The 144,179-nt window shown below is 39.7% G+C and overlaps 9 protein-coding genes across 12 annotated transcripts in view; 5 read left to right on the top strand and 4 right to left on the bottom strand.

The window, feature by feature from the left end:
* Nucleotides 1–1,315, bottom strand: part of LOC146609232 (N-formyl peptide receptor 1-like) — a 2,997-nt gene extending 1,682 nt beyond the window's left edge. The window contains exon 1 of the mRNA XM_085346592.1: nt 1,142–1,315. Coding sequence (XP_085202718.1) covers nt 1,142–1,315 — 174 coding nt within the window. The remainder of the gene's footprint in view (nt 1–1,141) is intronic.
* Nucleotides 1,316–47,322: 46,007 nt separating this feature from the next.
* il11b (interleukin 11b) lies at nt 47,323–56,445 on the top strand. Its single transcript, XM_085346730.1, has 5 exons — nt 47,323–47,329; nt 54,701–54,861; nt 55,344–55,439; nt 55,549–55,716; nt 56,275–56,445. The coding sequence occupies exons 1-5, from the start codon at nt 47,323–47,325 to the stop codon at nt 56,443–56,445; spliced, it is 603 nt and encodes a 200-aa protein (XP_085202856.1).
* A 3,660-nt stretch (nt 56,446–60,105) lies between these two features.
* On the top strand, nt 60,106–66,500 carry LOC146609230 (serine/threonine-protein kinase SBK2). Its single transcript, XM_085345985.1, has 5 exons — nt 60,106–60,351; nt 63,697–63,841; nt 63,925–64,127; nt 64,271–64,432; nt 64,652–66,500. The coding sequence occupies exons 1-5, from the start codon at nt 60,346–60,348 to the stop codon at nt 65,273–65,275; spliced, it is 1,140 nt and encodes a 379-aa protein (XP_085202111.1). The 5' UTR covers nt 60,106–60,345; the 3' UTR covers nt 65,276–66,500.
* An 8,068-nt stretch (nt 66,501–74,568) lies between these two features.
* On the bottom strand, nt 74,569–82,314 carry necap1 (NECAP endocytosis associated 1). The gene is made up of 8 exons (XM_085346107.1): nt 82,175–82,314; nt 79,275–79,375; nt 78,977–79,081; nt 78,787–78,868; nt 77,710–77,818; nt 77,119–77,266; nt 76,777–76,873; nt 74,569–75,486 (listed from the first exon to the last, which is right to left on the bottom strand). The coding sequence occupies exons 1-8, from the start codon at nt 82,312–82,314 to the stop codon at nt 75,432–75,434; spliced, it is 837 nt and encodes a 278-aa protein (XP_085202233.1). The 3' UTR covers nt 74,569–75,431.
* A 1,035-nt stretch (nt 82,315–83,349) lies between these two features.
* On the top strand, nt 83,350–94,045 carry LOC146609228 (uncharacterized). Its single transcript, XM_085346634.1, has 10 exons — nt 83,350–83,379; nt 85,832–85,939; nt 86,540–86,695; nt 88,032–88,160; nt 88,591–88,711; nt 88,804–88,979; nt 89,486–90,791; nt 92,344–92,490; nt 92,867–93,019; nt 93,552–94,045. Exons 2-10 carry the CDS (start codon nt 85,871–85,873, stop codon nt 94,043–94,045), a joined length of 2,751 nt encoding a protein of 916 aa, XP_085202760.1. The 5' UTR covers nt 83,350–83,379; nt 85,832–85,870.
* A 7,878-nt stretch (nt 94,046–101,923) lies between these two features.
* Nucleotides 101,924–109,333, top strand: LOC146609227 (germ cell-specific gene 1-like protein). Of its 2 annotated transcripts, XM_085346185.1 has the most exons (7): nt 101,924–102,119; nt 104,277–104,471; nt 106,443–106,502; nt 106,595–106,753; nt 107,134–107,245; nt 108,745–109,073; nt 109,152–109,333. In XM_085346185.1, the coding sequence occupies exons 1-7, from the start codon at nt 101,924–101,926 to the stop codon at nt 109,331–109,333; spliced, it is 1,233 nt and encodes a 410-aa protein (XP_085202311.1). The 2 variants fall into 2 exon arrangements, with proteins under 2 accessions (XP_085202311.1, XP_085202310.1); XM_085346184.1 differs by having other exon boundaries at nt 108,745–109,333.
* A 4,376-nt stretch (nt 109,334–113,709) lies between these two features.
* LOC146609226 (recoverin-like) lies at nt 113,710–117,552 on the bottom strand. Its single transcript, XM_085345784.1, has 3 exons — nt 117,172–117,552; nt 114,108–114,219; nt 113,710–113,795 (listed from the first exon to the last, which is right to left on the bottom strand). Exons 1-3 carry the CDS (start codon nt 117,550–117,552, stop codon nt 113,710–113,712), a joined length of 579 nt encoding a protein of 192 aa, XP_085201910.1.
* Nucleotides 117,553–135,676: 18,124 nt separating this feature from the next.
* LOC146609225 (transmembrane protein 238-like) lies at nt 135,677–139,121 on the bottom strand. 2 transcript variants are annotated; one of them, XM_085346785.1, is made up of 3 exons: nt 139,102–139,121; nt 137,144–137,301; nt 135,677–135,846 (listed from the first exon to the last, which is right to left on the bottom strand). In XM_085346785.1, the coding sequence occupies exons 1-3, from the start codon at nt 139,116–139,118 to the stop codon at nt 135,677–135,679; spliced, it is 345 nt and encodes a 114-aa protein (XP_085202911.1). In that variant the 5' UTR covers nt 139,119–139,121. The 2 variants fall into 2 exon arrangements, with proteins under 2 accessions (XP_085202911.1, XP_085202909.1); XM_085346783.1 differs by lacking the exon at nt 139,102–139,121 and having other exon boundaries at nt 137,144–137,294.
* Nucleotides 139,122–139,348: 227 nt separating this feature from the next.
* LOC146609224 (coiled-coil domain-containing protein 106-like) lies at nt 139,349–142,714 on the top strand. 2 transcript variants are annotated; one of them, XM_085346726.1, is made up of 7 exons: nt 139,349–139,388; nt 140,498–140,677; nt 140,968–141,159; nt 141,239–141,376; nt 141,484–141,699; nt 142,040–142,200; nt 142,559–142,714. In XM_085346726.1, the coding sequence occupies exons 1-7, from the start codon at nt 139,349–139,351 to the stop codon at nt 142,712–142,714; spliced, it is 1,083 nt and encodes a 360-aa protein (XP_085202852.1). The 2 variants fall into 2 exon arrangements, with proteins under 2 accessions (XP_085202852.1, XP_085202851.1); XM_085346725.1 differs by having other exon boundaries at nt 141,239–141,397.
* Nucleotides 142,715–144,179: the final 1,465 nt, after the last annotated feature.

Raw genomic sequence — 144,179 nt, 5'->3', positions numbered from 1 at the left:
CAGTTTCACACACATGTATTTGGTCTTGATTTTACTGACTTTCATTCCACATCTGTCCAGAGCATACCTCCACCTCTCCAGGCTCACTTGCTCTCACTATGATCACAATGTTATTTGCAAACATCACAGTCCACAGAGACTCTTGCCTGGTTTCATCTTTCAGCCTGTCCAGCACTACTTCAAACAAAAAGGGCCCAGATTCCTGATGCCTTCAACCCATCTGTAACTCTTATCACACATCCTACCACCATCTCACTGTCCTCATGTCGTCATGTCCTGCACCACCCTCACATACTTCTCTACCATTCCTGACTTCCTCATACAGTATCACAGTTCCTCTCATGGAACCTATCATATGCTTTGTCTAAATCCACAAAGACACAGAACAACTACTTCTGACTGTCTCTGTACTTCTCCATCGACACTCTCAAGACAAGACAAGACGTGACATTATTATTCCTCTTTCTCTTCACAGAGCCAAGTTTCTGCTCACTGATCATTACTTCTCTTGTTAACCCTTTGCCAAACTCTTATTTCTTTAGCTATGACACACTTGGACATAAGCTTTTTAGGACTTAAGTTGATTTCCTTATACGCGAGTTTTGCCTATTTTGAAGGTTAAATTAAAAAAGGATTGCGTGAGATAAAATGTTGACTAGAATTGCATTTTTAATTTGTATCACTTTTCATGAATAATCCCACATTTTAAATCATCTTACAAAGTTTTAGCATTAGCAAAAACAGCTAGTGTTTATATGAGTGTGAATCTTATGTTATGTAACAAAGAAAAGAGCCCCTATACTCAAGTGAATTATCCCGGTTACAGCTCCCTGCAAAAGTTACAAGCAGGGGACAAATTGTTGTTGTTGTTTTCTTTTATTTTAAGTTGCTTTGGGTTTCCTGTGTTGGTGCTGTGACACTGACAAAGTCACATATCTGTGCTGTCTTCTATCCCAATATGTTATTACCCAAATGTTACTGACGCTTATCAATCAATCAATAAATCCCGCCTTTATTTGTCACATGCAATGTTACACATACATGTTACCTGCAGTGAAAACCTGCAGTCTTATAGGGAGTTGTAAAATATTAAACTGTAAATATTAAGTTATTTCAAATATATGACACACTCCATATCTACCTTAAGTTTGAATCCAGCCACCCAGATCACCACAGAGTTCCCTGTGATGCCGAGTACGACAGTCAGTGTGTACAGGATGATGCTGACATTGTCCATGATGGCATTAATGTCCACCGCCTGGTCATCCTTAGAAGACTTAAGTGTGTGGGTGGGCAGAGAAGTATTTGGAAACATTGTGTGGCTGGAAAAGAGAAAACAGAAAAGGGCCAAAATGTCAGGCATGTTACTTATTGTGTAATTCAACCGAGAGACGGGAAGAAAACACAAGAGTCTATATTAAAAAACAAATATAGATTCACAGGCTCCATCAATCAGAAAAAAGTTGGCTTATAGGTGGAGTCTATCTGTATACAGTTAGGCATGAGATCAGCATATGACCTCGCTGACATCCTAAAGACTAAAGAGCAGGAAACATGTTTAGAGCAGGTCCATGGTTTCACATGGCTCTGCAGATCCCCGAGTTTTAGTTTGTTTTTTAGTTTTGGAGCCCTGTTTTATACATCATATTCATACCTATAGGAAATATAGAATAACCAATTAACCTAACCCCAAGCTGGAGTACCTGTGAGTACCCACACAGACACAAAGAGAACATGCAATGATGCAGATGGTGGATTTAAACCCAGGACATTTTTGCTGTGAGGCAACAGTGCTAATCATGAGCTCACCGTGCTGCTTATGTGTGTATATGTATATCTATATATATTTTTTCCTTCCACTCTTTTTCAGCTCTGTCTTTATACGTTATAATCCTGTTCTCCTATAGATGGTTTTAAATGTTTAATATTCCTTTTTCTGTTTTACTGTCTTCTTTTTTTTAGTATTGCCTGTTTGCTTGTCTGTTCACTTCCTGTTTTACTTTGGTTGTTGGTTTTGTTTTTTCTCTTGTTTTCAGTTTATTTCTGTGACTGTCTGTCTCGTTTTCACTCCTGTCTTTTTTAGTCCGTATTCCAGGAAGCAGACTGAACAATCTGAGTTTAATCAGCAACTCTGAGTTTTCAGTTCCACTGCAAGGAAACTGTCCGATAGTCTGAAGATTTAACTCTGAGCTGAGAATAAATCTGTGATGTAATCATTGTTCCCACACTTACTATTTTTATTAACCATGAAGTTGTCAGTGGAACAAACCCACATTTTACTGGGATATCAGGATCAATTTCTGCAGAATAATTCACCTCGCTCTGAACTTTGACAGCGGCAGGAGCAGCAGGAAGGAAGGAATCAGAGATAAACTCAAAGAGAAACTATCCAGTTAAGTTCACAGAGTCTGTAACGCCGTAACTGACTCAGCGTTGAAGTAAACTCTCTTTCTGGAACACACTAAGGCTCTGCTCTGGTTGGCTCCTGAGTTTTTCCAAAGTATTAGTTTAGCTCCTGTGTGTTTTATGGATGCCTGTGTTTCCCTTTAACTAAATAAAGGTTTTTGGCTTTTTGGCTGTGTGCTTGTCTCGCTTTACAGTCCTCTCAACACTGCTTATCGAGACACAGGTTACTTGTGTATATACAGAGACAACTGTATTTGAAGTCATATTAAAGTTGAGCTTGCATGATTATAACGGTATAAGACAGAAAATAATGAAAAGCAGAATAAGAACCACTTTAAGTAGATAAATATATACATTCATTAGTCCCAGGTCACAGGTGTGGGTATTTTAAACACTGGAAAACAGCCAGTCAGTTTCTTTCGTCCCATAACATACGGGCGGATTATCTGCACAGTCGTGTTTACACTTCTCCATTATTCACATGTAGGTGAACTGTTTCAGAAGCATGTCTTATTTCCTTCCTGAAGGTTCTAGGTCAACTAATATTTTAGAGACTTCTCTATATGTGCACTAATGCAGTGCAGTGTTGCTAGCTATGTTGCTTACATGCTAAAAATATTTCAGGCACTTCAAACACTTTCCACAGACCTCCCGTGCAAGTGGAAAAAAATCCCCTGACCTGCTCAGAAAACTGCCGAAATGGTACCAAGTGGCTTTTGGGGTGTGTGAAGAGTCTTTATATACAGTGGGGCATAAAAGTATTTAGTCAGCCACCGATTGTGCAAGTTCCCCCACTTAAAATGATGACAGAGGTCAGTAATTTGCACCAGAGGTACACTTCAACTGTGAGAGACAGAATGTGAAAAAAAAATCCATGAATTCACATGGTAGGATTTGTAAAGAATTTATTCATAAATTAGGGTGGAAAATAAGTATTTGGTCACCTCAAACAAGGAAAATCTCTGGCTCTCACAGACCTGTAACGTCTTCTGTAAGAAGCTTTTCTGTCCCCCACTCGTTACCTGTATGAATGGCACCTGTTTAAACTCATCATCTGTATAAAAGACACCTGTCCACAGCCTCAAACAGTCAGACTCCAAACTCCGCCATGGCCAAGACCAAAGAGCTTTCGAAGGACACCAGGAAAAGTATTGTAGACCTGCACCAGACTGGGAAGAGTGAATCTACAATAGGCAAGCAGCTTGGTGTGAAAAGATCAACTGTGGGAGCAATCATCAGAAAATGGAAGACATACAAGACCACTGATAATCTCCCTCGATCTGGGGCTCCACGCAAGATCTCATCCCGTGGGGTCAAAATGATCATGAGAACGGTGAGCAAAGATCCCAGAACCACACGGGGGGACCTGGTGAATGACCTGCAGAGAGCTGGGACCAAAGTAACAAAGGTCACCATCAGTAACACACTACAACGGCAGGGAATCAAATCCCGCAGTGCCAGACGTGTTCCGCTGCTGAAACCAGTGCATGTCCAGGCCCGTCTGAAGTTTGCCAGAGAGCACATGGATGATACAGCAGAGGACTGGGAGAATGTCATGTGGTCAGATGAAACCAAAGTAGAACTTTTTGGTATAAACTCAACTCGTCGTGTTTGGAGGAAGAAGAATACTGAGTTGCATCCCAAGAACACCATACCTACTGTGAAGCATGGGGGTGGAAACATCATGCTATGGGGCTGTTTTTCTGCCAAGGGGACAGGACGACTGATCCGTGTTAAGGACAGAATGAATGGGGCCATGTATCGTGAGATTTTGAGCCAAAACCTCCTTCCATCAGTGAGAACTTTGAAGATGAAACGAGGCTGGGTCTTCCAACATGACAATGATCCAAAACACACCGCCCGGGCAACAAAGGAGTGGCTCCGTAAGAAGCATTTGAAAGTCCTGGAGTGGCCTAGCCAGTCTCCAGACCTCAACCCCATAGAAAATCTGTGGCGGGAGTTGAAAGTCCGTGTTGCTCTGCGACAGCCCCAAAACATCACTGCTCTCGAGAAGATCTGCATGGAGGAATGGGCCAAAATACCAGCTACTGTGTGTGCAAACCTGGTAAAGACCTATAGTAAACGTTTGACCTCTGTTATTGCCAACAAAGGTTATGTTACAAAGTATTGAGTTGTATTTTTGTTATTGACCAAATACTTATTTTCCACCCTGATTTACGAATAAATTCTTTACAAATCCTACCATGTGGATTCATGGATTTTTTTTTCACATTCTGTCTCTCACAGTTGAAGTGTACCTCTGGTGCAAATTACTGACCTCTGTCATCATTTTAGGTGGGGGAACTTGCACAATCGGTGGCTGACTAAATACTTTTTTGCCCCACTGTACTTTGAGATCTCCAGACACCTTACTGCATACAGTTTTGTCATTTAAATGTTAGAAATGTGTCATTAATAATATTATCTTTAACAGTGGTTATAGGATGTTGCTTCTGGCACACTTTTCAGAAGAGTTGCAGATTTACATTTTTAAATACACTTAATGCACATGTTTAACTGTCACTCTAGGACAAAGGTCTGATCATGAGAGTTTAAAGGGTGAAGTCTAAAATCAAAATTATTATGATTCTAATGAGGAGACCGAGTTTCTTTCAGAATAAATGCATGGAACCCTCAAAGACCTGAGTCAGTTTAGATAAATTTGATTTAGCTCAGCTATAGTGAAAGTGCCGACAAACAATCAACAACTGTGGTGGCCTCAGCACAAAGCTATGAAGTGCAGCACAAGATTAACAAAACCTTACTTGATAAAATGTGTTTCCAGAGGTCATAAATGAAAAAGTGATCTTACCACTGCAAGCAAATACTGTTGAGCTTTAAAGAAAAAGAGCCCAGCTGTCGAGCACAAACATGGTTTCTGCTGTTTAGAGAAGCAAAGCTGCTGCAAGGGGAAATGAACATGGCACTGCAGTGAGTGCACAGCCTACTTCAACCACAGATAAAAAAACAAAACCGTAAAAACCCTGCATTGTGTTTGAATGTCTCTGTAAACCAGATAAACGGCATTTTGCATCCATGCCTAGACTTATTTATCATTCAGCCGGTAATGAAATCTTCGTAGGAAGAAGTTAAGGTTTCAAAAAATAATTACACTAATTCAGTTTCTGACAAAGTGTGAAAAAAAGCTCAGATTTGCTCCTTCTGTTTTTAAGTTGCAGGACTAAATGATAACCAGAAGTGTTCTTCCATAACCATTGTCTTTGTCTACAAATCACTTCAACATTTTATCCTTTTGGACATTTTCATGAAAAATTTAAAGTAATTAAATGGCTCTAGTTTCAGAATCTTGTTTTGTGGGCTCAGAGTGGCTCTGAGGCTGTTTACCCTGAAATTCAACTGTACATTTGTGGTAGATTTGAAGAAATTCCCCTAATGCAGCAATATCAAAAGTGTGGGCTGTGGCCTGACAGGGCCATGATGATAAGAGTGAGTGGACTGCAAGTGATGAAGTCCTCTCAGTGAACCCGTCTCACTGACGACGCTACGTCCAGATGAACAAAATCAACTTTCTGAGACTAAACTAAAAAACTTAAAAAAGAAAAAAAGAATTAATGAAGCTAAATTATTAGATTAAAATGTGACAGGACTGTGTAAGACTTGTTTTTGAATTGGCTGGGCTGTCTGAAATATGGGTTACTGTGGGTTAAAAAAAAGTTGGTCTGCAGGACAAACCAAAAAGTGCAATGGCTCAGTTGTTCACATAGCAGCCAAGATGGCCGAGATCAGAGGAGGCGTCATCTGACCTTTTTAAACCCAAGAGACAATGTGACTGAGGAAGTGTGTCATCAGTCTGTGAAGGACAGCAGATACAAATGCTTAACAAACCACAGATTTCTACCAGTGCTTTAAAGAATTCACACTCATATTTAATATATAGTGTAACCGTGTGCCAGCAAGTACGGTCAGAAAGAAAATAGCCTAAAAACAGTCAATAGCTTATAGCTGCGTTTTCCAAAAACTGCTGTGAGATTATGTTGCTACATGAGATACTGTTATAGTCATTAGTGTTTAGATTTTTTGTGTTTGTCAAACTTGTTGATTTCTTGGTTATTTTAACAGTGAGTTATATTTCTTTTCATGTCAGTGATTCCAGTTTTAACTTTGTGGTTTTCTTGGGAATGACTGTGATTCTCTGGTTTGGTTCCCGTTTAACACGATCTGTTTATACAGGGACTTTAACTTCTGCATGTTTTTGTTTTCTGTCTTTACTCTGTCACTGGGCTTATCTGTTGTCCTGTTATGCCTCCCCCCGTGTTAGTTCATTCTTGTTTACTATTTCAGTTTCATATTTTATATCTTCTTCCCTTTGCCCTTTGTCAAGACATTTGTGAATTACTATGTGTGTGTTTGGATTCATTTTTTGGTTTGTGGCCTTTTTCCTTTATGTTTTTTCTCATTCCTAGAAACAGCTTAAAACTGCCTGTTTCTCACATTAGGTCCTCTCTTCTCCATACCCTGACAGATAGACAGCTTATCTTAGTTTAAATAATGAGCAAAATCAAGTCAAGCAAAACATAGTTTTAGAATTCATCTGAGAATCTGAAAACAATCTGAGAAGTGTTTTTGTTACCATCCATCCAAAACATCTCCTGCACAGATGTTTTCTTTCAATTTACCTGTTTTACTGGTATTTTTCAGAGAATTGCCTTTTTGATCAGAAAACCATTTTGTTTATACATTTTCATTAGTAAAAGTGTTAAATTGAAAGTTGGCTACTAATCTGATAACATACTTGCAGCTGTTCAGCAGAAAAGTGCACGTGATCTTAATACAACACGATTGGTTACTTTTATGGCTGTAGAGCATGTAAACAGGCTTCTTATATTTCTTTTAAAATTAACATTCTTGCTAAAACCTTTTAAAGTTGAATGGCTGCAATGACCAGATTATAAAGAAAATTAAAAAAAAAACGTCGGACTTTTTTTTTACGCACATAGGTGACACACAGTTGATGTGGTTTGCCAGCAGGAAAGTCAGCAGCCAACCACAGACTTCACAAAACACGAAAGAGATGAAAAGAAGCTCTGAATGTCATTTCCTTTACGTGTGAGGTGTTTTGCATCTGAGGCACGCAGACAAAGAGGCAGGCTGTAGAGTAAATAAACTGTAGAAAACATTTAAATAGAATTTAAATCATCAAATCTTTGTGTTTCTACAACTGCAAAAAGTAAGATCAAACACTGACAGGAAGTGTGAAAATCCTGTTTTGCCTTGTAGATTCGCTTTGCTGTAACAAAGTGTTTCCTTACGTTTGCTTTGCGTGACCATCCGACTGAGAGCTTGAGTTGGGGGGGTGTGGGGGGTGGTGAAGCATGGACACTGCTGCTTTTATGTAAAGTGAGGTGATAAAATGACATATTTAGAGTAAATCCTGCCTGTATGTACCAACACGTTTTTTATTGATTTATAGCAGTTAAACTGATTTTATTTTCATTGTGCCAAAGATTAGAACATTAAATCCATTTTACCTGTTTCTCTCACCCAACGTGTTGTGGATGTGATTATGTTCAGTTTAGTTGAATTCAGATTTTATTTATGAAGCACTAAAATCACAATAACAGTCCCAAATCCAAACTGGGAGTTGGATCCACTGAAGAAGAACCTGAAACCTGAAGGACCGACTTCCGATTCTAATGTTAAATATCCTCAGAACGATAAATAAACCAGCAGTCTTAAAGCAGCGTGCTCTGTCAGATGAACTGAAGGTTTTATGGAGTTTTTTAGGATATCCCGATAATAATAAATTATTGCATTCTAGAAATAATAGATGCATGAACTAGTCTATTAGCATCACTCTGAGACAGGATGTTTCTGATATGGGAGATGATAAGATAATGTGCAAATGCAGCAAAGAAGATACAAGACTTATCAGGACATCTCTGAAAGTGGTTAAAAACGTAGATAATGCTGCACATTCGGTTTACAGATGGTTATAAAATGATTGATGGGAGTTTTCAATTTCAGGCCTCTGATACTGTTCGTCTTCACTCAGAGAGTCACAGCTCATGTTAATGCTGATGTTTGTTTTTAAACTAATTTACACAAAAATCTCCCCGAGTTTGCAAATTTAACATATGAAAAACGTAATCACTTTTCTAACATTTAATGGATACAGACTGTTTGTGTGTAATGTCATGCTCATTGTTCTTGTTTTGATTCACTGTACATGGCACAATGTCTTTTGAACTAGAAGCTGATCTCCAGCTTGCATGTGAGTGCATGTGTAATACATTTAGGCTTTTAGGAGCTAATGAGCCTTCTATTTGCCTTTAGAGATGGCGAAGCCCTCATTTTGTTAGCACAGTCCCACAGCTGTGTGACAAAGTACCTATTAAAGCTTTTAACTTTGATCTACGGACAGAAACATTACTCTTTGTTTGGTCAGTTAGTCCACTCCTGCTGTACAGCATGGATTGCAGTGAAACTAAACACAGTCAGACTTTGTCCTCATGACAAAACTACAGAATTTGGTACCTTTTCTCTACTGCCAACAGCTTTAAATACAATAAGAAGAAGGAACGGGGAGCTTTAATGCAAATGCATCACTACCAAAAAGTAAAAATATAATTTTTTCTGTAATACTGAAAATCACACAAGTATCACAATAATGTAGTAAAAATAATTACAGTAATCACATTACAGCCACAAGTCAAACTTTTTTTTTTTTTGCCTGCAATGAGTTCTTTAATTATCCTCAAGACAGAATCGCTGTTACAATCAGCTGCTTTCCATTTGCATGCAGTGAGGCAGAAAATGAGAGAGCAGCCTTCAGTTTATGAGGAGTGGAAATGTGAACATTACTTTTATTTTATTTTATTTAAAACTGCTGCTTTGAACAAGACAGTAGCTGTTGGCAATCCCCTGCAAAGAAAGCAGAAGGCTAACAGGTAAGAACCAGAGTTATGCTAAAGGTGAGTATGCTGACCACATGCATTCATCGGGTAACTAAAGCAGCGATTAACTGTCAGGCTTTGAGCTTGTGCTCATACTTATTTCAGCAGAGGACTCACTGAATGAAGCTCCCCTAGTGCTGGCTTTCAGCTTCGCTGTTGGCTTTGTGTTCTTTTGTGGTCATACTTACACACACACACACACACACACACACACACACACACACACACACACACACAGGGATGACAGGGATTTGTTCCAGTTTGTGGGACTGTAGCCTTGAGGTATCTTGTTACCTGATAATTATTCACTTTCACGGGTGCTACAGAAGTAACTGATAGATCAAATGTGTAGAATCAATTTATTTCAAATATATGTTAATTACAAGGAAGTGAAATTGTATGCCATCTTTTATTTGATGATCACACAACAATGTGATCATCAATGTGATGATCATGTATGTAAATGCATACAATAATGCATTTACAGTACTGAATTATTTTGACATTATCACAGAAACAGACAACAGATTTTTTTGAGCAGCTTATATCTTTAACAAAAAGAGGGGAACTTTCTGCCCTGTGTCTCTGTGTTTAAATTTAACATATAGGGAACCTGAATGTGTGGTTTGTAGAGGTCACAATTACACATATGTAATATGTGGACATAATCTTAGATGTCTTTTGTGGTAGCCTTTTCTAATAGTATCCTGTATGTAAAAAAACAGTCATGGTGAAATTTCATAAAAGGTACTGTCCATGCACAAAAACATTGTGTAATAACTAGAAATCAAGCTGCTGTTTCTGCATGTTATGTTTGAAACACCAGTATTTACCATAATTCTTGCACGGCTTATAAAATTGGCATATTATCTAAAGCAAGCCTCCACAACAGCCCCAATTTGTCATTTGACCTCTTGGGGAAACTAATTGCTCACACCTGATTTACAGCCTCCTCTAATCTGGGTCACTAACTGTGTTTGTGGTGTTGGTAGTTCTGAAGTATTTGTAATGCGTGTTCTGTTTTTCCAGGTGCTCTATCACCCTCCCACAGTCTAAAGACATATACATTAGATCAACTGATAATTAGAAATTGATTGTCAGTGTGAATGTTTATGTATTTGTGTTGTCCCTGTGATAGACTGCTGAGTACCCAACCTTTCCCTCATTGTCAGCTGAGGTAGGTTACCTCCCCAACCCTGCACTGAATTAGTGGTTAATAAAATGAATGGATGTGTTGATAAATGTTCAAAAGTGTTCTGCCTACTGAACCTGTAGCATCTAATGCATCAAATCTTTAATCATTTTCTTTATGAGTGTAGTCTTTAGATTATCATAACATATTTCCCCTTTTTAGTCTAGTATCAATCACAACCACCACCCGATTGTAAGTTCAATCAAATATATACAGCTCAAACTCTTAAGGAATTATATAAGGAAACCCTACCTGTTTTTTCTTTTTAAAAATTTGGATGATGTAAGAAAACAAAGTGTGTAAAAACTCCACAATACATGTAAAACTTTTGGTCATAAGTGGGAAATATCAAGTAACAATGTCATCTGACAAGTCCAGACAAAGTTCAGAGTCCTTACCTGCAGTTACTGGACTGATCTCTCAGAGCTGAGGTGAGCTTCAGTCGTTGTGGTCAGAGGCAGAAGTGAAGATGTGTGCTCTGTTATCTGTGTCGCAGTTACTTCAAGTGGTTCTCTTTGTATCATGTCTATCACACGCAGACTTCCTCTCTGTGTTACTGTCATGTGTCTAGCTTTGTCTTCCTTTCCTCATATAGCTGCTTCTCTTTTTCCACACAAACCCACCCTCACATCGCCTCTCTGTTTGTCAAACACACACACAGATCCAAAAGCACAGACACTGAATGACCAACAAATTAATCAGACTTTAGAGCGATTGCTTTCTTCTTCAGCATCGCATTTATTCAAATGGAGTCGCTGACTGCGTAGTTACAGCAGAGGGATTCTCGCATTGTCATGCATGTTGGAGCCGTCTCACCTTTTTTAATTTTTTATTTTTTTTGCTGATTTCCATTAAACGTATGCCCAGATTTTAGAGTAGCAATTTATTAAACTGAACCGCAGCCTCCATGTCGTCATGAGGTTACAGCTGTTTCCAGGAAACAGGGGGCTATTTGGCCTTGAATAGTCATCCCGTAATAGAACGTCACGACAGAAACTGAGGAGACCACAGATGTGGCTGATGCAACTCACTCCTTTGAAGAAATAATAAAAACACACACAAAAAAAGAAAGTAAAAGAATTTGTATCAAAATGAAAATGTAACCAAGCTTAAGTAACATGACTGATATACATAAAAAGCTGTGGAACACTGAGTATGGGGAAAGTGCCACATATTACAATAGACAGTGAACTTAAACCTCAACCTTTATTGACAAGAAGTATAAAGAGAAAAATGCATGATCCTGCAGTTGTCCAGCAGACAGAGAATGCCAGAATGGATCCTCTGATTGTGTGCAAACAATGTTGATTTAGCACAGGCGAAATTAATGAAACAGGTCAGCAGTAAAACAAAGAACTTCAGTGACTTACAGGTTATTAAAAGATAGTGGACAATGAGGCAAGTAAACATTAAAACCCGAAAGCCACACGAGGGACTACGCTTTGAAAAAAAGGAAGGAGAAAACAGAAAACACTCAGCAGAGTGTATATAGTCTATATAGTCTCTGAAACACAATAACATTTAGGAGAATGATTTCATTCATATGCCTGATCACAATAACAGTTTAAGTACACATTTAAGGTTTATATTGTATTTCACTACATCTTACAGGACTGTATTCATCTCAGAGCTGTGTCTATTTTTTTATGCCAATTTTGGACAATTTCACATATAAAAAAAAACAACAACAACAACAAAAGAAGAATGATCCATTAATTTAGACTATTATTTAGATTACTATTAATAATACGCTCACCGGCCACTTCATTAGGTACACCTGTTCGACCGTTTGTTGACCAATAAGTGCATTTAGGTGCGTGTACATGATAAAGCCATCCTGGAGAAAAAAGGTGATTTAAGTGATTTTGATTGTTTCATGGCTGATTTTCCCACACATCCATCTCTACAGTTTCCAAAGGATGTTCTGAAGAAAATCACTCAAATAACAGTTTGGAGGTAACATGTCAAACCTAGTGTACAGCTGGATTAGAGCAGAAGACATCATGTGCCGCTGCAGTCAGCTAACAGTAGGAAACTGATGCATTTTACACAGACTCACATAACTGGATGTCGGAACAGTGAAAAAACAACACCTGCTCTCAATTTCTGCTGTGACGTTTGAATGGTAAGGCCACAATGTGGCATAAAAACATGATAGCATGGCTCCATTGTTGCCTCCATGGTGATGGTAGTGGTGACGTTAGAAATATTGTCTTGGCACACTTGGGCCCCTTAGTCCTAACTGAGAATTATTTAAATTGCACAGCCTACCTGAGTGCTGTCAGTCCCTTTATGACAACAGTGTAACCATCTTCTGACTGCTTCCAGCAGGATAATGTGCCACAGCGCTCAGATCATCTCAGACCAGTTTCGTGAACATGACACTAGATCTCAATCCAACAGAGTACCTTTGGGATGAGATTTCCATCATGGAAACATCCACCAGCTCAACTATAATAAAATGCCCCATGTATTGCACAACATTCATTTTTTTCAGGGCAGAGAGTGGTACTCATTTATCCACATTTTTTTAAACTATTCATCTTTTTTGATCAGTTAAATTTGTTAAATTTGCTAAATTTGTCAAATTTACATTTGTTTTGGTGGTTACATATTTTTGTGTGTGAACTCTTTCTTGCCGCTTCACACAAACTTTAAAAAAAAGATAAAAAACAAAATTTTTGCAACTTCTTTTGAACTTTCTTTAAAAGCCCATAAAAGGAAACAGTCAAAGGACAGGTGTTGAGTAAAAACTTCTGGCTTGAAGGTTCCTAAAATACCAGTGAAGCAGTGCATTAAGAGAGCAAGTGTGACTTTCTGTGTGAATAAAACATAAGTACAAGTTTTCACAAAGTTGAGGCAGGGATAGTGCTCAGCCTTGTGTGCACAGCGAGAGCAAAGTTGGTGAAGACCTAAAGAGATGCTAAAGAAACAAAGCTAAATATACTTTTGTTGTAAGAAACAAGGAGAAATGTTGTGTCAATAGTCCACAAGCAGTAAAGCTTAAGGTATACAAAACACTCGTAATCTCTAAAATAAGAAGGAAATGTAAGTCATTTCTCTGAAAAATCCACTTTTTAATTAGAGACAGTAAACACTGCACTGTGATATTTTCAGTGTGACTTATTAATTTAATTTTTGTTTGGATTTAGAATTAAGCTTTTTGAAACAGCAAACTGTAACATTTATTCAGGTTTGGGTATTTCTCCTTCCCCCCATTCCACTGCTTTTGAGAAATATCTGTATATGCAATCACTTCCTGTTTTTTCCCCCTTGTCCTATGAGCCAATCAGGTCACGCTAGAGTTCATGACACCATCAAGTTGCAAAATGTCAGACAGGAATATGATCTTGTGAACAGAGGTTTTGAAGTAACATTTCGGATTTCCTTTAATTTCACAGTCAATTAGAAACCACTGTAGACTTTATGATTCAGCAGTTTGTGGAACTCGCTTTATAAGTAAAAACTATTATTAGTTTCTCAAACCACTGTGGACTTATTTAGGCGCAGGTTTGTGAGTATTTTTTACAGCTGTGTTTTCTCTGAGCACTGAAGGATCTGTCCTCAGGATTAATCTTCAGAGAAGTGAAGATGTGCAAACACACACCTGAATGCTCCACACCAGCAAACTGAAAAAAGCCTCATGCATTTATGGGGGTGCTCATACTTGCTGATGTTTAGGGACTCAAACGCCTTTGATTAGCAGCTCCTGACCTACCTAACTCCAATGAAAACAGTAAGGCTGTGTTCGGTTTTTACCCTGACTGTCCTGTAATCACATCACTGCATTTGTATGACCTATGAATTATACAGACATTAGAAATAGTAAAGTATATTTTAACTAAAACTGACCTGAAAAACATTAAATGACAGGGTATAAAAGTTATTTCTGAAAAACTTGAAATGCTCTGGAAAAACTTTTAAAAAGCAGAATATAATAACAAAATATTTAAAAACACAACTAAAATATGATTTTGGAAGAGAGTTGTACAAATGATTTATATCACATGCTAAACATTTATGAATTTATTTCTTTTTGAGCAACATACCAAAAACATTCAGAGCAGGGTTAAGTATTAAGAGTGAAGCTACTGTTGCAATTCTGATATGACAGCTCAGAGTGTCATATGCTGCTGCTAAGGGCTAAAGCCTTTTTAGAATTTGCTGGAGTGTTTGAGTTAGTGTGAATGATAAAATATGCATCTATTAAATTGCCTGGCAGCTTACATTAAAACAACACTTTGAACTATTTTCCCACCTGGTCACCTTTGTGTCTGTGAACACCTGTGTGGATCAACACTTGTATTCAAAAGGTTTCTCCATGTAATGGTCTGCTAGAGGGTGTGGGGAGCCATAGCCCCGTCCCCCAGGGCATGAAGCAGGCATAGAGGAGATCCAGCCCTCAGACATCCAGAGGCCCCAGAGTGCGAGAGCCCAAGGAGGACCATCGGAGGGGCATCCGTGCCGCCCTCCTGGGAAGAGCTGAGGAGAGCCCCAAACGAGCGGTCACCTAGCAGCCACGGAGCAGAAGCCAGAGGGGCTGCAGTGACGTGCCCGCGGGCTCTGCTAGCAGCCAGCCACGCCAGAGTGGACCAAGCCGCAGAGGCCTGACGCCCCACCTTCCGGAAAGGGCCCAACCGAGCCACAGGTGCCAGGCCCCGCCAAGTAGCCACCGGGAGTGAGCCGGTACATGCCTGAGCGCCCAGCCCCGGACACCAAGAACCACCAACGTCTGAGGGCATCAGCCACCGGCAGGGAGTGTGGGGAGATAGGCCTCCATACCCTGAGATGTTCCCTGAAGGGTAGAGTCTAAGACCTGACCTGACATATAGACAGAGACGAACAGGTACACACAGACACAAATGTGCATTCTGACCCCATATACACATATACAAATATTCGGTGAAAAAAAAAAAAGGAAGCTCTTTTTACAACATGTCTTTATTTTTGCTTGTTTTTTGGTTTTCAGCCTTACACAACTTCTCTGTCTCAAGTTTTTGAAATATTTTGATGATTTTTGTGACATCCAATTCAAAATGAGGTGACATTAAAAAATAATAAATGGAATTTTTCAGTCCATACACATATAATATCTGTATATACTTAGCTTATAACTGTAGAACACTCAGAACACACTAGGATTAGGTTTAATAATCAATTTGTGTTGTGTGTAAAGGTTTCCGTTTGTGTGTGTGTTTCTGAATTGTTGTTGTGCATGTGTCTGCCAGTGTGGTGTGGAAGTATTCTTCATGCAGCTTATCCTTGCATTCAGGCATGACTCCACGGTTTGTGCTGCCCTCTAGTGGTACATAGTGTTGTAGTTTTTGTGGGTCGTCATTTTTCACACGGCAGTTATTCAAACGCAGTTACTCACACGGATCTGATCAAAACGACCTGCTGAAGTTCAAACTGAGCATCAGAATGAGGAGTAAATGTGATTTGAGTGGCTTTGAATGTGACATAGTTGGTTGAAACTGCTGATCTACTGTGATTTTTCCACATCCATCTCTACAATTTACACAGGACGGTCTGAGAAAAACAAAAGTGAGCCTTCAGTGAGCAGCGTTCTCTTAGTGAAAATGCCTTACTGATGTCAGAGGTCAGAGGAGAAAGTCTGGGTCACCAAACTGACTCTAAGTGACAGGATGGCAACATCAAAGTCATTCAAATAACCACTCATTACAGCCAAGGTATGTAGAAGAGCATCTCTGAACACCCAACATGTCAAACTTAGTGTACAGATGGACTACAGCAGAAGATTACACCACATGCCAGCTAAGTGTAGGAAACTCAGGCTGAATGACAGATGTTTGGAAAAACAACACCTCCTTTCGATTTCTGCAGTGACATTTAGAAGGTAAAGTCACAATGTGGTGACTTAGTCCCAATTGAGAATTTCACAGCCTACCCCTAGGGTGCGATTCCTGTAATGGATGTTCAACTAAACTGCAGCAACTGTGTGATGTTGTCATGTCAATATATACCAGAATCTCTGAATAATGTTTCTAGCAGTTTTAGGATACCCATCCTACAACTAGTGTTGGGAATAAATATTTTTTCAGTGCCTCAATAATGCTATGCTTTTTTATTAATAAGTGTTATAACGTTATATAGCGTAGTATTAAGCTGACTCAGCCCTGAAAAATAAAGGCATGAGACCATGTGTCCTTGGGGAGTGGAAAGCTACAGACTCTCACACTCACTTGCCTGGGAAAAGTGTAGATAAGAGGGGACTATCTCAAGTGGAAAGTTCCTGAGACACTGTTGTTTAGACTAGAATGAGACAGCTTCTGTAATAAAAATGTCAGGGACACATCACCATTTTGAGATTCGCGGCAGTGTGTCATGCAGGACGCATCTCCCTTCTAGAAGTAATGTGAAAGAGAAATAGTTAAATGGTCTACTGAGCAGTGTTTTGTCTTCCATCGGATGCCTCTGAGGAATCAAAAGAACTCGGTGAAGTGTTGATATTAACACTAGCAAGGTGCAACTAATGAAGTGGCCAGTGAGTCTGATTGGTCATTTATTTGCTATGTAATTCCAAATCTTAACAATCAAAAGAATTATGGCATTACAAACTATAAACTCCATATTTTATTTCTGTAGCAAACTCGAAATCCTTTCAATAATTTAGGAGCTATATGGATGTTCTCCTCCCTGCTGACACAAGGGGGCAGCATCGAGCCATCTGCAGCATCCCAGAGACCGACTGTCCTGTATGAGACTGTTTTCAGCTTTAACGTGAACCATGCGCAGGTAAGAGGAGTTTACCTGTCCCGAAGAAAGAAAGGTGCTGACATCAGCATTTAAATAACTAATGATAATAAACAGCACATTTAAAAATACACTGTTCAAAGAAAAAATTAACTAAAGGGAACACAAAAATAAGACATTCCAGATCTGAATGAATTAAATATTCTTATTCTTTACAAAGTTGAATGTGCTGTCAACAAAAAAAATACAAAAATTATCAATAAAAATAAAATTTAGCAACCTGGGGAGGTCTGGATTTGGAGTCACACTCAAAATGAAAGTGAAAAAAAAACCCACTCCAGCTTTGATGTAATGTCCTTACTGTAAAACAAGTCAAAATGAGGCACAGTTGTGGGTGTGGCCTCCACGTGCCTCTATGACCTCCCTACACCACCTCGGCATGCTTCTGATGAGGTGGCGGATGATCTCCTGAGGGATCTCCCCCCAGACCTGGACTAAAGCATCCGCCAATTCCTGGACATTCTGTGGTGCAACATGTTGGATGGAGTGAGACATGATGTCCCAGATGTGCTCAGGATTCAGGTCTGGGGAACACTGAGCCAGTCCACAGCATCAGTGCCTTTGTCTTGCAGGAACTGCTGACTCACTCCAGCCACATGAGGTCTTGCATAAGGGCCAACCGCACCAGCATATGGTCTCACAAGGGGTCTGAGGATCTCATCTCGGTACCTAATAGCAGTTAGGCTACCTCTGGCGAGCACATGGAGGGCTGTGCGCCCCCCCCCCCCGAAAGAAACCCACCCCACACCACTGACCCACCACCAAACTGGTTATGCTAGAGGGTGTTGCAGGCAGCAGAGCGTTCTCCACGGCGTCTCCAGACTCTGTTACGTCTGTCACATGTGCTCAGTGTGAACCTGTTTTCATCTGTGAAGAGCACAGGGCACCAGTGGAAAAGTTGCCAATCTTGGTGTTCTCTGGCAAATGCCAAACTTCCTGCACGATGTTGGGCTGTAAGCACAAACCCCACCTGTGGACGTCAGGCCCTCATGGTACCTACATGGAGTCTGTTTCTGACTGTTTAAGCAGACACATGCACATTTGTGGCCTGCTGGAGGTCATTTTGCAGGGCTCTGACAGTGCTCCTCCTGTTCCTCCTTGCACAAAGGCAGAGGTAGTGGTCCTGCGGCTGGTTTGTTGCCCTCCTACGGCCTCCTCCACGTCTCCTGATGCACTGGCCTGTCTCCTGATAGCGCCTCCATGCTCTGGACACTACACTGACAGACACAGCAAACCTTGCCACGGCTCGCATTGATGTGACACCCTGGATGAACTGCACTACCTCAGCCACTTGTGTGGGTTATAGACTGCGTCTCGTGCTACCACTAAAGTGAAATCACCGCCAGCACTCAAAAGTGACCAAAACATTAGCTAGAAATCATAGGTACTGAGAAGTGGTCCGTGGTCAGCACCTGCAGAATCACTCCTTTATTGGGGATGTCTTGCTAATTCCCTATAATTTCCACCTGTTGTCTATTCCATTTGCACAATAGCATGTGAAATTGATTGTACAACAGTGTTGCTTCCTAAGTGGGCAGTCTGATTTCACAGAAGTGTGACTGACTTGGAGCTACATTGTGTTGTTTAAGCGTTCCCTTTATTGTTTTGAGCAGTGTGGATTAAAATAACCTGTCTTCTGCTGACAAATCTGTTTATGCTGCACCTACCCAGATGATGCTTATTAGGAATTAACAGTGTAAACAAAAACATTATATACAATACATTGCTTTGTATGTAAGAACCCAAAAGAGTCATATAAATCTGTGGTACAGTGGCTAAGAATCTATCCAAGCCTGTAATGCTACTTTTAAGTTTTTCCTGTATTTATTCACCTTCTACATTTGTTTATTTGGCAGCGAGCTATGACTAACTTTTAAGATTTAAGTACTACTGCCATGAACTATATATGACAGATCTCTATATCTACAAGATCTGTCAACAAAAACAGTCTTCATAACCTTTACTCCGTAACTGGGAATTCATCACTGTCGACGATTTAGCCATTAAAGTAACCCTTTTGTTCATTCATAAATGTGCTGACATAGTTTCTTCCTTTTCATCTTTTTCTTCCTTTTTCTTACCACTTGAATGTAATAATGAGCACATACACAGATTTATTGTCCATAACACTGGGGAACGTGTTAGACACAATAAAATACAGTTTGGGAAAACAAGCGACTTGTTTCAACACGGGACTTTTTGGCCGCGTCGGAAGCATTTCTTTAATTAGTCAGCATCTCAGTGCTGTGATGAAACCACAGTGGGCATGGCTGCGGGCAAGCACAGGGTGCCATTGTTATTGTGGTGCAAGCAGGTGTGTGTGTGTGATTTCCAGCATCAGCAGTTACAGACATGAAGGAAAACTTCTCATTACGTTTTGATCTGCAACTTTACAATAAAATGGTAAATGGCCTGTATTTGTATAGCACTTTACTTAGTCCCTAAGGACCACAAAGTGCTTTACGCTACATTCAGATTTTACTGCACTGCTACACTTATGCAATTATGTCCATCCATCCTCTTCCCCTTATCTTTTTCAGGGTTGCAATGGGGGAGCTGGAGCCTAGCCCAGCTACAGTGAGGCAAAAAAGTATTTAGTCAGCCACCGATTGTGCAAGTTCCCCCACTGAAAATGATGACAGAGGTCAGTAATTTGCACCAGAGGTACACTTCAACTGTGAGAGGCAGAATGTGAAAAAAAAATCCATGAATCCACATGGTAGGATTTGTAAAGAATTTATTCGTAAATCAGGGTGGAAAATAAGTATTTGGTCAATAACAAAAATACAACTCAATACTTTGTAACATAACCTTTGTTGGCAATAACAGAGGTCAAACGTTTACTATAGGTCTTTACCAGGTTTGCACACACAGTAGCTGGTATTTTGGCCCATTCCTCCATGCAGATCTTCTCGAGAGCAGTGATGTTTTGGGGCTGTCGCAGAGCAACACGGACTTTCAACTCCCGCCACAGATTTTCTATGGGGTTGAGGTCTGGAGACTGGCTAGGCCACTCCAGGACTTTCAAATGCTTCTTACGGAGCCACTCCTTTGTTGCCCGGGCGGTGTGTTTTGGATCATTGTCATGTTGGAAGACCCAGCCTCGTTTCATCTTCAAAGTTCTCACTGATGGAAGGAGGTTTTGGCTCAAAATCTCATGATACATGGCCCCATTCATTCTGTCCTTAACACGGATCAGTCGTCCTGTCCCCTTGGCAGAAAAACAGCCCCATAGCATGATGTTTCCACCCCCATGCTTCACAGTAGGTATGGTGTTCTTGGGATGCAACTCAGTATTCTTCTTCCTCCAAACACGACGAGTTGAGTTTATACCAAAAAGTTCTACTTTGGTTTCATCTGACCACATGACATTCTCCCAATCCTCTGCTGTATCATCCATGTGCTCTCTGGCAAACTTCAGACGGGCCTGGACATGCACTGGCTTCAGCAGCGGAACACGTCTGGCACTGCGGGATTTGATTCCCTGCCGTTGTAGTGTGTTACTGATGGTGACCTTTGTTACTTTGGTCCCAGCTCTCTGCAGGTCATTCACCAGGTCCCCCCGTGTGGTTCTGGGATCTTTGCTCACCGTTCTCATGATCATTTTGACCCCACGGGATGAGATCTTGCGTGGAGCCCCAGATCGAGGGAGATTATCAGTGGTCTTGTATGTCTTCCATTTTCTGATGATTGCTCCCACAGTTGATTTTTTCACACAAAGCTGCTTGCCTACTGTAGATTCACTCTTCCCAGTCTGGTGCAGGTCTACAATACTTTTCCTGGTGTCCTTCGAAAGCTCTTTGGTCTTGGCCATGGCGGAGTTTGGAGTCTGACTGTTTGAGGCTGTGGACAGGTGTCTTTTATACAGATGATGGGTTCAAACAGGTGCCATTCATACAGGTAACGAGTGGGGGACAGAAAAGCTTCTTACAGAAGACGTTACAGGTCTGTGAGAGCCAGAGATTTTCCTAGTTTGAGGTGACCAAATACTTATTTTCCACCCTAATTTACGAATAAATTCTTTACAAATCCTACCATGTGGATTCATGGATTTTTTTTTCACATTCTGTCTCTCACAGTTGAAGTGTACCTCTGGTGCAAATTACTGACCTCTGTCATCATTTTAAGTGGGGGAACTTGCACAATCGGTGGCTGACTAAATACTTTTTTGCCCCACTGTACCACTGGGCGAGAGGCAGGATAAACCCTGGACAGATCATTAGTCTGTCACAGGGCTAACACATGGAGACAAACATTTTGCAGTGATAGAGTGATTTCTGCTTTAGTTACATCTGAAAGTAACTCAAATCTGTCTCCCAGAAGACAAAGTTTGGGAGATTTTGGAAAGTATTTTAAAGACTTTAACCCAAGCATGTCTCTGGACTGTGGGAAGAAACCGTCCAAACTTCCAGCAGCCACTTTCCAAAAAGGAAAAAATATAGAACATTCCCACAGAGTATTTTTTTTGTGTAAATGTTTTTAAAGACTCTGGCGGTACAACTTGTTTTACAATTATGAAGCCCTCCAGTGATTTTTTTTTTTTACACTTTTATCTTTTTTACAAGTTTTGGGAAATTCAGAGGAAATTGTTTAAAGCCAGAGAGAGCTGTGTGAAAGAATGTCACCCAGATTCAAGACGACACATTTGAAAAAACAACATCTGGGGTTATAGAGCTGAGGATAGAGACCTCATAGTGCATGCACTGCTATACATATGTGAAGAGGACAGTGCTTAAAAAGTGCTTAAACTGCTTCATTTCTCTACAGCATGGAGATACTGGCATTTTATTGCTGTTCTCCTCCAGATGTTCTAGTTCTAGTTCTCTTTCTGCAGGCCTCAATCTGAAATGCTGCTTTTATGATAATAACCCCTTAAGACCTGCACCTGGTACAGAGACAACAGAGAAAGATGTGTTTCACATCCATCCATCTTCTGCTTTATCCATCTCAGCGGGTGCTGAAGCCTCCCCCAGCTGCTATGGACCGAGACAGGTCACCAGTCTCTCTCAGGGTAACACAACCATCCCTGCTCACTTTTACAACGACAGCCAAGAATCACTAATTAACTTGTCATTTTTTCTGCCCACCTGTGATTCTCTCTGTTCTCTACATTCTTCTTACGTGTCAGCTCGAAACAAGCCTGTATCACCTTTGGGAAAACATATCCGGAAACCTACCTGCCATCAGCTTTGTCTTCCCCAGCCAGAGACCACCTCACATTGAACCCTAAAGAAAAGAAAATCCCTGAACTTGGTCTTTCTTAAAGCATCAATTCTAGTTCAGATCATACAATTAATAATTTCTCATATTTCTTAACCAAAACCCTAAAGAGTGAAGGAAAAAAAAATGCTGCCGACCAACTGTGCTTCCCCTCAGCCTGTACCTATACCTGCTGTATAAATTTCAAAATCTTACGTCGCCGTGTTCTGAAAGTTATGGCATGCACAAGATTTTCAGAAAACTTAACCTCTTCATGTAAAGGTCACTGAAATTCGACATTTCTGGTAGAAGCACCAGCTGTATCAATTTAAAGCTCCGGTGTTGCCTCACTCTCAAGGGACCCAGCAGGGTGAAGACATTACCCCGTCAGCCTTTTATGACTGAGGGGTTAAAAAAATTGGTATACAATTCAAGAAGAATGTTGGCTTATATCTGTGTGAAGCTCAAAGCCTGAGAGGATTAATGAAGTTCACCGTGTGTCTCTAGGTTTGCACTTTTGTGAGCTCCATCATGGTAGTGCTCGGGCTACAGTCATCTCTGCTTTGAAATTGCACAATTGGATTTCGTGGCTGATGAGTCACAGACAGTCACTGAATCAGTGAACTTCATGAACACTAATAATTGACAAAAACATGACTGATGATTCACCAGTTAGTGATGTCGGGAGTCTCCTGTATCTGAGACAGACAGACAAAAAACCTACAGTAAATTACACAAACCAGCAGTAAGACCTGTGTTTTAAGACTCTTTGATTTTTGACAATGAAACGAGTTGATGAGTTGAGGTGAAATACACCCCAATATCACCTCACTGCACCCAAATATAATTTCAGGGTTCAGTTGTAACAAGTCCCTGCATCTGTGTAATTTAGACTGATAGCGGCAGGAAAAGTAGGCACATGTGTGATGGACACGTTCAAAGCAGCACAGTTTGACCCAAAATCAAAGCTGAGATTTGCATTTTGCAGTGCGTGTCAGTACCTGCAGAGCGTCTCTGCATAGCAGCGATTGCGTGCCGTTGCTACATGTCTATATCGAGCAGGATACGAGTCTGTGGATTTTTGAAACAAGAAGCTAGATTCATGTATGATAACGTGACCAGACTGTTGGTGGAGTCAACATCTTGCCAAAAAGAAATGTAGATGCTACAGTTTCAGGAAAACTCATTCATGTGCTACATACTGAGCTTAGTAATATTAGACAAGAATACAAAATTAGAAAAAGCAAAAGATTTTTTTACAGTCCATCTGAGTTTTAATTTATTCTTGTTTTACTGCCCTACTGTTGGTGGGGTGGACATATTGGACAAAGGATGTAGACTATGGAGCTGCCAGGTAGGTGGAGGTTCATGGACGTAGTGAAGGAGGACATGCAGAGGGTTGATGTTACAGAAGAGATTCTTGGGAGAGGATGAGATGGAGGACGATGATGTGGCCTAATGGGAGCAGCTGAAAGAAAACGTTGGTCAAGGTTTTGAGTTCCTGCTTTAGGTTTATGGTTGTTCTAGTGATATGTTTCAGTTTATTACTAATCTCCACAGTTTGAGTTCCCTCTGTCTTATCTAAGTGTCAGTGACTTCCATCACTTCTGTGATGCTGCTTAGTGTTACCCTTCGAGTCATGAGTTCTGCTGTCTTGTCTTTAGGTTATTTCCTGTCTTACTTTGAAGGTTATCTGTCTTTCATTTCTCATTTTACTTTCTGTTTTTCGCTTCTTTATGATTCTCACTGTTACAGCCCCATCGTCTTCATGTTCCTGGTTTTCTGTATATTGCATCGTGTTGTTTAAAGTGTCTCTTTAATGTCTCATAATTATCCCATGTAAAATATCTCGGACTACACTCTAGTATTTAACTTATTTATGTGATATGAGTATGTTTTATTGTAAAATATTAAGAACTTCTCTGCAGGTTTCACACTTTTCAAAACCACCCACTGAGCCATCTGGTGGAAAGGTTGAAAGTAACATCATTTAAGTAGTTCTGGTTGTAGAAGCTCATCCGGTTCCCAATCCATCACAGTTCACTGGTCGCTCTGATCTGTGAAAGACAGAAAGAAAGTGATATGTTCTTGTCTTTGGATGGCTTTATTTCACAAACTAATCAAGTCACAGAAGCTCGTAAACAGTCATAACCAGAATGATTGAATCTCGTTCACCATCAAATGAAAGTTTGGTTTAGTTTTACTAGGAACTACGACCATTGGAGTTGAATAAACTTGGCTGTCTGCTCCTTGCTATCTAAAATATAACAGGACACTGGAGTAAATTTTTTAACCACCTCACACTTCTGTTTAATCAGTTTTCTGTTCAACGTTTATTCAGCTGTGTGAAAATCCCGGAGGAACCCTGTAACATGGTAGACTAATGTGCCTGTATTAATTCAACTCCATATTATTGTGTGAAGTTGCACTGAGTTGTGAGTGGTTGTGTGTGCCACATTTTTGGTGAGCTAATGGCTGTAATGGGGTTGGACTAATTAGAGGCAGGTGTAACTGATTGCACTGATACACTGGTCTACTTATAGCCCACACAACAAACACTGCTGTGTGATTTTGTCTCTCTGTGCAGGTTTGTAATGTGATGAAGCCTGATATGTTTGGGATGGATGGGTTGTGCGCTGTGAATTATATAGTGAAGGTGTAATTTTGTCTCTCTGTGCAGGCCAGGGCCTATTATATGCCACAGCCTAAAGGCAGCGGAGTTGCAGAGGCTGGAGTGACCACTGGCTATCTATTTTAAGGGTGGTTAGTCTCAAAGGACAACTGCTAACCCTGTTGAAGTCGATGTGTGGAGTGCAACTGGCGTTGTGGCATAGCTGGTTCTGGCCTTGGGACTGTGTGCTTTTACTTGATCTGCAAATGGGACACTGGACTGTTTTATCTTTTGAGTACTGTATCAATAAATTATCTTTTAGAATTTTTATGACTGTCATTTTTTTGCCCACAGCTGAGACGGTTGGTCAGACCTAGAATCTTTTTGGGTGTGTTACAACCCAGGAATTAATAAAGTTTTATTTAATCTAATCTCAAAACTTTGATCTCAGCCAAACCAATTTACTCAGGAACAAATAAAACACTGAAAAAAGCCAAACAATAACATTTTTAAGTTATCCGAGCGACTTATATATCATGTTTAACCTGAGTAGTGAAAGACCGCGGGGGCCTGAAAACAATGAAGCCGGGAGTCTGCTGTTCTCGCAGACTCAAATGACCATTGGACCCCCCGGCTTGCTATCGAGCAGGTGGGTAACAGACATCTCCGACAACGTCGGAGCACTTTTGCAAATATGTGATGTCTTGATAAACCAAGCAGATATTTGAAGTTCACACAGCTACATTCTTGCCTGAAAATATCTTAAAAGTTTATTTTGTGACCCAGAAAGTGTAATAAGAGTAATTTTAAAACTTAGTAGCGGCCGCCATTGTTGGAAACTGGAATTGGCTGGGCCACGCTATGAATTCTGGGATTTGGTGGGCCACGAAGGATACACCTGACCCCTGCTTCAAATCTGAGGAAAAGGAGGACGCATTTGTCGGCCGGATTTGGGGGAGTCTACGAATTGGGACAGCCTTCAGCGCATCGCTGTGACGTAATCTGTCTACAAGTGTGGCCTCAGGAGGAGGTAGCCTATGTTTTGGGACACAGCTTCTATAGATTTGACTGCATGCTGAGGCAGCAATTCAGCCATTTGATTCATGTTACAGCAGCTCATGAGTGAATGAACATGGTGCAATAGAAGTACATTTTTCCAAGCACTTAGATTTACTTAAACCTACTTGTCTTTCTAATGACCTACAAATGGTATTTAGGTGTGCTGAAGCAGGGACACATGGAAAAGTCCTTGAGGACTGGAGTTTGGTAATCACTAATGTCTAACCAATCCTCTAGGTGGAGCAGTGAGTGTGTCTTGCTAATTGGTTCTTCAACCAGATGAGATAAAATGTGATGATGTAAATAAAACTGAATTTATGTCAAAGTGAGCAGTTAAGAAAATTGAAGTCTAGTAAGTTAAGATAAGGAAAAGTACAAAAGAAATTGAAGGACAGCTACCTGTGGTGTCGTGGTCCTGGGTCATTTGACCCAGTTTTCTGTGTTCTTGCATTTTCATGTCATATAGTTTATTGTTAAATTCCTTTAGTTAGTCTTGAGTTTATTCCTATAATGCCTAGGCTGTTCTGTTTTTATGCCTTTCCTCCACTTCTGTGTCATGTACCTCGTTTCCTGTTTTATTGTGAAGGTCTCGTGTTTCCACGTTCAGGATGTCTAGTTGTGCTTCACCTGTGGTGTCATGTTAATTCATGTCAGCTGTGTTCCCCATGTGTTCTCACTTTCCTCGTTATCCTTCTGTGTAATTATGTCAGCGTCTCCCTCGGTCCTGTGTTGTGATCTCCCTCCTGGCTGTGTAATTCTCCCTGTGTTTCCCTACATGTTCAGATTCATAGATTTCCTTATATAGTTTTGCATCGCTTTTTTGTTCAGCAAATGAAGCTGTGTTCTTGGAGTTTAAGTCATGCCTGTGACAATACATTTGGGTCCTATCCTGCCAGCGCTACACAGCCGTTTATGACATATGGTTGTAAATTAAAATTAAGTAAAGCCACAAAGTGAGGTGAGCTGAAGTAAAAGGAGGTGAGATTAGATGTGGTAATGCTACAAAGTAAAAAACAGAACAATATTTTGACTGAAATACATTAGACGGAATGAAAACTATAATTTTAATTATCAGTATTCAGAAAAAGAAATGAAACTTCTTAAACTGGTGAAGGTTTTAAAAAGTGGCTGAAGAGCAGAAGAAATTTACTCTCTTGCTTAAATTGATAAAATTTCATGTGAAAAATTAATGAGTAAATGAAATAAAGGAAATTGTTGACTTAAGTAAGAATTGATAGGAAAGTGGATACACAAAAAGTACTTGATTGCAAAAGAAGTTTGGCAGATGCTTCAGACAAAAAAAACGTTAACGTCACAAATTGGAGAAAAATAACAAACTGTGATGTTTATCTCTTTTATTTACCGACTTATAAAACCCCTGACGTCTGTTCTTCTGTCATGCTTTAATTCTCTCATCCAGCCAGGAGCCACTTCTTATTGTGGTTCTTGATTAAAAATCATACCGTACTTTATGAAGATTAACTTTAATTGCTGTACATGCTGACTTTTTGAAAACCTGCCTGCTGCTTTTTTCCAAACAACTCATCTGCCCTGCTTTGCTGACTAATCCTTCCTCATATTTTTTCGATAACATTCTTTCACTGTTTGTTTTACTCCTTCCAAATCTTTCCATGAGGTTTAAGGATTTTTTTTTAAATGTTCCCCTTGGCATGCAACTAAAGAAAAGACAGTCTGAAAAATACCCCTCTGTGTAATCTGAAGAGAAGTTTTGACATCTTTGACACGTCAAAGTCTGGTTTTGCTGTGGTTCTTTACGTCTCTGAGTGAAGCAGGAAGTCGGGATGAGTAATGTGTAAATGGATGAGACGTAAATGAAATTATTAAGAACTCACTATCTTGTGTGCATAATGTTTGGAAAGGCAAATACACTCAGAATGTGTTCGGTGCAAGATAAATTATATATTTCCTAAGAAAGAAGGCTTTTTTGGTAAATATTGCATGCAGGAAACATGATAAGAAAAAATGGCATGGAAAGAGATAAAGTTGGAGGTGGTGAGTGGTTGAATGTGAAAGAACTTAAGTGTTGCTCACTAAAGAATCATAGAATATTAGAAGGTAACAGAATGATCTGCCACATTCATTGCTGTAAGAACTGTCATCACTGCAGTAGTACATCCTCCACATATTTCAACACAGCGAGCATTTACTTTCCATTTACTTCCTTATTTTGAGCTACCACAAGGTAGTGAAATTAAGTTGTCATATCTAATACTAGTCTCACATCCTGAAATATTTCAACTCTACTAAAGCAGCCGTAATATCTAAACCTCGTGTTTTAGAGTTCACCTAAGGACCTTTTTGTCGGGAAAATGAATTTGATGCATGTCAGCAGCCACTTATGTTTTAAATGCATGAAACGAGGAAGGATGTCAGTGACATTTTGTGGCCAGTCAGTCTTGAATTTATAGGCCTTGTTTACTATGCAGACTGAGCTGGGGTGGGGAGGCGGGGGCTTCTAGCCTAATCTGGGGACCTGCAGTGTGGCCTCTAACTGTGACCAGCTCCAGGTGTGGTGTTCCTGTTCAGACATGCTGGAACATGTTCAAACATATCTGAGCAGTTTGGACATCTGAGGCGGGAGTTGTTTGTTCTTCATTTCTGAACTTCTGGCATCTGACAGGAAATAAATACTCTGACCGGCCAGCAGCGGTTGGAATCTGTCAAAAAGTAGTAGAAGTAAGCAAAGTTATAAAATCCAGAAAGAGATGTGAGAACTATACTTAATCACTCTGGTGTCATAGTAGCTACTGTTGAAATTCTTAAACTTGTTTATTTTTATTCACTTTTCTTACAAAAGTATTTACTGCCAAAGGTAGTAAATAATAAAGTAAAAATACTTTGTAGCAGTTCTTAGTAGTACCATTAACACTTTAAAACCTGAACCATGAAATAACTACCAGAAATCTTTCATTTTTCGATAATGGAGTGTTTTAATCTGCATGTATGAGTTTTCATTTGTATCACGTTTGCTGAATAAGCCATATATTTGCAATTTAGTCACTAAAAATTTGTCATGCAATTTATATCATTTTTGAGTTTTAAAAAAGAAAGTCACGCTCATAATGTAAAGTCTCAAACTCACAAAAATACATGTATCAAATACGATACACTTGGCTTTAAAGGCTTAAATGAATTATGAAGAATGGAATATGGAAACTTAATTGGTTTGTCTGTTAGCATACCTTCATGTTGAGTCCGTGCAAGCGAGTAAAAGTGACGTAAGGAGCAAACACACATGCACTGCAACCTTGAAATTGTCTAGACATCACCCCACAAAGGTGCACATTAGAACATAAATCAGTGATGGAGACAGCTCAGACATTAAGTGGTCATTAGCCTGCCAGCTCCTTAACACAGGGGCCTCCAGTAATCCTCCAAAAAGGATTAACTATATGCGCTATATACACTAAAGTCCAAGCGAGGCCTGAAAAATAAAATAAATGAATAAATAAATAAAGTCCAAATAGCTATAACTGCACTGCCATCATCACACCATATCTTTGAAAGCAGTGCAGTCATTTCACACTACTAAGTATAACCATACTTTACCCGCAGCACCCTTTGAAAGGGAAATGCTGCAAACAAAAAACAATTAGAAAAATACAAGAAGTTATCCTGCACACACACACACAGACACACACACACAGACACGTTTTCATCTTATAGCCGTACAGGGTTGAGTGGACGAATTAAAACAAAGGACAGCAGGATTCAATCAGATCCTTGCAAAACACAAACACAACTCTCAAATTAGAAACTAAACATTTACAACAGGAACTCACAAAAAGGATCAGATGCAGTAAACATAACTGAAAACAGTTGTTAATCTAAAACTGCAGCACTGATAAGTTTCCCACACATAGTAGATCTTGGTCTCAGCAACTCCCACCCTCATAAAACAAGTGTTCACACTGAAATGTTCAGAGACAATTATTAAAATAAAATAAAAACAGTTTACTTCTGAAACAGAAGACAGTTCAAGGGGACTTTAAAGCACTCAACAGTGATTCTACTTAAGGGCAGCAGCCTGGCTGCTTACATGTTAACATTCGGGGTCTGGCTGCTGGGCTGGGGTCAGCATTCACTCGGCTTTAAAATCACTCTGGTTCTTGGGTAGCCTTGTGTCAACATGTCTGTGCAGATGTTTTACAAAGATCCAAACTTGTGTTAGCAGCATAACGTAGGTGTGTCTGTGACCTCGATGCAGTTCGTGCTTTACGGTTGCACTCGTGTCTTTTCATGCAATAACAATGTAATGTAATCCCCATATGTCCACTCCTCAAAATCTGTCAATAGCTCCATCATTTTGCTCTTCTTTATCTTTAATTCTATATTCTATTCTTGTTTAGTTCAGTAATATATTGTATTAATGCATTACTGACAAATACTTGACTCAATGTGTGGATATAGCATAAATTGTATATAAAGATGGATAGAGCCACTATGACATCACCTCTTGTTTTCTGGAGTTATTACCTCTTGTATGGTGTTCAGGTTTGATTTATCATTAAGTAACTTTACCCCCCAACACACACATTTACATTACACATGTAGTGTTCAAGTCCAAGGGGAATAGAAGAAGAGAGAAGATTTCAAGGATTGTTACGAAACTGAGGCTTTTTGGACACTGGATATACAGTGGGGCAAAAAAGTATTTAGTCAGCCACCGATTGTGCAAGTTCCCCCACTTAAAATGATGACACAGGTCAGTAATTTGCACCAGAGGTACACTTCAACTGTGAGAGACAGAATGTGAAAAAAAAAATCCATGAATCCACATGGTAGGATTTGTAAAGAATTTATTCGTAAATTAGGGTGGAAAATAAGTATTTGGTCACCTCAAACAAGGAAAATCTCTGGCTCTCACAGACCTGTAACGTCTTCTGTAAGAAGCTTTTCTGTCCCCCACTCGTTACCTGTATGAATGGCACCTGTTTGAACCCATCATCTGTATAAAAGACACCTGTCCACAGCCTCAAACAGTCAGACTCCAAACTCCGCCATGGCCAAGACCAAAGAGCTTTCGAAGGACACCAGGAAAAGTATTGTAGACCTGCACCAGACTGGGAAGAGTGAATCTACAATAGGCAAGCAGCTTGGTGTGAAAAAATCAACTGTGGGAGCAATCATCAGAAAATGGAAGACATACAAGACCACTGATAATCTCCCTCGATCTGGGGCTCCACGCAAGATCTCATCCCGTGGGGTCAAAATGATCATGAGAACGGTGAGCAAAGATCCCAGAACCACACGGGGGGACCTGGTGAATGACCTGCAGAGAGCTGGGACCAAAGTAACAAAGGTCACCATCAGTAACACACTACAACGGCAGGGAATCAAATCCCGCAGTGCCAGACGTGTTCCGCTGCTGAAGCCAGTGCATGTCCAAGCCCGTCTGAAGTTTGCCAGAGAGCACATGGATGATACAGCAGAGGACTGGGAGAATGTCATGTGGTCAGATGAAACCAAAGTAGAACTTTTTGGTATAAACTCAACTCGTCGTGTTTGGAGGAAGAAGAATACTGAGTTGCATCCCAAGAACACCATACCTACTGTGAAGCATGGGGGTGGAAACATCATGCTATGGGGCTGTTTTTCTGCCAAGGGGACAGGACGACTGATCCGTGTTAAGGACAGAATGAATGGGGCCATGTATCGTGAGATTTTGAGCCAAAACCTCCTTCCATCAGTGAGAACTTTGAAGATGAAACGAGGCTGGGTCTTCCAACATGACAATGATCCAAAACACACCGCCCGGGCAACAAAGGAGTGGCTCCGTAAGAAGCATTTGAAAGTCCTGGAGTGGCCTAGCCAGTCTCCAGACCTCAACCCCATAGAAAATCTGTGGCGGGAGTTGAAAGTCCGTGTTGCTCGGCGACAGCCCCAAAACATCACTGCTCTCGAGAAGATCTGCATGGAGGAATGGGCCAAAATACCAGCTACTGTGTGTGCAAACCTGGTAAAGACCTATAGTAAACGTTTGACCTCTGTTATTGCCAACAAAGGTTATGTTACAAAGTATTGAGTTGTATTTTTGTTATTGACCAAATACTTATTTTCCACCCTGATTTACGAATAAATTCTTTACAAATCCTACCATGTGGATTCATGGATTTTTTTTTTCACATTCTGTCTCTCACAGTTGAAGTGTACCTCTGGTGCAAATTACTGACCTGTGTCATCATTTTAGGTGGGGGAACTTGCACAATCGGTGGCTGACTAAATACTTTTTTTGGCCCACTGTAGCTGGGCTAGGCTCCAGCTCCCCCATTGCAACCCTGAAAAAGATAAGGGGAAGAGGATGGATGGACATAATTGCATAAGTGTAGCAGTGCAGTAAAATCTGAATGTAGCGTAAAGCACTTTGTGGTCCTTAGGGACTAAGTAAAGTGCTATACAAATACTTTTTTTCCCCACTGTAGTAACGGGAAGGCAAGGAGACAGTGAGGGAGAATGACACACAGGCAAGGGTCTGCAAAACCAGACCCTGTGGGGAGGTCTCTAACCTGCAGTTTATGGGCCACCCGCTCAGCCAGGTGAGCTATTGCATCACCCTTAATGTAGAGTCTGTCAGTGAGGCAAAGGTGAGTCAGCTCCTAAACAAGCACATCAGCGCTCAGAAGAAGACATGGATGTGAAGATATGATGTTCCACACAAGAATATCCACCCATTGTGCTGGGCCTGGCTTCACCATGTTGAATGCCATGCAGGTGCCTCATTCCTTACAATAACACAATGTCAGGGCGTTTTGTTTAATAACAATTAGACAGGCTAGAGGTTGAATTACGAGATATTAAATAAGAAGCGTAAGTTTATAGTTTTGATTGCTTTTCTATTATGGGACTGTCGTAGAGTTTTAAAATATAGTCTGGTTTCATTTTATATCTGTTTTTTTTTCTTGTTTTTTCAAGATTGACCACAGCACCTAAAGAAGCTGTTACATCTAAAACATTACAGAGAGCTACGCTAAGTGTAGTGTTCGAACAAGGTCAGTTGACTGAAATGTAACAGAGGCACCATTCAAGCACTTTAACAGATTCATTGTAATATTAGAAAAATGTAGGATAACGAAAAATTCAAGACAAGAAAATAAAAGTACATAAACAATAAAAACAAAGTGAATTGAAAATAGTTGTTACATGCTTATTTAAACATGTTAGTGTGTTTTACACATTTCTTCCTTTTTTTGAGATGTAGCCACCACTCATTTTTGTTTTGTCCACAGCAACATCTGTAAATACACAAGTCAAACACCACCAAATAAAAAAATAAAGGAAAACAAATACTGAAACATTAATGTGAATTTTAGAAATATCTAAAGAGTCACTCTTGAGTTTTCTAGTTCTAGCAAGACTGATCTGCAGGCAGGAAAAGGACCTAAAGGCGTGGAGACCAAAACGTGTACTCAGAATACACTGCTTTATTGCAGGCGTGGAGGTGGTACAAATAGAAATAAACTAAACTGGGATAACATAAGAATCTAAACTCACAGGGAAACACAGGGAGAGTCACACAGCTATGAGGGAGGATGCGACAAAGGACAGAGGGAGACGCTGACCTAAATACACAGAAGATAACAAGGAAGTGAGAACACAAAGAACACAGCTGACATGAATAACCACAACGGGACACGGGAAACAAGGGAGAGGGAGCAAGGGAACACGAGGGAGGGAGAGGAGACATGCTGGGCTGGGCCCATCCGTTATGTTTCATAATGGAATAAAACACAAGGAGGGGAAATGAGGCACAAGAACTCACACAACTGTACAAACACAGACACACAAAGGGAGAAGACACTGGGAAATCTAAATAGTTAGAGAATCTCAATAAGGTAACTAAAGACTATTAATAAACCAGGACATAACCCATTATACAAAAATACCACAAAAATACAAGAAAACATAAAATGCTGGGCGAAAAGGGTCCAAAACCATGACAAGGGGTCTTTAAACCTTAAACCTTTTCTGATGTTCTGCTAAAAAAAAAAAAAGTAATATTAAAATTCTTCTCTCATATCCTGAAGATGTCTATTCCCATTATTATTATTCCTATCATTATTACAATGAAAAGCTTCAGATGTATCATCTGAGTCCAAGCCTCTTCTTCTCATCATGCTCAGTGAATATAATAACTGTATCTTTGAGCACAAACTTATTCAGTGACATGGCCCACTGATAAATGCACCCAGGTCTTTCTTCAAATGACTGACTTGACATTAGCAACTGTTAGCTCAACGGGGACATGTCAGTCACATTCTGTACTGACAGAAGATGGAGCTAAACATGTTTTAAAACTTCAGCACTTATTTCTTTAATCCAGCCTCACAGACACTGCTACATCTTGGGCTGTGCGATATAACCAAAATCTCATATCCTGATTTAAGACATTTCTCATCCTGATAACCATAAATATCCCAAAATAGTGCTTTTTCTGTAAATTCTGTGAATCTCTGGCATTATCTTATTTTTCACTTTTAATCCTAGGTGCCATCAAAGACTGGCAACTCAGGATAAGGACCCAAAAGCACAAGTTGAGTCGTGTTTTTGGCTAAGTTTATAGTCGTTACTGAGGTAGGAAGTTTGGTACACAGGAAATAAGGCAGGAAGTCCAAAAGCAATCAGATCAGACGGAGTAGGCTGAGGCAAACTAGGAAACTGTATGAGTTTTAGACTCAGCACCATATATATATATATATATATATATATATATATAAAATCTGTATGGCTTAGAATAAAGTAAACTTCTGTAAGTAATTTTTTCCTGAATATCTATGGCTGAATTCATTTAAAAGCCCAAAAAATGTAGCAGGTCTACACACCCACAAACACTGGCTAAGTTACAAAAACATGAACACCACACAAGGGTTAATTAGTTCTTTCTTTGGGAAGTGACCATATTTGGATGTGCTAGTTCACTGCTCAGCTATTGGGCGCCGATAGGCTGGATGAAAAGCTGCGTCAGAAACTGGATGGACGCTTTTCAAAGAGAGATACCTCAAATAGTGCAACACAATGGTAAAATACTAGAATTTGACTCGGCACAAATTTGCATGGTCTGTACCATACAGCAGGCTATATTATTAATCAGACAATACTATTAAAATACTTCAAAAAGTAACAACAGTGCAATCTAAGTATCTGTCAGTCAAAGTTGCAACATCCCTAAATTTAAGCTTTTGCCAAATCTGCACAGGGGAGATACAAACAGTTAAAAATATGAAAGAAAATACAGCAACATCTGCACATTTGGGAAGCATGGGGTTAAATCAACAGATGCAATGATCTGAATGCTGAAACCCTAAAGGTGAAAAGGTCAAGAATAAGCTCGCGTTAACATAACAGTCATGTTTACACACCACATACAAGATTTAGCTACTGAATTGCTTCAAAGGGCTTTCTGTGATACACCAAATAGTGACGTCATAGTGGCCTCATTAGTTTCCTCTGAAATGAAGAGAAAAAGCTGAGACCCACAGACCTTTTGATCTGCACAGTGACACAAGTTGGGGGAATTTACTAGTGTGCAGAATGCTTAATTAGTTGTGAGTGATGTCAGCCAGTCAGCATAAATATTTCAAATTGTCCACTGAGACACCTGCCGGATGCACTGATTCATTTTTACTGTTCCTGTCCTATTTGAAACAATGATGCTGAAATATGCAAAAATGCACCGTAAACTATTTCTAGCTTGCAAACTTCCACTTCTGGTTGGCCTGGATATTGTAGAGAATCTAAGAGAGGAAAAAAGCAAACATTTGAAGGCCTGTACTACAGCTTTTTGAGCTAAATTTAAGTCTTCATAGTGGTTCAACTCATGCAGTTAAGTGAAAGTGAAAAAGACAAAGGCTGAGAGAAAAAGAGGAGAGACATATGCACACTTGGAAAGACATTTAAGTAAAATTTTAAAAAGTTAAGTGCAAGTTCTCCCACTTAAAAAGATGAGAGACGCGAGAGATGAGAGAAATAAAAGAATTTATTTGCAAATTATGGTGGAAAATAAGTATTGTGACACAAGCAAGATTTCTGGCTCTCACAGACGTGTAACTTCTTCTGTAAGAGGCTCCTCTGTCTTCCACTCGTTATCAGTATAAAAGACACCTGTCCACAACCTTAAACAGTCACACTCCAAACGCCACTATGGCCAAGAGTCAAGACCAAAGAGCTGTCAAAGGACACCAGAAACACAATTATAGACCTGCACCAGGCTGGGAAGACTGCGTCTGCAGTAAGTAAGCAGCTTGCTGTGAAGAAATCAACTGTGGGAGCAATTATTAGAAAATGGAAGACATTCAAGAGCACTGATAATTTCCCTCGATCTGGGGCTCCACGGAAGATGATCACAAGAACGGTGAGCAAAAATCCCAGAACCTCAGGGGGGACCTAGTGAATGACCTGCAGAGCTGGGACCAAAGTAACAAAGGCTACCATCAGTAACACACTACGCCACCAGGGACTGATATACTTCAGCGAGAGACGTACCCCCCCTTCAAGCTTGGACATGTCCAGGCCTGTCTGAAGTTTGCTAGAGAGCATTTCAAGGTCCTGGAGTGGCCTAGCCAGGAGTGAAAGTCCGTGTTGCACAGCGACAGCTTCAAAACACACTAGAGGAGATCTGGATGGAAGAATGGACCAAAATACCAGCAGCAGTGTGTGTAAAACCTTGCAAAGACTTACAGAAAACATTTAGATTAGATAAGATAAAACTTTATTAATCCCTCGGGTGGGTTCCTCTGGGAAATTCGATTTCCAAAAAAGCACAGCACCGACAGAAGTTACAGAGTTACAGAATATTATATATATATATATATACACACACACACACACACACACACACACACACACACACACACACACACACACACACACACACACACACACATATATATATATATATATATATATATATATATATATATATATATATATATATATATATATATATATATATATATATATATATATAAATAAATACAGAGACAATATAAATAAAATATACGAAGGGGATAAATAGAATAAATAGGAATAAAAAATAAAAAATACAAGTGAATTGCACATTTCAAGTATTGAGGTCTATTGCACTGACTATTTACAAAAGTATTGCACAGTGAGGTGAAGAGGCACTACGGCTTAGTTGTTCCCCCCTCCTTTGTCCTGCTGTCTCCCCTCCCTCTCCCCTCCAGAGAGGAGTTAAACAGTCTGATGGCGTGTGGGACAAAGGAGTTATTAAGTCTGTTAGTTCTTGTCTTTGGGAGAAGCAACCTGTCACTGAACAGGCTCTTCTGGTTGTTAATGGCCGTGTGCAGAGGATGCCCAGCATTGTCCATAATGTCCATCAGTTTCTTTAATGTCCTTTTCTCTGCCACTGTCACCAAAGTGTCCAGCTTCATGCCGACCACAGAGCTAGCCCTCCTGATCAGTTTCTCCAGCCTGGATGAGTCCTTCTTTGCTGTGCTGCTCCCCCAGCACACCACAGCATAGAAAAGTACTCCAGCAACCACCGACTGGTAAAACATCCTCAGGAGCTTCCTGCAGATGTTGAAAGACCTCAGCCTCCTGAGGAAGTACAGTCGGCTTTGGGCTTTTTTATACAGGTGCTCTGTGTTGCATGACCAGTCCAGTTTATTGTCCACCCACAGCCCGAGGTACTTGTACTTGTTGACCACCTCCACCTCCTCCCCCTCTATCTGAACCGGCAGTGGACCTTCTCTGGACCTCCCGAAGTCCACAACCAGTTCCTTAGTCTTTGAGGTGTTGAGTTGCAGGTGGTTTGTGTGACTCCATGCGACAAAGTTCCTCACCAGACTTCTGTACTCCTCTTCCTGATCATCCCAGATACACCCCATGATGGCTGTGTCATCTGCAAACTTCTGAATATGGCATAATTCAGAGTTGTAGCAGAAGTCCGAGGTGTACAGGGTGAAGAGAAGAGGGGACAGCACAGTTCCCTGTGGTGCTCCTGTGCTGCTGACCACTGTGTCAGACGTGATGTCCTTCAGCCTGACGTACTGTGGTCTGTCGGTGAGGTAGTCGGAGATCCAAGCCACCAGGCAGGGGTCCACCTCCATCCTGTTCAGTTTTTCCTGAAGCATACAGGGCCGGATGGTATTAAAGGCACTGGAAAAGTCAAGAAACAGGATCCTGACCGTGCCTTTTCCCCCATCCAGGTGTGAGTGGGCTCTGTGTAGGAGGTACAGGATGGCATCCTCCACTCCGACACCCGCCTTGTATGCAAATTGTAGTGGGTCCTGGGCATGTTGTACCTGTGGTCGGAGGAGGTTGAGGAAGAGCCGCTATAGAGTCTTCATAAGATGTGACGTCAGTGCCACCGGTCGGAAGTCATTCAGCTCATTGGGCCGGTTCTTTTTGGGGACCGGGACGATGCAGGATGTCTTCCATAGGGCGGGCACTCTCCCCAGTCGCAGACCTCCGTCATTGCCAACAAAGGGCATAAAATAAAGTACTGAGATGAATTTTTGTTATTGACCAAATACTTATTTTCCACCATAATTTGGAAATTATTTAAAAATAAGAGAATGTGATTTTCTGGATATTATTTATTTTTATTTTTTTTCCCCATTTTGTCTCGCATAGTTTAGTTTGTATCATAGTACCTATGATGAAAATTACAGGCCTCTCTCTCATTGTGGGAGAACTTGCACAATTGGTGGCTGACTAAATACTTTTTTGCCCTACTGTATGTTCAGAATTGTAAAATAGTATAAGAACAGCGTTGACTACTTATAAACGGAAAAGTATTTTTACTTTAAGTAATCATAAAGTCTTTCCGATTCCCTACCTTAAAGGAAGAAATGTACTTTTTACTCGACTGCTTCATTGGTTTAACTGCTGACTGATCTTCAACAAGTGATATTTTTGCTCATTTTAAGAAAGCAATTGCTTCAGTCTCTTTCCACATGCATAATACGCACATAAGGCAGTTATCTTTCACAATCTGCTTCTCTGTCCCTGATATGAAAAACAGACACACATATAGCTTTCAAGAGTGCTTCCAAAATTTAAGGTAGCATGAGAAAGAATGAAACTAACCTGTGTAAACAGGAAAGTTGTGAAAACTTTATAAAACAGAAACCTAATCATAGCGTAGTTGTGTAGTCGAACATGTACATATTTGGGTAAAAAATACTGGTGGCAGCCAGTGGTACCCCTCAGCTTCCCAGTAGTGACTTGTTTTCACGTCACCTGCCCCCTGAGAAGTGTAACGACAATACAGCCTTTTACAGGGAGGTGTAAAACTGATCTGTGATCTGTTTAGTACCACTTATGGTAACATTTCTATAAAATAGTGAACAAAGAAACCCTTTGTATTCAAAATGTTTAGAAATGTTGCCTCTAATGGCCAAAAGCAACATTTAAAGCTATATGTTATTTTTCTACCCATCCATTCGCTTCTGCTTATCCTTTTCAGGGTCACGGGGGGCGCTGGAGCCTATTCCAGCTGTCATAGGGCGAGAGGCAGGGTACACCCTGGACAGGTCGCCAGTCTGTCGCAGGGCTAACACAAAGAAACAGACAGCCAGTCACACTCACTTTCACCACCTTACTCAGCACCTTCTTGCTGTGCGGCAACAGTGCTATGCCACCGTGCTGTCCTCATTTTTCTATTGTATGTTAAAAAAAAAAACTTAAAAATATCAATTAAATCTTACTAAGCTTAAAATGCCATCACATACCATATTATCACCAAAAATATAGTACCTGCATTTTATACATATCAAGAATGTACACAGCTGTTGGTAAACCCCACTGCTGTTTGTTTGCTTAGTTTACAGTGGACAATCTTAGCTTAATCCTAGTGTTGCATAATTGGGAACAAATCAGTGTGGAAGTGTTGCTTTGATAATCCTCTCATGTTTTAAAGCATATTTGGGGCTGAATGTTACAGCTGAAAGTATTTAAATCATCAGTTATCAAACCCAGAGTTTGATGGGCCTTTTAACTGGTGGAAAATCCTTGATGCATACTAGCCCACACAGGCCCCACAGGAGTTTTACCCCTTGAGGCCCCCATTATAGTTTTCTGTGAGCAACTCATGTGCTTATCCATAGAAAACCCAAATAGGGGCCTCAAAGAGCACAACTTCTGTGGGCCCTGTGGTGGGCCCTGTGGTTTGCCCTGTCCTGCCCACACAGCCCCACAGTTCATCCACATCTACCCACTGTGGGCCCGCATTATTATGGTTTACTACAGCTCCCTCCAGCTGGTGCTTGTGTGTGGGTCTTTGTGCGCTCAGTTTTGCCATAAGTGTTTGAAAAGAACTCTCTGTTGAGTTCAAGTCAGGTGACTGATTTGGCCCTGTGGGGCAAAACTTAACACATGAGTGTCATTGTCAAAACTCCCTTAAATATTTAACTGTATCATTAGCAGATGCAGATGCTTTTGTGTCTGGAGGGTTGAGAGTCTAACACAGTCCACTCACAGCTCTTCATTGCTCTCTGTGTGATTACCATGCAGGTCTATCAAGCCACACAAGTCTGCAATTGTCTCAGCAATTCATCAAAGTGGCAGTTGTGCTGGTAACAAGGCTTTATGATTAAAAATACCTGATTGTCTGAATGAATAATATTTAAAGGAATTCCCCAGTAAATTAAAGAAAAATCCAAAAATGCATGTTAAGTTGATCAGTAATGGATTTAAATGAAACAAGCCCACCTAAAAGTTGAGAACCACACAAAATTTACCAAATGTTATGTCCCTATTTATATGCAACAGAACAAATGTGGATGGGGGCAGAGACATTATGGCACTTAAACAGATAACAAAAAAATTAATCAAATTCAATATAAAGACCTGTCACCTTAAAAAAAAGCATCAATTCCATTGTTTAGCAGGTAGGTTGTTCCCACAGTTCTTTTTTTTTCTCTTAATTATGTTGAGATAGGGACCCTGTGGGGCCATAACATCTGTGCTGGCACTGGACTCATTATTCTGTTTATTTTGGAAGTAAAAATACTTCTTTGTCATTCTGGAAAATTTATTTAAGACCAGTCAGACTAAGACTTCTGGCTATTTTTGGCATCAGTTACTAAATATGTGTGTTGAGACCATAAAAGTATTTCAGCTTTACTGAAATTAATGGCAGATGAGCTACATTCTTTCACTTTTATGCTATGAAACACCATGGTGAAAACATAACATACTTCTCTTTTAGCTAGAAAAACTTATAACTACATAACATATGAATGGGGTATGTAAACCCCCCTCCCCAACCCCACCTTTTCCACGCAGACCCCAGAATGAGATCAGAGTTAGGCTGGGGTCTCAGACAGAACACTGAACCCAGACAGGCTCAACAAATTCCACAGGAAGCACTGACACACTTGTTACCTCAATCTCAGCTTTGATGTCACGCTTCATTTGTTGTCTATAGGGATATCTGGCTGTCATCTGTCTGCCAAGCTGAATTCCTGCCTAATGTGATGGTTTAAATTGGTCCTGGTTGAGTCTGAGGGTTCAAAACCAGACCGCAGAGCGTTTGATTCCTAAAAATAGTGAATGCGTGTCAAAGTGTGAATAGGCAAAATGCCAAAATCTGTGCAATATCTGAAAGTTGTTTTGCGGGTGGTGGCTTGCATTGTTTCACGCTTGGATTGTGTTTTTCTTACTGAGCCGAGCATGTTGTTGCAAGTAATAAATTTAATAGCATGCCTTCAGCATATTTTTTAAGCTTTGTGTGTGTTTGTATTAGTGTCAGCAAACAAAAGAAAAACCTGGATCTTTGAGTGATGTGCATTCCTGCCTCCCCCAGTCGCCCATTCACTGCTGCATTCTTCACATGCCTTCATTCAGCAGAGGTCACAGAACACGAGAAGAGCGTGAACTAGAGTAAATGATATCCGGAGCGTGGGTGGTTGGGGAAATGATGAAACAAGTAGACCCGACTGTGCAAATCAGTATTGAGGATGAGACCACCTCATCCAATCCACATGCTCGCTTACTGAAACATGCAGTCTCTCCATTACCCCATACGGCTTTGATGATAAAAGAGAGAATTAGCGAGTCATCCTGCAACCTTTATGACGTGCTTTCTTCTGTTCTTGCACATCACTTTCTCTAGCACAAAGTTCATTAGTTCAGCATTTCATGAAAAACACTATCCAATTACTACAGTAATATGTATATTGGAAATGAGGGGGAAGGATATAGTTCTCATGCACATATATCAACTTTGTATCCTGGTGGGTGGAGTTTTTAACTATCAAACACATTTCATAAGAAGCAGGAAACTACTGGCTTCTTGGAAACTCTGTAACGTCACTCCTTAGACACGGTGCCCCCTGCCAAAGCAACGGTGACACAAGCCAAACCACTGGTAATGGATAAAATAGGGTAAAACTGTTACTTAAAATGTATAGATTTTTGGCTAACACACCTCAGGTTCATAGTGACTCAACCTGAGTAAGCTGTGAGTTACTGAACGTAACATTCACCTTCCTCCCACCCTGCCATGCTTTGAAAATTCCACTTGTTACAAGTGTTACCTCAGTGCAAAGTCTTATGTCTCAATGTCTATGTAGGTTTCAAATCATTCAAGTCATAGTAATCTTGAGGGCTTGAAAAAGAAGACAAGGGCTGCATTAGGTTTGTGAAGACATGTCGCCTCTCTCATCCAAGAAGCTCCTTCAGTTCTAAAAGAGCTTGTGTAGAGTTCCAGGCAATAAAACCCTAGTGGGGTTGTCTCCTTTGGAGGTGGTCGTGAGGGTCGTTAACTCACCAAAGGCATGGGTTATTATCGTCACTGGGGTTAATGGGGGAAATCTCGCTGAGATATTGCCTTACCCCACCATCACTGAACCATCAAGATGTGATGCCTGATGGTTGGTGTCATAAGCCACCACCTCCATTCAGTGATTGTCATACAGTCTCTTGTGTGCAGAAAGGCCTTTCTGAAGTTTGTTCTCCTTGTGTCTGTGTGGGTTCCCTCTGAAAACCTGCTAGTTTAGTTAATTGGTGATACACCTAAGTGGCAGCAGGTGTGGATGTTAGTCAACATGCGTTAATCCTGTGATGGACTGGCGATCAAAGTACACCCTACATTTTATGGCAGCTGGGATAGGCAACCCTTTATTGGATAAATGGTTTAGAAAATGAATGGATGGATATTTAGTTAAAGCAACTGTAGTGACACTTGGCATAGTCAAGTGGGAAAAGGGCAAACATTGTTCTCCTCAATGCAAATTGCGTCAACAAAAACAGATAAGAAACAGCAGCAAGATCAGTTTACAGGTGAGTTACTAGATACAACAGTTAACAGGCAACTTGAGATAGGATCAGTGAGCATGGGCACAGAGGGACACCATTCATAAGTTCAAAACTTTCTGTTACACAGACTGACGTCATGCTCTACCCACAATGCCAAATTATCCACCATTGTGTGTGGAGGGTGTCAGGCCTGAGATTGAGACTGAAAGATCAATTCTGTTTCACTGTGTAACACTCTTAGGCCAAAAAAAAATCGTCATCCGATGAAAATGTAAATTCCCAAGCCACGATAAAGAGCCTGAGAAGAGAACACTTGGAGCTTTTTGTAGAAGAGAGTCACGCCCTCTACTTTACTTTACCACAGTTATGCACTGGCACTGAAATGGCAATATTTCACAGTGCAACACAATTGATCTTGCAATCTCAGTATATTTTGCTTGCACCTCCAAAAGCAAATAACTCCCTCCAACCACAGCCCATCTCAAATGCCAGAATATGTGTCTGAGAAAGAATAGGACAGCCGAGATTAAATTTGCCAATGATCATCAACACAAATACTACAGATTTTGGAGACTAACTACTGCAGTAAGGCAGAAAGGTGTGAATAAGTTTACCTGACACTGTCCAGTCCAGTTAGTTTTGCAACTCTAGGAAATGGATCAGAAAAATTTTGAAGCATGACTTGTCTGTTTGTGGAAGAAGTAGTATAGAGATCTATAAAGACTAGGTAGGGCTGAGGTCCTGGTAAGTGAAAACACTCAGGCTGTGAGGAAAAACTGTACGCTTCAAATGAAGAGGAATGTGCACACATCATCAATTTGTAAGAAAAGAATTTATCTTTTACATAGACATCTTATCAGATGCACACATGTCCTAATATAAAAACCGATATTGCCCCATTACTGCTGAATATGTCAATAAGCAAATGTTAATATCAATATTTATGACTAAAAAGGCACCCAGAGTCTTCTGCCAAGACAATGTGAAAAAAAAATACTACTGATGGTCAAACAACAAACCAATGCACAGCCATATGGTCCATTTCATCTGTTTCAGGGGAGCTAACATTTGAAGAAAAACATTTTTATAGTATAAACTTTATATAACAACCAATGTAGCCACTGTGATGTGCTCCTCTGGTTAAGTAAATCAGGTTTTGAACTTTTGAGCTGAACATTTGATGGTTCTTTATAATAGCCTAAAAGCAATGTGAACAATATTGAAGGAAATTACAGAAAATAGAGAAAAAAATCAATTGTCTGCAAATATTTTGACACCGGTCAAGTCTTGGATAAAAAATAGTTCTAAAATTGAAATTGTGCAGATGTTGAACACCTCAAGTCACCTTCTGCTCAGCACTCTTTTAAGGACCTCATTATAAAACTGGTGAATGAACAGGGCTGACATCAAGTTGACGTCACAGCCGTTGTTACATACTTTCATTTTTGTTTGCGAAACTTTGAAAAGGTTACACTTGAATACAATGTGTGATGTCACCAGTGGCCATGGAAGTGACCAATGTGCCAGGTATGCAGGAGTACTTGAGGATTGCTGAGATATTGTTTTTAGACTTTGTAGAACAATATTTCTACTGTTGTAGAATATGAAATATTAGAGTAACTGAGAGAATCTGCTACTAAACACTGGTTTAGGATTATTAGTTATTTGTATGTTTTTAATGGGTTATATGTATACCACACTTATGTGGGGATAGAGATCCCACCTCTAGTTCAGCTGACAGCTATTTGAACACTAGAAGTAGTTGACTGGTGTGAGTTTGAGACCCGTCTCTATAAAGAGGCAAGACAGGAGGAAAGGAGGGTGGGGATACCAGAAGCCAGGTAGAACACAGGAGCAGCTGGTTGTAATTGGATCTTAGTTGGAGAACGGCACATCTTTAAAGGTGGGTGTAGGGTCTTGACCTTATTGCATCTTGAGGCAGTTGTGAGTTGGAGCTATACAAATGAAATTTAATTGATTTTAATTGAATTAAAGGCAAATAGTTTTATTGGAAGGAGGATCCGTTTTTAATCAGGGCATATGTGGAATTTTTAACATAAGACTGGACCAGAAACTGTCGAAGGATTAAAACCTTATTGTGCAATTAGAGGGTTGCCACCTTATGAAAGCACCTAAGACCTGAAGAAGATGACACTGAAGGCTGCATTTCCAAGATCTGGTGAGAAAACTCACTGCCTACTAAAACAAAGCCTATTAAGTTTGATGAAAACTCAGGAAAAGTTAAGAAGATGCAAGATGTGATTGATTGCTAGTTCGTCAGAATGAACACCATTTCCTGTTTGTAACCAGGATGATAACTGTGAGTGTGGTGTCCTTGTGCCCTGGACTCAATGCCAGAATTACACTCCCAACTCACTACTTCTATTGTGAGTGTGGTGGTTTCCTGCTGGTCACAACTAGAACGTACTTCCTTATTGTCCTGAGGCTTTTTTTTTGCCCACGCCCTAACACTTCCTTAATCAGGGATCACCTGACTGGTCCAAATAGAGATAAAGTCCACATTGGTCTCTGTCCCGTTTTTCTCACCCATCTGCCGCAAGTTCTGACCAAGGAGAGCCCCTTCCTGTTTCAACCATGGGTTATAACTGTTCATTGGAAGACAATCCTGCAGAAATGCTTTAGATTAAAGATATCTTCAATATAGTAGTGAATCTAAAGCGCAGCTTCTCATGAACACGTTGGGCTAGTTTTTGAATGCAACAAGATCTACATATATTATTATCCTCTTTAATGTTCATACGGCAGCTTTATTTGCAAACAGTTATTTACGTCATGTTCCATTTGAATGTGTGAGTCAGGCCAAGATTAATTCTCTTTTACCTCTGTTTTGGTCTCCACCACCTCACAAGAAAAAGCTGCTAATGATGAATATTGAGTAGGTGCTTTAATCGGCTTACAAACAAAATGATTAAACCTGAACGTTTCCATCACTACACTACAGAGATGACTTTCAGCAGGGGGAACTGACGTGATCCCTTTGATACGCAAACTCGCAACTCTGAAGAAATTCATTAGTACAGCCTCAGCTCTTAGAAAAAAAGAATCAATTTTTTTTAAACCCAGGTAGGAGATTATTAACAGAATGACAATAAAAGATCATCTTTTTCCAAACTTTTGAAATTCCAGAAAATCAAATACAAAGAAAAGTGTCAGAAACAGAAGTGAGATTTCCTCCTTTATGAGTATTAGTTTCTATTATCTGGGAATAGTATTCAGAATCAGAATCAGAATACTTTATTGATCCCTGGGGGAAATTATTGACTTAACTCCTGGCACGAAGCTACACTCGGTCTTCATCTCCTCATGTTTTTCACCTTCTGTACATTTATTATTAATGGTCAATGCTGCTGGGATGTGGTCACACTGTTTGCGCTACTTACTCCTGCAAGTATCACCATATCCTCTTTTATTTAATATGTTGTTGTACAAATTATATTTTGCTTTACAGCCACTTTCATTCCTACAGAGTTTACATTTACTTTCTTAAATCTGTTTCAGTGTTTTGCAAACTGAGTTTTATTTTCTAAACTTAATGTAGTTAAAATAAGAAAGTGAGGTGATAACATAAGAGTGGAGAGAAAGAGAGAGAGGAGGAAAGGAAAATTGCTCAATCTGGTATTTTCTGCTTTTTTTTTAATTTATCATTTCCTCCATTTAGAATCACCTCAACAAACAAAGAAATTTGAAGCTTTTTCAGATAAAGGGGGGGGGTTAGAGGAGGGGTGGTTGGCCAGCGTGGGTGTGATGCCTAAATGGCGACGATGGCTGATGACTCAGGTGATGTGTCATACTCTATGCTATAAAAGGGAACTTTTACATTTGTCCACACAAACACAATCACTCACACGTACTGTACTCACACTGGACTCAGAGGAAGGTTTGTTTACTACGGCAGGAGCAGAAACATGAAATGTAAGTTGGTCTAAGTTACTTTTTAAAGAAAGAGGGGGAGGTGTGAGTGACTGTGAGTGTGAGAGTGAATGTTTGTGTGAAGAAGGGGGGCTTTGCTGCACGTGGTCTCCTACTTTTACTTTTAGCCTAAAGGAAGTGGAGAGGGAGAGGCAATGAATGGATGGATGAATGATTAAATCCCAAGCAGTCTGTGGCTGAAACTAAACTCAAAGTGATATTTGAAGTGCTTAAATGTTTAATTTGAACTCTAGAAATCAGCCACTGTTTAGTTTCAGGTTGGGCTGTGATTGGCTGGTGCTGTGTGTGTGTCAGTGTGCATGTCTTTGTGTCTTAGGGGTTTCCCGGGTTGTTCGAGCTGGTTAAAAAGTAGATCCTTAGATAAAAAACAGGTACTCACAGATAAATGTGAAAAGTAAAGTTGCTTAAGTACACAAGGACTTTAAGCTGAATGGGCTTAGGGTATTAAAAGTGTTGTAGAAAGTAGCATTTGTTTGGCCAACCTACTCTTTAATGCTGACACATGAATTTCCAGGCAGCATTTCACTGTAACTGCTCTGTAATGTAACTGCTCAAGGTGGAAGAGAAACACTCTAAGTAATAACTATATCGCTCAGATAATGAAGTAGTCGCATAAGCTTGTATAAAATGTAACTACTCAGGTAAAGTAGAGGTATTTAAAATAGTACTGCATGAATGTGTTTAGTTAGTTTTTACTATTGAAATGCTCAGTTATAAAACTGTGCTGTGTAGGATCAAAGTGAAGTAAAATAACTTCACATTATGGTGCTGTTTTAATGTTTTACAGAGGCAATCATCATGTCAACACAGTGTATGAAAGTCATAAATTGTTGTTGTTGCTTAGCTGAGAGATTTGGCAACACTACACGTGGACTTCCTAGTTTCTGACAGCAACAGAAATGAATGGCTGTGTAACTGGCGCACATATTTATGAATGAAAAGGAAGCTGTGGTCACTGGGCAGTGAAGGTGGGCTCTGTGGTTTTCCTTTGTAGTCAGCAGAAAAAACAAAAAACGTTTTGACAGTTTTACTGACATGAAAACACCAGTTTTCCTTTGCTTTCACGCAGTCGTCTGGAGGTAATCAGTCACAGTGACAGGAGGAAAAATAACAGAATAAATCAAGTTGCTACTTTAGTTGTGTGGTCATCTCAGGTTTTATAACATTTAATAGCTGGAGTAGTTTTAAAGAACTGAGCCTGTGTTAACTGTATTCTCTTTATCTGTGCTTTGGGAATGATATTTCCTTGATGCTCATCCAATCAGTTTGGTATTGTATGACACTCTTACTAAGTCAAAAACTACTGGATCATCAACGAACTGTGAAAACATGATGACTAGTAACAAAAACAGGAGCCATGAGGCACCCAGAGTCTGTTTATCCAAAAGTTGTGAAAGCTACGAGTCAGGTCATCAGACAGTGATGTCATCATTGCACATCACCAGCATTTACTGTAATGTAATTTGCAGACTCACTATAAGGGGCCTGAACCCTGATTCTGCTGTGGAGTGAGTCAGCTCATATACCAGCTTGCCCAAGTGGACAAAAATGGTACTGCAACTCATCCACTCCAATTTTTTTTAAACCTCAATATAAACAACCTCAATATTCAGATTATGCGAATCATTATTACTGCAGTGGTTTTATCCATTATGGTCCAAAGCTTCTTGGGAGATTTCAAGCTTGGCTATGATTTTTTTTTTTTTTTTATGATGTTGTAGTGAGTATGAGTCATTTTAAGGAATAGGTTTCCCCTTGTTATGCTACATAAATGGATTAGCTGTATGGGGCAGAGCAACGATTAATTCCAGTGAAGTCTGTATATAGCTACATACTGGAGTGATGTCACCCTGTCTCCAGTGAACCTAAGAAAACAGGATGCTGCAGGAATTGAAACTGCACACAGTCATGCTCTGCAATTTGAAAAACAAAGTAAAATAAATGTTTGGCTAATTTAATATTATTAAGAATTGTTAATTAAATCAATGCCACTTATATTTAAGAATCTTTTTCTTCCCCCATTTAGCTGATTTTTATAGCATGAAAATCAGCAATATTTTGACATTTACATGCTTTTGTTCATGTCAGGTTTGGATAGATTCAACAATTTAGTGCTGCAAGAACCTCACAAGTTATATATATGGGACCAATCAGCCACAATGACATGGCACATCTGTTAGGCCAGCAGAGTGGCATTTTCAGCACACTTCCTGTTGCATTTCTCTGTAACAGTAATTTGAAACTGGGCTTGCGTAAATTTCTATAGAACTATTGTACTTTCCAGGATGCTAGCGCGTAATCCCACCAGCAGGACTCATGCCCTCCTTCTCTTGTTTTTTTTCTGTTCTTTGGCTTTTCTTGAGTCAAACAATTTCTTTCTTCTAGTTTCAACTCTGTATTTGTAGCTCTGTAAAATTGTACCTATAAAAAGAAGTTTAGGCAAACAGACGCTGAAGTTCAAATCCCGAATGATCCAGAGTGACTGAACTTACACCTCACTTTGTAAGTGCAACTTTCACACTCTTGTAACTCTACTCCAGGTCTCCACCTCCACTCCCTAAAGGGAAGTATGTGGCTTTTAAATAGTAAACACTTTTGGATTGTTATAGTGTAAAGCTTTTTAGAGGAGTTAAACAGCACAGTCAGGTTATAATTTTATAGGGTTTGTCACCTTAGGGTGCCACCTTTTAGACTACATAATCATTTGATTCACTGTTAATATAAAATTATATATTTATGTTTATCTGAAGTATCCAAAGTGTTTTTTATTTTAGTTTTGGTAGAAAAACGTATAAACACGTTCTTAGTGCTGTCACTCTGCTCCTGAAACAACCTGTTTGAAAGCCAAACCTCACACTTCAGTTATTACAAAGTTACCATTTTCTTGTTTATTTGATGGTTTTGGAGAAAGATGACAGAGCTCCTCCCGCCACTCAGGCTTTACACTTTATTCACTGGACGGTCTTCAAAGTAAAAGAAGAGCAAATAAGAAGAAATAAGGCACTCACTGTGTCAGAGAGAAAACACAGGAAACTCCAGTGTTTGTTTGTCTGACTCAGCAAGAAAGAGCACACGAACCCGATCGGAAACGGTGGAAGCTTGTGATTATGTGAGAGCTTGCATGTACGTGTGTTGATGTTTCGTGCGTGGGTAAACGAGTGCTGATGAAATGACCTGTTAAACACATTAAAGGTGGCCCATTCACTCTGCTTCTTAAGCAACTTTGTTCTGTGCCGTTATGCTGTCACAGCTGTTTACTCTGCCAAATACATGACTGTACGCAGCACTGCTGGAGGATGTTTTTCTTAGTGTGACAGTTGGGTTTTGCTGATGGCTTTTTCAGTAATTTTCCAATAACTAAATGAAGCATTTTGAGCCCTTCACTAACTGAAAATCATTTTAACATGAAGCCTGCTGTTGCATGTGCAAAAGCCACAGTTTCACTCATTCAGTGCTTGTACTTTTGTTATTAACTATTTCGTGTTTGAATCTTGTTCAACACTGAATCCAAAAACTACACTGTTCTTACAATCAAGCCACGAGGTTTTGTGCTATCGGGAAAATTGAGGATAAGTGAAGAGCAGACAGCAATATATTTGTCTGGCGGTCGATGTCTGACTCATATCAGAGTATTAAATTGTTCTCTGATGCAGTATTTTAGCTCTGTAATAAGATCCAGACATGAATGCTGATGGCGGAAAAATATTGTTTCCCAGCTCTTCTTGACCCCCTGTGCATTTAATACTAAACACTCATAACAAGAACAAACAGATGAAGAGTGAAAGAGCAAAACTCTTTATATTGAGATTTTTAAGAAGAAAAGAAAGTTATTGACTTGTTGGATGAAGAAGGTGTGTCGTGGTGGTGGTGGGGGGTGGGGGGGACATTTTTTTAAAGCCTAAATTCATCAATTTCAGTTACATTAATTAACAAACAGCTCTATTGTTTGTTAATTAATAGTCACATTGTGAATGTAAAAGTACATTTCACCAGATGCGTTGATTTAACAGCCATCTTTTGTTTCAGCATTATGACACTGGTGCCCTCAGTGACTCAGCTTCCATCCATCCATTAGTAAACACTTATTTGGATCATGGGAGGTCTGCGTATTATCTAAGCTTTCTTTAGCTAAAACACTGAGTACACCCTGAACATGTTCCCAGTCCAACAAAGGGCCATATGGATGCCATCTTGGTGAATTTAATTTGGACTAAGACCAAGTGCTATCTAAACAAATAGGGAGAGGCATGATTTTGCTTTCACTGGTCAGTAAGACATAAAAGTATACTACAAGTTCATTATGAAATTTTTAGTTTTTTAGCAAATGAACACTGTTTTGTTCCACAGGCTAAACTCACAAGACAATCATAACTCCATTAACCTACTTCGAGTTGTAGCTCAGGAGGCAGAGCAGGTCATCTATTAATCAGAAGGTTGTTAGTGGTTTGATCCCTAGCTGCTCCAGTCTGCATGCGAAATTATCCTTGGGCAAGATGCTGAAGTTGCTCTCCAATGCATTTATTGGAGGGCGAATGTTAAATAGAGTGCATTCAGACCTAGAAAAAAGCCCCAAATTATCATATAGCATTGGTGGGTTTAGTAACTAAAAAGTGGAGGATAAAATTCACATTGTAATGACATTACCGTAACATTTATAAAGTCACAGCTTTATACGTCTGTCTGGCTGCTGACCTTCTGCTTTCCTGCTGTTTCCTGATCAGCCAAAGTCACGAGATGAAATCTGACTTCCAAAGAATAATGTCTGACCAAAGGTCACCAGCAAATTAGATCAAGGTTGAAAGTTATCTTCCAGCGACAGCAGCTAGAATAAAGCTAATATATAGAAATATAGAAAGAAAAACTATAGAAGCAAAAATGGAAGAAATAAAACCTAAAATATAGGGAAGACAATAAGTAGAAACATTTAATAAATTTTCACCTTTACTGAACTGTGTAAAATAATTTAAATATTCAAGTCGTTTTCATTTTAAATGGATAAAACATCACGAAAACTTCACTTTGTTTTCTTAGGTAAACAATTTCACCCTTTTTACCTCATTGTTGACCTCTTTAGCCCATAAAGTATACTGCTCCGAGTGCCTGAGTGGCAGTAAAAGTGCTTAAAGTGCTCCGACACTCATAACAAAGTGGATGTTTTCCCTCTAAAAAGCGCAGCCCGGGGCATCTGCCCGGTGATGTCACCGCCAAGAGATTAATCTGAGTCAGACTTCTGCGCCAGCTCCCTTCTCCTTTTCCAACAAGAGGCCCAGAGCAGGCTGGGAAAAAAAAGCCCACAGCATACCTCTCATTCCTTATCCCTGATCTAACACTAACGGACAGTTCATTTCTTTGTTACTCTGCATAATGGGATTTCTGAAGTTACAAAGACCTGCAGACATGAACTAATCTTGATTTTGGTGTTACTCCTTTCAGTTATGATGAAAAGAAGTTTATGAAATAGAGACAAAACAAACTACAGAAGACTCATTGCAATTATTCATTCTCAAACAGATAACATCAGGGTGGTTCTTCTTTCCAGGGATTAACTAAGCACAGTAGGAGGTATTCAGTCACGGAGGTCCAGTCCATCAGACTTAATTTTTTTTTTATTGTTCATACGTAAACATTAAATGGGATGGCCATAAAATATAAACACTGTGCTGCTTCTAGTAACATATCTAAAGTGCCCCTCAGCTTTATAGTTTAGTTTGGTGTTCTTGATTAATTGCCTGTTGTTTTACAGCCCTCAACCCTTGCTTCATTAACCTAAATGCGGCAGCAGGAGGTAGCTGTGACTCATGAAAGGTGTTTGAATAGAGTTTACATAGTTAAGCATTTAGCAGCCAAAGAGACAGATAATTTCCCCAGAAACCAGTGGAGACCAAAACCAGAGCTACAACAAGGTACTGATGGAAAATGGCAAATCTGGCATTAATGTGTCATTAGGCAACTGCCAAATTCAGCAAAACAACTTTGTATGATAGTAAAAAGGCAAACTCATAGTTTCTGTTTCCAAAGTGGTCAGTGTAGCAACTATTCTGAAGCCATGCAGCCTAAAATAAGAGACTGTGGTACTAGATACAAAGTATTATTCGCTGTGAGTTAAGTAGAATGTTTTTTAACAGTCTTATAGACAAAGCAGCTATAGTCGTCTTGCTTTTTGTATTGGGTTTATGTCCGTATGGGCTAATCAGTGGTTGCTGCTATAACTTTGTTGAGGTTCGCTACATTTGCATTCTCTACATTTAACCTGAAAGCATAATATCAGCAAGTATGAGCTAAAAATGTCGTTTTAAGGTACTCATCCATTCATTTTTGACTGCTTCAAAAAGAATTGCAGGGAAAAGACAGCGACCATTTGAAGCCATTTGAGGCTCCAGTTTGTGCTGATGTTGTTCCCTGGTGACACTTCTGAGATGTGATTTACCTGAAACAGCGTCTGAAATTTAAAAAAAATGAAAAGACTATGCAGGTCAAATAAAAACAGTGTTATGAAAAATGTCAGCTAACCTGTTAACATGCTGCTTGTGTTTCTGGGAAACACCGGCTATTACTTTGCAGAAAATTTTCTCCTTCCTTCTGTCACACACCCACACTCCTTCAGTACTAAATGCTAACAGTGACCTGCTTTAGTGTCTAAACCACCATCCATGCTTGTTTTATCTCGTATCTGATCTCCTGCTCTTATCTGATTTCTTTGAATTACTGTTTATGTCTGGATCTGATATCTGAGGGTGTGAGGTTTTTTTTTTGTTTTTTTTTGTTTGTTCGTTCGTTAGATCCGATCTCCAACAAACGCTTTGGTGTTAATGCTAGCATGTACCTACAGTCGCATCAGATTGATGGCGTAATAGTTCCTAACTGCCGTGACAAATACAGCTGCCTCAGGATTAATCTTGTGGGTCATGTGGTCCAGATTTAGGCTGGAAATGAAAACAAGTTTCCATGTAGCTCTGTGGTTTTTCTATCTGATTCAGAAGCAGCACGTCTGGGTCGCACAGAGGGGAAGAGGTTGAGTTGTGATACTTTCTGCTGCAACGTGAATGCAGCCCAGTAGCCACCTGTTATGAGAGTGTGTGTGTGTGTGTGTGTGTGTGTGTGTGTGTGTGTGTGTGTGTGTGTGTGTGTGTGTGTGTGTGTGTGTGTGTGTGTGTGTGTGTGTGTGTGTGTGTGTGCGCAGCTGGGAGCAGCATCAGCTGAATGTTACTCAGCTCGATCCTTTGCTTTGAATAAATGTGGAGCTGGTGTTTTTATGTGGCTGATTGTGTTTTGATGAGGCTAAAGACCACAGAACCTAATGAAATACACAAGATTGTAACTTATTATTTTGATCCTTTTTTCTTGTCTTTGCAGTTTTCCATGACACCACCTCTTTTCTTCTCTACCTGGTAATACTGGCTGAGCTATTTGTCCATTCGTCGTCCCGTCCCACCCCTTGTCCGTACAGCGTGTTTGAACCAATGATTCATCAGTTGGACAAGATCATCACCTCCTCCAAAAAACTCCATGGTTTGGTAAGGTTTAACTTTACACTTCCTGTTCCAGATCCATGTTGGCTTTTCTGTCATAGAACCATTTTTTTTGTTTCAAAACTTGTTGTTATTAGGTCAAAATAAATCAGATCTTTCCTCACTGACCGAAAACTGGACTCCAACTAAGAAATAGAAAAATTTGAGGCGTAATTAAAAATAAGCACGATACACTCGAGCACAAACTTTGTAGGAGTGTTACTGCAAAAGGCTTGTAAAATGTCTCGGTAAATGAGAGAATTGGTTGTGCGCTTTTTAATAAAGCAAGTGAAAAATGAGTCATTTAAAGAACATAGTAAATCACCAAAAGTGAAAGTGCATAACTGTGAACTGAAAGCTTGAAAAATGTCTTATCTGATTCAAGTGAGCATTCTAGTTTATGTTTAACAATTAAAAATCCTATATAATAAGTATTATAAGAAAATGTGGTTATGTTTTAAACCTCCGTTTTCGCTATATTTTAACAGCCAGAAGCCGAGCTTGTGACCTTCGTGGACATAGAACACAAACTGGACAGTCTTCCTGTAATAAAACACACTGCTGCCCATCTCAACTCGTTGAAGGTAATCATCCAGTTTCTCCTATCAGTGATTTAAACGGTCGAAATGCACTCTAAATGCTATCAAAGTTTAAAAAATATTCACTTAATTTGTCGCCTTAACATCTCTGCAGGTTAACGAGTCTCTCTCTCAGCTCTACGTGTACGTCGAGTCCTTCAGGCTGCACACCAAGTGGTTGAAAACTGCACAAGTAAATGTCAGTGTGCCCTTTCAGGCAGCTGAGGGCGCCAGCAACCACCTCGAGCAATTGTCCGATCTCACTAAAAAATTTCTAGAAAAGGTGAGAGCAACAGTATGGCTTGAATTTACTGAGTCTGCTTGTTTTTAGAAAGAAAATCCACTGAAAATGACACACAAGAAATTTCTTACACTTTAATTTAATATTAACTTTAACTGAAAACTGATACTGTTGATATTAGAGCAAAAAGTAAATTAAAGAATATGGCTACAAAATGTAAAAGATAGTGTTTGACATAACAATGTAAAACTTTAACTTTGACTCACATTCATCTTTTGATTGTTTGGTTTTTTTGTGTTGTTTTTGACCACGTAGTCATTACATAATTTAATCACCACCTGGGTTAAAAAAATAAAGGAATAAAGACTAAATTCTTAAACTCTTTTTTCCTGTCTCTCAAAGAAAGCAATGACCAAAATATAGATTAACAAAAGGAAACAAACAAATTAAGAACAGACCTGACATTTAATCATTCAACTCCACAGCTAAATGTATTGATTCCCATTAAAACTCATCCAGAGAGTGAAGAGAAAACAATCAGTTTTTGTGCTTTCTCTGATTCAACCAATGACTTTGGTTTCTTTTTCTTTCCATCTTCAGATCGGTGAACAAGTTCCTCAGACGGCGTCTCCCTCCCTCCCGGTCGTCTCCACAGCCTTCGAGGCTCTCAGGTTCTCTGTAGAGATCTCAGACCGGCTACAAGTCTTCTGTCACTGGTCAAAAAGAATCTTACGGCAACTCCAGAGACGATCCCCCTGTCCAAAACATTAAACTCAAGCCTCCAAGACAAAACTAGTGATGTCTTCCTACATAACCACTGTCACGTTTTATGATTTTCCCTTCAGCATTTGAGCTGGACTAAAAAATATTGAATATTTGATGTCATATCATGTCATGACAGGATATGATATTTAATTTTCCATTACTCTGAAATTTCTCATATTTGATTGAGGTCCATGATACAGAACTTTGAGTTAAACGTCTCAACAGTGATAGGGTAATAGATGTTGATGTCTCCCTTGAGATGAACGGTCTGACGTCTTGTCTGTATTTTGTTTATTTGTTTAAAATTCAGTTACTTCACTTTAGTTTATTTTTAACAAATGCCTTTAAAACTGCAACTCCCAGCTGGACTAAACTTTGTGTTTTGTGCTAATAAGTCAGTTTTAGCCTGCTAACATGCTAATCTGAGACAGTGAACATTGAATATCTGCTAGCACCAGAATGTACTGTCATTGTTATTGTGAGCATTCTTAAATGGCTACTGTAGTCCAAGTACAGCCTTACGAAGCTACTAGCATGTCAGAAGTGGTGAGTAGAGAGTAGAGCTACAGAAAAGTTCAAAAAATGCAAGATCAAGGTTTCAGCATTTTTAAAATGAGAGAAATCTTACTGGATTATTGGGATTTTCTTTATGCTGCCTGTCATTAAGACCTATTTTGAGAAAAGGAAACGGAATGTACTGTACGTTAATGTAATTTGCTATTTATAAGACGTGTATGTCACAGTTTACGTGTCGCCTTTGAAAATGTATTGTATTAATGCACTGTGCTAAGGTACTGTCACCCGTGACCTTTACTCCCTCTCAGACTGTTTACACTCACAGTGCCTGCAGTTCGTGTTTTTTATTGTTATTTTCGGTACATAATTAGGTTACTATTTATAAGCTTTTATATTATGTATTTGTATATCAGTTTAGCTGCAGATGCAGGCATCTCCAGCTAAACATTTTTCTATGTCAAAGTATTTTGTAATATTTAATAATAATATCTATTATCATTCTATAAACCATCATATTGCTATTTATATATTTGTATGTCTTGTTTTACAGTCATTAATAAAACTGCCTTAGAAACTGATGTAAGTGCTCAGTGTGATACTTTTGGGGTTTAGGGACACAAGAATAAGTGTGTGTGTGTGCGTGTGTGTGTGTGTGTGTGTGTGTGTGTGTGTGTGTGTGTGTGTGTGTGTGTGTGTGTGTGTGTGTGTGTTTGTTTTTTGAATATAATTACATTAAAGAGATTTTTGATTATTTACTTTAACATTTGCTCCTCACTTGTTAGAAAAACCTCAGCACTGGTGTTTTTTATAGTTTTGATCATCACAATCTCCTGTGTTGAGTTCAGTATATTTTTGAGTGCATGATGCAGGAAACAGAAGTACAAACATAATGGGAGAGTTGGTTACTGATTGTGCAAACCAAACACAAAATCCAAAATTGTTGAGTCCATGAAGGCATGATGAACAAACCACCAGGGAACCCAAAGATCCAAAAAGGAACGTGAAACCGGAAACACAGAGATGACATTTTTATATTTTGGCTGCTTTGACACAGTAATTTCCCAACCTTTGAGTAAGATAAAGCATATTTCTATTTTAACTGAGACCATAAACTCATTAGGAAATCTTCACTGAGTTGTAAGTCAAAAGTAATTTCCAAACCCTTGAAGTTGCTTTTGATGTCATGGGAGTCGCCCCCTGCTGGCTATTAGAAAAAATGCAGGGCACTTCAGCATTGACTTCCCTTTTTAGTTTATATATATATATATATATATATATATATATATATATATATATATATATATATATAATCTGCTGAATCCCAAAAAGGAACATGGTTTTATACAACTTTTCCCCTTAAAGCTGAATAAATACTCCTAGCTTCTTGAGTAGAAAACACAAACATGCCACACATGTCAGTGGAATGCTAAAACTTTTAAATAGCAGGGGTAAAAGAGCCCACACAAGTCCAGGTGACACATGAGGGGAATGTACCGACTGCCACTGTTCAGCTGCGACCTGTAACCCTGAACTGAAGTGACACCGTGTTGCTTGCATAATGAGGATTGCATATGAGCGTGTTGACATTTAGGCACAGACAGATGATCTCACTCACAGACAGACTTTCACTGTAACTAATATGAGGCCTCCAGAGGAACACTGCAGTTGTCCAGTATGTGTGGACTGTGGTGGCTGGTAGCAGCTGAGAGCAGGATCAGTGAAATCACAAGGGGTCCGGGTGTTACAGGAGAATCCTTTCACTGGATATAGAGCTAGAGAGGGTTGAAGAAAGGCGTGACTATATGTGTATGATGTGTGCTAATGGGTTGACTTAGTGACCAACGGAGCAACAAGGGACCAGCAGAGGAGGGAATAACCAAAACAACAATATGCTGACTAAAAATAGTTTTTGTTTTATTGGTACCATTAAAAAATATGACACCAATGTTCAGTTTGGTTCAGTTCCTCATAGATTACTATGAGCTGATAAAATGCTCTTCATCTCGGTGCCAGAGGACACTTCACTGGTGTTTACAAGTCAATGTTCAGAGCAGCTGTTGAATATTTAAAATGACAGAGAAAAAAGAAAAAGAGGAAAGGAACATAAAAGACATGCTGATCATGCTACAGATTAGAAACAGGCTGAATAAAGATTCTTCAGCTTTTTTTGAATGACACTTGTTGATTTAAAATCACAAAGCCAAATATTTGGGTCATTACAGGAATGTAGTCTCATATGTTCCATGTCCTCTGCTTCACCACATCTGCACAAGAAGAGTAGACCACAGTTACGTGTGGGAGCTGAAAACAACTCAATACATTACTGTAAGTGCAATAAATGCTTCCCAGTGAGTGCTGAACCTAACATGACTGCATGAGGAAAAGAATCCAACTGTCGGCTACATTTTCCTTTGAGAGCAACAGATTTTTGTGGGGGTTTGTACTTTCTCCTTCCATGCTCTTCCAAGCTAGTGTTCCTTTTTGAAAGTATGCAGGTCTACCATTGTTAGGTGGCACTGAGGTGTGGTGTAGAAAGCATTGAAAAACACACCACTCAAGCTTTGGCATTCAAAATAAATATCAGATCTCAGATATTTGCATTCCAATCACAGCAGTAATAAATTTTATCAAACTGGGTGCCATATTAAGTGAGATTTATTCTTTGACTTGATCACCTATCCATTTTCTTAACCATTTATCCAGCTATCCAGGACTATATCATGGATCCAGACTAATTCCATTGTCCTTTGCTGCAGCTGTCTATTGTCAAACCACCAACATTTATTCTTTAGCAGACAACAAAAGCCATTTAAGATGTGTCATACTTTCTACAAATTTCTGGGGGTTTTTTTACTTTATTTTTATGACAATGTGCACTAAAGATTATTTCATAGAGAGTCATGTTTTTAGCAGTCGTCAGTGCCACTTGTGGAATTTTAAGTCAATTTTGAAATTACAGTCACAATTGTAAAATGTGTGAAATGTTCAACAGAGATAACTGGTGCAAAACACAGGTCAACTGAACTCAAAACCCAAATAATGACAGGTTGGAGGTAACATACGGTCTTCTACACACACAAACATGTGTGGATCCGCCTTTCACTGCAATAAGAGAGGACACGAGGAGGAGGGGAGGTGAGGACAGAACACTTTGGGATAAAGGTTGTAGCAGCAGCAGCAGCCACGAAAGCCTCTCGCAATCCAGTCGAAGGGTTTTCCTGACTGAGTGCAGACTACAACCAAACTCTGCCGGCTGCGACAATTCTGCATTTTGGTGCAGTGGGTGGAAAGAAGACTCGGTGTGGAGGCTCTACCAGCTGGTGCACCTGCTAAATGAAGAGGAGAACGTAGCTTTGGATCACCGACTTTGAACTGAACAACTGCAGCAACATGACGGTAAGTCAGAGGTGGAGAAGTATCCTGTGTAACAAGGACAGTTATTCTCGAAGGAGATATTTTAATTATTGATTTGTCCTAACCTGGACCAATCAAACCCAAATTACCTCTGGAAAACTTAATTTAAAAAATACACTGGCTCATCCAATCATTTAAAAATAATTTAAATAGAGTAACTGGATACAATGCACACTGCACTCACAGTGTATGTGCATTAATATGTCGACCCATCAAACTTGGCCCAATTACAGTTGAGAATTTTAAAGAAAATATATTTAATTACTAAGAATTTGGAACCATTAGAAATTCATTAGGACCATGTAAACTATAAAAAGTGATGGTATGGTAATGGCCACATCATGTATTTAGTATGGCTCATTTCAGCATCAGCTGTTTACAGTGATTGTTTTACACATGTTTTCTATTATTTGTAAATGTTGCTCTACATGTGAATCATAAACCCAAATGGCTTAATTACTAAATTAGTGCAAAATATGATTTTGGGCAGAGGGATGAGTACAACAACCACACCCATCATTCGCAGCAATGCCTTTTATGGCAAACATGGTCAAAAACTGGCCAGTTCTTAACAGTTAAATCGTCTGGTGGTCAGTAAAAATATAACGTGCATTTGGACAAACAGTACTTTGTAATTGATGTAAATATTTTGTATTACCACACAAATGCTACAAATCTTGGTACCCTAAGTAGCTTATAGGCTTAGTTTCTTCAAGATTGAAGCAGTAATCTACGAGTTTGGGAACAGACATAGAGATATACATATACTACACTCATTAAAGTATTTCAGACTCTATGCATCCTTTGTATGTTATTAATCTTCATGGTGTAAGATCTAACACGTGTCAGTCTCTGGTTTTGCTAAGGTGAAGAAACACACAGACACATTAAAAGGCACAGAAAGAACATCTTATCATCATAGGTGCTTTGTGGTCCCCAGAGATCCATTTTCATATAGAGGACATCACCAGGTCATTTATCTCTGAGACACACACATCAGTTACTACTGGTCCAGCTTTGTGTTTGTCTCAGCCCGGCATCCCACTGAGGGCTGCTGGAGTTGTTCTGGTCAGGCTGAAACTGATCCTGACTTCATCTTACATCTTTCTGACCTCCGAGGCCGTCGGCTATGCTGCTCTTTAAACACCGTCTTAACTGCCTCTTTGCATTTAGTCTCACTAATGGAAAACTTTGGATTTTTCCCTGTTATCTGAGCAGGAATCTTCTACATGATCCCTGCTCTTCAGTTAAACAATGCACCTTCATATTTAGAGATAAAAGAAGCATATTAAAATGTATACTGTGTGTTTTAACACTTATTATTAGACCCACAATAACGAAGATGTTATATTTTTAAAAAGTCACAAACAATTTACTCCCTCATTTACTGATCCTGTTTCTGTTGCCAAAGTGCTTCCTCACAGGGTGTCTTGTCTGATTATTGGGGTTTTCTCTGTGTTTTTGTCTTTACCTTACAATATAAAGCACCTTGAGGTAACTGTTGTTGTAATTTGGACTATATAAATCAAATTTAATTAAATTGTTTATCTAACAAATTACATATAAACTGCTGCAAAGGATCAAATGGTCCTGCCATTTATCTCTGATAGTTTAGTAATCTGGGCATTACACAGATGCTCAGAGGGTTAGAGTTCAGTTTCCACCCAAACCACCCAGTGGAGGAGGATTAGAGAGCATAAAATGACACCCACTGATGTTGCAACAGTTTTTATTATTATTATTATTATTATTGATAGCTATCAAAAAGCATGGGATAAATATTTGTTGCATTTATTTTAGGAAGGCACATTTTGCCAAAGTTATAATCTTCATTTCTTTAAAATGGAAACTTAATGCAAAAACTTAATTTGGTGCAAATGATTAAAAATAAGGTGCATTTATTCCCAGCTAACTGCTAATGTAATGTAACTCTTTCTCGGGGCCCTTTTATGAAATTAAAGACAAATAAGAGTAAAATTCCCAAATTTTATGGGTAGAAAAATTTTAGGTAGATCCGAGTCATTCTCTTAGTGTGAACAAAGCCTCAGTGAAGGGTTCACAGCACATTGACGGCTCTGAGCTGTTCACTGATGAGCTGTAATGAGAGGCTCCCTGTCTGGATGCGTACGGTGACAGTTAATCCAAACTAACCCAGGCCCGAGGGTGCCAGCTGTAGTGGAAACATCACCAGACAAAACAAAACACTGCTGCGTGTGTGACTGTGTGGGGGGATTTAACGAGGCTATTAACAGACATGTTTATACCCGGGAACGAGTATTGCAAGCATCACCATGACGACGATCATCCCTGCAATGGTGGTGTTACATTCCAAAGAGCTGCGAGGGATTCAGTTCAGAAGAGAGATATTTTAGGAAGTCAGTAGTATGATATCAATAAATAGTGTGGAGTCTTGTCACCATCATCTGCTTACATGAAATATAAGAAACCTGCTTATTCAGCCTGCTTTTACACAGGGACACTACTTACCTAGAAATCTTATTATGCAGATTTCTCACATTCCCACCCATTAAGCTTTGTATCAACAAAGCCAAAGACATTATACAAGTAGGAGACATGACACTCATGAATAGAGATCTATGAGAGGAAACAATCCCTGCTCCCTAAGGACCCACAACCTGTTAAACAGGAACCATATTAGCCAATCGTGTTGTTACACTGACACCTGTACACAGTGGAGGTTCATAGTCAGAGTATAGGAGTACAAACACAAAAAGATATTTTTAGCTTTCTTTAGTCAACAAACTTGAAGCTTTTTTTTTTCATTGGATTTGACCAGTCAGTCTGTACTGGTTTAATGTTTTGTTATCTCACCCCCCCTATTCAATTAGATGTGGGCTTTAAATTAACCACCAACACTCAATTGCAAGACTAATATAAAATGTTATCACTATGCGGGTTTCTAAGCAACCACATAATCAGGTACTCCTGAAACCTACTGAGCACTTACCCAACCTACTTTGTTGCGGTAAAGATCTTTTAATAGATTTAAGAGATTACCTGTTGATTTCTTATTGACTGATACAAATTAATAAAGGTCATGTTGTTTTCGGCTTGTCACATAGGTTTTAGACAATTTTTAGACACTTTTATACAGACTTTTGAGTGGAAGTTTTAAAAGAAAACTGCCATCCTGTCGTGAGTGATTATGGTGAGTCAGATCTAAGAAAGCTGCTTGGGATAGCCAAAGGTCTTACTGAATATATGCCCCCCCCCCCCCCCCAAAAAAAAAAAAACAAAAACCAAAAAACAAAGAAACCACTGGAAGAGCATTGGTGTAATTACAGTACTTTGTGTTTATTTGTCCAGGCTGCCGCAAAACTTTTGGATGAGATGTGTCATCTGACGGCTCAGTCTCTGAACTCAATGGACACATCAGAGCACTTCAAGGTCCTGAAGCTGCTGGGTGAAGGCTCATATGGAAAGGTTATGCTGGCTGTACACAGAAAGAGAGGTGAGGAGCTAAACAAACACATTATGGCTTCAAGATCCCCTAAAAACACACCTACATCAGTACAGTATCTTTGGATCTTTCAGGTACTCCGATGGCTCTGAAGTTCTTCCCTCGTGACTCTACTTCTCTGTTCTCTTTCCTGAGGGAGTATAACCTCTCCCTGTCATTCTGTACACACCCATCCCTGACCAGAGCTCTGGGAATAGCCTATTCCACACCATCACACTACATCTTTGCTCAGCAAGCCAGCCTCTTCGGTGATCTGTACGAAGTCATCATACCTGAGGTATAAAGATTTTAACAAAGGACTTATGATTCCTGAACAATTTAACTCACACTGTATTTATGTTTTGGAAGATAATTTGTTTTGTTAGACGTTGAAATAATTATTTTATATTTCTATCTTCTTCTTCTCCATTTGTTCTGTAGCTTGGTATGGAGGAGGACTGCTGTCAGCGGGTGGTGTCTCAACTGTGTGGTGCACTTTCCCACCTGCACTCTCTTGGTTTTGTCCACAGAGATCTCAAACCAGAAAACGTCTTCCTTTGTGACTCTGCCTGCCGCTGGGTCAAACTGGGAGACTTTGGCATGGTCAGTATGAAGGACAAAACTAACATAAATAACAATAGCATCTAGCTGGCAGGTCTATTAACAAGCTGTTCGCTAAGATATGATGCAGAAGAAAACCAAGTAAAAGCAGCCGCCTATGGCTCAGATGTGTTCTGCACAAGACTTATGGCATATTTCATCTAATTTATCCATATTTGCATCCACTATCAGTCTAAATGTGGCAAATCAATATTTACCCAGGTAAAGTCCAGGGGAACCAGGATCCCAGAAGTCTGGTACAGTTCTCCTTACTGCACCCCCGAGGCTGAGGTTGCTCGAGGAAACAATGACAGCAGCAATATAACTGATGGAAATGATGGCATCAAGGATGGTGAAGAGAAGAAGAAAAAGAGAGTTTGGGTTTCCGTGGAGCCAAGTACAGACAGCTGGGCACTGGGCATCCTGACATATGCCATGCTTACCGGCAGCCACCCCTGGGCTGAAACAGCCAGCGACTGCCACTCATACCTGAAATATCAAGAGTGGTTTGAAAGAAGTAAAAGCCCCAACGATGAACTGGACGTATGGGCTGAGCCACAAACAGAGAGCCCGCAGGATCTGGATGAGGCTGGACTGGAAAAGAAGAAGCACATTCCCAAAGCTCCCCAGTTTGCATGTTTCACCCATTTGGCCTGTTCCTTTTTCCAGTCACTCCTCAACCCACGGCCACAGCTACGTAGGCAACCTGATGAGGCTTTGAGTTACCTGGGAGGAGACTGGATGATGGAGAAAGAGAGGGTGAGGCTGGAGAAGGCGCGTAAGAAGAGTAGAGGGAAAGGAGGGATCAGAAACATGAAAGAGATGGAGGGGAGAGGAGAGCGTTAAGTTAACAAAGTCTACCAAAACTAAGCTGAAAGAGACAAATGTCTTTCTATGCTCTTTTCTGTCTTCACTTTAACCTTACAAAAGCCTCACACTCCTGGAGTTCTCTTCCTGTTAAAAGGAGTTCTTCCTCCCTACTCTCACCAAGTGCTGACTGATAGGGGATCATTGGGGTTCTCCCTCTGATACCGTGGAGGCTTCACCGTAATCACAAAGCACCTTGAGACAACTTTTGTTGTGACTGCCCACATTAAAAAATGAACTGAATAGAAATTACATTTGAAAGTTGAGTACATACGATTTATGTTATTCACAAGTTAATTTTGTAACTTTACATCACTGCTTTTTAAATTCTTTCTGTTTTTCTGTTGCATAGATTAACACAAAAAAAATACTACACTATGGCCAATGCTGAGGTAAGCTTCTATTACATTTAACTGCGAGCCATCAGGTTGTGTAAGGGAAAGGAAGCAGGTGGTCGATGTGTTAGAAGAAGAAAAAAATCACCTCCCACATGTTTAACCTCTAAACATTAAGAAAACAACTTTGGAAAAATTCCCCTTGTTAAAACAAAACTCCATGGTTTATGGGGAATTTGCTTTCTGGGAAACTGTCGGTTAGTGAGGAAGTCTAACAGCTGCTTGATTCACATCAAATAAATGAAAAATATTTACTTTAACCAACATTTTAAATGACCAGTGTAGAAACAGCTGTAGGCATCAAGATTATTTGCATTAACTGGTGTGTAACTAGTCTGTTTAGTGTGTAATGATCACATAACTTCTGCAAAGCACTGCATCTATATTTGACTCTAGATTTCAGAGAGTATAATACGTCATAGCAGGCTATGAACTGTAAATAGACCGCAGCAGAGCCAAGTCATAAACACCTCTGAGGTCCACTTTAGACCACGGAGGGGGTTTTGACTGTTTGGTTTTTGGCTTTAAAAAACAGTTTTCTGAAAGTAATAATATATATTAACACTTTAATAGCACTTTTATACCCTAAAATGCTTACAAAGTTTAGCTAATGTAACTCATTATTATTGTTATTATCTATCACTAAGCTCTTGGCAGCTCATGTGCAGCATTTTATGCGCAACCAAAAGACTAATTTTGTATTGTAAAACATTATAAAATATAAAAATTATTATACATAATAATGATAACAGTGCAATATCTTACTGAGACTGTGTAAATACTTCTGTAGCTGTATAATGATATATTGTTTATAAAGTATACTTTTAATGTAATAAAATTATTTTTATATATATGACCATTTTATTTGAATGTAAGTTGTTTTACAATTATATGCATTTTTGAGGATTTTAAACATGCTGACCTAACATGTATGCACTGATTGGATCATATCTCAGTAATGTTCTAGTAAGATTATATACCACACATGCACGCACTCACAGACAAGGATCCGCTGGAAAGCTTCCCAATGTGTTTGCAAAAATAGGGCCCTGGTTGTAAATGTGTCGTTACAACCTTTCAGCACTGAGTATGTGCCGCGGCCCACAGTTCTGACCCCTCAGCACCACATTGCAGCCGGATCGCACACGGTCATACTTTCTCCTGCAATTGCAATCAGCTGGACTTTTAACACAGAGGTCAGTTTCACCACAGACACAGTGAACTTCACCAAACATGGACTGACAACTGAGACAGACAAATAATGACTCAAACACACACAACTCTTACTCAAACACACACATAGGGCACAAAGGAGACCCAGTGAAAATAAAACATGACAAAAATATATAGCTGGTCATTTGTGAGTACCAAAGGTCTATGAACCTCAAGAATTGGCAGCTGAAGTCTTTCAGGTGTTTTCAGTCCATGAAAGGTGTGAACTGATGCTCCTATTTTATCTGAAGAGCAGTGGGATCCATCAGAGTCTGACTCCATTACTGAGGACCACCGAAAGAGAGTTATTGTTGCTCATCACACTACACTACACAGTCTGACAGATTATTTACAAACACAAGAAAACACTTTTAACCATCAAATGAGCGATTAAACAACAAATATCCCTCTGAGAGTAAGGCGTGTATTAGGAAATCATAAAAGTCAAAAAGGTAGTAAAGGGGGCAACTTTAGGGAAAGGGAAAATCCTCTCATGTCTGCTAATGTTCATGTTAATGAGGAATAATGTACAGCTGGTCTAAATCTGTAGTTTGCTAAATATAACCTGGACCTGCCAAACATCTGTTTGAACAATGTTTCAGATGAGACTAAAATAGAACTTTTGGCATTGAATGTAAATTGTTTGGAGATGAGAAACCATTGCATTCCTGCATAATGGTGTCTTTTTTTGGGTCTGTTTAGCTACACTGGGGTCAGGACGACTCACCGTCTTTGATGGAGCAATGCATTCTTTTTTTTTTTTTTTTTTTACAAATACATCACTAGCATGAAAATCATCCAGCTAAGTTGCTGGTTCAGGTTTCTCTGAAAATGTCAAATCAAAAAGGTCACTAATCTTTTAACCTTTGACCTTTAAGCTCTGACCCCAGCAATACCTGAATCACCCTAACATCCAGTTTCATGTAGATTAAATCAAGAAGCATAGTTAAATGAAGAGATCATCTGCAAGGAGCAGCAGTTTGTAAGTTATCTTATAAACCTCGCCGTGCCAGAAGTCGTGAATTAGTGAGCTTGTTAAAGAGAGACAGTTTGATGATCGTATCATTCTCTCGAAGGCCAAAGGCCCCGGGGCGGGGGGCAGACGTGGCCGGTGGCCTGAGACCTGCTCCCATCCAAACTTCTGACATTTCACTTGATATGTTGCATTAACGCTATGTGAAGTATGCCAAGATTGTGTGACAGTATGTATGACTGTGTATTTATCTAACAAGCCGACAAGATTAAATGTATCCTATAAGTGTAAGGAAGTAATTAAAAACTGAGAAACTGAATTTTAAAAAACTTGCTGTGTTTTGAAAGAAAAAAACAGAAAATATACAGCAGCGTACTGTAGCCCTGTGCAGTACCTGGTATTTCAATTGAAATATGAAAAACTGCAGGCCAAATACATCAAACAGACTCTGGGCTCAAAAACTACACATGTACCAAATAAACAACTCACAAAAAATATGAGCCCCAACCAGAGAACAGCTCACTCCTTAGTCTGGATCTTTAGACGTAACACAAATTCATCATATTCATCTATTTGTTTCACTTTGGCTCTCATTGATATTATCCAGTTTAATTAAGTTTCATTTTCACTCTGCTTGTTAATTTAACTGAAAAGTTACAGATGAAATTTTTCCTGGAAACAAGCAGCAAAAATCATCCTTCAGCTGTTATTCCTGTGAGAGCAGCTTTACTCCAGTTCTGCAACCAGTAGGACCTGTAGTAAGAATAGGACAAATATCAGGGGAATTGTTCAAATTTGGACAAATATTGTTTTACATTTTTACATTTACAGAAACCTTGCTACTAAAAGTGAGCATTTTAAAGATTAAATATAAATATAAACACTTTTTATGTGACTGCAATAGTTACTTGATCATGTGACTGTCTCGATGTTTTCACTGAGATGCCTAAATGAGAACAGCTGAGGCCAGTTAATGATTTTGAAAAGTTTTTTGTTCTTCTGATTCTGAATGAAGCCACTTCACTGTTCCAGACTTTACTTCATACCATGCTGATGTAGAATTGGCATTTGTTTGGTGGAGCAGAGCGTGTACCAAAAAACAAACAAACAAAAGTTTAAAAAAAGACACTGCAGTGTTGTTTTGTGGCTGACTTTAAATGAAACTCACATGTGCTGAGACAAGAGATTCAGAGCAGAATTTAAATGTACACTTGAACCTCATTTGGATCTGAAGGAGGAAAATCGATCTCCTCTAATGGGTACATGTTGACTCCAGGAACAGGCTTTGGATTCTTTAAATCGTATCCCTGAGCCAAGAAATAAAGTACTTATGTATTTTTTATGGAGTGCTGATGAGTGTGCTCTTGAAGGTGATGCTAGGCTATGATTAGACTCAAGTCCAGCTGGCTGTTTAGTTAGTCTGTCTGAGTGAGCTGCACCAGACTGGTTTCACAGACTCTGTTGTAAATGCATCATTAAAGCTGTCATTTTTTTTGCAGTCATTGAAAAGATGGTGGATTTTGTGGATTATTTACATAACAGGTTAGGTATAAGGGTTGTGCAGGGACGTAGAGACAGTCTGTAACTATAACTGTACAAAAAGAACAAATATTGCTGGGATATTGTGCGCAAGCATAATATCAGTATTAACTGACTGTTCATGGCCAAATCACGCCCAGGCCAGAGAAAAGAGAAACGTGTCCCAGTGCTCCAGATGGGCAGTTTACCTGCCAGTGACTTTACTCTTGCAACAATGGCATCTCTTGGTCAGATGGCAAAATTTTAATTTGTCCCAAAGGACGACTAACATTGCTGTTGAGTGTTTAAAGTACGTGAGAACCTGCAGGGTTTACAGGCGTCAGAAAGGAACAAAAACAAGTTTTTATCAGAAGTTTCAGTGTTGAGAGTAATGCACATTACACATCAGAGTCAGGAATGACCTGTTAAATTTGATAATCACACTTGTGATAGAGATGAGGAGATTCTCTGGAAAGTGAAACTAAATCTTTAGTGAGAATGCAGGGATAACTAGTATAATGAAAGCCCAGAATTTCTGTGTAGTGTGATAGAGAGATGTTACAGAGCATGAGGTGACCCAGATCAGAAAAAGGATCTGGATTTACTCACATATACATATGTTGATCTTCTAACTGTCTTTAATAACCTAAACCTAAAATTAATTTTAACCTTTAACCTCAAACAGTCCTTTAAAATCATCTTTAAGTCAACAGCCTCTCACCATTCTTCACTATGTGCACACAAACACACTTAGTCCACCCCCAGGTCTCATTTAACACATTCAAAACAAGTTTGCACAGGAACACACATGCACGTAAACATGCATCCTGACATACAAACTTCAAGCCTTCACACCTGTGCTTGCACGTGTTCGGTGCTGGTGCAGCTTTAGTGAAAAAAGACACCATAAATGACCTCAGAGGCCAAAATGGGGTGACAACAAAATCAGAGGAAGATGAATCGTGTTCCTAATGAAGCTCGGAGGAGACCAGCAGTCTGTCTGTCCAGCTGTCTGTTGCTCTCTTTTTCTGTCTGTCAGCAGAGCTAAAAGCTCCTACCCAACGAGGTCACCTTACGCAATATTTCTCACTTCTGCTACAACTGTCTCCCTAACTAGCTTCATGCTGAGTTCATAATATGAGAGCGATTGAGAAAATATTAAAATGCTCGATATAAATTCAGCACTATGTTTTTGTAAAGAAAATGTATGTAGCCTATGTGCAGTAGTATGATCAGTGATTGAAGGTCAAGTTTGATCTCAGGTCACACACAAAATGTATTTGAGCATTTTGTAAATGTGCAAGTGAGAGCACGTAGTTCCTGAACAACATACCATTTTTAATGCATTTTGAGTAAAAAGGAGTTCTCCGTGCAGATGAAACAAGACATTTGTGAGCTGCAAAAACAGAATAAAATCCATCCAAGAAATTGCTACAATATTAGGAGTAAAAAAAACTACAGTTTGGTACATGCTGAGAAAGACAGAAAACATTGGTGAACTCAGCGACCCAAAAAGACCTCGACATCCACGGAGGACAACAGTGGTGGATGATCACAGAATCATTTCCATGGTGAAGAGAAACTCCTTCACAACAACCAACCAAGTGAACAACACTCTCCAGGAGCTAGGTGTATCGATATCGAAGACTGTATGAACATAGATACAGAGGATTCACTGCAAGGTACAAGCCAATCATAAGCCTCAGGAATAGAAAGGCTAGATTGGACTTTGCTTCCCCGCACCCTCACAAACCCACTGAATTAAAGCTGAAAGTCTGCACTTCAACTGTGTCTCAGTTGTTTCACTGAAATTCATTGTGATAATGTACTGAACCAAAATGAGAAAAGCTGTCTCTGTGCAAATATTTATGGTCCTAACTTTACATTCAGTACACGTTACAGTTGAAATAATCACATCTACCCACCTGCCTTCACTCGTTTTTTGTTGGTTTTTTTGTACATTTCTAAAAAATCATAAACTTAAATCTGTCATTTAGACTCTTTATTTTTAAAGTTCCTATCGGGTCCAACATGTTTTGCTCTAGTTATCATTAAGCTGTGGCAAAGTGAATCATTTGGACACATGGTTGTTTAGAAAGACACACACCTACGTGTATAAGGTCACACAGCTCACACTGCAAGTCAGCATTGCTTCTAATATTAATTCAAGATGAGCTGATCATTTCTTCAGAGCCAGCAATGAGAAGTTTTTCCTGTAACTCAGTCTTCTGAAGGAGGAGATGACTTGTGGGGCGATCGTGGCTCAAGAGTTGGGAGTTCGCCTTGTAATCGGAAGGTTGCCAGTTCGAGCCCCGGCTTGGACAGTCTCGGTCGTTGTGTCCTTGGGCAAGACACTTCACCCGTTGCCTACTGGTGGTGGTCAGAGGGCCCGGTGGCGCCAGTGTCCGGCAGCCTCGCCTCTGTCAGTGCGCCCCAGGGTGGCTGTGGCTACAATGTAGCTTGCCATCACCAGTGTGTGAATGTGTGCGTGAATGGGTGGATGACTGGATATGTGAAGCGCTTTGGGGTCCTTAGGGACTAGTAAAGCGCTATATAAATACAGGCCATTTACCATTTGTATGATTTTAGGCCAGAACTCTGGGTGACTTTGTCTTTACGGTTGTCAGGTGCTAAAGAGGACACACACAGATCTCCAAGTTCATGACTTGAACTTTGAAAGAGTCAAAAATATGATGCAACAGTATGACTTACTTTCCTCGGGCTGCCGCTCTGTGACCACTGACTTCCTGCTTTGTGTCGAAGGCCAACATATCACCTACTAACCCCCATGTGACACATCTCTGGTGGCTGCTGCCTCCCAGTGACCCAAATACATCCCACTGGTGGTTATGACTTATGAATCTATGCTACACAGCCAGATAATAAGGACTAAACACCTACTGCTGTGGTGAATTAGACAACTGCAAGTGTGAAAAGCCTTTGTTTTACACGCACTTGCAACTTTACAGGAAAGGAAATGCAGTACGTGGGTTCTTTCCGGGTACTCCGGATTCCTCCCACAGTCCAAAGACATGCAGTTAGTGGGGTTAGGTTAAATGGTAATTCTCAGTAGTCCATAGGTGTGAATGTGAGTGTGAATGGTTGTCTGTCTATATGTGTTAGCCCTGCAACAAACTGCCGACCTGTCCAGGGTGTACCCTGCCTCCTCCTCTAGCTTGAATAGGGAGGAAAATGTGAGAGGAAAAATAACAGAGAGAGGGGGGAGAGAAAAAGGAGAGAGGATCAGAGCAAATGTGACAGAGATTGAATGAAAGAAAAAGTGCAAAAGAAACAAGAGTGTTTATTTTTCTTTCATGTCTGCGGTTCTGATTTATGCTGCTGAAGATGTGGCGTCACATTTGTGTCCCAGTGGTTCACCACACGGTCTTCTTGCTCCACCATCAGGATTGTTCTACATACTTATTCAAATTTATCACAAAGGATTAGAAATAATTAATCTTATACTCAAATGAATTCGATGCGGTTTCTCCTGGGGGCTTTAAATATTCAAAAATAATAATGACGAGACTCGGAGGGTCCTTTTAAAGGATTTATTGCCTCTTTCTCATTAAGTTAGTCATAACTCAAAAGGGTTAGTTCAGTGATTTTACAGCCAAAGTGGAATGAATGAGAAGTGGGAGACATTTTTAAATCTTAGCCAGCGATGCGAGCAATGTAAACAACAGACACGTCAACATATATCAGTCAGCCCTGTGTCTTAATGCCAATTAAACACAGCTCATGTGATTTGATCACAGCGATACTATGCAGACATATTCACAGTCAAGGCATGTTTTATGTCAGACATGTTCACAATCACCCAAAGCCTTCTTAGCACAAAGATTAACATTTCATTTGCTGCCATTAAACATTCATCAGATGATTTAACACAATCGTTTTGTTTTTCCCCGCCATAAATCCTGAGACTGATGTGTTCGAATCTCTTACAGCAAACAGATCACTTCAATGAAAGGAGCATTTCATTTTAAATAGGCCACAAAAGGATTGCCACTTTATTTAAGAAAACTCAATAATATTTAACACAATATAGTGTGTTCATCAGTCTCCTTTAGAGGTATTAGAGGTGGACTCTGTCACAGCCAGGTGTCTCAGATTTCTTTCATCGTTAAGCTAAGCTAACCACCTGCTTCAAATTCATGAGAATCAACCTTCTCATCTAACTCTCAGCAAAGAAGTCAAATGGTAGATTTCCCAAATTATCAAACTGTTTCTCTAATTTCCAGACATTATCCACAGACCATCAAACCTCGTACAGTCACCACTGTTTGGGACTCATGTGGAGATTCTTCAAATCTGCCAGATTTATTCTCATTTCCATAATGATGAGTTCACCACACGGCCGTCTTTGCAGGTAAACTGCAGCACATGTGGAAAACTCTTCATGGTTGTTTCATTAACAGAAACCAGCAGGCTGTGAAAACTGCAAGTGAAAATCTGGAGCACTCAGACTTCTTCCACTGCACAAAGAAACTGTCAGTTTGTTTTCTCATTTCCAATAATATTGTGTCTGTGCACCAAACATTTTCCTCTAAACCTTTAAATCCAGTTGATATAAATGATTACTGCATGTTTCATATAGAAAGTGAAGCTAAGCTTTGGGCTGACCTCTCTCACAGCAGTTTCCCCTCTAAAATAAATACAAAAAAGCAACAAAACAAAAAAAATAGAAATGTCTGATAATAAGTCCTACATTTCTGCTCTGATTCATTTTAACCAGACTTGATTATGTGTCGGTTAATTCAAGGTCAAGAAAATTACTTGGGGTGAAAAAAATAGCCCACTTCGTATTTGAGCAATTTTAATTTTTCTGCCTCCAGTTTGATAGAAACTGAGTAGGACATGCAAATATTTCATCCTTCTTAGCTTATGTAGTTCTTTAAACATGCAGCAAAATATGTAAAAATAGTGATAGTCTGGATTTGGCAGCTGATTTTCTGATTTGCAAATATATTAGCTAATCAGAAGCACCCAGAAGTAAACAAACATGATTTCATAATGTAAACATACATTTTTACATTTAATACACCAGAAAGAAAACTGTTAATGTATTCATCACTCACATATTGTAACATCAGCATCTCATCCAACTATTTCAGATTGAGCAATTTTGCAAACATGTGAATAATTTAGAAGATTATTGATTCCTGTAAAGATTTATTCAGGAAATTTGGATAACAGCAATTAAACTTGTGCCTCACGTCTGGAGATTCATGTACAAATTCACCTGTATTATCAATTTCTAATCAAACCCAATATGAGCTGAAGTTGTTAAATGTGAATGCTGACATACACGTGAGAATTTTGAGCCATGTAACTGCATCCACCCTGATGACAACGCTGTAATGCTCCACATTTCACAATGTGAAAAGGAGAGAGTAACTTAAACTCCACTTCAGAGTAAATTTATCATCTTATATAAACTCCTTCTGACCTTGATCATCATGATGCTTCATCAACTGTTCCTTTGTTTTTAGGATCAACATTACAACTACTCAGATCACTGCTGGAAAAGTGAATAATTTACAGAATTAAGATTTATGTTCCAGTACAGAAATCATCGTATTTTCTTTTTTTAATTTGTCTCCTGCAGCCTTCACTTAATCTTTGCTGTGTTGCTCTTTACATGTGATTCACAGCAGGATGCAGAAAGCAAAGGTGTGTTGATGTAGTGCTCTGCAGTGCCTGCAGGGGGACAAAAACATTCCAGATCAAAAATGAAGCTCTGCTCGCAGTAGGAGCCACCTACTGGGGAGGAGATGCAGACACATGAAAGAGGAACACCTGCTACTCGGGACATCACGCATAGCCCTTAAATATCATTGAGATGGCGCATATAGAGTGATGGCTTTAACGCATTAATGCTTCACTCTCTCTGAGTGAAGTGATTCTACAGCTCTGTGGGTGTGTCATGTCTCTGCTTTGGGTTCAGTGTGTGGGAGTTACACTCAGTGTGATGCACAGGAAGCTACGGACACAGATGCAGGTGAGATGCAGGTCACGGTCGACGATCGACGACTCAAAACTGGATCCAGTTTGTGGCGTTTTGTGGTTGAGACGGAGGTGGAGCAGAGCTGAAAACAAAAACTCGCAGTCAATTTCCAGTTATTCAGATGACATTTTGAAATTTAGGACAGGAAGTTTGTTTTGCTGCTGCCACAAATACTTAATTACTGTAATCGTTTATCAACAAATCAATTCTATTTAGTGTAACAAAAAGATTAATTAATATCTAAACTAATTGTTTAGATATTTTGTATAGTTCTTAGTTTCCCTGCAACAAAAGAATGAATAACTAATGACAAAGTAATTAAAAAAAATAAATCCGCATCAAACATCAGCCAAATACTTACTGTAAACAATTTTAAGTGTCAGCTGCTTTTACACACACACAGTAAACCTATTTACATGGCAAGTTTAGTTGCATTAGAGTATCTGGAAATATTTTTGCAACTTTTAGAATAAACACAGGCAAAAAAAATGGACCAAATGCCAGAACTGACTAATTAACCATCTTAATATGGCCCTGGACAATCTAGCAGTAAAACCAAAAAAGAAAACCCTCAAAAATTAAAAACAGGCAGTTTTGTGCTGAGGAACCTCACAGGGAATGACTTCAGGTAGCCTTTACTGCTATTTAACTTTACTAGAGTACAACATTTTTAATCACTCTTTAGTATAGACACGAAAAATTGTGACAAGTTTTTAGGCCATTTAAATGCTTATATAGCATTAAGTGACTTTTCTTTAATGTTAGTAATATTTTCCACTGTAACAGTGTTTTCTCTTTCTTTCTTTCTTTCTTTTTAAAGGAAAGGACATGCTAATATTAATGGGAATGGACCTCAGTATGCAAAACTGTAAGATGCAAATGGCAGATTTGTGCAAAACTGCTAGTTTACATTGTAGTTTTGATTCAGTTACCAAGTGTATGACCCTTCACTTGCTTAAGCTAAGTTGGTACGGCTGTCTGTGAAAAATATGTTCCCTCCTGCCCTACAGTATGGCAAGGTCAGTCCATCCCTGTGAAGCACCATGTAAAATCCATTTCAAGTGCTATCACATCAAAGGTATGTTTGAATGTCCTTCATCATTACTATGACTGCTATTCTCATTCTCTGTGTTTTTTTGCAGGTGCTGAATATTTTAAATGATTTATTAAAGAACTCTCTTCATGTGTGGAGGGCCTTGACTGGTCTACAAAAAACACAGAACTCAACTTCAACTGCTTTCAGCACCTTTCAAACCGGGAGCCAGTGCTAATCAGTGATATTCCTCCACAAAGTCACTTGTGGACAAAAGCTTAGAAAATACCCAATCCTTCAGTGTGCTCATACATTTAACACAAGAAATAATTTTCTTACCTTGCAGGAGCAGAAAATTCTCCCCAAAGAAGATCTGAACTAGTGTTTGACTGAACCACTGTGTTGGAGTTACTACTGTCCAGCTCCAGCAGGCAGCCTGACAGACGGAGACAGAAGCAGAGCTCATTAGCCTACGAGCTGGCACAGATTTTACTCATTTTCTGCAGCCTGAAGCTTGAAGACGAATGAGTCATCTAACAGCCACTAATTAACACAGTGCCTGTGGAAACGGGTCACTCGTGTACTCATGTTAAAGCTGCACAAAGGGGAACATCCCACCTGACATCTTGTGTGCACTTTCATTTGCTGATGAAGATGTTTATGTAAAGTCAGTTTGCATACCTGTCGCTGTGCTTCCCATCTGTGGGACGATGTTGTGATTCGATAACCCTGATGAAGGAGGAGGGGCTATCTTGCCTCCAGGTGGTGGTGGGAGAAGTCCAAATCCACCCGATCCTTGTGGGCGGGGCTTATCCCTCTTTTTCCCTTGCTGCAGATGGAGAAGAATGAAGTTAGGCTCATGCGATGACAAAAACAATGTATTTCTTCATACTTCATTGATAGTTAAAGAATTGGATCACAAACTGTAACCTTCAAATTTAATCAGGATTTTCATTTTTATGGGGTATTTCTGTTTTGTTTTTTTAAATGAGACTTAAATGTAAGTTTAATAAGAAATATCTGTATTCATTTGTCTGCCTGCACTCCTGGGTGCTCAGGCTGTTCTTCTGTCCTTTGCATCACTGTCAAACTCAATTCTGTTGTCATCACTGGTCCAATCATTTTCATGACTCATTGTGTCATTCTGCCTTTCAGACTCATTTGTGTGATCTGCCTCCACCCCATCCTTCAACAGCACAGCCCTGCATGTGCCTCTTTTATAGACAGATTTTTATCTGCATGTATTGTATATGCACATAAGCTGGTTCTCACCCCTATGTTGAGTGTGATGGTCTGCCCTTCCTTAAAGCCCAAGTCCAGCTTTGGTCCTGAATCCCCAAGCTGGGCATTTTTACTGAGTTCGGTCTCTTGTTTCACCCATCTGCAGAGAAGCAAGACACACAAACACACACTCTCAGCACTGATACAGAAATAAACAATGCACCTCAGCAGTTTTAACAACAACCACAGCAGCTTTCTACAAGCGCATCTCAAAAACAACACTTCACTTTGATGTGGAGTGCTTGTGTTGCAGACAGTTACAGTGAAAGAGAAAAATCAATACTCTGAATACCATTAAAGACAGGATGTACATCTGATGCGTATTAGATTCCTCAAACACTCAGAATTTACTCATTTTAAACAAACCTTTATTTAAATGCAACAGTCTAGCACACAGGTTTGATGAGCCCCTAAAACACTTGGTTTAAATGGTCAGACTTTCTCCCTCCTTTCTTAAATATTTCATATTGTATGGTTGAACCAAAACCTAAACAAACTTTTTTTTTCAGCTTACTGCTTCCCAACAACCACCAGCTAGGAGGCAGGAGGAGTTCAGAGGCTCAGGGTAGAGCCACTAGATGTGGCTCAGATGCCTCCTGGTGCAGGCTGCAAATACTTCAGTATCCCAGGTAGAGCTGAAGGAGGTGGGCATGTAGGAAGAGGGTGGTCAAGGCATCCCTGCTTAGACTGGTGCCCTTGCGACCCAGATCCAGATAAGTGGCAGAAGCATGGATGGATGCACCCAGCTCTGCTGCTTGTTATATTCATTTCTGAACAACTTCAGCCGGCTGAAGGCCTGTAAGGGGAATGAGGGCAGTACTACTACTTTTACTCAATATCATTCTGCATAGGAACATACAAATATCAGCATGTTTTTGGTCGGTTGCTTATTTGTGGTGTCTTGATCTGAAACTTCAGGAAATTCTGGCGTGGTCAGAATGGCTACTGGATGATTTGGCATAACCAGTGTTTCACAGACATTACATGTTTCAATCCCCTGCTATCAGATTGTCAACAAAAAACAGAAAGTAATCCACTAAAACCACCAAACCACCAAATCCTGCTTACTTGAAATGATCCTGCAAAGCCACGTTGAAGTCAAAAGCATCCCCTCGGTCACCAAAACCAACTCCTATGAAAGCACTGCGACCTGCCAGTAAGAGATGATAACTCACATTAAGACCAGAAGAGAAAGGATTTAAGTCTTTGAGCAAGGTTAAGAAATATTCTGGAGTTGCCGGGGTACTTAAATCCTCACCGTTGTCATCCTGTATCCGCAGGACAAAGTAGCGGCTGGAGTCGCTGACGGTTTCCACTGCTATACCAGGATACTCCTTCACTGGTGCCTGGGCAAACAGCTCCCCTGCAACAGCAGAGGAATGTTAAACCAATACAATGCAGAGAGGAAAAGTCGTGCTTCAGCACAGATGGGTCATAATTCTGAGTGCAAACATCACCACTAGCGTGACTTTCACGTTACAGCAAGTCGGTGTCAATTTTACTATAAAAATATAGTTTTAATGTAGTTTTTAGTGCTAAACCCAGTGATGTCATACCTGAGATTTTGTCCTCCAGTTTAACGTAGGCCGCTTTGCCCTTGGCTGTGATCCTCATTCGACCTGACCAGTCTGGAGCATCGAGCTTCCAATCAGCTGCCCTGCAGAAATTATTTGACATAGTTTAGCATTTTCAGAGCTGCAACTATCAGTTAGTCTGGTTACATTTCAATTAAATGTTAGTTATTCTCTCTGTTAATTGCTTTGTCTCTAAAGGAAAAAAAAAAAAAAAACATTGTAAATGGCTTCCAAACAAGACAAAGAAATCAGGAAAATGCTCCAACTCAGGCTACTAATACAGTACATTTCTGCTTAAAGAATAACCCAAACCTGGCTTTTGAGGTGTGATTGGCATAGTGGATTACAGGGCTTGAGGCATACTAGAGTGCATAGACATTTACCTATTTGCATATCACCAAATAAAGCTACAAAACAGACAATGGAAAGAGAAGTGATGCTTCTTGTAATGTATTTTTAATTCTTAGAGAATTTAATAACCTTTAGATTAAATGATTAGAATCCAGGGCTGCTTAAACAGTTATTTATTTTCAGGTCATAATGCGGCCTCATGAGTGCTGACAAAAGTCCAGATCCAATGAGGTTCCACTTGTTTCACTGACACTAATATGTACAAAGTCCAAAGTGACTTCTTTTTATTGCTTATTTTGAACAATAAAATCCAGAGAGATTCAGTGATATTTGGTTGAAAATTTATATTTCTAACATCTAACAAATGTTTGAAGGTGGTATTAAAAGGATTTGTGTATTTTAAATGAGGAGAATCTTTATTTTCTCTCTCTGATATTTCTTGATTTAGGTGTTCATTTACTTTCATTATTGCAGTTTTAATATGTGCTGCCTCAGGAGCCACAAACCATTAGTGGAGGCTGCACATATTAAAGTGGGATTATTTATTTAATTGTAAAAGCAAAAATCCAAGGTTATTGCTTTAATGTGGTTATGTCATGAAAAGTAATTTTACTTTTTAGCAGTTTAATTTAAAATACTATTGAAAGTGTAAGAGCATTTTACAGAGAAATGGGTAAAAATGGGCCCATTTTTCCTCCATTCGTACCCCTTTAAAAGAAATCTTGAGCCTCCTGGTTTATCTCCAGAGCCCTTTTAGACGTTCCAGAATCACAAAGCAAATTACTTTGATTACACTGAAAATATGCATTTATTTTACACATTGGAGCTCTGGCTCACAAACAAAAAGGATGGTAAAAGCTGACACTTACACGTCACCTTTTTTTAAACAGAGATTTTGTTTTGGGTTATATTTTTGTGTTGCGTGATCAATTCAAATTATTTTTAATTAGTGTAATTTATTACTAAATTTATGGTCGGATATTCTTCTACACCTGCAGTAGAGGGGTGCACTAACAAGGTCCTCTTAGAGTCATGTTATTCCACATTACTCGGCTTGGCCTTCAGTAACACTTCAGGAATTTTGTAGTCATTTTTGACCAAGATATCTCCATCAGCATGCATGACAGACAAATATGTAGGACTGCTTTCTTGCATTTGGCAATATCGCTAAAATTAGAAATACCCTGTCTCAGAGTGATGCTGAAAAACTAGTTCATGCATTTATCACTTGACTACTGTAATTCATTATTATCAGGATGTCCTAAATACTCCCTAAAAAGCCTTCAGTTGATCCAAAACACTGTACCCAGAGTACTAACAGGGACTTGAAAGAGAGAGTATATTTCTCCCATTCTGGCTTCACTTCACTGGCTCCCTGTTAAATCCAGAATCAAATTAAAAATCCTTCTCTTCACATACGAGGTCTTGAATAATCACCATCTGATCTTAATGACCACTGTTTACTGCACCCCAACAGAGCACTTTACTCTCAGATGGCTCCCTTATTTTCAATTTTAGGTTAGGTAAGGTTTTTTACCTTACAGTATTAAGCGCCTTATGGCAACTCTTGTTTAGACATTACACTATAAAAATTAGACTTATTTAAAAAGATTTTTTATTAATGGCATGTTTCTTAGAAGTATGAACTAATTAACTGTTAGTATTTACTATTATCATTACTTCTCTAATTTGTAGAGATACAATTTGGGGATTATTCTAGCTTAAAATAGCTATATGCAATTATTAGGGAAAAAAAAGTGTTTGAACTCTTTGATTTAATTGCTTCTGTGACTGGGACAGAGAACTCCATAACATGGTTGTACGTGAAGGTATCATGGCTGCAGCCAACAATTTTCTTCATTCCTAAATAAAAAACCATTAACTTAGATTGAAAAAACAAAAGCTGTTAAGGTGACTAACATAGAAAACTATGGAATTAGCAAATGTTCACATATTTTAAAAAAAAAAAGCAGGATCCCATGAATATCAGCTAATAATTTCATCTGGTGGGTTTCAGGGAACAGGTGCAGGGAGAAAGGAGTGCTTCAGCACATCTTTTCCCGGCTCCAGGAAGTTAATACAGCCGTGCAGCAGAGCGGGATGGATTTGAAGATTTTATCTGAAAGGATCAATTAAAAGCAAACAGAAGATTTCAGACTGAAGAGCCTGAACAGTTTGTGGAGAAGACATCCCAGCTGTCACAGAGGAGAGTGGGACTATCCTGGCAAGCCGCCCGTATCGAGCCAGCATGATGACAAATACCCCCGGTCACATCTCTGACAGCTCAGCGAATCCCCGCACACCAAACAACCAACATTTCAGCCTCTCTTCATCTTCACAACACCTGGAGATGGACTTTCATCTCATCAGCTGCTTCCGACATCAGAGCATAAAGCCAGCACTGTCCCTCCGTGATTTGTAAAGCATGCGCTGACTATCGAGCAGTTAAAGTACAACACCCAAACCCGCCCAACAAACGCATTTAAACTGCATTTCACAGCAACATCAGCGAGACACTGGTGTGTCTTTACCTGTACGCTCGGTTTGAAGCTCGCGGCGGGATACGGTAAACGTTGACATCGGGTTTAACGCACAGGATCGACTCGTACTCTCCCTCGGCCGCCATCTTGGTCCAACTGTTATTGATGTGGGAGTTGTGGTAGTGACTCATTTATTCAGCTCTTTTCAAACGGGGGCATGTGTGTGTATGTGTGTATGCGTGTGTGTGTGTGTATGCATGTGTGTATGTGTGTATGGTTCAGGGGGACCTAACTGACACACGACGTCATTTAAAGCTTAGACCGTAACCGTAGGCAACAGAAAAAAAATTATACTTTACTACCATAAAACTGAATGATATTTTAAATTTTAAACAAAAAGAAAATTATTTTTTGGCACAAAAGAGAACTAGATTGTTTATATTGGGAATTTAAATCAATCAATGAATAAATAAATATATAAAGACATAAATAACACTAATTTTGAGAGGGGGCGTGGCCTGGCAGGTGCTGAAAACTGCGGAAGCGGAAACCGTCCGGTCGTGTCTTCTCCTCGAAGATTCCTGAATATCTGCTCATGGTTAGTGCTTTATTTTTACTGTAAATATGCATGTTTGATATGCAAAACGTCAGTTGTAGTTTTGAACTAAAAGCAGGGGACGTTTCGTGGAATATATCCCACCATTTGAACACTAAAATCGGATATTTATGATGGAGCTCGCTGCCTTGACAACACCGCTTGGCTGTTAGCCATATTGACGCCTGCTGACCGTCTTCAGTCGCTCTCCGAGGTCCTGAAAACACCTACCCTGACTCTTGTTACAAACACCACGACTGCGTATCCTAAGACTAAGTATCCAGTTGCGCTAAACATGCAATTTTATCTTTTCTTTTCTTAAAATTTATCTAACATGCCCTGGTAGCTAACTAGCTTGTAGCTCAGCTAGATTCTGAGCTAACGTAGGTGGGGGTATATGTTTGTCGCAGTGACAAAGCTGTCACCTACATTAGGTTAGTTTACGCTTTGCAGTCAGTTATGTGTACCTCCCACTGGTCAGCTCTTTTATATGTTGACTGGTTTCTCATTGCAGCGTTAGGATCTGGTTTCTGACATCCTCAGACAAACCAATGCAGGCAGGAGGAAGAGGGGATCAGCAGGATGAATGCTAACTGAGCCAGGAGCTGCACAAATACAACCGAAAGTTAGACTTTTACAACAGAGGACGATTTTACTGAAGGTATGTCACTGTGTTGTTCATGCGCGAGAACATATAGTTGCATTGCATATGATTTGTGTATTGATTACTGTTATATGTGGCATTGCCATCGTCAAAATCAATTGAGTTGTAGATTAAAAAGCAGGCCAGTAGGTCAGAGTTGTATTGGTCCAGAGTGAAGTACAAAAAAAACATAACTTTATATGCAGCTGCAGACTGAAGGGTTTTGGGGGGGTTTTTCGGGCTCAAAGGGAAACCAGTATTCATAGCTGAATGAAAGAGCAGTTCTTTGACTGTGTCTTTCACAGTGTTTTTCTCCATTTGTGGCATCTACACCATGCATGACATTTAGATTTTTATGTAAGAGTTTTGCCTCTGCACTAGCAACTATAATGATTCCTATCATCTGACAAAAGCGTTAACAGACTGCTTTTTAGTTGTTGTTTTTTTTTAGTTTGGGGGCTTTTTTGAATTCATTTAATAGCACAGTGAAGATTACATGGACACACAGCAAATAACCTCAGGTTGGAGTCAACCATGGGCTGCTGCATCTAGCCTTGCAGCATATCTTGACTTGCTTAGCCTACGAGCTAATTGAGCATCCACTTTAACAGAATTTTCTAAATAATTAATTAAAAAAGTTTGTGCAGATGCATGTTGTAGAAATAACAACAAATAAAAAATGATTGTCACTGAATGACAAGGCAAAACTTGGCATTAACATGCCTCAGCGAAGCATTAGGGAAACAGTGGCTAATTCCCGTCTCGGCCCTGCAGGTGGTCTATTATTCAAGCTCGAGTCCTCTACCACAGGCCTAGGATTTTGAGGGTCCTGCGCAGTATCTTTGCTGTTCCTAGGACTGCGCTCCTCTGGACAGAGGTCTGTTGGAGCCACTCGCCTAGCTTGGGGGTCACGACACTAAGTGCTCAGATCACCGCTGGGACCACTGTTACCTTTACCCTTGACAACTTCTCGAGCTCTTCTCTGAGCCCTTGGTACTTCTCCAGCTTCTTGTGTTCCTTCTTCTTGATTTTGCTGTCATTCACTATTGTTACGGCCTCTTCCTCTGCTTCTCCACCACTACTATGTCTGGTTGGTTAGTTATCTCTAGTTTGTCTTTCTGTATCTGGAAGTCCCACAGGATCTTAGCTCAGTCATTCTCGACCATCCTAGGGGGCGTCTCCCATTTTGACCTTGGAACTTTCAGGCCATACTCGGCACAGATGTTCCTGTATACTTTGCCAGCTACTTGGTTATGGCGTTCCATGTGTCCCCTGCCTGCTAGCATCTTGCACCCTGCTGTTTGTTTGCATTTGTTTCACATTTCACGTTCAACATACGTTGCCCATATGTAACTTAGAGGTCACTCAAATTTATATCCATGATGGAATTTTGTTCAAGTCGGAGTGAAGTTTTCAAAAAGCAGTGTAGGCCTGGCCTGGATTTATAATAATAATAATAATAATAATAATAATAATAATAATAATAATAATATATAAAATGGCATCATTTATTAGTATATTGTCTGTTTTTATGAATGATATAAAACAGGAAAGTATAAAATAACTTGAGCTTTAGAAAATAAATGTCATAGAGCTATTGTGACTTCCCTTTTGACTCACCCTGTAATGCTGCAGGTATCTCTGCTATAAAGACAGAAGCAGGACGGTCAAATTTAAAACTGACAAACTCACTCAGTTTATTTGTATAGATTATACAGCTGTCGGTGTATAAAACAAACAGGTGTTTGATGGGAGGATCTCCTTTTCATGTTAAGGGCTACTGAAGAAATAGCTTGATAAACGACTCGTGGGCTTTTTAATTGTAAAGGTTTGATTGTGATTACAGAAACAAAGTGTTGCTGTTTGAAACTATAGAAAAAAAACTCCACCTGAGTCTCCGTCCAAGTGCTCACTCTCTGCGGCTCATAAAGTGAGCCCATCAGAGACGCTGCACTTCAAATTACACCAAATCTTGTGAGTGTTTTTATCACACACATGCTCCTAGACATGTGGATCTACAAGATTTTCAGTCATTATTATAAGTCAAAGTCTTGTGCTGCTTCACTGATTGTGCAACAAGCTGAAAGATGGGGTTTATCTTCTTCCAATTTGCTGTCTGATGAAAAACTGATCTGAATAGGCCAACAGCTGGGTAGTTCCTGGTCCAACATAACATTTTACTGGGTCTTAGCAATCAGAACACCAGTTATGTTGAACCAAGCAATCTGACTAAAATAGCATTTTCACAAAACAATAAACCTCTGCTTCATCTCCATTATCGACCAACCGTCAACTACAAAAATGATGCACAATTAGCAAAAAAATGTATATGTGGATGTAGCTTCAGATAAAAGTTAGGGTAAATTTCCTTGGTAATCGATGTAGAAATCCCCAAAAATTTCAAAAATGTTACATTTTTAGAACTCTTTGTGTTTTCTTTTGCTTTGTTCTCATGTTTTCTCTAAATCAGATCGCGGTGGTTTGATTCCCCACCTCTCCTCCGGACATCATGACGTCTTCTATGCTCCGTCGACAGCTGAAGAACCTGGTCCAGAACTACTCTGAGGCCGAGGTCAAGGTAGGAGAAGCTAGATTTAAATTGTGTATGACCTCAAAACCATAATGTTTTCAGCCTTTCAATTCAATATTACCTCATCCAGTAATGCAAATAATATTTTAAAAATTATGTAGGTTAAATTTAGGAGGACAATAAAGGTAAATATTTATTATGTAGTCTGTGCATCATTGTATGCACAACAAATAATACATTTCTGGCATGTGTTTGAACACTAGTAGCTTTAAATTCAAGTCGTCTGGTGTGGTAACAATTGCTTATACTTTAAGAGGTTAGAGTGACTAAAGGGTTACTCAAGTAAAAACCCTACTAATTAAAACAAAGCAGAAACCATCAATTTTAAGCCCTGAACCTGAATTTCTTAGAGTCAAAGAAAATATAGAGATGAACTCCTTTTTTGGATGCTGATCTCAAACATGATCAATAATGTCCTTGAGAACTGATTACTAAACATCTTTGGTAGCATGGCTCATGTAATGAGATGCCCTGCTGCTGCCAGTCCTCCAAAACCCTGATGTTAACATTTTATAAGTTAGCATCTCAAACTTTCAACTTTCCTGAAGCTGTTTTGGCCTCTTTCTACTCTCTTTACTTCTGTTGCAGGTGAGAGAGGCGACATCCAATGACCCATGGGGCCCATCCAGCTCTCAGATGGCCGACATTTCCGACCTAACGTACAACGTTGTGGCCTGTAATGAGATCATGACAATGCTCTGGAAACGGCTGAAAGACGACAAGAACTGGAGACATATCCACAAGGTGAGCGACGGTGAAGGAGTAACACTGGAACAAAGAAGGGTTTGCTTTAGAGGATAGATGCTGGTTTCAGACATATATTGGATTCTTCGGGGATGAGATGTTAAGTGTGGAATTGTCCATTTATTCACAAAAAAGATGGGAAACATTCATCTTCAGATATAGTCAGTTTCTGTCTTCTGTTAATCATCTCTACAATGCGGTGCCCATCTGAAGTGAGGGTTATTTTTTTATTTTTTTATTTTTTTTTGCAGCTACAGTTTCCAGATGTCCCTTTAATGCACCACATGCAAAATCATGTTATGTTGATACAGCTACACGATACAGTCACTGAATATGTCTGTGTGATTGTGCCTGTTCAAAACATGGCTGTACAGATTGTGTGTTGCAGTTTGCTCCAAACTACATGAATGACTGACTGAAGTCATCTGTCACAGGAAACAATAAATCAATAAAATTAACACAAAAGAACTAGTTTGAGTTTTAATCCATCGCAGTGTTGATTGTTTGAATAAGAGTGAGGGCAGCATGTAAAACCTCATATACCACAGCTTTTGTTTTATTTTTGTGATTAACAATAAAAGGATTGTTGCATTGGTTAAACTCCTCAACTATTCCCCAAGCCTCTTACCCTTAAGTTTCATAACACTGTTTCTACTTGTTTCCTGTGCAGCCATTATCAAATGAAAAGCAAAAATAATCTAATAAAACAGACTGTGTAAGTTGAATTCAGTAGAACAGCATAACAGTAAGCTAGCACATAGGGAACCCTCTATCAGCTTGGTGTGAGGGTTGGTGTGACACAAGAGGATGCGGAGAATAGGGTGAGATGGAGGCAGTTGATCTGCTGTCACGACCCCCTGATGGGACCAACAGAGAAGATAGAAGGCATTCTTCATCTAAGTAGCATGTACAGTATCTATATAGGAATATGCAAGGTTTTAAAAATAAACATTTAACTTTGTAAAGTTTTTTAATATTTAGTGTTTAAAAAAAAACAAAAAACCTTACAGCAAAAATATATTTAGTTTCTCTTTAAAAGCACAGTTTAGTCTATTAAGTGGCAGTTATTACTTTCTGAACATCAGCCGTATCACTGCTTCCATTTCAGCTTTGCCAGTCAGCCACATGACTCAGTGTTGGCTCATCAGTTCCAGAGAAATTATGTCTTTTCAGTTGTTTTTCTTATCTTTCATCCATTGCACCAATATTTTTTGTTCCTTTTTACTTGTCCTATTTATTCCCTAATGCAGATAAAACAAGAAGCATTGTAGTGATAGGAAACGGCATTTTTATTGTATATAAATGAGTTTGTGTTGTCATGTGTTTTTTATCCTAGTCCCTGACACTCCTGGAGTACCTGCTGAAGACCGGTGATGATCGCGTGCTTCTGAAGATGAAAGACAACATCTACATTGTCAAAGCTCTCACAGAGTACCGCTTTGTAGAAAAGGATGGCAAAGATCAGGTGATACACACTTCCTGATTATGTCAAATGGATGTAGTCTTTTAGGTTCCATTAAAGGATTTCATGCTATGCATTAAGACAGTTACTGGTACTATAATATTTATGTCATTAACCTTCAGACCAGGTTTACAGCAAGAATGAAAGTGTAGTCTAGGTTTGCTGCCTCAATCACCTTAAGATACTCCTAACTGAAAACCTTTTCAGAGTAACAAACACATTTAATTTCTCTACAGCATGAATAAACTTGTTTTTTTTTTTGTTTTTTTTAATCATGTGCTATAGTTTGTTTTAAATTAGATCTTGAATAGTTCTGATCTTGTTTAGCAAAAAGCATTGGGGTTTTCTTCAAGCACAAGTATTTCAGGCTTAAATAATTTTTCTGAAATGGTCAGAGCCAAGTGAACGCTTATTGTAGCCATATTTGTGCTAGGGTGTAAATGTGAGAGACAAGGCCAAGGTTGTTCTTGTTCTTATGGAGGACGATGAGAAACTAAAGGAAGAGAGAGAGTTTGCTGTCAAAACCAGAGAAAAGACATCAAAAAGTGCAGCTGGTAAGCCTTTTTTTATATCACTGCTATATACTGTTGTTCCAACAGGTTTTCTTCACTGATCATTTATATTATTTTGCTTACTTTCTAACCAGCATCATCTACGGACAACGTCAAGGATCCAAACTATAAGCCCTGTTATGTACCTGGGGCCTCAGGGCTTCCATCTTTGGACAACATACCCTCTGTAGCTGACTTGACGGCTTCCTTCGCCGCCCGCAAAGAAGAGCGGCTTAAACAGGAAGCTGAGAAGAAAGAAACAGAGAGACGGGTAAGTACAGTGCACAGGTGTAGAAAGATCGAACATTACGCCAATATGATGCTGCCAAGAGGCTCTATTTCAGATAAAAAGCCATTGCCGATAAATGGTAGGCTAACGAGGAAACTCTCCAAACATTTAGCCAATGTGTTTACATTTGAAGGCCTTCTGTTTTATTAAAGTAAACAAAAAAATCTCAATAGGCAGAAGTTATATATTGAGAAGCCCATTGCAGATTCCTATGATGTGTTGCAGTTTGATCTCCATTGGTTTTTAGGGCTGCCTCAGTCCAAGAACCTGCAGTCTATCCAGCAACTATAGTAGTAGTAGTAGTAGTAGTAGTAGTAAGAGTCTAACCTAGCTATATATTTTTAATTACTGTATGTGCTGATTAAGAACAACTATCGTCTGTATTGTGCCATTAAATGGAGGTTAGCCACAGCATATAGCATTTTGGTATATGAAATTATTATGGCATATGAATTATTTGTATTAACCATTTTGCAACGATATGCTAGGCCAAGATGAGTGAAGAGGAGCTAAAATGGGAGGATGCTAATAAAGGTTCTGATGTTAAAACTGATGCTTGGGGAGGAGAGAAAGAAGAGGAAGTAAAAACGGACCCATGGGGAGCCCCCAAAGAACCTAAAGAGGCCGTAGATCCATGGGGCACCCCCTCAAGACCTGACACAACTGAAACAGCAGCTAGCAGTGGTCCCTGGGGGGCTCCAACAAGTCCTGATAAAGATCCATTTGCAGCAGATCAAACTAATGATGATCCTTTTGTGGCATCAAAAAATGGGGAAGATCCCTTTGCGGCTCCGAAAAATGGGGAAGATCCTTTTGTGGCACCGAAAAATGGGGAAGATCCCTTTGTGGCACCGAAAAATGGGGAAGATCCCTTTAGTGCATCAACACCTTTCAACACCCCAAAGGACAGTTCAGACCCTTTCAGTGCCCCCAAAGACACGGAGGATCCATTTGCTGCTCAGAAAGATGAACCAGACCCTTTCAGCTCTTCTAACAATGATCCGTTTAATGTTCCAAAGGATGATCCTTTCAAAGCTCCAAAAGATGACCCATTTATCGCCCCAAAAGATGATCCTTTTAGTGCCCCTAAAGAAGATCCTTTCATTACCCCAAAAGACGATCCATTCAATGCACCTAAAGACGATCCATTTAATGCACCTAAAGACGATCCATTTAATGCACCTAAAGACGATCCATTTAATGCACCTAAAGACGATCCATTTAGCTCTCCAAAAGATGATCCCTTCAGTGCAAAAGCATTAACACCCCCTAAAGAGGACCCATTTGCAGAACCGTCATCAGGGAAAGAGGACCCTTTCACTGCTCCCACAACACCACCTAAAGAAGATCCTTTCTCAGTGCCAACCAAACCTGTTCAAGATCCCTTTGCTGCACCAACAACACCACCCAAAGAGGATCCGTTCTCTACACCATCTTTACATGCAAAAGATGACCCCTTCGCTGCCCCAACATCTCCACCTCAAGAGGATCCCTTCTCCACAACATCTAAACCGACCAAGGAAGATCCCTTTGCTGCACCAACAACACCACCTAAAGAAGACCCATTCACAGCACCATCCAGTCCACCAAAGATAGATGCCACAGATCCCTTCGATGCCCCTCTAGTGAGCTCGCCTCAGAGTAGCACAGCTGCATGGGGAGCCCCAGCCACTTCTCCACCAGCCACCGGGTCAGATCCCTGGGGGACCACGGCAGGTGCTTCTTCACCTACCAGTAATTCTGATCCATTTGGAGATGCATCCAAAGCAGACAATGACCCATGGGGGCCTTCAGGTAAGAAACAAACAAATAAATACTTGTATATGGATAGTACTTCTCAGAACGTAAAGCTGAAGAATTTTGCTAACTTCTAACCGGTTTGAATTAGTCGTAGTTCAAAATGACTGTTATACTTATCTGAAAAAAGATGCCAACTTTTTTTCATTGGCTGACCCTTATCAACAGAAGGTGGGTGGGGCTGCTGTGCTCACCACTCCTTGCACTGAGAATGCATTGTAAGTAGGTGTATATGCCTTTCATTTCCACTGTGGAGTTTTACATGGCACTTTAAAGTGCACACATTCACAAAAAGGCATATCAAATTCAAATTCAAATTTTATTTGTCACACACACACAACCATACACAGTATGACATGGGGGTGAAATGCTTGTAGCTGTACAATGCCCGACCATTAAATGACAGAAGAAAAGTTTTACAATATTTACAATTTACACTTTACTACAAAAATTTACAAATTAACTTGGGAATTTACAGTAAAGAATGTGCAAATAGCAGAAGAGATTATAAAGATAAGGATTATAAATTATAGGAATTATAGGATTATAGGAAATGTGTGGTGACGTGTGTGAGAGTCCAGTCTTATAGTGACGTGTTTGGGAGAGTCCAGTCCTACACCTGGTTCAGGCCCCGAATAGCCTGGGGGAAGAAGCTCCTCCTCATTCTCTCTGTTTTGGCCTTAAGGGAGCGGAAGCGCTTCCCAGACCTCAACAGTGAGAAGAGTCCATTGTTGGGATGGGAGAGATCCATCATAATCTTCCTAGCTTTGGACTTGCACCGCTTGGTGTAGATGGACAGCAGGTCAGGGAGCTCTGATTGAATGATGCGTTCTGCCGAGCGCACCACCCTTTGCAGATCTCGTCTGTCCTGCTTGGTGCTGTTCCCAAACCAGGTGCAGATGTTTGCCGTCAGGACGCTCTCGATGGTGCAGGAGTAGAAGTTCTTGAGCACCTTCAGTGGCAGATGGAAGTCTCTAAGTCTTCTGAGGAAGAAGAGACGCTGACGGGCTTTCTTAACCAGGGTGTTGATGTGACAGGACCATGACAGGTCCTGAGTGATGTGGACACCCAGGTATCGGAAACTGTCCACTCTCTCCACTGGCGTGGTGCCACTGATGATGAGGGGTTTGTAATTCCTCGCCTGCTTTGTAGTGAAGTCCACGATCAGCTCCTTAGTCTTGCTGATGTTTAGGAGGAGGTTATTCTCCTGGCACCAGGTCTCCAGGTTCCTAATCTCCTCCAGGTAGGCCGTCTCGATGTTGTCGGAGATCAGGCCCACAACAGCAGTGTCGTCAGCAAACTTGACAATGGAGGTGGTGTCGGATGTGGCTACACAGTCATGAATGAAAACTGATTTTGGAAACTGATTTTTATTAGTTGTAGAAAGACCTGTGACTGAATTTCTGTACTTACATCACATGTGGCACCTTTATGTCTTTGTTGAAGAAGGCTGAGTAGCATGGTCCAAAACTCTGGAATAACCAGAGGAGTTAATTCTGTCATTTATTTCTCCATCACCTGAACCTGTCTGTTTAATTTACTCATCTAGCTTTGGCTCCTGCCAGTACAGACGATGCATGGGGTGCACCTGCTCCACCTTTAGACTCCTCCCCATCTAGTGACCCCTTTGGAGATGGAGCATCTAAATCCAATGACCCCTGGGGTGCATCAAGCAACACAAGTGGCAATGGCACAGGTACATCACATTCTACACACTGTCTGAATACATGTTTGTGTCATTTATCCATTATTCCCATGAGCAAACACTGATTGTCTGTGTATAATCACCTATAACACACTCTGCTCTGATTTAATTGACTAAATGTTTGGCTTGTCTTTAATTAATATCCTGAAAGTGGGGACTCGTTAAACCTTCATTATTGTGTCCATACATGGTGATTTGCACTTGTCACCATTTTCCTTGTTTTCATCCTCATTTCCCCGTCAGTCAGCAGTCACCTAACAGTCTTAATCTATTAACCTTCTCTTCCACTTTGCTCTCTCTTCTTCCCTGACCTGTCCCCAAAAGAAAACACCTTTTAGAGTAGAACTGGACCTTTATTTTATTGCAGGAAAGCACTCGAAGCAGGAAGACGCGATGTATCGAAAGACTGCTTCCTTCTTGGGCTCAGCAGAGGCATCACTGGTTGACTTGGACGATCTGTTTTCATCTGACCCTAAACCCAGACAGCGCCCTCTCATTGACGCCCAAACACAAGCCATCGGTAAGGACAGAAAAAATGACGCGTCAGTCTGGGTGAAAAGTAACTTTTCTGACAAATTCATCATGTGGAAATATTTGTGGTGCGCTTGACTCAAACGGATGCATGAACACCCTCGAAGACCTGACAAATGAAAGTCACTCCCTGCTGATTTTAAAAATGCATTCCACTTGTGTTCGTCTGAAGTCATTCAAAGATAAGATGAGAGGGGTGATGGCTAATATTTATCAGTAGGTTTGTATGGAGAAACTTATTGTGGTCGTGTGTTTTACCTCCCCTTCCTGCCCCTGTGGCCTTGCTGTAGTGTGTAGATGTTGTTCTGTACATTAGTGTGTGTGAGAGAGCATTAGTGAAGTTACTCTGTATAAAGACTAGTGTACATTAACCAGCAGATGTATAACCCTTCTCACCCCTCTCTCTGCTCTGCCTTGGCACATTTTCTCTTTACTGGAATTCTTCAAACTGTGTTTAACTCCCTCCCTCCGTCCTTCCCCCTCAACCCTCCATCTTCCTGCCACTCTCCTTGATTTCCCAGGCACTTTCAAAACAGCGGGCATGACATCCAGCCCTTTGCTAAAACCAGGAGCTTTTGCTGAAACATCACCCTCATACTCCAACCCTTTCATTTCGACCATAGCTTCCCCCCATGGTGCACCAACTCCCACTTCTGGAGCTAACAATCCTTCAGCATCATTGAATACTCTGGAAATGTCTAATTCTTCCATCAGTATGATTCAGACATCTCAGATAGGTCCAGAAACACAAATGATACATCCCATTTATATCAATGAGAGTCCACAATTAGGACACAACATGAACTCCCCCATTGGAGGAGTGGGAATGGTGCAGTTTGGATATCCAGGCTCCATCTTAATGGGAACTGGAATGATTCACTCAGGTGTCTTTCAAGGAAATCACCCATCAGGTGACGGTCAATTTAGAGGCTCCGTCCCACAGGCTGGCGCTGAAGTCGTCTCAGGCAGCGGGTCAGATGAGATGGTGAACAAAAATAATCCATTCCTGTTCTGACAACTTGACATGTAATTTGGATCTCTGGAATCACCAAAAAGGTAGTTTTGCATGTTTAGTGCTACAGTTTAGTGTATGCATTCTCATTAGGATCAATTTTAGAGCAAAATATCTGAACCTTACTTTGAAGTGTCTCTTTCCCCCAAACCAATGCAAAGTTGTTCTGAGTAATCACCTTAGCCTGTAATGGAAATTTCTATCTTTATGGTTGTCGAGCCTTGGAGGAAGACATTGTTCTCCATAGATAAGAAGGGGTCACAAAAAGGTAAAACTGATGTGAATCATGTGATGTGGCCTTTGCAGTGACCTGCTGTGGCAAATCTAGATCAGCATGTTTGAGGGTGTTCTCCACCGCCATTATCAAAACACCAAATGAGGCAATATCTTTAAAAGACAGGAGTTCATCCCTCCAGTAGAGTTCCAGAGACGTGAGTCATTTTTATACAGAACTAGGCTGAGAATTAGCACAGAGCACAAGAGCCCACGTATGACACATTCTCACTGAATCATATGCTTTTGTTTGGTTTGGACAAGCAAGCTGCCTGAGAAGAGCAGGAGACAGGACGCACATCTACACTCCCTAGTGATGAACACACAGGATGATTATCTGTTCAGAGCTCACCACGTGGAAGCTGGCATTCACAATTCAAATATATAGTATACGTGGCAGTTTTTATGTTTCTAAGCTTGGTTGTCAAAGTGCTGTTGAATTTAGCCAGAAGGAAATGACAGTACTTAACATGTACGAAGCAATCTAAATATTTGACATGGTAAACTTACATCTGTGTCTTTCTAGAAAGAAGGAAACAATCGACAAAAGTGGTGTATTGATAATGGGAAGTGGTGAGTATATATTTATACATATTTAGAAGCATAAACATGCAAAACCACCTAATGATGCTTTAATAAAAAACCCTTTCATTCCTGAGCTTACACTAACCTCCCCTGAACTCAAGATGCTGCCCATGAATCAAATATATACAAACACAATGTGTACAGCGTAATATATATAAACAAATACACAGATTATTAAAAAAAGAGCAATGTAATTCTTATTTAAAAATGAATTTATTAGATTTTTTCCTTTCCCTGCACAAGTGTGACAAACGGAGAGCACCTCAGTGTGTCTGTGTGGAAATCCTAAAGAGTTTTCGGTGTGTTTGAGTGTTGTGACAGGACCTGTAAATCTTTGACTGGGACATGCGTCACTGTAGGATTGTGTGTGTGTGTGTGTGTGTGTGTGTGTGTGTGTGTGTGTGTGCAGTATTTTGCTGATGTAAATAGTGGAAGTATTTACAAGTAAACCTGGAAATATACTGTACTGTATATCAGAGTGTTGCAATCACAAGTAACTATTTATTGATCTATTTATTAATTATTAATTTATTGCTTGGTTAATTATTGACACAGCAATGAAATCCAACAAGATCCAAGGTCAGGTGTAACTTTCATTTCAGGCAGGCTGGCCTGGTGGTATTGATCGTGTGATGTTAACTGACTTTAATCTGATTGGTTGTTTAAATATTTCTTTGTGAATCAGCTCGGTAACCAACGGTGGCTTCATCTTCCCGTTTAGCTCTGTAGACATTTTTGAGTCATTGTGTAATTGTCTTCTTGGTTTCCCGGCTCTTTCTGAGGAGAAACTGAAATACCGTTTTGGCGAAATTAAAAACAGAGTTCAAGAATATCAACTTGTTTAATGTGTATGCTGTTTGAGCGGACGTGTATGTGTACTTGCTCCTCATTTACTTCAACACAAACATCTGAAAGGAGACTAAATGGTTGTATTTTCTCTTCTTGTTACATTTTACTTTGAAAACTTAAATGGTAGCAGGATTCATCATCATCATTTATTAGTTTTGAAAACTGTAAATTAAAGCCACAGTGAAGCAGGCAAACCTGATGAAGGGATCACATGGCTTTGTGCTTCATGGGCTGTACGAGTCCTTACTGTGTTACTGACTCGTTAATATGTGAACGTTGGTGGAAAAACAGACTGGAATACAGTCTAGCTTCACATGACTATTATTTCTCAGATTTAATTTTGTATGAAATGAATTTATTTTGCTGTGTATTAAAATGTATAGTTGTGTTGTAAACTGTGACAGTACATTTGAGAAATAAAACGATTCATGATACAGTCACTCTGCCTCTTTTGGGTCTGGCTGTCCACAGTGGATCCCTCAACTTCTCAAATCTCACTTTTCTTAACCTGAATTATTTCTCACTCATGATTTCTGTCTTTGAGGACTTTCTCACTGTCACCACTAGAGGGCCATGATTACCAACATTTACACAAAACATTTTCCAGCACCTGTGCAGAAGAAACGTTTAAAGCTATAAATATTTGCACATTGATAAATTCCGCATCGTTAGCAAATATGGGATTTTTTTTTTTTTTTTTTTTTTTAGTTATTATTACTATCATTATGATGTTTAAACCAGTTGTCTTAGATTTTTATGGAATAAATATGCAGACATACAGCCACAAATTGTCAAAGTTAAATAACTGTCTTCAAACAGTATCTTTAGCCTATATTTATTTGGCCACAGCATTAGGCCTGCTTTAATTATTCATTCACTCATCATTCATTAATCTCCTGATTAATTTAGAAGTGCAAGGGTGAGTGGAGGGCAGATGAAGCCATTACAGATATTGGGCACAAGAGCAGAAAATATAGGATTGACAGATGAGCTGAGTCCCTCCATTCATGAATAGAGGGCTTTAGTGTCTTAAAAACAGACCAGGGCAGATTGGGAATTTGACAGTCAGCTTCAGTCATTTTAGGACACGATGGTCAGTTGAGACCTTGTGTCGCCTTTTGTTTTTTTGTACAGTAAGTAGAGTTATATAATCCTAGCCATCGCCTTCATACAGCGGGATAGATTCAGAATAATGACCATGAACAATTTTTTCTGCTCATGACGAATCCTTGAACTAATTAAACCTCTGTAAGCTGATTCTGAATAAAAAGTGTCACCATATTAAGTGCAGGTTTTCCTTTAACACCTGCCCAATTAATTAAATAAATAAATCACAACCTGACAAAATTTTCATAATTATAATTATTAAAGTTTGTTGTACTTGAGTCCCTCTTTAAACCAGTTTGGATGGATAATAATCATAAAATCCTCGCTCGCAGGCTGAGGAGAAACATGTTTAAAATAGCCCAACAACACATCATTTGCTATCTCAGTGTGTTTGGTAACATTTAGACGTGTGATTGCTGAACATATTGCTTTCAAAGTCAGTGATGCCCACTCACTACCCCAGGGGGTAGATGTGAAGAGCAGTTCAAGTTACTTGAAACCAATGCTTTCATTTTAAAGGACTGGTTAAAAAACAAGGTTAAATATTAATGCTGTGTCAGGGCAGCTGGTGAAAATGTCACTTAAAGCAATAAATCTGGAATCAGGGAAAAAGAGTACGTTGGTTAAAAAAAACAGTTAGTTAAAGGGGTGTAAATGTACCTGTTTGGTTACTGTGTGCCTTGAAATGAGAACAAGCCCACAGAGTGGAGCTGCTATAGATGAGAATGAATCCAATAAAGTAACAGGAGAACAAACAGTTTTCTTTAAAAGGTCAAACTGCATCAGAGTAGTTAAGATAATGTCATAGAGAGTAAAGTCACTTGCTTCTTCTTTCTATCGTTCCCATTTCTGTTGTCACAGCAACTTGCCTATCCCTTACATCCTCTTATGTGACACCAGTACTCTTCATGTCTTCTTTCCATGAGTCTTCTTTGTGGTCTTTATCTTTTCCTCCTGCCTGGTATGGCCATTTTCAGCATCCTTTATCCAATTTATCCGCCATCCCTCTTCTGCACATGTCCAATCGATCTCGCCCTTTCCTCTGTACCTCTGCCTCCAAACGGCACAATCTGAGCTGACCCTCTGATATACTGTCACAAACCAGGCTCCACAGCCATGACAAAAAGGGAGATGCCAAATGAATCCCAATTAAAACACTGTTTATTTTGAATGTAAGAAACAAAGGAAAAAACTAAACTAACCTAGGCTTTCAATGCATGATGAGGAATGTGTTGTTTAGTGCAAGAAACAAAACCAAGAAGCAACCACAGAAGACATCTGGAGGCACGCCGCTCAGCCTTAATGTGCTTCTTATTTAGCCACTCCTTTGTTCCCTTGGTGTTCTGAGTCACTGTCATGCTGGAAGAGTCATCGATGACCCATCTTAAGATTAACAGAAGTGGGCCCCATCCATCTGCATCATGATGTCATCCTGCACCCTTAGCATGAAAACAGCTCCAAAGCAAATGTTTCATACTCAGCATTTCACTTCCTCCAACCACAGTGCGTTGAGTTGATACCAAAGAGGTCAACTTGTTTTTCATCTGATGGCAGCATTTTCTCCCAAGACTTCTCTGAACCATCTCTGATGTTCACTGGCAAACTTAAGATGGCCTGTATACATTCCTTCCTGAGGAGGGGGATACATCCATCAGTGTTAACAACAGTATTCTTGGTGACTGTGCTCCCAACTGGCTTCAGATACTTAATATAATATAATAAGCTCCTCCCATGTAGTTTTGTACTGATCCACCATCTTCTCATGATCACCCTCACCCCATGATTCAAGAGCTTACATGGAGCTGCAGACCAAGGATGACTGATGGCCGTTTAGAGTTCTCCCTCTTCCGGACAATTGCACCTACACCTGTCACCTTCTCACCAAGCTTCTTGCTGATGGTCTTGTAGTCCATCCCAGCCTTGTGCAGGTCTACAGTCGTGTTCCTGATGTCCTCTGGGAGCTCTCTGGACTTGACCACAATGGTGGATTGATTGATTGGGAGAATTCTGGCTGGGTTCCAGGGGATTCCAGCCAGAATTTCACTTAAATTTCTCAGTGAAATTTAAGTCAATAACTTTTATGTGATGCAATTTCTTCTGGACTTTTGTTGGATTTCTGTTTCTTTCAATTAAAATGAAACTACCATACAAATGAATTTCAATACAGCAGGGGATCAAATATTAATGTCCCTGTGTACAACACAAATTCATAACATTAGCAATTTAAAGCACTTTCACAATAGTATGCAATGTTGATGACTAACCAGATAAGAAAACCAAAGCTGGGCCTCACATGATTTCTGACTGGTGACTGATAATTAGAGAGTGTTGGTAAGGTTTTGGCATCATCTTAGGATACAGATGGAGAAGTTCTTAAAAACGTTTTTTAAGGTGTAGCAACAAAACAGATGTTTCATTTCAACAGACCACAAAGGCAACTGAAGCAAGAAAACATCCAGCAAACTCAAAATCATTTTCTAATCACGGCCCAGTGATTTGTGCAGTCATCACTCAGTATAAACAGTAGCTGCACCTCACTTGTGTTAAGACGGGTCAGAGTTAAAGGAGCAGAATTACAATCACAACACCAGCTCTCGTCTCAATCTAAGCCTTTCTATACCATGTATACAAATTAATCTATAGAAGGACAGGTCAGCAAGGCCATGACTGAGAGAGGAGGCGTGATGAGGAAGGCAGGCGAGAGTGAGAGTGAGAGTGGAGGAAAAGACACTGCAGGGAGCAAAGGGGAGGGAAAGTAACAGATGGACTTGGGAGGATTAGAGGGAAATCTGGGTGGGTTTCTGATGGAAACTCACCCAAAGAAGCACGAGGGAGTAATAAGGGAGCATGAAAAAGAAAGGTGAAGGAAACTGGAACCCTGCTTGAAGACAGGTGAAGGAAACACAAAAAGAGCCTCTCCTGAGATCCAAGGAAAGGTAAGTAGATTTTTTTTTCATTATGTTCTGCAAGTGTAAGCCGATCAATCGGCAGCAGCTGGATTTCAGCGTTTACTGATGAGATGAAACAAAGAGCTCTCTCAAACAGGGAAACTATATTTTTTTACTTGTATTTATGGAAATCTGTGATGCTTCAACGAGCTGTGTTAATTCAGTTTTTCTATCGCTGACATCTTCAGTAAAACCAGCATTTCTAATCTAAGACTGAGATCAGAGTCAGTAAAAATGAATGTCTTGAGGAAGGTGTCACCATATCGGATCGTCACCATTGTTGTGTTAAACCTGACAATGATTTTATCGTGATGTCTGTGGAAAATCTAAAAAATAAATAAATAAATAGCGGTAGCACTCTCAGCTCAGCCCCTCTCCTTCTAGGGATCTTTGAATTTCAGGTTTTGTGCAGTTTGTCTTCATCATTTAGACTTTTATACTGATGACGTGGTCAGGTGCGTGGTACCAAATAATCCAGCAGAACAGTACATGCATTTGTGGAGTGTGTGGATTATAGGTTTGCCTCACGCTGATTTGATAAGATGAAATTAAACCTCAGTGCCTCGTCAATCAATCTGTGTTTATAGCGTACACAGAGAAACTCCTGCTGTGATGCCCATCAAACTTGATCTAAAATAGGAAATTGGAAATACCTAATTTTTTATAGTTATCAACACTTTAATTCACATTTAGTGGATAATAAATTTTGAAAAGAAAACTGTCAAATACTGGGAAATATGATTTCAAATATGAAAACACACACACTTTTTTTTATTTAAAAAATGGTGCTTTTCATGTTCTAGACGTCTTTAATGATCTGTATGTTTCTGACACACTGATCGTAATTTGTAATTAATTGCTTTTACTACAAAATCTGCACACATTCAGACTTCAGTGGAATCTTTTTAAGTAATTGCTTGTGTACAAGCAGAGAGAACACAAGAACTGGTGATCAAGAGGTCAGGCCCAATACGTTTGTGCTTATAATGTATGATGTGTTGCAATAGGACATGATACAATACAATATGGTCTGATGGAATCATATTATATTATATTATATTATATTATATTATATTATATTATCACAGGGGGGTGGACCCTATCCCAGAATTATATTGTTACATCAGATTGTAGTTTAATGATTTGAGTCTAATACGTTGTATTAAATATAACCAATTTACAAATGTGGCACCTGGCAGGATTAAGTGCAGCTCAAATTACTTGGACATAGACGTGACTCTGTCTTCATGACTCCTAATCCCAGATCTTTGCCTCCATCATCTGTTTTTCCCTCTCTTAGGTGGTCGTTCAGACAATGACAGCATGAGTGTCAGTAAGCATTAAACTCATCCACCTAACCCCGCAAGATTACCACAGATTACCAGGCCACGAGGTAGGCCTGAGACGCTGGACTAATCACTTCTTCATGAGTTCAATCCCTCTCACTGAGGTGGAGGAACAGGTTGAAGAACGGGATGTGCCCTGAGAGTGGAACCGATTAGTCTCAAAATCCACAGGATAAGATTTAGATGTTTGTCTTTATCTGAGAGGGGAGAAGATATTAATATGAGACCCGAGCGGTGACTGCAGTAGAAACATGGGCTAAATTTGTGACCAAAGTCTCCAAAAGGAAACAAAGGTCCCAAATTTAAACCTGGCCTGCTTCTCTTCATCATGCTTATTTCCTTTAAGTGACACTGCAGCAGGAGGAGAGTTAGAGCTCCCCCTGCATCCTCTGGCCCGCACATCTGTCTCTTGTTGCTGGAAAAGATTAAATCCCATAGCTTCATCTTTCTTTATTCCACTGTTATTTGACCTTTGCTCAGCGCTAGCTCTCCTTCTCCAGCGCTGCCCTACTTCTATCTCTCCAACAGACTACTTTTTATCTTCCCCTCCGTCCTTCGTTCCACTTCTCAAATACCACTAATCCCCTCTCCTCACTTCTGTCTCTTTCCTACCACTTTATTTTCAATCTCTATTGTATTATTGCAGAAAGCTCCCCAATCTTCTGCTCCAGACAGGTCACCAGAACCTGTCTGGCTCTTGCAGCTATTTTTGACACACACTTGCCAAAACCATTTCATTTCTCATTTGGCTGCTTTTGAGTTGAGACACAGTCATGCTGGAGAAAATGTCCAGACGTAACCGCTCCCTGCTGTCACTGTTCCTCACCTCTCTGGCCCTCACGCTGTCCGTCTGGGCTTTCTGCACCTCTTATTGGTGCGAAGGGACACACAAGGTGGTGAAGCCGGTCTGCCTGTCGCCAGTCAAGATGAAAAACTGCGGGCAGAACAACAGCCAGCCATACACCACAGGTAAGACACACGGGCCACACAGTGCTTATTCTGGACATTTCAAAGATTTCAAGGATCCTGGTTAATTTGGCAACAGCTGAAGTCACTGATGGTAACAGCAGATGCAGTTTAATCATCTCAAAATGGAAGTAATGACACAACTATCTGCACAGTTTTCTTAAAAAAAATGAATTTTAGGGTAGCTGAGGGACTTTGTTCTTATTTCATGCATCATTTTGAGATTTTTTGCTTTTTTTGCACTGTTGGTAGTTTTACTTTTTTGTAGTTCTCCGTACTTTGGGATTAGCTGTGATCAAATAGCCCACAAATTAACCAAAATAAAATATTTCTGTAATTTTGATCTTGATGGAAATCCTCAGGCTCTGACTGCACATACACTAAAATTATTTATCATGTGATGGATGTTGCTGACATTAGTCTGAAGAGGTGAAACTATATGCTGCTGTATATACTTCGTGCTTTGTTCTTTTACTGCCAGTCATATAAAACCAAACAATCAATAAAAAGCTGTCATCCACTGATATTTTATTTTTCAGTTGGACAGATGATTCAGTGTAACTCTGGCCTTTACTATTAGGGATTTCTATATTTGTGACCAAATTAAAATGATTTATGATAACCCTAAAAACAGAACAGCAACAAACTGAGAAGACAACTGATACAAACTCATAAATTCACACACGACGTTCGTTACAGAAGGCAACGACTTGCTAAGATGCAGATATTTATCATAGCAACCTAATGTTTATAGTTTTGCATAAACAAGGTTAAACTCACTTTTAACATTTACATAATCTGTGTCATCTGTTTTGCTCATTGTTTGATGTAGTGTCACTATGAATTATGGGACAGCATTGTCTCCTTTGGTTTCTTGGAGGATGAGCCAGAGCTAAGGGAGATAATAAAGGATTCGAGCTCCTTTCCATAGAGAATTTAAAGAGCTCTTATTATGTGCCTGCCACACTGCTGTTTCCAGGTCACTTCACTCAGAAGAAAACAACTATTTGAGTATTTGACGGTGTCTGCTGTGCTCCCATTAGAAATGGGTGCTCCCCTTTCCAGTATTCCCAGCTTCCTTACTGTGCCGTGTGCCAATCCTGACACTGGCTCCACCACCTTATGTGGGTAGAAATTTAGGTTGTCATGACCAGACCTTCTCCATAACCTATGCAAACCCTATCTCATGAGTTCTGGGCCACATGTGGGCCAAAGCGCAGAGTCCTCAAAACGTCTGTTTTCTTGCTCATCTTAACTGGCTTTGATGGATGTTTAAAGACAACTCAGAAGAGCATATAACAAATCTAAGCTGTATTCACTACTTACTCACAGCTAGCAGACAGTTGGAGCATTTGATACATGCCTAATTGAATGAAAACCAGCTTCTAAGAAAGTGCTTTCACCCTAAGGTCAGTTTAAACATGAATTATCTCTTTTTCTCTGAGTTCTCTTTTGCCTTCTGCCAGCTGGATTTCTAATTTCTCTTGGCTGCACGTGCAGTTTGTGCAGAAAGTCTGAGCGCAGGAATTCTCAGTGCACCACAGTGTTGTCGCACACCAAGTCATCAAAAATGATCTTTTCAAAGTGCATCTGTGATGTTGTTGTGGGGTGTGGGATCGTCCAGGCTTCCCTGTCACTTTTACTATTTTCCTGTTTGCTTATTACAGTATGGCATTAGTAGTTTTACTATTACAGGATCTCCACAGCTGCTTGGGTTGAAGTATTTTTAGACTTTATTGCCAGAGATTCACATAATCCCGGCTTTGTTGCTTATCTCAGCACTTTATGGCAGCAGCTGCATGTTGTCTGGATTTGCTAACCCACTTTACCATCATTCAGCTTTAAACCAATTTTATCTCTGTGTAGTATTTAATTTTTATTACATAAAACAAGGGCTGATAACACGGAGAACAAGGTTTCAGGGCTGGATTGTGTTACACACTGTGACCCAAAGGAGACCTACTTCAGGATTTACAGCACTGTTTGCTGGCATACTTTTCTCATATTTCCGCAGCTCTAGTCTTATTAGAGCAAAAGCTCCTTGGAAAAAAACAAGAACACAAATGATTCTGTTAATTACTTAAGTTTGCTCATTTCAAGCAAAAAGGTATGTTTTTATACCGTTTCTGTCCCCCTAAAACTCCTGTCCTCTTCATCCAGAGGTGCCCACCCCAGACCCCAGGAACCCAGCCTCCAATGTCACGCTGTCTCCTCAGCAGAAGGAGGAGCTGGAAAGGATAAGGAAAAAGCAGCTGGCCAACGCTGTCCACTACATCTGGGAGACAGGAGAGGACAAGTACATGCTGAGATACTTCCACACTGGCTTCTGGCTGTCCTGCGAGAAGCACAATGAAGGTTGGTGAGTGGAACAGACTTTGATCAGGGATCGAATAACTGGGGGATTTTTGTGCCTGAATAACCTCCATAAAAAACTCTCTGTGCAACATTCAACTGATTTCTTTCATAATCTCAAGATGACACTCTCATGTCAAAGGGGCTATGTAAAAGTAAATGAGGTGGAAATAAATTACCTTTTAAAACAAGTTTAATTACAACATTTTAATTACCATAATGACCCAAAAACTAAAGGCAGGTTGAGATAGAGGAATAAGTTAATGCATACATTAAAATGCATCAAACATCACTTAAAAATGGGCAACAGCAGATTTTCAAATATTATTTTAACCCTGTTCATGTGCATTAATTAAAATAGCCTCTTCAGACTGCAGTAAACATAACTGTGAATAAACAGAGCCTGCATGAAGCCCTGTGACTAAAGTTTACAGCATTTTTTACTTGCAAGTGAAATTGAAACTAGAAAGTGGCTGGAACGCATTTTCATATTAAAATTATCCAAAATAAATAAGAAACTAAGAGGAAAGATAAGTAAAATAAATCCAAAAAGCATAAAATCTGAGTGTCTCGGGTGAAAGTTTGGTGTGATCTGCAAATACTTCCTTGACAAGTCATTTGTCTGTCCTCTTTCAAGGACAAGCCACAGTCAAAGGAGCATTAAAAGCTAGTAAACAGTCAGTAGAGCTAATAATGCAGTTATTATGCCATTAGATTATTCCTGCCTTCACTGTAAGAACAATTAATGTTGCAGAGTATTTTTATGCACAAATACCTGGCAAATAATATTATTGAACCATTTATTATCACATGCACAGCTGTAACCTTATTGGTCATGAGGCCATCTTGCAGCACTGACGGTGTGAAATGGCAGTGCTCAGGTATGTAACTTAAAGCCTGGCAGATTCTTAAACTCTTAAATCTTGTGAAACTTGCATCAGTCCAGATGTCCCACAGAATGAACCTCACCTCTTCCTCTGTCTGTGTTTTAACTGCTTCACAGATTTGTGCAAATTAGAATTTTTTTGCAAGAACCTATATTATTTGTTTTAACAGTCACTGGCAATCTGGTTGATGAGGACAAGTTGGAGATGTGCTTTCTATAAGGACACATCTCAACATGAGGGGACAAGTCTAAAGATTTTATACGCACAAACACATTCATATGTTTTAATCTTCATGTGAGGTTTTATCCAAGCTTTACAAATCAAGTGGAGATGCCAGCCTCTTTAAGTATAAATTATTATTCCCTCTTTTTTAATGTCCTTTCACTGGAGCTCAACAGGGACATGCTGTCCAACGAATAAAACACAAACAGCAAACTTGGAAAATACCCATGTGATTTCGCTGACTCAGCCCAATGAAATCCCGTATTTGCTTCAGAGGAAGATTTGAATACATTTTGTTCACTGCATCAGGATTGTGGATTTTCAGAGTCCAAATCTATCATTTAATATAGTGCACCTCATTTAAGCCGCTTTCTAAGCCTGGATTATTGTTGCTACGCAAAAAACTGATGGAAAAACTGTTGGTAGTATTGAGTTAACACATGTGAGTCACACAATAAAGTGCAACCATCCTCTCTTAATGGCAAAAGAAGCTTGAGAGGGTTTCTTCTTTTCACGAACTAAATGATAATAGAGACCAAAGAAAACATTGTTATTGTTGTTAAGTGCCATATGGGCTACATAGTTATGAACACACACATATAAAAGCATATACAGAGTGGTGTTGGGTATCCTGTACACAGAAAGCAATCACTGTCTTATACCCTTCGATGGAGTGATTGCAACTATGACTGATTGTGGTTCAAAGCTGATTGTAGCTTTAAATTTGACCTTTAAGTATGTGTGTGCCTCTCAGTGCTTACAAAGGATTATTCTCCCCAAACCTAGTTTGTATAAAACAGGTAGACCCCTGTAAACATTATAGATTTAAAGACAATATAACAAGCTTCTTAACCCTTGTTTTTAGGTGCAGATCAGGAAGAAAAGTGTCGAAGTTTCATTGAGCTGACACCAGGAGAGACACAAGGTTGGTCCAATACCAAATTTTCATCTCACAACAGAGAAAATCTTCAATATTTAACCTGAAGAAATTGTCTCTATATCCTTAAATGCTTCCAGGTGTGCTCTGGCTGTCTGTCATCAGTGAGTTCATGTACATCGGTCTCCTGGCTATGGGCTTCTTACTGATGTGTGTGGAAGCACTGTGCCTCTGCGCCAAGAGGGAAATGAACGCCCTCAAGATCAATGCCTTTGCAGCCATGTGCACTGTCCTCTCAGGTGAGAACAAAGAACATTTTCTGAGTCCTAAAAGGCTGTGGGCACTTGCTTGCTTGCTTGATCTAAAAACCTCAAGAGGAAAAGGGTTGGATACAAATGGTGGAAATTACTTTCCTTCAGATGGTGTGTGGGTGAGGACCTCAGTAATTCAGGAGGGGCTCAGAGTAGAGCTAGGATGCATGGATGGATGGATTGATGGATGGATGGATGGATGGATGGATGGATGGATGGATGGATGGCAGGACTGCCATGTTTCAGTCATTCCTACAATAATAACCTCCAAAATTTGAATTATTTTATCTTACTTTTTTATTTTTTAACCATATTTTTTCAGGTTGCAGCAAAGGTAACCGTATCTCCATGTTTCTGTCCTCTCCCAGGCATGATGGGGATGGTAGCTCACATGATGTACACAACAGTGTTTCAGATGACTGTGAGCATCGGACCTAAAGACTGGAGGCCACAGAGCTGGGACTACGGCTGGTCTTTTGCGTAAGTTTCAATTAAACCAAAGTAATTATTCTGTATTAAAGTAAAATATTCCCCAACAATCGTCAGATTAGATGAAATATCCCACAGAGTTTGATTATCACCCAATATTGTCAAAATATTTTATATCTGCAAGGTGTGTAAACATTATCTGGTTAGCAAGCTATACAGAAAGCTGTTTTGAGAGTGGCTGTGACAAACACTAACATGGTCTCAATTACCTACAGCTGTGGTCAGGAGTTCACATGAATGATTGACATGGTGGCTTTTAATTATTTTTCTATATTTCTTTTTCTAGGGTCAAATGATTGCACAGAACACATCTTTAATGACTTTAAAAACAATAATTGAGAGCACGAGTTTTTAATTTATCTGGAATTTTCTGTGATCCACACGGGGTCAGAAGCAAAAAAGATACATATACCGCCACAAATATCTGGTTAAATGTCCCTTACCAGACACTTTTGGTAGTCATCAACAAGCGTCTGGCATAATTCTAGCTATTCTAGATATTTGACCAATCTCATTGGCTGATTTGTTGGATTTTCAACATGGTTGAGGTCAGGGCTTTAGGTAGGCCATTCTAGGTGCATAATGCTAGTTGCTTTGTCCATTTCAAAACCAGTGTTGATGTGTGTTTTTGATCATTGTTCTGTTGAAATGCCCATTTGCATCTAAGGTGCAAACATCTAGCTGTTGGTTTGAGGTAAAGTTGAATAATTTGAACATATTCCTCCATTTTTATTATCCACTTTGTGAAATGTATCAGTACCACTGACAGGAAACGGCATGATGCTTCTACCACTAAGCTTAACAGTTTGTATAGTTGTCTGAGGTTTGAAAGCCTCACCTTTACTCCTCCAAACAATTCCTACTATCATTGTAGCTCAGTCTTTGTCTCATCTGACCATGAATCTTTCTCCAGGAGGAATTTGGCTTTTCCATGTGGGCAGTTGAAAATTTCAGTTTAGCTTGAAGGTGTCGGTTTGGGACCTGGGACATCTTTCTTGGTCTGTACTCTCAGTCCATGGCAATGTAAAACTGGTTTCCAGTTCATGGGAGGCTTGAGCCTTTGTGGTTCCCAGGCTGTTCTTGAACTTAATAGGCCTTATTTGAAGTGAGTGTACGTATATGTTTGAGCCTTCATTGATACTCCTGACCATGTGTGGATTAGAGAAAATTTCAAATACATTCAAACTTGTGTATCCAGTTCTTGTTTTTTTAAATCATTAAAATGTATGGTTTATTGTCATTCCACTTTGGGAAAAGAACCCTTCAAAGAAACAATTAAAAGCCCCAAATTTCCATGACATTCTTGCTCGTGGTGAGTGGATGTAAACTAACTGACCACAGTTATAGATGCTGTCTCTCCAAGCTTCAGTAGTCATATGGCACTTTAAAGAGCTTCACTGTACCACTTTCTGATCTGATCGAATCTTTACACAACCTTTTGTATTGGCTGGTCATCATACTAGAAAGATTCAATCTTTCCTCCTCTCCAGCATGGCATGGCTTTCATTCAGCTGCTGCATGGCAGCTGCTGTGGCCACATTGAACTCCTACACCAAGACCATCATTGAGATGAAGCACCGGGCTCGGGTAAGGCTGGAGGAGGCCCGAAATACCACCAGTGCCCCCTCCTATGAGGAGGTTGTTCGAGCTGGGCCGGGAGGGATTTACTCCGTCAGTCAGCTGATGCAGCTTGGACAACAGGGGGCTCTAATGGACCCAATGTGGCCCAGAGGAGTGGGACCAGCTGTTGGACCTCTGGCATGTGGCGCTGGGGGAGCACTGCTCGTTGGTGGAGGAGGAATTGGAGTTGGAGGCATGGGTAATCTTGGCGTTGGGATGGGACTGGGAGGAATGCCATCTATGGCAGGTGCTGGGGGAAATGGTGTTGGAATGGGAGGGATGGGAGGTGGAGCAGGGGGAGGAATGGGAGCAGGTGGAGTAGGAGGGGGGAAGCTGGCAGACCCTCATGGTGTGGTTGTGGTGGAAGGCTGCGGCACCGAAGGATGTGAAGATTGTGAACGTGAGATGGACGAGATAAATTATGCCCTCCAGGAGGAGCGAGAGGACTCACTCTGCTAAGACTTCTCGGGGCAGAAGACCTCGACAAACATCTCTCCACGGCAGATTTTACTTATCTCACTAAAACTACAATAAAATATATTTTTTAAAAATTCACAGGACTTGCACAGACACACACACCTTTAACCTTTAACTGCAGTTTTGTACATGTGGGGTTGTACAAATGAAGTTTCAAATCAATTCTGGACTATTTTCAGTACTACATCTATTACAGTATGAGAATTTCAATTTCTGGACCAGTAGCGAGCAAAAGAGCCCGAACTATTAGTGTTGTGGTTTATTACTGTAAGAGTTACCACAGTAACATTTTCATCCTATCTCAGTAATGTTTCTGTCCACATGGCAAACTCTGCAGACGTATGTGCAGTAGAAGAACCAAAATAACTGGCTTAAAGACAATGCAAGCTTCACAGAGCTGCAAAGTTGGGATTATTATATTGGCAAGCGAATATTTGAATAGGGTTTAATACTTGAATCAGAATATTATGATGTAACATTTATTAGATTTGCCCTTCTACATGTCTTACACATGGAGTTAGCTTACAGTTGTTCCTGGCTGGAAGTACATATAACTTTAGGCAACTGAAATTTAAACACACGCACACACACACACACACACACACACGCGCACACACACTCACAGTTTGATTTTATAAAACTGCACAAATCATTTTGTTTTTCAAGCCTTACATTTCTTCAGGGATTTGATGTAATTCAGTGACTCGTTGGATGTTAGAGATGATGTGAATGTATTCAAGGGGCAACAATACATAACAAATAATATAACACAAGTTTGCAATCACATTTGCTGTATGTATATTTTTATTTTTAATCTGTTTTTGCATGATTGTATAAAATTCTCTCCACATTAAGGTGATGAATAAACATGAAGCACATTCATTGCATGACTGGACTCGTCACTTGTAATAGACTTTAATGGAGTCAATGATACTAAAGTTCTTCAAGACAAGAATTTATTTTCTTTTTCAAGTTCATTCAAGTTAAGGGTTTAGGCTTTCAAACCTAACTTAACTGTACCATTCGGTGCTATGTGCACCCACATAGATTTGCATTCAAACAAATAGACTTTCTAAACTTTCTGAACATGATGTACCAGTGCGTTATTTCTACTTTAGAAATTTATAGAGTCGACCTCTGTAAAAACCTTTTCAGGAAGAGACTTGTCAGGAAGAGGCCAGACTCTATAGATGCCCTTCTGCATCCAGCAGTATGCGCGGGTCCACTGGGACACCCGAACCGCAGGTTTTTGGTATTTCCACATTGGCTTCATTCATGCTAGAGCTACAGCTCCAAGGTAATGTATATTTGCATCGATGAAATCAAGAAGAACCAGAATTTCGAGTGTTTGTCATCTAAACCTGCAGATATTTCTCAAAACTGTCAGAAAAATGTAGTTTATTTACATTTCTGAAGAATAAACTGGAAATAATCAACCCACTATTTTGTCTGAAATATTTGGGTATGACGTGGCTCGTCTTTAGCCTGTGGCAATAACGGGGTATACTGTGATCAATGTTGTCTTGTAAACTTAGTGTTGACATCAGAGTTTTTTATCAGTTTTTATCATTTATGAAGATGCTGCAAGCGTATTTATCTTTTTGCAATGTAACTACATCACTACAATAAATTAAAGAACCAACACTCGCTGACATCTTTAAGTCAAAATACACAGAAAATAAATAAAGGCAAAAAATACATCTGCTTTTACATTTAAACAAGAAGTTACGATTTTTAATTTTTTGGTCTTTAGCTTGGCTTTGACATGTTACATATATTGACCTTGACCTTGAAATAATTTCGGATGATTTCTACTCACTTTGGAATTATTGTGACTTTTTTTCTTCTTGCTATTATGAGATCTACCTTCATATATTGTATTAAATATTTAAATAAACAACTGGCAACATTTATAAAACATTAATTACTTTGGTGATCACTTTACCTTCCACTCAGAACCATCTAAAAATCCAAGTTTTAACTCGCTGAATAGAATCAAATATCTGCAGAACCAATACCTGTTAATGGTTCATTTGGGTCCCTCAGACACAGATACAGTAGATCGAGGAAAGAAAGAAAAAAGAAGGATCAACAATTACATACACAGAGAGATTTGGATGTTCAGACAGATGCTTTCAAATGCTGGACAGAAGATTATGTCAGTAATCTCTGCAATCAGGGGAATGAGAACGAGAGAGAGAGAGAGAGAGAGAGAGAGAGAGAGAGCGAGCTTGACATCATGCGGGGACAGAAACAGATAAAAGTCAACTGTAAGGTCTCTGAGCAGCATGTGGAGAGTAATTAAAATGTATATAAACAGTTGAATTATGCAACAGTTCCACAACCAACAACATATACAAATTAGAGGCTTTTTAAAATTTGTATAAATTTGCATAAACAGACCTGTGTCACGTTTCATTTTGAACATTTTGGGAACACCTGAAGGTTCCCAGACACCAAACATGTTTTTGAAGGAAGCATCTGAAGTAAATTTATTCTTCTGTGACTTGAAGTGAATAAAAAAAGTAAGGCAGATGTCTCTAAGAAACTAGAACAAGAAAGTAGGTCTTTTTTCTTATGAAACAACATTAATCTTTTATGCAGACACTTCTGTGTCTTGTGTAATTTAAGAAAGTGTCCACTGTTAAACAGGGCATCTGGAGATGCATGCATGAAGGATTTGGCTCTTATTTGTAGATAAAATATGATCATGGTGATTTTCCGATCAGTTTGGTTTGGTGACAAATTTCTGCTACTGCAGCAACATAAAAGAGGAGATTTTGATGCCGAGGTATTTAAAAATCCACACAGTAATACTTGTTTCTTTGGATTATCTACAGACCATAGTGAGAACACCAAGGATTCGTTAAATCTGAATTATTCACAGCGGGATACAAGGATTGTACTATAAATAGTTTTGTTTTTTTTCGTTTGCTTTTTAGGGTTTTTTATTTTTCAAATGTAGTTCTTTTTTTGATAGCACAGTTACAGATAATGCATTATTAAGTTTTAAGTCATCAAATAATATATATGGGAGAAGATAAATGGGAAAGGATGTAATAATAGAGAGACACAGTCATTAACAAGAAATTTAGTTGTCACTTACTTCAGCACATTTGCTGTTTGTGACACAAAAACTGTGCAGCTGTGTAAATAGCAGTGGAATACTTCAGCAACTACAGATTGACATTTTTTCTTCACTTCTTCATTTCGAGCACGCTCTAATAAAGAAAAAATGGCAATATTGTCATGGTTGCTTTATTAACTTTGTCTTGACATTTTGTGCAAGTACTGCATACTTAGCTGTGGATCATCAACAGTGGAGTTACATCACTATGACTTGAACTATACCGGAAAGCCAAATCCTTTTCAGAGAGTAAATTTGTTATGATGTGGCAAAAAGGAACAAAATGCAGACTTGAACAAAAAAATATAAACTTCAATTAGGTGGCATGCATCAGTCAATCAAAATCTGCATGTTTGTGTACTAAATTTTTTTTTTTTAAATGTTACAGAAGCCATTTTCCAGTTAACAATGTTTTTGTTATTTTGTTAATTTCTTAATTTTAAGAGGAAATAACAGTTTTTAAATTAGATTTACATCGACATAAAAAAGACTTTTGATAATAACATTTTATTACAATTCCAACATGTTTTATTCAGTGTATTGTACAGGATCAAGACTTGATTTCACATGTTGTCTCACAATAACAAGTCTATTCTCCATATTCAACACTTAACTAGGACATTGAACATTTAAGACTGTGACATATGGATACAATAAAGAATGTAAAAGACATGAAATTAGACCAGGATAATGGAAACCTCCTGCATTTACTGTAGTTACACCGTGGGCTATATGTTGGTTTGGGTTAGAAAAGGAGGTAGAACATAACTTGTGGTAGTAATAATTTTGGCTACTCTGAATGACACTTTGTAGCTTTCATCTTCTTAAGAAATTCAAATTAAATACTTACTTTCTAAATGTGGAAGAAGCGATCAGAAGATGGACATTTTATTTACATGCTGTAAAACTTTGTTCACAGGTTTAAGAGGGGATGTTGTCTGTATGGTAGACACATACCGGTGATACTTTGAAATTTGAAATGCTTACAGTTTGTCCCATTTTTTTCCTCAACATTTATGTGCTGTAAATAACTTAGACAGCACATATGGGTATACAATAAATGTTATAAAACCATTGAAGAGGTTCTGTGTCATTGTTTAAATTAGACCATCTGGTCATTATCATCACACCTACAATGTGTTCATGTTTTGTGAAATTGCTGTCAGGTGAAGTGGACAAAAAAAAGACAGTGACAGAACTAGAGAAATATACAGTGAAAATGTCTGAACAGCTACTTTAAAGGTGAGTATTGAATCAAGCGAAGAGCATCGTCATTGTCCAAAACTCCCTGGATGAACTCTCCTTCTGCAATTCGGTCTGCAAAGAGAAAAAAAAGTTTCTTATAGTTTATTAGTTTTGTTTACTTGGAGTAATATCAAAAACTGAAAGGAAGTCTTCAAAGATGGACATTAAACATAGATACACTTAAAAGACATTGCAAATACAAACTGTGTAATTGAGGAATGTCATTTACTTTGATAGTATTACAATCCAGTAGCCTAACCTATGACTACCAGATTTGTCACATTCCTCAGGGATTTACTTCTAAACCAGTGTTTTCACTATTGCAAGTGTGATCTACTTATCTGTCCATATTCAATGTCCATATACGTCTTCACTATTTCTTACCGTTGTCACCCTTGTCAAAATTATTCCAGAGTTTATCTGCCCTCTTCTGAGCTGTGTTTTCATCTTTAGGCAACTTTTCTATCTCTTCTTTGGGAATCAGCTTAAAAATTGCCTGTCAAGGGAAAAATAACAAAATTTGGTGAAAAGTGAGAAAAGATTTCACTTGTGTGAGCTACAGCTGTATACAGTAAAATCTATTTTTGTGGCTGCAGAGGGAAATGGAGCCATTGCCCCCAAATCCTCCTTTAATCTGAACCGCTTTGTCACATCTATGAGCTGATGAGCTGCCTCGCAAACAAAAACAGCAACAAACTGCTGTGATTCTACAGATTAACCAACCAGCTCTTTTGGTCTCTCTGGCTTTATTTAGTGAATATATGAATACTAATCTTTAAGAATGAAATGTGGCTGTTCTAATAAGGTTTCCAAGCAATATAAAGATACATTAACACTACACAGCACAGTAATACTCTTCAGCTGCCTGTCTTAAGAATATATGACCCCCATTCTCTGCGGCCTGCTGGAGCGGGAGGGCTAGTAGGAGGAGTTGGCCGTCCGACTGCGGTCTGGGGTGTGGGGCCTCCCTGCTGCTGCGGAGTCGGGGTGGTCTGCCTCTCCCCACCGCAGGGAAAAGGGTAACACCACCTGGGTCTGGGTGCAATTCCCCCCTCCAGGGGCAAGGGTACCTAGACCCGGATTGTAGAGTACGCTTGGGGAGTGTGATTGTGTGTACAGCGTCTCTTTATGTCTGTCTCCACGTTGGTTGAGTGTGGAGTGAGTGCATACGAGAGCATGAGGGTGGGAATGGATGTTTGTGTCTGTGTGTGCCTGTATGTCTGTGTCTATATGTCAGGTTGGGTATCAGACGCCACCTCTCTGGGGACACCTCAGGCCCTCCAAGGTTTGGAGGCCTATCTCCACCCACCACCACTTCCCCTGCCGGTGGCGGACTCCCTCAGGTGTCGGTGTGTTGGTGGTTCTTTGTGTCTGGGGGTGGGCGTCCGGGTACACACCGGCTCACTCCTTGGCGGCCGCTTGTCGGGGCCTGGGGCCTGGGGCTCGCTCGGGCCCCCTTTGGAGGTGGGGTGCCCCCGGCCTCTCGGCCTAGGGCTCGGTCACTCAGGCGCAGCTGGGGGCCGGCGGAGCTCACGGGCGCGTCACTGCAACCCCCCCTGGCTTCTGCTCCGCGGCTGCTGAGTGAGCCCTCATCTGGGACTCTCCTCAGCTCTTACTGGAACAGTGGCGCGGCTGCCCCTCTGTTGGTCTTCCATGGTCTTTTGTGTTCTGGGGGCCTCTGGATGTCTGGAGTTTTGATCTCCTCCATACCCGCTTCACACCCTGGAGGACGGGGCTGAGGCCCCCCCACACTCCCTAGCAGATCATTACATGGAGAAACCTTTGGAATGCAAGCATGCTGACCCACACAGGTATGCACACATGGGTATTCACAGACGCGGACTAAAGCTTTCTTGGCTGCTGCCTCAAAGCACACTGTGCGCTGTCTATCTTGCGTGCTGCACAATATTGTTTATTACTTAGTAAATACTGATATCTATGACTAGCTAGTTTATTGTGATGGTGCTTTGTTTTCTCTATTATTATGTTGCTCTTTGTTGTTTGCTGTCTCCTCTGTTTGTTTGTTTGTTTGTTTGTTTGTTTGTTTTTTCTCCATACAGGTGACCCAGGAGTTTTTTTTTTTTTTTGTCTCTCTTCCCCCCCCTTCTCACCGTCTCTTCTCCCCTTTGGTTTTCTTTCTTTCTCTCCCCCTCTCTCTCTCATTCATTCCCCCTGTCCTATTTATTAAAAAAAAAAAAAAAAAAAAAAAAAAAAAAAAAAAAATGACAAAGGATGAACTGAAGCTCTGCCATCACGTAATGTCGCATACTGCTGTTTCTGATGTCATTTAAAAAAAAAAAAAAAAAAAAAAAAAAAAAAAGAATATATGAAAAAAATTTATTTTTCCAAATGTAAACCGAATAATTTTGTTACATATCAGGGAGGATGCACTACTGTGGGCACAAAAAACTAAAGTGAGAAGGCACTGGCTTTATATAATTCTAAGTGCCTTTTTATATTTGTCTGCATACTGTCAACAAATAATGATGGTGCTTATTGATGAAGGTTTGCAGTTTTCTCTCTAAAAATTAATTCGAGTGGCCGGTAGATAAAACTGATTAATTTTCAATTCCATTCAAATTATTTCGGTTAAATTTTACTTTGTATTATTATATTATTTGTACATTTATAGCTCCAGATCATATCAAATATTGCCTCAATGTGCTTTATTTTTGCAAGGTTTTATGACATCAAACAAGCTCAAACACTCTTAAATAATCCTGTGTGCCCATCACACATTTGTTTCCGTTATACTTCATTTGCTATTCAAAGTTTAATAGCTAACATACTGTCATGCTTCTTTGAAATGTATTAAAATTAGAACATTTCACTTACTAAGAGTAAAAAAACGAATATGTGGAAAACCGAGGCTACGTTGTGACATATTAGAATAGAATAATCCTTTAATTGTCCCACAAAGTTAAATTTGGGTGTAACAGCAGCAAGAAAGACACATATACAAACAAACAGTACACAAGACACAGGACAGAAACATACACAATTTTTACATATTTACATCAAGGACATTACCTGTTACCAAGGACATGACCAAGGATTTTACCTATAGACATTTCAACATTTGTGTAAAACTTTGCAAGATTATGTCTATTTCTTTAGGATTAAGTTAAATGCAATCTATTTATCAGCATTAATAAATTATTTTTTATTTATGATCATATATAAGAAAATGAAAATGTAAACCCATGTTTAGGCTCAGAATTCAAGCATATTTGGAGTCTTAATTTCAACTATAGTGGCCTGTTTTGCTATTTTACAGGTTGCACATGTAGTTCAAGACAGTCTAACATGATCTTCTATGCAGATAATACGTTTGTCTAACTTTGTTCTTGTGAATCCACCTGTTTCTGTAAACAGTGTGCAAACATCTAGAAGCCAAAGCTAAAGGAAAAGCAGTGATTTAGCACTTCATCACCACCCTTTCACTCACCGTGCAGATTTCCGAGACCTCTGACTTGGTGATGTATCCATTCTTGTCCACATCAAACAGCGAGAAGGCCCATTCGAGTTTCCTGGTGGTCTTTCCTGTTGATGTCATGTGGAGGGCAATGATGTACTCCTTGAAGTCCAGAGTGCCATCGTCATTTGTGTCAAAGGAGCGGAAGACGTGTTGAGCATATGTATTGGCATCACTTTCTGGAAAGAACTTGTTGTAGATTGTCTGAAACTCCTCTTTTGTGATGCGGCCATTTGGACACTGCTTCTTGAAGTTTTCATACCAGTGGACAATTTCAGTCTCTGAGAACTTGGTGTTGAGCTTCAGATCCTCCAGGATCTCTTTGGACACAGCTCCGCTCTTGCTATTTCCCATTGCTGGTGTTTTAGTGATGTTTTAGAGCTTTATTTGAGAGTGAATATGTGGCCCCTGGCTCTTCTAGGGCAATTATAACCCAACTTTAACCTAAGAAGTTACCTCCTCTGCTTTGTTAAAGGGGTAACAGCCCTCTTGATCCTGTCTTCGCCTGCTATTCAGCCCACCAACGCAAAAGCTGTGAAAAGAACAGTCGTATGGTAAGCTCTTTAAGCCACTCAACCATCTGTACTTCCAGCAATAGGTGACAAGGTTCATTTCAGGTCAAAAGTAAAGTCCTTGCTTATCGACATCGAAGTGTGCAAGTCTCTACCCTGTTGATCTCTTAAAATAAGCACCAAGCCAGGTTGCAACTGAGGACTCAAATAGACATGATCTTGGCCCCTGAGGGCACCTTGTACTCAGAGTTATTTAGTCCCGGTAAGTTTCTATAATGAGCTTCATCCATACTTAGGAGTCTTATCTATCTATTACTTCATGGGGAAAAATGCTGTGCTTTCCAAAGTTTACATTTTCATTACCAATGTTGAACAAAAACTGAAATGGCCGAACCATAAATGTATCTTCACATGAGTGATTGCATCTATAAGTGACAGTCAATCAATAGCTTTAAATTTACACACTGGTAAGGGTCTTCAAAAGTCAGCCTGCAGCTAAGCTTGTAGTGAACATTTGTACAACTGGAAGACCCTTGTTTGATATAATATCTAGATCCAACATCATTACATGAAAACAAAAATGTTGTTTCCTTGCAAATTATAAAATACCCAAAAAATTGTGCAAGTGATTATTTTAATAAAATGAATGAATTCGTCTGTGAGAAACATAAGTGAATAGGACCAAATTTCTCTTAATTATATTTTCAAAAATTCAGTTTTGGATAAATGTTTCTTGTGAGCTGTAAAACAGAGAAACTAAAACAAAGAAAAGTTTCAGTTTCAAGTCAAAAAACTTGAATTTAACCATTAAGAAATAAAAATTCATTGCTCATTAAATTGAGTTGAACAACACCTGATTAAGATGCCATAAAGTAATAAGTCTAACAGTATCCTTAGTGTTTCCACACTCCTTATAATCAGAATTTATCTTGCAAGTGTTGCTCAGCTCTTTCTGTCTCCTACCTGTGTGATCAGCTGGGGAGTCCAGGGCAAACAGTGATGCTCTGTCTGTGAGTAGCTGAGGAAATCAACCTCCACCTGATGGGTAGAGTCAATTAATCTGGATCACCCTGAGGCGGAGCCACATCAGCACCCGTGTGAGCCCCTGAGCTGCTGCTTCCTTTTTATGTATATGTACATAGTCAAGAGGTGGCATCACTCATAAGAACTTTTTATGATGTTTCTCACAAATAACTTTCACTACTACTTATACTCAGGAAGAGTATTTTTGTTCATTATCAAGACTGAACAAAAGGCTCAAACCACTATTGATATATTCTCATTTCTTTGGTTTGACACACATATAGTTATACTATGATCAGGTTGTCATTTTGTGCCATTTTTCTGAATATTTTGCACTTTGTCGGAGATCTGGTCAGTCTGTCATTGTCATTGTGACATGAAAACAGAGCCTGTAAGGACATTTACAATGAGAAGCCACATTAAAATAGCTCCACCTGACGCTTGCAACAGGACAGTCTGGCAGTCTGACTATGGCAGTAAATACTCTGTTTTTTTGTTTTTTGGGGGGGTTTTTGTGTCCTGTCTGGCACTGTAGCAATCAGAATTATTGTCTGAGGGCCAAGACATTTTGCCCAACAGATTTACTTTCCCAAGTGGGCCTTTTGCTATACTGGTCCACTTGATTGTGATAGTTTATTTGATCTTTAGTAGTTATTTTTATTCTAAGTTATTGTAATCAGGCCAGACTGGACTTGGGGACGGGAAAGAAAAACAAGAAGAAAAGTTCAGAAGAAAGTTAACAGAAGGAGAGGGAAAGAAAAAGGAGAAAAGAGAGAGAGAAGACAATGAAAATCTGCTTCATCACCTTTGTCTCCCCCCCCCCCCCTCTTTTTCTTTTCCTGGATCACCTGTTGAGAAAAAAAGAAAACAAGCAGAAGAAAACGAGAGCAATAGAATAAACAACATCACGATGATATATGGGAATATAACAGTAAATACTAAATGTTAAACATTATTGTGCAGCACGTAAGATCGACAGCGCACGGTGTGCTTTAAGGTAGGAGCCAAAAAGGGTGTAGTTTGTGGGTGTGATCACCCGTGTGTACACCTGTGAGCATGGACGCGCTGGTTTTTTGGTTTTTAAAAGGTTCCTACATGTAATGATCTGCTAGAGGGTGTGGGGGGGCCACAGCCCCGTCCTCCAGGGCATGAAGCAGGTATGGAGGAGATCAAAACTCCAAACATCCAGAGGCCCCCAGAACACAAGAGACCAAGGAAGACTAACAGAGGGGCAGCCGCGCCACTGTCCCAGAAAGAGCTGAGGAGAGTCCCAGATGAGGGCTCACTCAGCAGCCGCGGAGCAGAAGCCAGGGGGGGTTGCAGTGACGCGCCCGGGAGCTCCGCCGGCAGCCAGCTGTGCCTGAGTGACCGAGCCCCAGGCCGAGAGGCCGAGGGCACCCCACCCCCAAAGTGGCCAGAGAGAGCCCCAGGCTCCAGGCCCCGATAAGCGGCCGCCAAGGAGTGAGCCGGTGTGTACCTGGACGCCCATCCCCGGACACAAAGAACCACCAACGCACCGATGTCTGAGGGCGTCTGCCACTGGCAGGGGAAGTGGTGGGGGGAGATAGGCCCCCATACCTTGGAGGGCCTGAGATGTCCCCAGAGAGGTGGCGTCTGAAACCCGACCTGACATATAGACACAGACATACAGGCACACACAGATACAAACATCCATTCCCACCCTCATGCTCTCATATGCAATTACTCCACACTCAACCAACGTGGAGACAGACATAAAGAGACGCTGTACACACGATCACACTCCCCAAGCGTACTCTAAGCCCCGGGTCTAGGTACCCTTGCCCCTGGAGGGGGGAACTGCACCCAGACCCAGGTGGTGTTACCCTTTTCCCTGCGGTGGGGGGAGGCAGACCGCCCCGACTCCGCAGCAGCAGGGAGGCCCCACACTCCAGACCACAGTCGGACGGCCAACTCCTCCTCCTAGCCCCCCCGCTCCAGCAGAGAATGGGGGTGAGAGAAGACTCCAAACCTCCCTCCACCCGCTCATATGTAGTAAATGGGTAAATGTTTTGGGTTTGCCATTTTGTTTGAGACACTCCTGAGCAGGTTTTTCCAACTGGCAGTGAGCACTCATGGTCTATTTAGTGGGAGCTATCAAAGTAACATCCACAAGAATGCACAGGGTTTCCAGATGTTGCATTGTAACATCAATGCTATCCAACATTCCTGTGTACGATGACCAATCAGTTTATGTCATCTGTTATTTTCAGAAAGATTTTCTTTAAAATCCTGTTCTAGATTATATCATTAGAGTTTCTTTAGTTTGGGTATTCAGAGAGAGAGACAAATAAAACCAAGGTAATTATAATTTAGCTTCACTAATTTTGGCTGTGGTTACTTTGATCATGTAGCAGCTCATATATGAAGTCAGTTTCACTTGAGGCTGGCTGCACAAGTGAAAAATGAACAACCAGGTACAAAAATGGATTTGGTCAGTAGAGATAATTTCCTTATTATCACAACTGTACAGAGAGGACAGTTTTTATGCCTTACCTATGTGGGGATTTTTAACTGACAGGAGTAATAATAATAATGATAATAATGGATTGCATTTATATAGCGCTTTTCGGGGCCCTCAAAGCTGGCACAAGCAGTTTTTTAGGCTCACCAAATTATAGTTACAGAACTGAGTTTCTCGCCCTGGTGTATGATGTTTAGGCCTTCAGTGAAAGAAGTTCAGTGACTTGAATTAGCCAACGTAAAGTCCAGTAGATTCGTACTGCCTTCCGTCCGTTTAAATCTGACAAATACTTTTGTGGCTCCCAAAAGAATCCAAACTCTTAAACTGAGGCTACAAAATGCGCAGTTCAGGTAGTAGGAGGTATCGCAGTGGTTATACCCCTTCTTTGTATAGAAAGAGTCAAAACAATTTGTGAACTAATAGAATAATAACACAGCCTCTGAAACTTAGCATCATCTCACAAAGCAATGGCAAAAATGAACATATATGTTTTAAGTATGCAAAAAAAAACAAAGCCTCTGTTATTCTGGTGTGAGATTTTTATCCTTTATTATTAATCAAGCTGCTGAAGTAATTCAATTTATGTTTTAGTAATCCTATTTAATTTAATTTTGAATTATCATTGTCTATATAAAAGCTTAATTATTACCACTGCTGTAAAATATTATTCCTTAAAAGTAACAGGAAAGGCTTGTTTCTATCTTCAGCCTACAGAGCAAATCAAGTCAGCTGACTGATCTAGGCACTGAAGCATTGCAAGCGCACTGCAGGGTTTGTCTGCTGTAAAAATAAACCCGATCAAGTGAAGTGACAAAGTTAAAGGAAGCTGTTTCCAAATCTACCTTGGACCTTTAGGCGGGCCAAGGTTTAGCAGTTTAAATCCAGTTGGCAGGCAGCAGGTGGAGGATATATCTGCTGCATTCAGCGGGGGATTTAAATACACTTAAAGTGAGTGTTGACTGATCCACCATCTGCTCCACTGTCAACCAGTCTACACAGAAACCCATCAACAGAGTGCACTGAACCAACCAAAGTTTCTATCAATACAGAAAAGCATGATGGGAAAGCAACTGTCTGAACCCCACTGAAAGGTCACAACCTGTGTGACACTCCACACTTTTAATTTCGTGCGTCTAGATTTTTCTTTTATCTTGTCTAATATTTGTACTGCCCACACAGTCGGGCATAAGTGATAAGAATTACAAAAGTCACATCATTTACAGTTACATCATTTTATAAACTCAATCTCTGAAACAAACTAGGAGGGCACAGGGAATGCATTCTGTCTTTCAGTGCATTCAAACACTCCATCTCACTTCCTACCTTGGCTCATAATGATGAATGGTGACAGTGCTAACGTCCAAGCTACCATGCTAATGCTAGACCCCAGTTACAGAGGCCTAAAGACTGTCAACAACCATCTGCAAGCAGTTACTAGTAAGGAAAAATGTGTATTCTTCAATTTGTTGGAACGGTTGCTGGAGATGCATGGCAGTTGGTGGGTGGAACTGGTTGCAAAGCAGTATATTGTGCTGTACTACACCAAAACCTTGTTTTGCGTTTGCTTTAATTGCTCATGAATCACCTAGGCTGCCCATACTTTGTATGGAAGATTCCAACTTCTCTGCAAAAAACCAGACAAACTGAGGTAGTGAAACCTGAAAGGTGGAAATGTTCACCTTCAAAGTAAAAGGTGCACTTTTGAAACATGTTGAATGTGAATATTCTCATATTCTCATTTTCAGTTTTTGTCACACTTTTTCAACTTTGACTACCACTCGGTGAGTATTTGGCAAGTGTTTGCAGACAAGCTGGTGTCTTTGAGGCAATATACAAGTATATTAAGGAATCACATAGAGCTATTCGGTAGAGCACGCTCTTTGCAACCAGTTTCACCTAGCGACAGCCAGCAATCACTACCCAACCACTGGAACCCCGATGGGTCTCTGAGTGTGTGAGACTAAGACTTCATAAAGAATTGTGTTCACTGTATCATAGGTCGCACTGGTATAGAAAGGGCCCTTTACGCTATTCAGTGTTTCTGCATTGCATTCTTATCTCAGAAATTCAATTACTGGTTAGAGTTAGCACCACATCTACTTCGTTAGGTTTACAAAGACATTAACCCTGCAACCCTGAAAATATGGATACCAAGTGTACAACGTACTAACTGTACAGCATCCTTGTTGGCTTTTAATGCCCATTGGTCTGCTTAAATGGTATTCATGAAGCAGCATGAGGTGAATTTCTGCCATGGTTATGGAGAAGTTTTAGAAATGAGCTGCTTTCATACTTTTTATATACAAATTATTAATTACTTTAATATTTTTACTCATTTATTTAGCCAAAAAGCTCTGACTGTTTTAGGTCCTACAATGACTTATTTTAAGTGAGTACAAGCTGATTCATAGTCTAAACTCAAAAAGTGAACTCTGTTATATAATCATCATCAACAACAACAGCAACTGTGATGTTGACTTGTTGGCGATGGGTCTGTTCTACCTGATTAAGATGACATAAGTAGCTACCTGCAGAAATCCTCTCCACCCACTGCTTTTCTGTCAGGCGGAGCTGTGCTGATTCTCTAATGCAGGACAAATTTAGAGCCACATACCGTAAGCTCTCCCTTGGCAAACAGCTGATGTCTCTTCTATAGAAGTAAAACATCTTAAATCCTGTGCTGATGTGCTGAGGCCTAACTTCATCATCCCGCCCTCCTCTTGGCATCATTAACCACAGCTCCACGGATCATTTGGATTTTACCACTGGACACATGGCAGAGCCAGAGAGGATGAAGAAGACATGCAATGTCAGCTTTCAAGAATAAATAACTTCCTGCAGCAACAACAACAAAAAAAACCAACCTCTGAACTTGTTCAGATTTAGTCTGACTCGAATAGTGCTGGAATAAAAAAACAGCTAATGCAGGCTAATGTTAGCTAGCTATAGTTAGCAAGCTAAAATCACTACGAGTTCTATAAAATGTATTACTGTTTCAGTATATTTTAGCATGCCACAGATAAGTATTTCACAGTTTTTTAGAAAGTGAAAACAAGAAATGACACCTTGGTGATATTATCCCTTATATTCGACCGATTTGAAAGTTTGACTGACCTAAGATTCCATGACTTTGTTTACAAATAGGATTTCAGCACACAAATTAAATTGTATTAGTCTGCATACAGTGTATTTTATTCAACATTTGTACCCTCTTTGTGTTTCCAGTCCAAAATGACCAGTCATTAGAAACGAATGGGGGAGACAACTTATACATACATACGGACACACAGAAGCATGCATGCATGTGCACACACACACACACACCAACCACTATCGGAACCTTTGCCCAGTCAATCCTCTCCTCCATAGGAACAGCTCGTGCGTTGGCAGTTCTCACAAACAGCTGCAACATTGTTTCAATTGCACTGAGTGTTTCTTGTAGCTTTGGTGTATAATGCTTTTTTGATGCCTTGCTCACAAGTCACTGTGTGGCATGACCAAGGCAGGTCAATATACTCTAAGTGTTACTCTTTATGACATATTTGATCACTACACTTGTGAGGAGGACAGAGAATCTGACTTTTTCAGGCCTCAATGTCACTTCAGATTTGATATGTTGTTACTGGTGATTCGCTTTGACAACATGATACAAAACCAGGCCGTCATCAACAAGACAAGCTGACATGATGAGCGAGGTTTAGGACAAGCGTGTGGAGCGCCGGCCACTCATCACTGTCTTAAGTCCAAACATCAGAGTGGCTTTTGGGAGATGCTGGCCTTTTATTTGTTTCTTGCTAATGGGCACAACCAATTTTCAGACTAGCATAGCTTTCATTGATTTTGTCTCTCTTTTAAAAATGGAATATTATCAGTAAGCACATTAGCATTTAAACCCCAAAGATACTTGTAAATGAGGAGAATATAATTTTCTTTACCCTAAAAACATTCATGGCCAAGATAACTAATGCACAGCTGTCTTTTTGAAGCCCACCATGACTTTGGTCAAGACGTTCAAGTATTCAGCACATTCTCCCTTTAAACATACTGATGCTTTATCAGCTTTCTTTTTTTCCACTTTAACCACTCATTTATCGTCATCTTCCAATATGCCTGCTGCTATATGATTTTACAAGAATACCAACTAACAAAGCTCCACAAAGGTGGCAGGCAGGGTAATGAGTTCCATAAAGAGACAAACACTTTCCAACCACAGAACAAGAATTTAAGTCTGGGACAGCTAAATTTTACACTTTTATACTAGTTTTTGATTTTGGGGGGAATTTGCTCTGTTGGTATCCTGATAATGCACGAACCACTGATTTAAAGGAGGAAAACATTTTTGATTTGGATCTTGTTTTGTTTTGGATTAATTTCTATTTTATTAGAGAAATTACAGCAGCTGTTTAGTTCCCTTTTGCAATTCTTCTCTCACAGAAGGTAACGATTACCTGTGAGTACTATATTTTTCATTCTTCTGGGTTTCTGGCCTTCCAACACATATTTTAGACCCCCCTTTTTAATTCTTGCTTTATTGACCTCATTCTCAATCAGCTTGCCTTTTTTAAGAACAAGGATATTCCCGTCGGGATTTATTGGATTAGCTGTTTTTGTCCCTTGGTTCTTGGGACAAGCCTTTCCCTGTCACTGTCTCACCTTTAACCTACAAGATTGGGTTCTAAGAAAGGGAATCCTTTGATTGTAAGGAGGAGGGGATTAAGATGGACCAACAGAAGGAGAGCCTGAGAGGAGCGGTGCATGTGGTGATGTTAGGCAGCGTAAGGAGGATTTGGCAGCAATGCAAAGCAGACAGAGAGTTAATAAAGGGAATGGAAAATCTAGGGTTACCTGAACATAGCTGAGAGGTTTTATCAAAGCTCTTTGGCTTGACCTTGGGGTATCTGTTCTTAGAAAAAGAATATTTAATCTAGACATCCTAATTGATATCATGGCGTCAGTGTGGATACTAGTCGAAGGAGGTAAGGGAGGTCAGATGAACAGTCGGCCAAATGACTGAGGATATGGACCGAGTGAGGAGGCGGGACTAATGCAGGACTTTGTGCAGTTACTTTAGACTGGGTGAAGCAAATGTAATGTTGACTGTTAGCATACAGCTATCACATAAATTGAGCAGCATTATAAAAAAAAATAAATACGAGTTTTTTGGTTTATTTATAATTGTAAAAGCATCTATTCCCTTTAGTTCAGCCAAACCTCTTGTTTTATTGTCTTTCTAAAATTGATCCATGTCATTGGATTGTTTGGTCTGTTGGTCAGCTACTTGTTGATCCAAAATAGAGCTGTATAAAAAGATACATTCAAAAAAGCTCTGTTATTCCCACTAGCATGTAAAAAGTGCTGTGTGCCACTCTAACCATGTTCATTAAAAGGATAAAGTATTGATTTGGTCTTAGCACATAGGACCAAATAGAGTTCCAAGTCACTTGGAAATGAAACTGCAATTTAATCTGTTGTTAATATAGAAAAATATTATGGCAAAAAAAAATCCAAAAAACTAAACTAAACCTACAATGCAATCACACTACTTAAATGTGTTCGGTGCCATAATAAACTACCTACACCCTTACTGTTTCCATAGTAAGTAAGGGGGTAAGTGGCAGCCAGATAATTAGGTCCATTTGATTCACTGATCATAAGCAATTGTAACAATTTCTATTTTTTATTTTTATTTTTTAAAGGTTTGGTGGTTTGCAGGTCTGAAGCATTTGTGTGTATTCACGTAAAGCCAAGGAGAAAATACAAAAGTACCGATCTCAAGTATGCAATTGTTGCTGCCCATCAATATAGGAAGGGATATTTCACCATTTCCAAACAAGCTGAAGTCCAAAACATTCAAAGCAGTTCCCAAGGAGTGGCTGTCCCAGCAAGGCAGGCAGGGCATGCTCAGAGAAACAGCAAAATAAATATGAGTTCTACGTGTCAGACTGTGCAGGCCTCAGTTAACATGGTTTATGTTAGATGTTTGGCCATAATGCACAGAACTATATTTATTTTCCAGCAGTTGCTGGATCAGTCCACCAGGAACCGATCCACAGCTACCGAGACTAGTGACTGGGACGTGGAACGTCATCTCTCTGGTGGGAAGCAGCTAGTGCGTGAGGTTGAGAGATACATCAACACATGGCTTGGGCTCAGAAACCTCCTGGAGTTCTCCTGAGCTAGACTCTGTCTCAGTCTGGAGTTGCTCCTGGTGATAGGCAGCAGGCTTTGGTGGGTATGTTAGTATCCCTCGGCTTGCTGCCTCTGTGTTGGAGTTTTTTCTGGAGCAGATGGAGGCCAGGGAGAGGGAGGTCTGGGCTTCTCTACTTAGGCTGCTGCCCCTGCAACCCAGCTCCAGATAAGAGACAGAAAATGGATGGATGGATGGATGGATGGATGGATGGATGGATGGATGGATGGATGGATGGATGGATGGATGTTCAGCAGCTACAGCTTACCAGGTTATGACTCAGGGCAATCATCATAAGTGCAGCAGCCAATCTGCAACACAATGGCTGATGCAAACTCAAAGTGCTCCGTGCACACACACACACACTAATACACGTATTACTGTAGATTGTTGCCGTTTTAATGACTGTCAGACAACAAAATATCCCACAACATCCTCCATAAAGTCTTGTCTGACTCTAAAAAATCATGCTTCATGGTTACTTGCTACTGCTACAGCACTGACAGAGAAAAGGTAGTGAGAACAAGACCAGTGAAAACATCCTCGCTGCGTCATGATCCAATTATTAGCTATATAATTACTGTCTGCAGGGAATGCTGTCCTCACACAGAGAAACCAGTAAGGTTATTCAGGATAGGAGACTGAGAGTGGAGTGAGTTTACTGACCATGCTGAGCTGTAGAGGAACACTGAGGTCGAGCTGCGAACTTTCGATGTTCATAATTGCTATTGTAGCAGATGACCTGAAGGCCAGCTCTGATTTCAAACCATAAGTGTGTCAGGTTAAAGTGGAGTCAAACAGTTTTCAAGCTGTAGTCCAAATTTAATTCACTTGATTTACCACCTAGGAGGGGCTTAGCATGCAGCCTAAGGTCAACCCAGGCCAAGCTGGCAAATTTCCTAAGAAAACATGTCAGACTCAATCTAAAACAGATCATTTATTAGATAGTCTTAACAGAACCCGGCTGGAGCTGGATCCTAATACAGAGGCGGAGCCAGACATTTGAAACACCCGGGGCTTAGCCCTGAAGGGTAGTATGCATGTGGATTTTTTTTTCTTTTTTCTTTTTTTTTTTGGGGGGGGGGGGGGGGGGGTGTAGAAATGACTGAAAGATTAATTGGCTCTGTTTTGAGTTTTGTTCAAAAAAGAATGACTTCATATAGGGAAAAAAAGATATCACATATACAGGACACCTTAAACTAGTTTTTTAATTAAGCAGCAAGGCAGAACAAGGTCAGGGCTGCATCAAGACACGAGGACTAAACCCCAATTCAACCAGACCCAGAACTGATCCGGAATTAAAACAGGACTACAAGAGTTCAAAATCAGGACTGAGGACTTAACCAAGACAGAACCAGAATCAGAACTAGATGATAGTAGCACTAAAAATCATCATAGACCTGCACTACACTTATTTTTTAATTCTACCAAAGTACACTATGTAGATTTACAAAAGTTTATATAATTATTTAGCCTTGTTGTGCAAACAAGCCTGCATAACTTAATAAATATAGAATTTGAAAAATAACAAACCTAAAAAGAAACACTAGGTACGAGATACATGAGTACCTATGATACGGTGATACTTTTGGTAAACAACCATTTGACTAACATGTGTGTCTCACCTGCTCTTGTTCATCTCTGTTCTGTCCTCGTTCTCCTCTCTCTCCCTCTCTGTTCCTCTCTCTCCCTCTTTGTGCTGACAATCATCAAATATACAGTTGAAACCAGATATTTACTCTTCAGATAAAAACACTTTTATAATTGTAACATCAAATCAGACTAAATGTTTATTTTTTTAGATTGATAAATATAAAAAACATATTTGTTAACTTTAAGAGTAAAGAGAGAAACTATCTGTATTTCTTAATTGCAAATGGCACCAAATTGTATTCAAACTGAGCCACACTTATGGAGCTCCACAATTCTTTTCCTGGTGTTTTGGTTGATATCTCTTAATTTTCCCATTTCAAAGAAACAGGCTCTGTGTTTTGCCTTATATGCATCCACAGCTGTGCCACCAGTTTACTCACATGGACTCTACTAACCTATCAGAAGCTTCTTCAGCTCAGAATGGAATCATCTGGTTTTCTTATTAATTAACAAACTTAGTGTATATGTACTCTTAAATTTGATGAAAGTGATAAAAAATAGAAGCTCTGTCTCTCTTTATTCTGACATTTAACTAATTCAAAAGATATTTCAATATTTATCTAAAACAAAAGTTTACTCTAAATTGATGTTGTACAGAAAAAATGTTTTATGTTTTCTCCCTAAAGTGTATGTAAATATCTGGTTACAAATGTGAATATCCTGCTGTGTACTGAAATCCCTCTTGTTTTGCATAGAAATATACTGAACAACATACAAAGCATAATATATAAAATAACATTTACCTGAGTTTTTTCTTTGAAAGAACCCTCGAATGTCCATTCTTATATTTCAGTACATAACTGAAACCGATTTAGTCGGGGAGGGTAAGAACTGAAAATATGAAATAAACACACGTAAGATAAGACTCTATTTAAAAAAAAAAAGCATTTGTTCGGCTTTTCATTTCGCCATTTGTTGATTCACTTGAAGAGCAAGTAACGTAATATTGGTCAAGTGATCAGTTTGATATCAATTTTCGTGATTCACCGTCATTTGTAGTGATGGGACGTTCTGTATCGAGGCTTCGGAGCTTGTGTCGAGTAATGGAGGGAGCGTTTCCGCGAAGCGCGTATCGAGGCTTGCTTCATTTATGGGAGGAGCTGAAAATGATGACGTCCGAAGCCTCGCTGCCCGGCTGTACCACGTGACTGGTTCATGAAGTGGTTCGAACTTTGCCGCGAGATATGACAGCGATATAAACCCCTCAGACTTCATTCAAAAATGTGGGTGTTTGATGGAGAGTTGCGGTTAGTGAGAGTTTGGAGACCGTTTGGAGGTTTATGAGAGTGAGGAAAGTCAGGAGAGAATGGAGCCAGCTAAGAAGAGGAGGATGTCCTGCCCTGTGTGGGAACATTTTGATCTTATTCCTCCCAACAAGGTATGTAAATTTCTACAGAAGATGTATTTTCATAATACTGATGGTGCAATACAATTTATGTTAAGCTGTCTTTACTTTTGTACAAGGTGAAGTGTTTGCTATGTGCCAGGGAGCTGGGATATAACAACAACAACACCTCATCCATGCTTAGGCACTACAGAGCTTTGCATGAGAATAAGGGGAACACCGATTGTGGAGCAAGACCAGGTGAGCCATCAAATGCAATGATAATATAGGATGCAGTAATGTTACTAAATGATATAACAATATTATACAACTGTTATAAGTTACGTGTGTGATATTTATATTTGTGCTTTGTCTTTATTGTCTTTCCTCAGGAGAACAATCTCAAATAGATGAAGACCTGGTTAGCATGGTGATTGAGGACTCACAGCCATTTAGCATTGTGGAGGACAAAGGATTCAAAAGATTTGTTAAATCATTAAATCCTAGCTATGTTCTCCCCACTAAAAAGGACGTAAAAGCAGTGAAAATTTAGTTTTTACAGAATAAAATGTGAACAGGCAGGAGTGTGTAGCTGTCCATACCTCAACGTTACAAAAGCACAACTACTGTCCACACCCCAACCACACCTCACCTCACAGTAAATGATCATTTCCATTTCAAGCATTTCCAAATAATCATTTCCCATACTGCCAGGATAAATATACACAGTATACTGCCATCACTACAATATACATGTTTTACACACTCCTTTTGTTGTTGACATTTACAGGCTGTGTGCAAAATGCCACTCTTCAAATTCATGCCAGCTATTATTTTTACGTCCAGTAGGTGTCCTGCTAGAGCAAATGAAGCTTCATGAAGCTTCGCGTTGGGGTGAACCAATTGGATGAAAAGCTTCAGTGCTTCATGGGGCTTCATCTGCCCATCACTAGTCATTTGTACGGTATGAATGGTTTGCTTTGGTACCTGGTCAAACTTAAGCTCTCCTTAGTATGGCTGGCTCCGTTACTCCAACAGCGCACTCACAGGCACAAGAGCGCCTGGCTGCAGCCCCGCCCCCTCGCTCAGTTGCTTAGTGCCTGAGCTCGGATCATACCAATATCAGGGGGGATTCACGCACAGTCGTAAATTCCCACTGTGTGCATTATGTGCTTCGAATATTGTGTGTACTTTTTGTTTTATACAGTTGTCAGCCAGGCATCTAACTATGAAAAAATTACACTCCAAAAGACCCCGGGCTTCTGACAAAACAACCCGGGCTTAAGCCCAGTAAGCCACCCCCACGCTCCGCCCCTGTCCTAATAACCTTAATAAAGAGAAGAATCAGATTTCTTTATTTTAGAATGGATTTCTTGGATACAACTGAGGTAGATTTTGTGAAAACTAGGTTTTATAATTAAATATAATTCTAAATAATAAAGTCTCACCTTCCTTTTAAAATGTATTTATTTTAATTTTGGGAATGAGTTATTTTTTGTACAAACAAAATGTGAATTTAACTGGCGTCAGTAACCAACTCTTTAGCGCTGTCTGGGTTTCCAACATCCATCCATCCATTTTCTTCCGCTTATCCGGGACCGGGTCACGGGCGCAGCAACCCAAGCAGAGAAACCCAGACTTCCCTCTCCCCAGCCACCTCCTCCAGCTTATCCGGGGGAACACCAAAGCGTTCCCAGGCCAGCCGACAGATATCCAGCGTGTCCTGGGTCTGCCCCGGGGCCTCCTTCCGGTGGGACAAGTCCGGAAAACCTCACCCAGGAGGCATCCTTGTCAGATACCCGAACCACCTCAACTGGCTCCTTTCGATGTGGAGGAGCAGCGGCTCTACTCTGAGCCCCTCCCGAACGGGCGAAGTTCCAGCCACCCTTCGGAGGAAGCCCATTTCCGCCGCTTGTATTCGCGATCTCGTTCTTTCGGTCACTACCCACAGCTCGTGACCATAGGTGAGGGTAGGGGCGTAGATCGACCGGTAAATTGAGAGCTTCGCTTCTACACTCAGCTCTCTCTTCACCACAACAGACCGGTACAGCGTCCACATCACTGCAGCTGCTGCACCAATTCGTCTGTCAATCTCCGGCTCCTTTCTCCTATCACTCGTGAACAAGACCCCAAGATACTTAAACACCTCCTTTCCAACACTGAAGTGCAAATATCTGCACATTCCTCCAATGTCCACTTGAGGCTGGCACACAAAACGAGTCGACCCCTGTAGACTGCTGTGTTAAAATGCCCAACTTTACAGAATCAAAACGCATGGATACCTTCTATGGATAGTTTGTCCATTTATAAAAACTGTATGGATGGAGACATCCACCTGCATCTGGAGTTCGAGCTGTGTTGTAGGTGGGCCAGCACAAACAGCTGTAGCCAGTAGGTGTCACTTCTACTATCTGGAGTCACTGAACTGGACTTTTCCATCATGTTTCTGTTGTTTGGATCATGGATAGGATTATCTGACAAATAGCAACCCTGCAAGCAAGTTAGTTGGGGCAGCAGCATCATCTACTAGTCTCTTACATCTATTTAATGTTTTAAACTTAAAGATTAAAGTAATGTTACCTGTAGAGTCAATTTGATCAAGCTTGCTAGCATTAGCTGATAATTTAGCACTCCACCCCCAAAAAAATAAAAAATAAAAAATAAAAATAGGATTGACACCACATGGAGCTATTTAAAATCCTGTGGGACCAAATTATCTTATGCAAACACAAGAAAGAGATTAAAAAAATACTTTCTTCAGCTTGGCATGTAGGAAACAAGCTTTCACGTTTGTAAATTTTTGAGTTTCTTTTTATTATTATCTACAATTTGAACTATTTCTGTGATTGCTCTGGTTTTAAATATCTAAATGTGACATCCACCTTCTAAGAAAGTACTGACTAGTAATTGGTCAGTCACTGGCCTGTCTGTCTGCTACTCCACAGGCTCCGTAATTGATCTAATCACTAACTACTGGGACTGCAGCCAGTGAGTAATCTATTATTTGCGCAGACACGTCTGCCATTTTCTGCAGCAAGGTTAGAGGTGAGCCAGATAAGGAATCAAGCTTCAGAATCAGTTCCTGTCTTTAGTTTCTCCTTTGCTTTTTATGGGGGCTGCTGTAATTGTGAGCTTAGGTGGAGTTCATTCCTCAGCTTGGGCCAAGCTGCACGGCAGGTAAAGAAGATTTTGGTCTCCGGATTGAAAGCTGATTTTAGGGTTGTACTCAAGGTCCTGGTTATAATGTATATTTTGTGACAGGTTTGGGGGCTGGGTGATGGTACATACCACAGTAATATTACTCACATATTGAATTGTGAAACATTGCCAAACGCTGCACTAGAATTGGATTCATTATTTGGCATATTCACTCAGTAGCTTTAGTGCGGCTGTGTTCTTTACTGAATGTTTGCTGATGTTGGAATTCCCACTTTTCACCAGCAGAGGCCAGTAAAGGTAAAGTAATTCTCTCCCATGCACTCTTATACATACTCATAGTAACTGATTCCTGAAGATGGAAATCTAGATGTAATGAAAAAAGAACAGTAGCTGTACTGTATTTTTTAATAAAGGAGTGGAAATTATATAGTTTATGTTGATGAGATATCATGCAATATTGATCATTGAACATTTAGATCAAACCCATTCTAGCTACTATCTTAATGATCTGTTAATGTTTCGATGGAGGATGTTAAGGTTAACTAAAACACTGAAACTGAAAAGGCCAGAAATCACTCCTGTAAAGGTCACAGTTCACTGTGCAGTCCTGAGGAGCAGGTTAAAGCTCTAACATGGATAAAAAGCTCCTGTTTTTTTGTTTTTTTTGACCAAAGCTAAACTGATGAAAAGTAGAAAACTTTTTGGTAGTAAGATGCTCAGTTCAAGAGCCTGCAAGTCTGATGGCATGAAGGTTCATTAATGCCTATACAATCGGCAGCTTGCAGCACCATGAATGCTGAAAGGTATATTCAAGTTTTAGAGCAGCATGTGGCTGAAAGTTAAACTGGCCTGCCTGGAGTTCAGACCTTTCATCAACTAAAAAATAAACATCTGGATCATCATGAAAAGTACAACAAAGAAAACCTATGATTGCTGAGCAGCTCCATCAGATAACAGTGGGATAACATTCCTCTTCCAAACACCGAGAAAGAAGACAGGAAGCTCCACGGCAGTAAACATGACCATGTCCCATTAAATTCAAGATTACTTTATTTTGTTCTTATAATTCTCAGTTTAACCATTTCATTTGTTTATATGTGTTTTACTGTGTATAAATATATATTGGTTACATGATCTGGAAATGACTGCAAAAATAAAACTTTAGAAACTCTTGGTTTGATTTTTTTCTAATTCTAAATTAAAAATTCTGAATGATTTAACTTACAAGTTACTCCCATAAGCTTCTTATACTATAAAGGCTGTAGATGGAAATTGTTGTTTCTAAGTCCCACAGCTCACCAGTAGAGGGCAGTAGAGAGCCTTTATTGTATGTATGATTATGACACAGGGGAGGTCAAAACCTCACTGAAACACCACTGAGTAAAATGCTTAATAGATATTATAATATTTTATATATATTACAATGTGGTATGATTTTCGATATTTCTGTGCATTGTCAGAATGCTCTGTTGTTCTTTGTTTTACTACTTTCCTGTCTGTAACCTCATTACAACTTTATTTCCTCTTCATTATGTTGTCCAACTGAAAAATTATTTTAATTACAAACAGTTCTAACATATGCAGAGGTTTATATGCATATTAGTCTTGTATTGTTCGCTATATATGTAAATCCATGAATAAATACAATAGTGAATTCTAACAGCTGTTATATTGTAACATAAATAAAATGGCATTAATAGGCCATTTAATGACATAATGCACGCAGTACCTGTCCTGCTATTGCCTACTGTTGTGTCTCTATTGACAGATTGCTGTATTAATATTAATATGACATTTATTTTTGTTGCATTTTTAGTTTCAAACGAAATATTTAAGTCACTTTTAAATAAACCTGATAATCAAATAAAACAAAAAACATATTTTCATAATTATATAAAGAGCTTTTTTTTTATTGAAATCCAATGAGACAACACTGCTCTGTTAAACAACAGTCAGATGATATATATAAAAAAGAAGAATACTGGTCATAATAAGGCAAACGCTTCAGCTTTGTAACACTCTGAAATCTTTTGGAGAGGTCTGTAACACTTTCACACACAAACAGTTTCATTCAGCATCTGTTTCTCATTAACACTGAACACCATCAAAAGGCTTTTAAAATGAAAGGGACTTCCTGCTCAGCTGCGGTATCTGTGCGAGCGTATCTTGCGGCTGAGGGTTCGGGCGATGCGGTCGACGGCGTAGCTGATGTGTCCCTGCTTCTTGTCATCTGCAAGTGACAGGCCCTCGATGTTTCCGCTGTACCACAACACCCATCCGGCCAGAGACACGAGTAAAAACAGGGCTCCTGAGCAGAGGACACAGATTCATCATTTTTTTATTACTAGGTCATAGAAATTCATCTAAACAGAACAATTACAACCCCAGCCCATTTAATGATCTAGTCTTGAGAAAGAAGCAAAGATTATCTCCTTAATAAAAATAATAAAAAAAGATGTAGAGCACGTGTTGTTTTAAGCCTTTTTCTGTAATAGTTAATTTCCACCCACAAGTTTTCTCATGTTTTTGTGTAACATTTTATCTCCTCATCTATTTTGTTGCAGTTCTATCATAAAGGTCACTCTACTCCTTTCTTGTGCTCTGTACTTCTACTGCACAGTAAAAGTTCAAATGCTGTTTCATATTTGTAGAGTCTGGCATTTGTTTGACTTTGTTGCAGTTTAGCCTTTGATATTGTCTGATATTCCACATAACTGATATTTACATAGTTTGCATGGTTAAGACCACCTGGACAAAATCACAAATCACCAGGAAATGGTAATTACATCATTGGTGTCATATATGCAGTTGGCTGGCACATTTTGGCAGATGCATGAATGGATGAGTGGATATTGCAGCCCAGCTTCCAGCCAGGAAAGAATCTGCAAATAAACTTTGCAGTTATTCTGAAAACAGCTGACTCGACTATTTTCACTGCCGTGAGAAATCTGCTTTTGAAGCTCCATCACTTTGAGATTTGGCTCAGAGAATCACATTTTGTCTGTTCCCTGAAGGTAAATGGAGACATGGCAGTCTCTCTCCCACCTATCTTGAAATTGTCTGCCTCCAGCATCAGCTCCCTGTTTGGCACCATTGTCAGAGTACTAGCTTTTTAGCTAGCGGGTGCAGAGGAGGTGTGTGTGTGTGTGTGTGTGTGTGTGTGTGTGTGTGTGTGTGTGTGTTGGTGTACAGCTACAAATATGCAGACAGCTATTCACTGAGTACCTGAAGTTATAATAACTTTTGCAGAGAGCTAATTTTGATGCTTTAAAGTTCACAGAGATGTGCAAAATTCCTTCCTCTGCTTGTGAATTAATGTATATGCTGCTATGACTGTGAGTTTATATTAATTCTAATAATTAAGACCCATTTCTGTAATATACTTACATATCTATATTATTGCTAATATATATTGTAATATATCTATATCACTAAAGCACTTCTGGATGGATGCAAACTGCATTTCGTTGCCCTGTACCTGTGCATGTGCAATGACAATAAAGTTGAATTCTATTCTATTCTATTCTAATTCACGCTCCAGTTGACTCGTCACTTCTGTTTAATGTCAACCCACTTCTGTTTTTGATTAAGCCACACAAGCATACCAGAGTAGACCAACACGTCTCCAAGGTCCCTGTCTTGGATCTTCAGATTGGCGAAGACCCCCACCAGCAGAGCGGCTCCACCCACTACATCCATAAACACGGCAAACGCCAGAGCCAGTTTACAGTGGGACAACCCAGTATATTCGCCCATTATTGAGCTGGGAGGGAGGAGGAGAGGAAAGACTGTTACAATCTGACAGAACCACAGGTGAACTAAACCCGCTACAGGATCACTGATGCTTCCACATGTACTAGTGGAAGAATGATTCACGTTAACACTGACAAAATTAAACATATTAAATGTTTAAATTAAATGTTGTAAATACACAGAATTCAGACATTTACATTCTGATCAGAGTTTAGATTAAAGCTAAATACATGGGACAGAGGCCTAGAATCTGAAATGTCAAAAGAAGGAGGGACTGCTTTCCTGATTTGGTCTCTGAAAGAAATTTATGATCCTGGTCTATGAGAAGCTGTAAATACAATATCAGTCTCCTACCTGCAAAACTGGCCTCCAAAACCTGCTGACAAAGATGACACATTCAAATATTTTAGGGATTTTGAGCATCAGTGATTCTGTGTTAAACTGAACACCACTCCTGAGCGTTCTTAATCATAGAGTACCAGATAATGGTACCAGATAATATGAAGGCTCTAGCTCAAGTGGTTAACTAGGTAATTATATTTTAAGATAGCCTTCCAAAGATGATTTCCTAAAAGACAAAACAAAACTGTTTTCCTTCATTAGAAAGCTAGGGACAGTAGGGACCTGAAACTTTCTACTAGAACAGTGTCTTTCAGGCAGAAAGATGACACTAGCTGCAATATAATAATGTACCACAGAACCAGAAGCAGTAGGTTATACATGATTCGTGACTGAGTCTGCTTTAAAAACTGTCTCAGTTTAGTTTCAAGATGATCCCTGTTAGGGGCAGTTTAAGTTCTGGAGGTAAGAAGATCCACGTCTCTGATGACAACCTGCAGCTTCCATAGATGCTCCATGTTACTGAACCAAAAGCCTTAAGAGGAACCACGAGGTTACTGTGTTAGTCACTGATTGTGTGAGCATCTGCAAAGTAATCTAAGATCGGCAAATGTAATAAAATACAAAACTTTACATGTTTAATTTCTTAAGACTATGGAAACAGTGTAATGTTATCAGCTTCTTATCCCAAATTTGAATTGCCTGCTCATCATAAGAGGGTTGATTTATGTGAAAGCTGCCTGTGTGAGACCCTTATAAGACTATACCAAACATATCAAATCAAACCAAAATTTATTGATATAGCAAATATTAAAAACAATAAAGTTAACCATAGTGCTTCACAGTCAGTAACGCAGACACACAGCTGCATTTTGAACTAACTGAAGCCGGTAAAGAGTACACTGTACACAAAGGAGTACGGCGTCACTGTGTTTGACAGGAGGATTCAATCTTTTTGCAAGCGGTCAACTAGACCCAGAGCTGTTTCTGCCTGGTTTGTAACAGGAGAACATAACAATGTTCTCTTGGATTATGAACTAAAGTTAATTTAAAGACTTTCTTTCACACATAAACTTTGACTCACGTGCTGCTGTTGTCCGTTAAGTTATAAAAAACAACGCCTCCGTAGACGGGTTTGTTCTCTCCACCGTGTTCTTCACTTCCGGCTTGATCTGTGCTCTTACTCACCTGCAGCCACCACGCCCTTCTGGTGACACGTTTCCGGTCCGGATTTCACCCTCTTCTTCTTTTTCTTTTCCTTTGCTTCTTGGCATTTTACAGCTTCATAAACGCAAAGAAATTTATTTTTAAAACGCACTTTTTATTGTTATAGTTTCACTGTATTTATTTAATGTGAGTGTTTTATTGATTAATAAAGAATAATAAGGGTCCCTTTTAACACTTTTTAGATATTTCTTTTAATTTGAATGGAAATCTTTTAGGGGGTAAAAAAAAAAACAAAAAAAAAAACACCGCCCCTCTGCGCATGTGTGAAACAACTAAATCTGCGCGCGGTACACCTGTTCCCGCCAGTATAATCAGGTAATTGCCACCGGGAGTGTGCGAGGCGGGCTGTAGGGCCGCAGGTGTGGCTGGTTTCAGGTCATATTACTGAAGTATAACTGCGCACAGAACTACTGGAGACAAATAATAACAGGTTTATCCAAACACGCGGTTTATTACCGCTCTGTAGCTGCTGCCCGGCAGACCTCTCAGCCATGAATCCTTCCACCAGCAGAGAGGATGCAAGCCCACCAGGTAACAACATGCGGCCCATCCACTTGCCCACAGCAGGCGTACGAGCGCCAGGAGTCAGACATTTAAACTTTTACACCTTCTCCAAACGCACTCTTTCTTTTTCTTCCCTGCACATGTTAAAAGAATGAAAAGTGGACTCGCCTTTAGCTTTAACGCAGCTAAAACCTGATCACAAACATTCCTGAGAAGCAGTGCTGGCTGCCCTTTTGTGTCCTGACATCACTTTTACTTTTAAATACACGGTTCTTGTTTGTTTGCTAGTTTTCTGTAATGACTGTTTTATTGATGCTCTGCTTCCTTCTTTTCGTTTCACTCTTTGGGCTTTCACGCCGTTTTTCTAAAGCGTAAGCGGGCTACCAGGCTATGCGAGTAACCTCGGTGAGTTGTTGGTTTATTAACCTTAACAAGCGACTGATAAGCAGTAATTAATCTGCATTCGTCAACCATAGGAGTCTCTTTTTAAAACGTAAACTTTCGCTTCGTTATTTTGTTTCATATTATTATATATATATATTTTATAAATATTATGTCTTTGAATTTGGGTAGGACGTTAAGCTAGTAAAGCTAAAGGGAAAAGGTATGAGTTTATCAATTATAGCAAAATTCTGTCACTGCTACTTATTTTTGTATTATGCTTTGACTCGGGATTTTGAAAAACTGAATTTATTAATCTCTATAAAAATGACTTTTTAATTGAGAGCATTTCCTAAATAAGGCACAACCTTTGGGGATGAGCAAGAGAAAATAAAGTTGTGGCTGAACGTTGAAACCACAGAATTATTACTAATGTGGCCCAATAATAACAATAATTGTGTGTGTGTATGTGTGTGTGTGTGTGTGTGTGTGTGTGTATATATATATATATATATATATATATATATATGCCTGTACGTTCAGCACTAAGGCCTCAGTGTGAACTTAGTGTTTGTGTATGAAACAATAGATGGTAGACAGAGAGACACACTCTTGTTGTGTGGAATATCACCTAACATATTAAAATGTTCATACTGATAATATTTATTAAAGGCAAGATGGAAACATTTTTCACAGACTTCAGGTTTATTAGTTACTATTTTTGAGTTTTTTCCTCTTTTCTTTTTTTATGTCAGAGCACTACATGCCCCAGTCATCATTAGCAGCTGCAGCATCATCTTCATCAGCAGCAGGAGGAGGAGGAGGAGGAGGAGGAGGTTTATATCTAAATGCCTACGAGGTCTCCTTTCCCCTGGAGGAGAATATAGAACGACCTCCTCCCTATCACCTGAACCAAGGCCAGCAGATGATGGATGGTATGTCACTGAAAATGTTTGTAATTCCCAAACAGTTGATGCTTTTGTTAAATTCTTTGACCAAAAACTAGAAAGAACAGCTTCAATCACATCCCGATTGTTTGATTTTAAACACATGGTGCTGGTTTATAGAAGCAAAACTACAAACATGTCACTGTCCAAAAACATTTCGACAAAACATGTATTTTTTGGCTTCCTGGTATAATACGTATTCATAAACTGTTAACTTGAGATATGTATGTATGTATTCATTCTTTCCCGTCTTTTCCCTCGTCTTCCTCCTCCTGCAGAGCCAGTGGTGCAGGAGCCTCCTCACTCTCAGTACAGCACCTTCATCCTGATCTCTAACCTGCGCGCTCACCTCTACGTCACTCTGGAGAAGAACGCCTGGCTGCAGAAGCGCATCGAGGAGCTCGAGGAGGAACGCAACTTCCTGCGCTGCCAGCTGGACCGCTTCATCGTCAGCATGAGGAGTCCTGAGGGTCAGGCTCGTTGACTCTCACCCCATTTAAAGTTTTCAGAAATAAAAAAGCATTTGATTTTGTGTTTTCCCAATTATAGAGTGGAGCGGGGATGCCCAGCGTGGTGTGAAGATCCAGCCTGCCAGCTCTCCTTCCCCTCCGTCCCCCATGACCACCAGGTCCGGGATGACCCTCAAACGCATCCAGGGATCAGGATCTCGGAGCCGCCGCAACGCTGGTGAGGAAGATGCTGACACACGTATGTAAATGAATATGTTCTAAATGCTTAACTTTAAAGTAGAGAAGTCTTTTTGTCATGTTTTTGTTTTGTTGGGGTTTTTGTAGCTGTAACCAAGCAGGAGTTTCACGTGGAAGAAGACAAATACTACACCGAGGACGAGTATGTGGAGGAAGAAGAAGAAGAGGAGGAAGAGGAGGAAGATGTGGACTCTTCAGTAGAGAAGGGGATTAGGAAGAAGGGCAGAGGGCGGGTCAGTGGAGAGCCAAGGATGAAGATGAGGAGGGTCTTCAGGATCACACACGGGAGGGAACGACAGAGAGGTGAGAGTCATGTGACAGAAGACATGATGTAATATAACTATAATTCACATAAATCTTGTTTTGGTTCTGATGTGAAAAGTTTAAAAAACAAAAGTCGTGTTAAAATCCAGAACTCTGTTTTTAATCCCAAAAACATTTTTATCCAAACTCCCCCATGTTGTCAAATATACATAATATGGGCTCGACTTGCATTTCTAACCCCAGCTAAGAAGTCGTTATTAGAAACTCATCATTCTGAATCAGCAGGAAACAAAAACGCTACAACAACACTGTGCTGGAGCCTCAGCCTCCTGTCTATGACACACTTACTTCACTCAGCATTTTATGTTCCTTCCATCAGTTAAAGACCCAGACGGGGTTTTGATCCGTTACAAGAAGATCCTGTCCACCTACCAGCGGGTGAGGAGCATGTCCAGAGCCTTCCAGATCCACGGAGTCGACCGAAACACCATGGCCTCCACCTCCCCCATCGCCGAGCTGCTGCTGGTGGCTCCAGAGAAGGTGAGGACTCCTCTGATTTCCTGTTTTATTGAGCTGTTCTTTCAACTAAGTAATTTGAAGAAAAATAATAATAATTTGCCATCTGTATTGTATCTGTGAATTTCCACTATTTCTTTTTTAAAGTCTACATTTTAAGGAACTCCAATGATTCACTCTAAGTTTATCACACTTTCCAAGTAAAGCGCTTAGACTCAAGGAGACGTTTCTATTAAAGTTTCTAGTGTTGAAATAATTCTTTGCATGTAGGATTCTCTAAAAATAAGAAAACTTGATAGGAATAACTGCATAGAGCTTCTGTTTGCATATTATAAAACTGAAATTATTTTAGAATCCGTGAACAGTCCAACATTTCCTGCAGGTGTCAGAAGTCGGAGAGTTTGAGGCGTCGAAGGAGAAGCTGTTGGATTACGCCCGGAGGTGCTACAAGACGATGGATGACGAGACGCACGCCAAAGTCCAGACCATGAAGAAGACTCACAAGCTGCTGCCCATCTCCTACAGGTTCAGAAACTGAGAGCGGAACGAGGCGGGCAGCAGGACCAGCTGGTGGGAGCTTTCTGCACTTTGTTCTCATTTTTCTTAAAGTCAGAATATATAATAGGATGTGAGAAGATTAAATGCCAAATTACAGGGCATATTCTGATTTATTTATTTATTTTCATTGAACTGCTTTATTTATGTTTTTGTTTGTTTTTCCTTGTGCAGCTATTACAGTTGAGAGTAGTTTTTTACTCCTCTGAGCTATGACAGTGTTTCACACTGAAGACTGAAGTACTTGTTTTTTGGGGGGTTTTTTTGTTTTTGTTTTTTTTGCTTTACCCTAAAAATTAACTGAAGAATTAAAAAGAGAGAGCGCATATGTTGTTAATTATAATAACTCATCTCTGAGGTATTATAATTTTCTTGAGGGAACCGTCTGATTCATCAGTACCTGCAGATATTTTATAGAGCAGGTATAAGAGACAGAAGTTCGAGTAAATGTGCCTCAAAGTTTTGTTATATAAGAGAGAAATATTTATTATCTTTATTTTTGGCTTAGTGTTTGATTTTTCCTTTTGCACTGAAATGATGTACATGGATTTTTGATGTTTCATTAAAAAAACTTTATTCATTGATGTGTTTCATACAAAAGTTGTTTAAGTTAAATGTGAAAGTATTAACGGTGATGTGAATTTTTTTTCTTTTTTCAATTCTGATAACATAACATGTAAAATGCAATACTGTACAATAGATTAAATAACCTTAAATGTATTAATGTATTGTTTTCCTGACTCTGACTCATTTGATGTAATGAGGCTGACAAAGTGACAACGTGCTGAGCTCAGTGTTTACAAACAAAGTCATTAAGAGCTAAAGAAATCAAATTAGACTTAAATGTTTTGCTAAAAACATGTTATCTAAAAAAAGAAAAATTAGACTTGCAGACTCTAGCGCCCTCCAGTGGAAGAATTTGGGGAATTAGTTCATTAATAAAGAGAAATTGTTATTAGGGATCAATGGGATCCAAAACATTTAATATTGATCCGGGCTCAAAACATAAAAATCTTTTCCCAGTTTTTTTTTCATGTACATCTAAATGTATATATTACATATGCGTTTATTATAGGTCTATTTTATGCTCCACATCATTTGGGATTTGCTTGTAATTTTATTTATTTTATTTTTTCACTAATCTAATGATGAAACTGACCTCACAGCCCGTTGTTCACCAGTGGGCTAGTTTCAGTCATTATGCAAACTGAAGAAGGCTTGCTTTTTTTTTTTTTTCCCAAAATGACGCCTCTGACTGTAACTGCGTGTGTATAAGCGTGTAAAACCTGAAGATAGTCAGATTAACAGTATTTTTGTTTCTATCTGCCATTCTGCAATTCATCTCATCTAAACAATAACGTGGAGCACAGCGTGACGTGAAAAAAAGGCACATACCTTTGACGTTACGTGACGAACTCTGTATTCCTCGTCCACACGTAAACGCAAAA

The sequence above is a fragment of the Diplotaxodon limnothrissa genome, linkage group LG22 (genome assembly GCF_057381915.1).
Source record: "Diplotaxodon limnothrissa isolate DT_005_m linkage group LG22, D_limnothrissa_male_GT1.1, whole genome shotgun sequence".
NCBI classification, from domain to species: domain Eukaryota; kingdom Metazoa; phylum Chordata; class Actinopteri; order Cichliformes; family Cichlidae; genus Diplotaxodon; species Diplotaxodon limnothrissa.
Note: the sequence above shows the minus strand (reverse complement) of the source record. Positions and strands in the feature narration are given on the sequence as shown.

Coding starts and splice junctions, on each gene's coding strand:
- LOC146609225 (XM_085346785.1), bottom strand. Junction 135,847..137,143: donor AGACGTGTTGGTCTACTCTG/GTATGCTTGTGT, acceptor TCCTCTGCTCAG/GAGCCCTGTTTTTACTCGTG.
- LOC146609228 (XM_085346634.1), top strand. CDS start 85,871: ATGACGTCTTCTATGCTCCGTCGACAGCTGAAGAACCTGGTCCAGAAC. Junction 85,940..86,539: donor ACTCTGAGGCCGAGGTCAAG/GTAGGAGAAGCT, acceptor CTTCTGTTGCAG/GTGAGAGAGGCGACATCCAA. Junction 88,980..89,485: donor AGAAAGAAACAGAGAGACGG/GTAAGTACAGTG, acceptor ACGATATGCTAG/GCCAAGATGAGTGAAGAGGA.
- LOC146609226 (XM_085345784.1), bottom strand. CDS start 117,552: ATGGGAAATAGCAAGAGCGGAGCTGTGTCCAAAGAGATCCTGGAGGAT. Junction 114,220..117,171: donor AGGTCTCGGAAATCTGCACG/GTGAGTGAAAGG, acceptor TTCCCTTGACAG/GCAATTTTTAAGCTGATTCC. Junction 113,796..114,107: donor TTTTGACAAGGGTGACAACG/GTAAGAAATAGT, acceptor TTCTCTTTGCAG/ACCGAATTGCAGAAGGAGAG.
- LOC146609224 (XM_085346725.1), top strand. CDS start 139,349: ATGAATCCTTCCACCAGCAGAGAGGATGCAAGCCCACCAG. Junction 139,389..140,497: donor AGAGGATGCAAGCCCACCAG/GTAACAACATGC, acceptor TTTTTATGTCAG/AGCACTACATGCCCCAGTCA. Junction 140,678..140,967: donor AGGCCAGCAGATGATGGATG/GTATGTCACTGA, acceptor CTCCTCCTGCAG/AGCCAGTGGTGCAGGAGCCT.
- il11b (XM_085346730.1), top strand. Junction 55,440..55,548: donor CCCATCTCAACTCGTTGAAG/GTAATCATCCAG, acceptor ACATCTCTGCAG/GTTAACGAGTCTCTCTCTCA. Junction 55,717..56,274: donor CTAAAAAATTTCTAGAAAAG/GTGAGAGCAACA, acceptor TTCCATCTTCAG/ATCGGTGAACAAGTTCCTCA.
- necap1 (XM_085346107.1), bottom strand. CDS start 82,314: ATGAGTCACTACCACAACTCCCACATCAATAACAGTTGGACCAAGATG. Junction 77,267..77,709: donor CCATCACACTCAACATAGGG/GTGAGAACCAGC, acceptor CTCCATCTGCAG/CAAGGGAAAAAGAGGGATAA. Junction 75,487..76,776: donor GAATTTTCTGCTCCTGCAAG/GTAAGAAAATTA, acceptor TTTTGTTTTCAG/CTCTGCTCCACCTCCGTCTC.
- LOC146609227 (XM_085346184.1), top strand. CDS start 101,924: ATGCTGGAGAAAATGTCCAGACGTAACCGCTCCCTGCTGTCACTGTTC. Junction 106,754..107,133: donor CATGTGCACTGTCCTCTCAG/GTGAGAACAAAG, acceptor GTCCTCTCCCAG/GCATGATGGGGATGGTAGCT. Junction 107,246..108,744: donor GACTACGGCTGGTCTTTTGC/GTAAGTTTCAAT, acceptor CCTCCTCTCCAG/CATGGCATGGCTTTCATTCA.
- LOC146609230 (XM_085345985.1), top strand. Junction 64,128..64,270: donor ACGAAGTCATCATACCTGAG/GTATAAAGATTT, acceptor TTTGTTCTGTAG/CTTGGTATGGAGGAGGACTG. Junction 64,433..64,651: donor AACTGGGAGACTTTGGCATG/GTCAGTATGAAG, acceptor ATATTTACCCAG/GTAAAGTCCAGGGGAACCAG.